General features: G+C 42.0%; 2 protein-coding genes across 4 annotated transcripts in view; both read left to right on the plus strand.

Moving 5' to 3' along the window:
• Positions 1-12310: 12310 nt before the first annotated feature.
• On the plus strand, positions 12311-117949 carry pug (pug C-1-tetrahydrofolate synthase, cytoplasmic). 3 transcript variants are annotated; one of them, XM_080276922.1, is made up of 22 exons: positions 12311-12327; positions 28342-28392; positions 29028-29112; positions 35576-35689; positions 37576-37712; positions 40117-40212; positions 40679-40932; positions 41808-41869; positions 46754-46917; positions 47708-47881; positions 49205-49341; positions 52025-52239; positions 53543-53660; positions 57072-57289; positions 66409-66564; positions 69015-69218; positions 77761-77864; positions 78342-78500; positions 82318-82444; positions 95109-95261; positions 99789-99918; positions 116716-117949. In XM_080276922.1, the coding sequence occupies exons 2-21, from the start codon at positions 28343-28345 to the stop codon at positions 99894-99896; spliced, it is 2835 nt and encodes a 944-aa protein (XP_080133048.1). In that variant the 5' UTR covers positions 12311-12327; position 28342; the 3' UTR covers positions 99897-99918; positions 116716-117949. The 3 variants fall into 3 exon arrangements, with proteins under 3 accessions (XP_080133048.1, XP_080133567.1, XP_080134136.1); XM_080277441.1 differs by lacking the exon at positions 99789-99918; XM_080278010.1 differs by lacking the exons at positions 99789-99918; positions 116716-117949 and adding an exon at positions 95435-96093.
• A 16417-nt stretch (positions 117950-134366) lies between these two features.
• Positions 134367-144179, plus strand: part of LOC145406135 (integrin alpha-PS2-like) — a 311238-nt gene continuing 301425 nt past the window's right edge. Inside the window, exons 1-2 of the mRNA XM_080277360.1 lie at positions 134367-134388; positions 141478-141616. Coding sequence (XP_080133486.1) covers positions 134367-134388; positions 141478-141616 — 161 coding nt within the window. The remainder of the gene's footprint in view (positions 134389-141477; positions 141617-144179) is intronic.

The raw sequence follows: 144179 nt of genomic DNA on the forward strand, positions 1-144179 counted from the left end.
TCTCCATCCTCCGCCTTCTTTTGTGTCTCAACCTCTGATCGTGCCTCTAATTCTTTCTCTGCTCTTGCTTCTCTTGCTGATTCTTGTCCCTCCCTCCTTTGTTCCTTGTCTACCACCCCCTCAACCTCCTTCTACCTCTGCAAACTCTTGGTCCTCTCCTCCATCTCCTTCTCTTCCTGTAGGCAAACGTATACATGTTTGCGCTTCCTTCTCGTCTCACATCCCTGGTCTCTACCCCTCAATTTCTGTCCAACCTTCCAAACGTCTCTCGTGCTCAACTTCCCCACCCCCTACCACGTCCTCTCCTTTGGCCACCTGTCAGTGCCCTCAGGTCATCTCGACAGTCTGCCCCCCCCCTTAGCTCTCGGAGTCCTTTAAAAATTTATATATATATATATATATATATATATATATCGATAATAGCAAAACATGAAAAATTGGCAAGTACAACAAAGAGTAACACATGAACCAGCGGCTCCCTGACTCTAAACCTGCATGTGACCTCCCTGTAATTATCGGATTACCTGACCTCACCTCACTACTAGGCCCCTCCCTTAGAAAATTCCTGGGCGCGCCCCTGTTGTCTCCTACATTCGCTGCACTTTATGTCCTCCCTTGCTTCTGTGGATGTAGCCTACATCCACCTCCTTCCTCCCTGCCCCCTTCTCCCTATCCTCCTTCCCCACCTGTACCTCCCACTCCCCACAACTCTGCCCGTCCCTACCCGGCTGTGAATTATGTTTCTTCTTACTCATCTCCCATTCCTTCGGTCCTCGATCTCCTTATGCCTCCCGGAGATTCTCCCCCTGACCGTCATGTGCACCCGCAACATCTTCCCATTCTTAATTTTAGTTTCTCCTCATGGTCCTTCTACAACGGAGTACACGCGGTTTTGCGTCCCATCGTCCTTCCTTAAGATTCTTCATATCCTTTCATGATACTCTAATTGTATCTATCCATGAAACTTTTCTTCAAGCTTCCCCTGTTCCTATTCCAGGTTTTACTTTTCTTGGTTCTCCTCCTCCCGCGTCTGCGCCCTTCACATCTGCAACACTATTCCTTTTGAACCCCTTTCTGTCTCTTCCTCAGTCCCCCATGCTTGCACCCGTCTTTTTCTTCGCCGCTGGGTCACTGTTTGCACTCTCTATTTCTCTCCTTCTATTCCTTTTGATTTTTCTGCCGTCTCGTCCTTACCTCATTCCCTTCCTCCTCCGATTCTCCTCCTTGGAGACTTCGATTACCGTCATACCCTTTGGGAGGACTCAGTGGTCGCCTTTTTGAACAGTTTCTGCTTCCGATGTCTTTCAGCTAAATGCTGGCTCTCCTACTCACTTTGACCTTCGTACACGTTCCTTTTCTTGCATCGATCTGTCTCTTTGCTCTCCTGTTTCCCTTGACATCCACTAGTCTTTTCTTGATGACTCTTTTCAGTGATCACTTTCCCATTAAGCTTTCTCTTTCTGCATGTATGCTTTCTCGTCCTTCCCGTTGGCTGTTTCGTGCTCCTGACTGGAACTTATTTTCCTCTCTTACGGTCCCCTTTTTACCTCATTCCTGCTTTTCTTCTCCCCATGAGTTGCTTTCTTTCTTCTTGATCCTGGTTTTAGGAGCTGCCCTCATTGCTATCCCTAGAAATACCAGACCTCCTACAGTCAAAATTGTGCCGTGGTGGACTCAATGCGAGCGTGCCCTCCGTGTTAAACTGGCTGCCTGGAAAAGCTTCCGTTATTATCTACACCAGACTGTACCCGTAGTCTCTTACTATTTCAACATGCATCTGCTGCCTTCCGCCGCACTATCCGTCAAGCCAAACGTCACAGTTGGATGTCATTTGTTTCTAGCATTGCGGTGGACACTACTCTGCAGCACTTTGGTCTCGTATCTGTAAAATCTCTGGTAAGCATACCCCGCCTCGGGCTCCTGTTCTTTCTATAGATGGTCGTTCTATAGCTGATGCTTCATTGGTTGCTGAAGCTTTAGGTAGTTATTTTAGTCTTGTAAGCACAGGGTCCCACCTTCCTCCAGATTTTAACCGTCCTAAATCTCTTTCCGAATCTGTCCCGATTTTATTTACTTTGTCTGCCGAGTGGACTATTATGCTCCTTTCACTCTCCGTGAGTTGTTATCCACACTTCATTTGTGTAAAGATTTCAGCGAGGGGATGGACTGTACTTATTATAGTGTGTTGAAAAGTCTCTCTCCCAGTGCCATGTCTTTTCTTTTGGCCCTTTACAACAGGATTTGGTCAGAGGGTTTCTTTCCTCCTGCTTGGCGTGTGGTGGTCATCCTACCATTTCGTAAGCCTGGTAAAGCAGGTCGTCTTCCTCAAGACTACCGTCTCATTGCTCTGACCAGTTGTTAATGTAAACTGCTTGAATGTATGATCAATCATCGCCATATGTGGCATCTTGAATCCCGTTGTCTTCTTTCACCATTACAGTTCGGATATCGCAAAGCTCGTAGCACTTTAGTCCTCTCCTTCGTCTGGTGTATTTTATCCGTTCTGTCTTTTCCCTTCGTCGGTCTGTCATTGCTACATTTTTTGATTTGGAAAAGGCTTACGATGCTACCCGGCGATATCATATTTTGCGCTGTTTTCGTTCCTCTGGTCTTCGTGGTAACATTAGTGTTTTTCTTCAAAATGTCCTTTCCCTCCGCACCTTCAGTGTCCGTCTCGGTGCCTGTCTCTCCCATGCCTTCCCTCAGCATGAACGAGTCCCCCGGGGCTGTGTCCTCAGTACAATACTACCCTTTTTCTCATCACCATTAACAGTATTGTCGCTTTCCTGCCTCCCGCCGTTTCTGCCACTCTGTATGTCGATGCTTTTGTTATTTAAGATGTGGATTCGGATCTCCCTCGTCTCCAGTCTCTTATTCAGTCTGCCATTACTGCAGCCTCCACTTGGGCCACCATTCATGGTTTTTGTTTCTCTCCCTCCAAATCTTACAGAATGTCATTTACCCGTTACCGTACTATACCTCAACCATCTCTTTACTTGTATGATGCCCCTCTTCTTTATCGATCTTCTGCAACCTTTCTTGGTCTTATCTTTGACTCTTGGTTGAATTGGAATGCTCATGTTTCTTTCCTTCGTTCTTCCACTCTTCCTCGTCTTCACTTACTCCAAGCTCTGTCTCATCTTTGGTAGGGGAGCTGATTGCACCACGCTTCTTCGTCTCCACTGTCCTTATTCTTTCTAAATTCGATTATGGGTGTCATGTCTATTCTTCTGCCTCTGCCTATACTCTTTCGAAACTTGACTCCCTTCATCATGCTAGTCTTCGTTTAGCCATAGGTACCTTTCAGTCAACCCTCGTCACAAATCTGTGCGTCGAATCGGGTGTCTCCTCCTTCTCTTTTCGTCGTTCTTTCCTTACAGTTAAGTCTTATGCATGTCAGTTTCTGTTTCCTTCTGATAAATTGCTCCGCCCTCCTCCCTCTCTCCGCCGCGCCGTTCTTTTCAGTCTGTTTCTCATCTCTCCCTTCCTTTCTCCCTCCTGTCCCTGCTCTTCTTCAGTCTATTGGTTTCATCTTTCCTCCCATTCTTCCCTTTCGTCTTGTTTCTTTACCCCCATGGTTTTTACCTCTTCCAGTGGTCTGTTCTTTTCTCCCTTGTTCTAGCTCGCCTCTTTCTTCTGTTGCTCTTCGCTCCCCTTTTCTTGAGCACATTGTCTTCTCATTTTTCTGCTGCTCCTAACTTTACCAATGGTTCCAAAACCCTTCGTGGTGTTGTTTTTGCTGTTGTCTCCCCTGAGTCGTCTTTTTCCAGTTCCATTCTTTCTGTTGGGGATGTTCTCATAGCGGAACTTTATGCTATTCTTTTCTTTCTGAAGTCTCTGTTTCGCACTTCTTCCTCCCCTTTTGTTATCTTCTCTGATTCTGACAGTGAGCTTTCTTCACTACTGTCCTCTTCTTCTCATCCCCTTGTCACCCAAATTCAAGAGTGGCTCTTCTATTTTTTTGTGCACAAGAAGTCGATTCAGTTTTGCTGGTCATGTTGGAATTACTGGTAATGAACGTGCAGACTCGCTGGCTCGTTCTGCTGCTTTGTCTGTCACCCCTTCTGCTCGACCTGTTCCTGCTTTTGATTGCTTTCCTGTTCTTACCTCTTCCGTGACCTATGGCAAACTTTCTGGGACTCTTAGTTCACCACTAAACTTCATCTCGTTAAACTTTCTGTTTCTCCTTGGTCTATTTCCACTCATCCCAATCGTCGAGGGCACACCCTCCTCACTCACGGTCACTTAATGAGTGGTGACCCTCCGCCACTTTGTTCACCCTGTAACTGCCCCCTAACTATCCGACACCTTTTTCTCGACTGCTCATTCATACTTCACGTCCGTCGCTCAGCTTTTCCCTTCTTTATTACCCCACCCCTACTGATTTTCTTGGTGACGCTCCTACTTTTTCTATTTCTAATATTATTGATTTTCCTTCTGTTCTGCGTATTTTGCATCTAACTTAATTGTCCTTCCTTCTTTCCCACCTTAGTGCCACATTGCCTCTCTAGGCTTGGTGCTAGCTTTTCACATCATCCATTCATTCATTCCTACACGTTTCATACATCAAACATAGCTAGCTGGTAGCTCATTAAAAGACTCATGATGACAGAATCAACGGATAAGTTTCATTGCAGCAAATAAAGCACAAAAATTTCTTCTGTGTATAAAGGTTTGAATATACAGTAAATTGGTATTTTGAATTTCACATAATGGTATATAATGATATTTTGAGTTTCACAGTTATGATAAGCTGATATTCAAGGAGTGCTGGAAAAAATGGTAGAACCACAAATGGTGTTCCATCAGTTACACACAACTGTGAATATACATTTATTGTAAAGCTATGTTAGTTATCCAACTGTTTTCATATATATTCCTTCCATTACAGTCCATGTATTTTCTTAGCAGCAGCTTCTTGAGATGTAAGAGAAGTTCTGTATCCTTCTCCTGTAAACTGGGGTTGAGGTTACATAAGGTAATGTCAGAGATCAAATATGACGTATCAAACACAACATGACAGCCCACCAGCCATACATATCAACCACAAGAAGTGATATCACACTCCAGCCATCAACCTGAACCCTGTAATACCCCATATCCTTCACGCAGCACCAATCATGCATGCACCACTCTCCTGTGTTTTGTTCACTTCTCTGTTCTGACAATTTTCTCTTGTTGCTGTACCTCCAATACATCTGCAACTGATAGTGTTCTTTCCTATATTCCACAGAAGCTCTGGATATTCAGAACATCACACTCACATTATCTTAACTATTCCCATCTGCTTTTCAGATGCCGGATTGTAACTCACAACCCATACTATTTTTCTGCCATCCCGTATGAGAGTGACCAAGTCAGCAACAAGAGACTCAAGTGGTTCACCATGTCCAACATCAACACCTCAAACATGGTGCCAGTCATAAATACTTATATATCTCAGAATACCTACAGTACAGTATTGGTAACTCTGGAGATTCCCTAGCACCTCACCTTTAATTATTATTGTTGCCTATCATATTTTGTTTTCATGTAGGCTATGTAATTTATCTCCTGTGTATATCAACATATTCTCCAGACTGGGAAATAACTATGCATAATCGCAGGACATTCATTCCCTCAGGAGTAGCTGCCATTCTACATCATAATTAGAAACTGGACAGCTCCCTAAATAAGCTAGCTTATGCAAACAACTCTTGTGATCTGTATGGTTGGTTGATCTCAAGGATTAATATGATACTCTCGTGCTTCAAACCAACCCTATAGATCACAGAGAGTGTTGGGTCAGTGTACTGTAAGATGTAATACCGTATACATGTCAAACCACACCTATGCATGCAAACATGGGAATTTACAGTGCAATGAAATCATCTATCAGTCTCACTGCACCACTCTAGAGGCCAGCTGTGCCACAGTGTATCCCACATACTCTGATTCTGTCAGTGCTGACTTTATCATTCCCAATTCATTCAATGCCAAATTTATTAATGTCGGATCTAGTAATGTTAAGTCTATCAACACCAAATCTATCTTCACATCTTGCATTTAATGTTATTATTCCTCCTGCTACCTTCCACCTTAATGCCATATAGCCATTTTGTGACTTGATGCTAGTTTATTATTATTCCTTCCTTCCCTCCTTCACTTGATATGCATATCACTCATTTACAGTATGTACGACCAACTATGCAGGCAATATTGTTCAAGAAGGGACCCATCAGCAGCGTCTGCATGTCTATTTTGTTGAAGATGATTATGTTCGAAGGAGATGGGTGCTCTTTGTCATCAGAAATCTCCTTTAATTTTGTTCACCAGATTACTGAAAAATTGATATGATTATGATGAAACTTTGTGGGAATGTTACTACTGACACAACTTCTCAAGGATTAAGTGATCAGATCTAACCTATAAAAGCAACTGTGACGATGTGATTCAGTGTAAACTTACTGTGACGATGCGATTGAGTGTAAACTTAAAAGTCATCCTTCTGGTAGAGCAAAGTAGCTGGGTTGGTAGATTGGTGGGCATGGTTGGGTAGGTGGGGTTGCTAGGGTGAGTGAGGTGGGAATGGTGGATGAGTGGTGTGGGTGGGTGGGTTAATGGGACGGAGTGATAAGTTGGTGTGGGTGGGTGAGTAGTGGAAAATTAGGTCGGTAGTGTGACTAGATTCATCATCATCATCATCATCTAATCCTGTGTTGCCCCATGAGGAGTGTAGGAGCACAGGGCCAGGCAAGTTGATCCTGACATTTAAGATGAGAGTGACCAGCCTTACTCATCTCTGAGTCGCATTACACGAGCAATAAACCCCAGCCACCTCTTGGATATAACCGACACAAGCTCAATCAGGCTGGAGCCTCTTAATTACCCACTAAACCACCAGACACCATAATATGGTTATATGGTTACCACCCAACATGGTAAATGTTTTCCTGGTGTACAGGAAACCATTTGGCTTGTCACTCAGTGTAGTCACCTGTAGACAGAAGGACGAGGAAAGAAAGAAAGAAGGACATAACAGGAAGAAAGGAAAGATGGCAGGAAGAGAGGAAAGGGCAGCCACCTGAGAGCAGCACTACATTGAGTGAGTGGATGGTGAGCACCCCCACCTACCATAAAAAGAAAAGAAGGAATGCAGTGCCAGGAAACGTGACACTTGCACAGATGAAGAACGCTCAGAAGCGGCTGAAGAGTGGGAAAGCAGCTGGGGTTGATGAGATGTACGGTATGAAGAGTGTAGTGGAGAGAGCGGAATGAAGTGACTAGTTTCATGGTAGGATTATGCTTGTGGCAAAATAGGTCCAAGGAGAATTGGACCCAAGTAGGAACATAGATTCGATTGGTAGAAATTGATCCATGGTGGAAAGAGCTCCGTAGGAGAGAATAGGCCCATGAGTTGGTTGTTTCTTGATGGGGAGAAAAAGACCTATGGGTGAAATGGGTCCAAGGGGGGTAAAAAAAATAAAAAGGGCCGAGGGGAATGTAGGTTCAGAAGAAAATAAGTCCACGAAGAAAAATTGAGTTAATTGGGAAAATAGGTCCATGGCAGAAAATGGGTCAATGGTTAAAAATAGGTCCATAGGTGTAAATAGGACCAGGGGGGAACTAGGTCCAAGAGGAAAACAGGTCCAGGAGGAAAGATGTTCATGAGCGAAAAGTCCATGGGTAAAATAGGTCCATGCATATAACAGGTCTATGGTGAAAACAGAGTACAAGGGGGAAAACTGATTAATGGGGAAACCTGTCAATAGAGGAAGAAATCCTTATGGGAAAATAGGTGGGTGGGGGAGGGTGACACCTGGGATACATAGCAGGGAATAGAGAGAGCAGAGGAGCTGTAAACATGGTTGGTTTTCGGGGTGTGCAGAGAAGGAATGCAATGTTAGGAAAAGTAACACTCGCACAGGTGAAGAACCCTGTGAAGAGGCTGAAATATGGGAAAGCAGCTGGGATTGATGAGATGTATGCAGAGATGATTACATGTAGTGGAGAGAGCGGAATTAAGTGCTTTTTGGAGATAAGTATGAAGGCATTGAGGAGTGAAACTGTGCCAGCAAAGTGGAAAATGACTATGATTGTACCCCTATACAGAAATAAAGGTGGGCGAAGTGAGTGCAAGAATTATCGTGGCATAAGTTTATTGAGTGTTGTAAGGAAGGTATATGATAAAGAATGTAAGAGAGATAAAAGTCCTTGTGAGTGATGAACAGGGTGACTATAGGAGTGGCAGAGGATGTGTGGATCAAATATTTGCGGTGAAACAAATGGTGGAGAAGGCTTGTGAGAAGGACTATAAGGTGTTTATGGCATTCTTGGATCTGGAAAAAGCATATGACAGAGTAGACAGAGAAGGATTGTGGAAGGTTTGGGCACGTAAGGTGTAGATAGTAAGATTCTAGGTGCCGTCAAGAGTTTTGATGATGGTAGTGAAGCATGTGTAAAGGTTAATGGGCATATATAAGTGAATGGTTCACGATCAACGTGGGCGTGCGACAAGGTTGTGTGATGTCCCCATGGTTGTTCAATGTACGAGTATATGGATGGGGTGATGAGGGAAGTGAAAACTCGAGTAATGAAGAGAGGGATGGCGTTGGTAATGAATGGTGATGGATGGAATATCTCAAATTTGTTGTATGCTGGTGATGCAGTGCTGCTTACGAATCCCAGCCAAGAACTTGGTGGACTAGCAGCCTACAGACTTTTGCTGATGTCTGTGAGCGTCGGGCTTTGAGTGTAAATATAGAAAAGAGTGAAGTGATAGTAATTGAGAGACGTGACTCCCAGTGTGATGTTACAGTGAATGGAAAGAGACTAGAAATGGTGAGAGAGTTCAAATACCTGGGTACAGTGATAGAAAAGAGAGGAAAATGTGCAAAAGAAGTGGAAAGTAGAATGACACAAGGAAGGAATGTAGCTGGTGCTATGAAGGCCTTGATAAGAAACAGAGGTTTGAGTGTTTTAGCTGGACGAGGCTTACATGAAGGAGTGTTAGTGCCAACTTTAACATATGAATGTGAGACTACGGTGTGGCATGAATACGAAAGGTCAAAGGCGAGAGCAGTGGAGACGGGACTCATGAGGAATGTACGTGGAGTATAGACAGTGGATAGGATACGAAATAATGTTATTCGTGAACGATGCGGAGTGAGGAAGTCTGTGGACACCAGAATCGAAGGCAGTGTACTGAGATGGTACGGTAAAGTCATGTGGAGAGAATGGATAACAATAGAGTGGTGAAGAAGATACAGTATATCTGAGCAAATCTGAAGGAGGGAGGAGGCGAAGTAGGCCAAGGAGAAGGTGGAGGGATATGGCGGATGAGTGTGTGAGGAAGAGAGGTATGGAAGTCGGTGGGGCTAGGGAACTGACATGAGATCGAGCTGACTGGATGAATGTTGTGAGAAGTGCATGATCAGGGATTTGGTACCCCTTTTTAACGCGACAACTCCGAATGGACTGTATTGGATACGTTTATGTGAAGCTACAGAATGTGGTGAAAGTTTTTGGAGTATCAGATAGAGCCAGGATTCCGGGGGCTTGAATGATGAGTGAATGGAAGTGTGGCCCATTGGACTGGGCAAACTTGGGCTATCTGGACGTTGCTACTCTTCACGGTGGGAAAGGAGGTCCGGATGATGATGATGTTAATTTTTGTGAAATTACATGGGGTCAAATACGCAGTGAATATAATGAATGCCCACCGATCAATATTTTGAACAGTGAAATACTCACCCAACGGAGCGACCCCACCACCACCCCAGGAGGAGGACAAGGGTAAGCGACACCAACCCCAAGAGGAGACCACGGGGAGGCTTACAGGCGTCCCATGCCACACCGGCCCATGTCCCCATCTACCTTACGCCCCTCTTCCAACCAGCCAGACCCACGGGAAGTGCATCAGCCAGGTGCATTACCCTCTGACAAGGACAGCTCTCACCAGACTCGGGGTGGAACTTGTTTCATACAGTCCCAAGTAGGCCCTCAGTAGCAGAGTCCACTGGACCTGCCGCTAAAAGAGGTAGAGAGACCACCGGTCCTCAAAGCCCTACTTTTCCCCAGGGGATCAGTGGCACAGAAGAGTCCATCGGACCTGCTGTAGAAGGGGAGTCCACCGGACCTCCTTCCTCTGCCACGCACCTTCGGGAGCAGGCGTCTCGGACCGTCAGCCAGACGAACCCCACCTGCAGTCCAAGGGAGGAGGGCGGGCTCATGGTAGAGTCCATTGGACCTACCACGGAGGGAGAGACCACCGGTCGTCCCCCAGTTGCAACTTTCCCCCAGCAGCAGGAGAGCGGTAGAGTCCATCAGATCTGCCGCGGGAACCAGAAAGTCCACCGGACTTCCTTCTCCTGTTGTCCTCGTGATGAGTGGTCCCCCCACAGAGTCCATCGGACCTGTCGGACCGAAGGAGAGTCCACCGGACCTCCTTTATCCACTACCCCAGGAGGGAGCCTGGGTAGAGTCCATTGGACCTGCCAGGTGGAAGGAGAGTCCCCCGGACCTCCTTCCTCTGCCCCGGAGTGGAGTTCCGGTAGAGTCCATCGGACCTGCCAAGCTGAGGGAGAGACCACCGGTTGTCCCTCCTCCACTATCCCTGAGTCTTCCTACGAGGGCACAGTCTCTGGCTCAGCCCGCCCCTCCAGAGGCCGAGCAAGACTCCCCTCCTGCTCCCCCTCCTGTACAAAGGCCTGTTGGAGAGTCTCTGGAGTGGACCTGTTGTAAGCCTGGGTGTCCTGTCCCAGCAACCCAGCCCCTGACGCCCCCAGCAGCTGACGGACTCTCCAAGGGCAAGCGATCGCAGCCAACCCCTGACGGCCTTCACCTCCCCGCGAGACCACAGCCCTCAGACCTCGAGGGGCGCCCCGCAGCCGACCCCAGGCTCGGACTAGCCCGGACCCTCCTCCAGGACTCCCACCACGGCCAAGGGCAGGCGCCATGCAGCGCGCCTTTTAGCCCTGTTTGGCCCCAGTCCTGAGGGCCACCACACTCCTAAGGCCCCCGCCAGGAAGGGGCCACCCAACACGTTGCTCTCCAGCTTACACCGGACTCCAGAGTACGCCGCCCGAGACCGACGCCTCTATCGTGAGCGCACCTCTGACGGCCCTCCTCCCACACCGGGCCGTCACCTGTACCTACCTGCGACGTAACCTCTGTGCACTTCAGTGCCCAACCAGTGGTGTTGTCGACTCTGTGCTATACTTGTGCCCCGTCCTGAGTGATATTTACTCCCCCCGTCTAGAGTGTCGTGACCTCTGGGTAATACTTGTGACCCCCCTTATAATATCACGGACTCTGTGTGTTATAGACCCTGTGTAATATTTGTACCCCGTCCATAATATCGTGACCCCTGTGTAACACTTCTGACCCATCTATAGTATCATGGACCTTGTGTGTTATATACTACGTATAAGGTTGTGCCCCACAACCCTTGTGTAATACTTGTGCCCCAGTCGTAATGTCACGACCCCTGTGTAATACTTGTGATTATCCATAGTTTCATAACTCTGTGGAATACATGTCCCCTTTGATAGCGTTGTGAGATATACCATATTTGTGCCCCATATACAGTATAGTGTTGCCTCATGTACTAATTCGTTGTGAGATACACCATATTTGTGTCCCATATATAGTGTTGCCTCATGTACTAATTGTGTAAAGCCCACTGTATTTGTTTGTAAGGTAATATACGTGTAAGACTGGTTAGCCTGTGTTTGAGCCCTATCCCTTGTTTGCATGCTCTAGCCCGGTCCTGAACAAAAGACCCGAAGTCCGTGCCCATATCTAAGTTCAAGGAGTTGGACTCAGAATACGCTGCATAACAAATATAATGGTGTTTATATATATATATATATATATATATATATATATATATATATATATATATATATATATATATATATATATATATATCTCGCACCGAATGACGTACATTGTCGCGGTCGCCCATGAACTTGGCGATAGATAGATGATTTTAATGCATAATTTATGTGGATGAACAAAATTATATGAAGTAGGAATTCTAACTTAAAATACAGTATACCTAGGAAGAAATTAGTAGCCTAACTGTATTCCGAAAATGATTTTACATAATAATGGATGGACCGACCTAATAATAATGCACAGTTTGTGTGAATTTCAAGCTTACCCTCTCTTTTTATTTAAAATCAACAAGAACAGGAACAGTTATATGTCTTTACAACAATAAATATTATCAATCAATCAGGAATAGTTTCGTAGAACCGAAAGGATTGCCAACCGATTCAAACATAAAACATGAGTCCATGAGACACGTGATCAGTCTCGCCTTGGCAACAACCGTGTAAGGAGGTGGGTGGCTATCGCTCCCGTGAAATCACTGACTTGTTCTTTATTTTTGTTGTCATACAATGACTTAAGGATTGTACTGAACGTAAGAGCTTGTAGATGTTTCAGATTATTAGTTATGAATGAAATTATGTTATGTTTCAGAATTAATGACAGCTGGTTAGAAGTATTGCTGAACGTCTTAAGCTCATTTTTTTTTTTTTTCAGACCATACAGGTTCGTGCGGATGCATTTTTTTTTTTTTTGGTTAGTTGTAAACTAGACTCTAGTGTATTTAATGACATGCTATGCTACAGAATGCTGTTAACTTGTAATTTAACAATTAGGTAAAAGTAGGCAAGTTTTGCCCACTAAAAATGTGCATTCGGCACAGCAGTATCTCAAGGTCAGTAGTGACAGTATTTGCATTTTTATGAGGAAAATCTAAAGAGGGAACGATTGATCTTGCATGAAGATTATGGAAATAAACACTTTAGAGATGGTAGTGGATGATAAGATATTGATAGTGATGCTATATGGTGGACCAATGAGAGAGCGTGGAATGGAGGCGTGGCATTGAATTTTGTTACCGATTGGCTGATTTCGCGTTAAGCTTTATCTTCATCTTACCCTGGTGAACAAGATTTTTCTGGTTTTATATGTGTGTGTGTGTGTGTGTGTGTGTGTGTTTTACCAAACTGTATACAGTACTTTGTTGATTTTATTTGTTTATTGTAAGAGTGTTTGGAACGTAAAGAAGCAGCAGGGATGCTAGTAGGAATTACGTTGAAATATTGGACCAGTGCAGTGAAGGCAGGAAAAAAAAAAAAAAAAAATCAAGGTCACAGAACATCCAGCTACCCAGTCAGCCACCAGTGCTTTCTCCCACACTGATTAATTTTATCCCACGCAATGCCATTTTTCATACATGATAATGCACGTGATCAAGAGTAAATCTTTAGGTTATTTTATAGTTTGAGGAATCACACAGTTATATATTGTTGGTACTGATTATGTTGAAATATAGTGTAAGTGGCAACTGTCATGCTTTCAAACCTGTTAGACTTACTGTAGTAGTGGTTGAGGGGCAAGAGAGGTAGAGCTCATAGAGATTGCCTCTTCTCAGGAGTTGATTTATGTAATAGTAATTTTCTTGAATACATTAACACTTGGCCTGTTCACAGCAGTACATGTTCCGGCTGACTATTCCATTTATTTACAGTTCTTGCATCAAATTGTTGCACTTGGTAGTTTTGTGCCTTGGTTTAAAAAGTTTGAGACTGTGGGCTCACGTGTCCATCTGTGGCCAAGTTGGTGTTAGCTGGAAAAATTGGTCAAGGTTGGTGCGGTGAAAGCCTTTAAGGATCTTAAAAACTTCAGTCAGATCTCTTTCTTCCAAGGTTGTGAGTCCCAGTATGAAAATTCTTCTCATATGGCAAGTCTCTAGAGCTCTGGTACAACTTCATAGATGCTCTCTGTATCTCCAGCTTGTCAGTGTCTCCCTTGGTGTATGGAGACCATGCTTGTATGGCATACAGTACACAATTGATGGTCTTACCAAACCCCAATACAGTGCCAGGAACGTGTCTGGGTCCATGCAGCTAAATGTGTTTCTTATGATCCAGCAATAAATTTGCCTTTTCAACAATTTTTTTGATGTGTACACTTGGTTTTAGACTGAGTTTGATTATTACACCAAGATCCTTCTCCTGTCCAGTGAATGATAGACCAGTGTCCCCATGGAATATTCAAAGCCAGGGTTGTTCCTGCTTATGTACATAACTTGCTGTTATTGAATTTCAGTAGCCATAGGTATGTGACTCCATTCCTGTAGTATGTTCAGGTCTTCCAGCAGTGTATCCCTGTCTTCAGAGGATTTGATCCTTCTGTGGAGTTGAGCATCATCAGCAAATAATTTTCATCTTGAGGCTGTGTTACCAAAGAGATCATTTATGAAGATCAGGAACACCACTGTACCCAGAACACTCCCTTGGGGAACGCCACACCACACACTTCTTCAGTCTGAAAGGGTGCCTTTTTCATTTACTTGCTGTTTCCTTTCTTTTTAGGAAAATTTCAGACCATCTTTTGATCTTCCCATTTATTCCCACCATTCGTACCTTTGCCAGTAATTGTTGTGGGGGATGGGCTAAGGCTTTCTTGCTGTCTGGGTATATGACATCCACACTGTCTTACTCATCTACAGCAGTCTCCAGTTCTTCTAAGAATTTTAGAAGCTGGGTCAAACATGATTTATTTGTCCAAAAGCCATGCTGGTCCTTGCTCAGAAGAGTGTGGTCCTTTAGAAGCTGCAGTGCTACTCTCCTTATCAATTTTCCCATGAGTTTACAAGGAACAAAGGTTAGGGTGACTGGACAATAGATTAGTGGGTTAGATCTTTTCCCTCATTAAAGACTAGGGTGATGTTGGCTGCCCTCCAGTCTCGTGGCACTGACCCTGTTTTTAATGATTCTTGGAAAAAGGCAGAATATAAGAGAGAAGTGGAGGAACGATTAGGTAAATATGAATTGGAGCAGATGGGGTACGTGGAAGGTGTGTGCAAGATATTCACAGAAGAAATGTGCAGCATGTGAGGTGGCGTGTGGGGTGAAGAGAAGACGAAAGGGGGTGCAAGGAACAGCATGGTGGAATGAAGAGGTGAGACAAGCTGTAGCACGAAAGAAAAAAAGCATATAATGAATGGATGAGAAGTAGGGGCGTGGAAGAAGTTGAGAGATGGAAGAGAGAGTTATATGTAGAAGGGAAGAGAGAGGTGAAAAGATTAGTAAGAGACAGTAAGAAGAGAGTGAATGAGGAATTTGGAAGAAATTTGAGTGTCAAGTGGAGGCTATGTAAGAAAACGTTCTGGAAAGAGGTAAAGAGAGAGTCAGACAGGGTGGCAATGAAGTTAGTAGGGGAGTGAATGATAAAAATGATAGATTACTAGTTGAGAAGGGAGAAAAAGTGAGCAGATGGAGGGAACACTTTAATGAATTGCTGAACATTGAGAATGAAAGTAATGCGAGTATAAGTGACTGGGAGGAGGGAGATGAGAAGAGAGGAAGAATCAGTATGATGGAAGTTGTGGAAGCAATGAAGAAAGTCAAAATGGGGAAAACCCCAGGATTTGATGGAGTGTGTGGTGAAATGCTGAAGCATGGGGGAGAGATAGTAGTAGAATGGATGTGGAAGATGTGCAGATTGACCTGGGAGGAAGGGAGAGTCCCAGAGGATTGGAAGTCAGATATAATTATTCCCTTGTACAAAAGGAAAGGGGAAAAAGAAGTGTGTGGTAATCATAGGGGCATTTGTCTTCTTAGTGTCTAGGAAAAGTATATGGTAGGATACTGATTGACAGAGTTAGGAAAATAACAGAGGAATTAGTTGGAGAAGAACAGGGAGGTTTTAGGAATGGAAGACGTTGTGTAGATCAGATGTTCATTCGTAGATCTTTAGTGGAAAAGTTTCTAGAGAAGGGAAAGAAGTTGTATGTGGCCATCATGGATTTGGAGAAAGCATATGACAGGGTGGATAGACAAGGATTGTGGAAAGTATTAAGAATATATGGAGTAGATGGGAAGTTGTTGAATGCTATGAAGAGTATGTACGAGGGTGCTAAGGCTGCAGTGTGTGTGGATAGTGAACTGAATGTGTTTTTCTGTTTGAAGATTGGGTTGAAACAGGGATGTGTCATTTCTCCATGGTTGTTCAATATGTATATGGATGGGGTTATTTAAAGAGATACAAGGTAGGGCAGTGGATGTTGGAGTGGCCCTTGTGAGAGAAGGCAGTGTTTGGAACTCCCAGTACTTTTGTTTGCCGATGAAACTGTGTTGTTAAGTGAAGAGAAGGGGAGCTGCAAGGCTTGATGGATGGGTTTGGGAGATTTTGTAAGAAACGGAATAGAATGTAGGGAAGAGTAAAGTGATGGTCTTTGAGAGAGGTGAAGTCAGTGAATGTATAGTGAGGTTGGACGATGAGGAAATGGAAAATGTGAGTACGTGTAAGTACTTGGGTAGTGTGATGAGTAAGGATGGAAGTTTGGAGGGTGAAGTGCTTGAAAGGGTATAACAAGGAGGAAAGTTTGCTGGTTCCTTAAAGGCATTGATAAGAGACAGGGAAGTGAGCATGGAAGTGAAAAAGTTATTACGTGACAGTATTGTGATACCTACTGTAATGTATGGAAGTGAAGCTTGGATGTTGTTGGAGGGACACAAGTCAAGAGTGAGAGCAGTGGAAATTAGTTATTTGAGAGGAGCCTGTCAAGTCATATGGAGAAACAAATGAGGATGTGAAGGAGCGTTGTGGTGTGGATGTGATAGGAAGCGTTAGGAGAAACACATTGAGGTGGTTTCGCCATGTGGAGAGGATGGAGAGTGAGAGACTGATGAGGAGAGTATATGTGAGTGAGGTGGAGGGGAAGGCCAAGGATGAGATGGAGGGAGAGCAGTGAAAATGAGTTATTTAAGAGGAGCCTGTGGAGTCACATGGAGAAACAGACTGACAAATGAGGATATAAAGGAGCGTTGTGGTGTGGATGTGGATGTGATAGGAAGCATTAGGAGGAATACACTGAGGTGGTTTGGCCATGTGGAGAGGATGGAGGGTGAAAGACTGACGAAGAGAGTGTATGTGAGTGAGGTGGAAAGGGGAAGAGGGAGGGGGAGGCCGAGGATGAGATGGAGGTATGGGGTGGAGAGGTATATGAGAGAGGGGGGTGTGATTTGGGAGCGGGGCAGTGAAATGGCAGGGGACAGGGCGACGTGGAGGCGATTTGTTTGTGGCCAACCCAAACGGGATTGAGGCGTCTGGCAATAGATAGATAGAAGTGAACGATCACTTGACCCTGTAGGTACTTAATAATGTACTGTCAGACGGGGCTATTTTGGACATTTTCGGTCTTTTTTAAAAGCTTTTTGCCACAGAGGACACATTGTAATCAACATAGGATCCTCATTTATTCCATGAATCTAGAACAATGTTTTGAGAATAAACAGGTGCAAAGAAAAGTGTTCTATGATGAAAAATACAATTTTGACAAATTTTTAAAGCAACACTTCTGGAAATCTTGGCTCCGGGGCTATTTCGGACAATAGCCTACCTTAAATTTTCATTTTAAATGCCCTTCTGAGAAACAACAACTATTTCTAAAAACACTAATGTTATAAAATATTTGACTCAAATATAAATACTGAAAAAACTTAAGGTGTAATTTTTGGAAATTTTTATGAATTAAATTTTTTATGAAAATAAAATATTCTATAAAACCTACTGATATTTAGTTTGTTTTTAAATTAACAAAGCAAGTTTAGTTGTAGGATGCAGTTATTGTAACAGTTGCTTGGACCTGTAGTCCATGTATCCATGAGACGCACAGCCTTGTAGACAACGTAAGGGGCAAGCATTTGCTTGATCACAGTGCCGGTGAACATGATGGTGGTATTAGTCTTGTTTGTGTTCTTAACCCTCTCTACATACTTAATTCTACTGAAGAACCGCATTTTTGATTTGGGATCATCCTGTAGGTTTGTCTCTTGGTAATGTATGGTGTTTGATGGAGGAATGCCAGACAAAGAGTCTTTTAGGTGAGAGAAGTAACCTTGAATTTGCTCTTCAGTGGCGGTGGCACATTTTCAACTGATTTTCTGACAGTGTCTTCTGGTAAGAATATGCCAGTTCCTCTTATAAAACCTTGCAACCCAGTCCTCCCCTGGTAGGTTGTCACACAACCATCCTGGCTGTTCTGTCCAGATATCCATCCATCCATCCATTGCCAGACGCCATGTATCCCAAACGGGGTGGTCAAGGGCTTAGAGTTAATTGTTTTACAGGGAGGGGCACTAATCCTCCACCAACCCCACTTGACACGTAGGGATGCCAACAGCATCTGGTGTTCCCAGGCGGTCACCCATCCAAGTACTAACCAGACCCAACGTTGCTTAATATACTTTGATGAAATTCCTTAGGTCCTTGGAGTCAAATGCCAGGCCATAGTTCCCAAGAGTTGCTACATATTGGGTAATTGCTTCTTCCTCTTCCCTTGTTAGTGAGGTGATTCCTGGTTGACGAATGTGCAACCCTTCATTTGTGGCCTTTCTGCCTGAGATCATGCTGCGGGGGCACATTAAACTCGATGGCAGCTTTAGGAACAGTCATCCAGCCATCCAGAACAGCTTGAACAGCTTTCTTTTTATAATTTCTTACCATCAATAGACAGCTAAATGAGAAAAAAAGGCCCTTGTAATTCCAAGGAGGTATAAGGTTGGATAAACTGAAATGCTTCGGCAATTGCGCCACTGTCCAACATAGCCCCGGACTTTTATGCAGTTTTTTCCAGAGGGTAATTATTATTGATGAAATTTAATAAAATATTGGGTACACAAACCTAAATACAATCAAGGCGCATATGACGCGGACTTCTATGCCATGGTTTTCTGTGACACGGCAAGATGCCAGACCCCCCCAAAATGAACCAAGTGCATAAACTACCTATGGCGCGGGCGCAGCAAGGTTTGAAACACGTGGGCAAATTCCTGTGGTGGCGCGCTCCCATTTGTAAACAAAGATGGCGACCATTTCACCTCCATACTACAAGTTCTCCTACTGTGGACTTTTTTCTCTCTTATGAGGAGGTTAAACTTCACCAAAATCATTGTGTTAATGAAACATTAAAGATTCTTTGGGTATTGTTCGTAAAACGGCTATGAACGGGTTAATGACGAAGCACCTATCTCTGAACTAATATGAAGTATAATGCCTCCCATCATCATCATTACATATATAAGAATGATTATTAACGTGTTAAATGTGAGTTTTGTTGACACTTGAGCATACAGACTTTATCAAATGAATTTCTTCAATCAGTGCTTGACCAGGCAGCCTCCACCATCTTTAATTATTTGGTTGGTCATCTGATCTGTGTCTACTTGGCTGAGCTTTTTTTCGCTCGATCTGCAGCGCGTGGTACTGCCCAAGTAGACACAAGGCTGATCACCCTCCCGTTTTTTTGTGCCTATTGTTACGTTCAATACATACATTGACTGATTGCTTGATTGTGTGCGTAAAGTGGGGAAAAGTGGGGTGAAAAGGAGGACTTTGGGCAAACGTCCAGAACCAAATTCCATTTTTCCCATAGGTTTGGTTATTTCTATGGCACGGTTTTCTGTGGCATGGGCGCAGTCCAGAACCAATTAGCCGTGCCCTAGGCGATGACTGTAGTCTATATATCTCCAAACAAAATTTGGTTGTTGTTGGGTGTCTTTAAGTCAGGTATCAGCATCTTAATATTTTCTCACCAATTCAGCAGGAAAAACAATGCCATAAGAACAAAGTGATAACAACAGAAGAAAAAGCAACTAAAACAAAGAGTAGAAAAATAACAACTCCACAGAATTAAAGTACAAAGCATAGGCTGCAGCATCTCTGAAAGAAAAAATTGAGCATGTAAGTTAAGAGCGAATATTTTTCATGAATTAAAGAAAAAACATGCGACCAGTGGCCAGCTGTCCGAAATAGCACCGGTAGTCCAAAATAGCCCTGTCTGACGGTATATCATTAATTTCTAGTTCCTTCTTAGTCAGTGCGAGATCAAGAAGTGAAGGGTCATCACTCCCATGTGCATGTGTAAATTGGTCCACCTATTGGTGTAGGAAAGCATCTTGACATGATTCACAGTATTTTGCATGTTTACTGTCTGGGCCATCCTCAGCGCAATGGTCAGTCCAGTCGATCTCCTTAAAATTATAATCACAGGATAGCACCTGGTTGGCATCAGTGTTCCCCATAGTCGTTACAGTCTCTCACAATGGCACTATATATTCTAGTTGATCATAGTGGTCCGTAACAGCATCCTATGAGCAACTTTCTGCCCTCCAGGTTTTCCACACAGGTCACTGCTTCACTATCTTGCCGTAGTCCATTTTCACCTACTATACAATACAGTCAATCCTCGTAAATCGCGGCAATTTGGGTCTGGACCACTGACGTGATTTATGAATAATAACTCTTATGTGAAAAATTAATTTGGGTCTGGACTTTGGCCAACTCACCCCCACAGCACCCCACCTACACCTATCTAGGCACCATCAAACACAATCATACAAATTTAGGAATATTCAGTGCATGTATTAACCCCTACACCGCGGGCTTGTTTACCAATGACTTGCGTGTGTCGCGGGGTTATTTGGGCTCCGACAGACTCTCAAAAAATATTTGCCAAAAATCAGTTATTAGTCCTAGAATAATAAAATTACATATGCTTATGGCACATACCTTCAGCTTTCTCCTGGAATGATTGTTGAGCCTTAAAGTTACCGTAGGACTTGTGGAGACCTCTGATGTAGGGTAAGCAAGTCTCCACTTTACACTTCCCGACAACCCGTAATATGATTACCACAGCCAGATACAAACACTATAAACACTATTCTACAATTTTCAAGTAGTTTGGGATCCATACTCAAAAAAAAAAAAAACACTGTGAAAGCAATGGAAATTACGAGCGCGTCTGATCGTCGCACTGGCACTAGTTCGCTCTTGGTAGTCTGTCATTTATTATTCATAAAACCCCTCACACTTTATATTTCTATTACTATATAACACTTATATATATCTACAGTCTTTATCCATAAGTTTCCTTCAGTAGTATTAGGTTATTGTCACTGTAGGGATTCAATTTCTTTCAGTAAAATACGTAGCATTCACTTTCTCGTCCTGTATACTGGCATTGAGAGTGAATGTCACTTTCATCTTCACTCTCATAACTCATAGCATTCAGACATGCTAGAGTGAAACTTTCACTTTCATTACTCCTAGGGTATATACTCGTATTCTTATAATACTACTCATTTACGTTTCTATTTACATTCTCTATTTTATTTACGTTATTTACATTTCTATTTTATTTACACTGTGTTGTGCACTGTCACTTGAAATAACTTATAAAACTATTTTCCATTGTTCACGTATATTTACATTCATTACTTTCACTTGCTGTTTACACATTATTTACAATTCCACTTGCACTGTTTTACTCAATAGAAAGATCGTAGTCACTCTTTTATCAATTGTCAGCCCTTTACCTCTTTCCACACGAGGTTTAGTAGGGGGTAAAGGTCACAGAGCCATTTGCATGGGGGTGAAAAAAGGCCTTGAAGTCAGCAAGGTGAAACATACGTCCTCTCACTTCGGAAGATGAGAGTACACTGATAACGCAGGGGCCAGGCCAGACAGCCTAGAGGCCTGCTTTAGGGGTTATTCAGAGTTACCAATATTACTTCTTGAAACAGCTAAGTCTAGCACTGATATGATTGGCAGGAAATCTAGACAATACATTATAAATTTGGTAGTTCCAGGTGAATGTAAATATCATTCAGGCTTCTCCCTTCCCTCCTTACATGTATATTTATTACGAAAATAGATTAGAGGCCTACTTAGGAGATATATAATCAGAGCTACCAATGTTAAATCTTGAAACAGCTTTGTGTAGCACTGATATGATTGGCAGGAAATCTAGACAATACATTATAAATTAGGTAGTTCCAGGTGAATGTAAATATCACTTAGGCTTCTCCCTTCTCTCCTTACATGTATATTTATTACGAAAATAGATTATATGGCATATTTCAAGGGGAAAAAAACAGCGAAAATTAGCGAACGAGTCCACGTGAGGTGTTGTCAGGTGATAATTAGCCAATTCCAGGTGTATGGCACTCTCACTTACCTGATTTCTTTCTTGTATATATTATTTGGTATAAGAATACGACATAGGGCTTATTTCAATGGATGAAATCAGTGAAAAATTCCAGGGAAGATTTACTTAGCGTAGCATGGCCGGGCAGGCGAGAGGATAGGGTAATGGTGGGGGGGTTGGGAGGGGAGTCAAGAACGGGGAGAAATGGCTAAATTGTCAACAATGGATGGGAGTACAGATGAGATTAGGAGTGCTGACTAGTGTTGGACATTGTCAGTACTGATAGATGATACAAGCCCCCACTTGAAAGCCCGGGTGAATTCAAAATAACACAGAATCACAAAAGCGACGCCCCGCGGTATGATCCCTTGCTCCCAAGCGTCACGAAAGTGACGCCCCGCAGTTAAGGGGTTAAGGGATCTCACCTTAATCCTATGATGAAATTCCCTAAGTGAATGGAGTGGGGTGGTGTTGGGAAGAACTTAGAACCTCTCAGCACTTGTTCTTCCCAAACTCATTCACCAGCTTTGAAAATTTTTCTTCCTTCTCAACACGACAAATTAGCTCCAAACTTTGACTGTACGACAACTGCGGCAGCTTCTTGACGCCATGCTGCTTAGAGCACTTCACTGGGGGGTCGGGAGGGGCCATGGCAGGTAGGAGGTGGGGGGAAGTTGCACAAAAAAGGCAGGCAACTCTCGTACTCCACGGCGACGGTCTGTAGTGCGTGGACTGGCAGGACAAGAACAACAACAACATGGTGGCATTAGTATGCACATATGCCACCAGGGACGTGCGGTGATTGGTTGTTGGGTTGCGATTTTCAGTTTGAATGCCGGGTTTACGGTTCTCCTCGGAAAAGGCCCACTTGGGTGACTAGATCCGTGATTTTCGTGACTTTACAGTGATTTAACCCGCCCCATCCCGACGTTTTCTGGGCAGTGGTACGCCCCAGTCCCGACATTTTTGGACCTTTTTTGTTTTTGCTTAAACATCCACTTTTGGTGAGAAACATCAAAAGTTCATAGAGAAATCGCTCACCTGAGGTTTAAAATACTTGATCTAGGTACGAGTACCTCCTTACCTGATTGGGTTTTCTAACAGGCTGGCACCAAAGAAAACGAGTTCTATGGGAGGGTAACTATTTTATCCACTCATAAACAGTATTTATTTATTTACTTGGTACGAATTTATATGTAGTACAAGAGTATATTGGTTTTCAAACAGTAATATAGGCATTATAAGCATTGTTTCACTCACTAACTCATCACCATTCATGACCTTTTTTTCCCACATTACCTGATCATCATTTCTGACTGTTTCTTCCTCTAATGCTATGTAAACTTTGTCCTCCACATTGTCATCGATTGGGGAATCACTCTGGCCCTGAATGTCTTTATTGGCCAGGTCACTGGTAACAGGTGAATTGCTGAGACAATGGCGTGCAGGGGGGGGGGAGGTTATGCGGTGTAAGGCATTGTCCCTGCTTGGGATCTTGTAGAGGAATAGAGGAAGGTGTCCCATGTATACGTGCCAAAAATCACTCGCGAAAATTGAAAATTGTGCAAATTAGGGACCTTGCAATGTTGCCGCGTTAATTCACTGCTCCGGGATATGAGTGCACATCATGTGAGGACGTGAATTCACGTCTCCGGGACGCACCGGGTTAAGGTTACTGGCACTCTGACGGCCACCTAGCTGTGATTTATGAACATGTGATTTACGAGGATTGAGTATACTTCAGACACAGTGTCTTTTTCAGACACAATATCTTTTCAGGTAATGATTGCTACTCCTCCTCCATTGATTTCCCTATCTTTCCTGTAAATACTGTAATTACCTGTATCGAAAAGTAACAGAAAAATCATCAGAACTTAATTTAGTCTCAGTTAATAGGATGACATGTGGGTTCTTTCTGGATAACCAAGTCTAGTAAATCTTTCCTGTTCCTACTATTTATGCCATCTATATTACTGTAGTACCATATTCAGGCATTAAAGGTTGTCTAATACCTCCTTTGAGGATACTGAGCGTCTTTCAGCACTAGATTCCCTCTCCGGGTCACCAGCTAACTTCCCTCTCTCTCCATTCTCCTGCTTTTATTCATTTTTTCTTCTCTGGCTTTGGCTAGTTCTGCTCGAGGTTTCCTCTCCTTGAATGTTCTGTCAAACATGATTTGGACTTTCTTAAGATTTTCCTTTCATGAGTTTTTCAGTTTCCCACTGGCTTTAAGCATGCTGCATTCCTCTTGGTCTCATTTTTTAGCATGACCTTGAGTGGTCTTGGAGGTGGGGGACCTTCTTAGTTACCCAGTGTTTCTCTCGTCTTATATAGCCTCACCATTGTCTTGATTTCAACATTTTTTGTAATTCTAATTTCTTTAGTGATTTCCTTCATGGATATTTCATCCATCTCATACTTTGCTTCATAATTTTCCCCTACTGACTCACTGAGACCTTGGAAAATCAGATTACTCTTCCTGAAGGCCTATTCTTCCAACTCTTTCTCGAGTTCATTTAACTCATCCTGTAGTGCCTCTTTGAATTCCTCACTGTTTTTTTAATCTGTCTTTTCCTCCAAGGTATCAACTCTGCCCTTAACTTCCTTTAGTTCCTTTTCAAGGAGCAGCACTTTTCCACCTAGTCTTTCAAAAACTCTTTGGCTCTGAAGAGATCAGAGACCTCCCTAGAGCATAAGTGTTAAGTCTGTAGCAACTATGAGAATAGACTACGCAAGGAGTTGTATATATAAAATGTTAAACTATTTATGTACAGTATCGTGGATGTTTGGTCTAGGCATACTGGTAAATTGGAATATTAAATATAATGCTTTTCACATTTTTTACTGCATGCAGTGCTGTTTTGTTTTAAGAATGTTGCACATTTCTTATCCAGTGGACTGCAGGTGGAAATTAAATTGCCACTCAGTAATCCAGTACAGCATCCTCCTTTCATGGGGTAGGGAGGTAATTGAAGGACATTTGTTGTTGCATAACCCTGGTCTGTCTGGCTGAGCAGACCTGATGACTGCAGATAAGTAGCTGCTGTGGAGCTAACCTGTGGAAACAGTACCGTACACCTTGTAGGGAACCAGCATCCCTTGTGATAGACAGCACCTCAGTACATCTTGTAGGGAACCAGTGTCCCTTGTGTTAGACAGCACCTCAGTACACCTTGTAGGGAACCAGCATCCCTTGTGGTAGACAGCTTCTTACCAGGGTTGGACCAAGATCCTTCCCTGTAGTGAGGTGCAGGGGAATATGAGGGGGTTTGTCTCCTGGGTGGATGTGCTGCTGCCCCCATGGGTGCACAGCACCACCATTGTTGGTTTCATGTTAGTGCCTGTTGCCTGGACACTTGTATTATTGAGCAACAGAGCCATCCTGTCTTATTGGTGTGACTGAGTGAAGGCATCTTTTTCCAGCACAGTCACCACAGATAAAGAGAAGGAATGAACTTAGGCAGATTGTGGCATTTTGAAGACTGATAGTAAATCAACAATTAGGGCAGGAATAATAATAGTGTCATGGGCAAGGGAATCTCCATTCCTTAGGTTTTAAAATGCTTTTATATTCCGTTGCAATGGATAGCTCGTACAGGCTAATATGCAGCTTACCCTGTTTGTGGTGAACTAATCTCCAGACAGTATTATTCATTATAGACACGGGGCGCGACTGAGATTGTTATTATCGTGCCCTGGCAAGTACCATTCAAAAGTTCGTCTGATTTTGTGTATTATTTGAGATGAATGTGATCCGTGTATAATATGTTCCAGTATAATAATATTCATGTATAATATATTCGTGCTTAATAATTTGATTCATGCATTATATGATACGAAATCGGACGCACTTTTGAATGGTAAGTTGCCAGGATTTGATAATGACAACCTCAGAGTCGTGCGCCATGACTATAGTAATTGAGTTGTCACATTAACAGTACATGTAATGGTCACCTCATCAGTTTAGCTTAATTACCATAATTATTCTACAGAATGTAGGGAGCAAGCAGTAAGGTTGGATAATTGCAAGTTCATTGAGTGTAATTATAACACAACTTGTTTACAAGGTGCGCTGAGTATTGAGTTTCTCATCAACCGTTCATGCCACAAAATAAATTGGTTGCTAGAGGAAAAATAATGGAATTCCTAATGCCACCCAACATCTGATACACCCCCAGTAATGTCACTGCACTGCACTATTAGGCTTAATTCTTTGGCAATGATTTCCACCTTTTGACACTTATAAACAGTGGGGAAGACATATGGTCAAGCTGGAATCATAATGGGGAAGACATATGGTCAGGCTGGAATCACCTTTTGGGCAACCAGACAGTCACAGGGAGTTAATAAGGGGTACCTGTACTCTGCTAATATCAAATAGCAATTGGGACAGAGGGTGGAGGTTCAGGGCAAGACACTTAACACATCTCCCTTTGTGGAGACTAAGAGAAATCAAGCTCTCTTGAGTGGAAATGAGAGGGGAAGTAGGATGAACTAATGGTCAACACTGCCTCCTTCTGGTAAGAAAAATTTTATGACCTTTCATAGGTCAAGAATTTGTTAAGAGTTGGTTGGTCATCAGGAGTGATGTAGATGTGATGCGTACATAGCATAGGAGTGACGTCACGAATGTTACCAAAAGGGTTACCCCTTGTAAGGACATTCAGTCATTAGGTTCACCCCTCTGTGAAACAAGGACCTAGTTGTGGAGAGGTATCTGAAGAGGGGATATGGAGAGTAAGAATAAAAAAGGGAATAGGAGAAAAAGGAGAAGTGTATACCGTTACCCCTGACTTTGAAGGTGACAAAACAGTGTGGTTCATTTGACAGGTTGTAACTGACCCTTGATGCCCTCCTATGCCTCTATGAGTGTGTGTGTGGCAATAGGTCAGGCAATAGTCCTACAGCCCTGACAGAGAGGAGAGAGAGAAAGAGAAGGGGTAGGGAATCAAAATGAGATCCAAAAACATGGTGAACCATGTTGGAGCAGGCTAACAAACAACAGGTTCAGAGTGGAGAAAGATGAGTGAGTCTTTTGTCCAATGGTAGACTGACACACTGATGATGATGATGTATGAAGTAGTTGTAGGATAGTGTGTCACATGTGCATGGTTCCACTTTCTGTGGTTAGTGTCAGGTTACCAGAGAGTCAACCTGACTGCTTCACTGCCATACAACCTTCCCATCATCTCTGTACTTGTATGTCCTTGCTTCTGGTTTCTTACAGTAAAGCCTAAGTTAATCCTGTGGAATCAAAGTTGGCCAAACCTTTTGATGTGTACTGTATTGATCTCTAATGTAGCCCATTCATGTTTAATGTATCTTACTGAACCCTCACATTACAGCATGTCATAATCATAACTCCCAAACTTTCGCCTAACCCACACTCTTGTACCTTACTGAACCCCAACTTATAATTCAGTCAAATGTACCCAACAGCACCCTAACTAGACCTCTTCATATGTACTCTACAGAACAACTTAACCCATTCAGTTTTACTCAACCTAACTTATTCAGATGCACAATACAAAACTCTGACCTAACTGGTTCAGGTGTACCCTGCTGAACCTCAGCCTAACCTGTTAAGTTGAATCTGATAGAACCATAACTAAACCGATGCATACCGGTATATACCCTACTGAACCCTGACCCAACCCCTTCACTGATACTGGCCATACTTAACCCTCACTCAGCCTATTCACATATACCATATTCTGCAAAACCCCAACCCAACCCATTGACTGATACTGACCATACTTATCCCTAACTCATACTATTCACATGTATTCTACTGAACCCCAACCCAGCCCATTCACTAATACTGGCCATATTCAACCCTAACAGCCTGTTCACATGTAGCCTGTTCCACCAAACTCCATCCCAACCCATTCACTGATGCTGGCCATAATCAGTATGTCCAATATTTATAGTATCAGAATTTACAGTATCTGTACTTTATTTTTCTACTGCCAGCATCTTCCAGGGTTATTATCAACAGAATGCTATCAAGCCCTTCAGTTATGGATCCCCTTTGTGGTGGATGCATACTCTTCACTGCTACATGTACTATTTCTTCCAGTGTTGATCCATTCTTTGTTGACCTGTTTTTCATATAGTATCAAGTATTTAATAATTTATGCAGTACTGGTACATGGAAGCATGCACAGAGCCTTTCAGAATAAAAGGGAGTGAAAAACTATCTGTAACAGTGATACAGTAAGTAACTGTGGTATACATTGATAGAAAGTGTATAACTAGAACATAGATAGGTCTGATAATCACATCCTTATGTTACCTCATTCAGAACTTGCTTGAGCCAGATGCGAGCTAATATGAATTTTGTTTTTCAGGATGTCTGAAGAAAATCAAGCTTGTGTTTTATCAGGGAAGGAGGTGGCTCAGTGAGTATGAAGACTTGTGACTTTGTTGTTTAGAGACCCTAATTATTAAATGATTCAGCAGGTTAATGTTTATTTAATTTCTAAAGCACAGAGAACAAGAGCACATATTCTTGTCTGTCTCCCTAGTATTGTATCTCTTCCTTACCTGTGTATTTCTGCATGTGGCACATTAATATTCACTTGATCTGGTTTATTTGTTCCAGCTGTGTCAGTATAAAAAAAGAGGTAAAAGGCGCAGATGAGGATATAGAGGTAGAGTAGGCAGAGTAGCTCACTAATAAGAGGTGTATGAAAGCATCATTAATATTCAAGAATGCAAGCCATGGACACACAGAAGTGTTTACTTAATATCAGTTCAACACAGTCTGTCAGACGACTTCTCTACTGAGCACCTGAATGGGTAGTTTGTTTAATAATCTGTAAATTTTGTGCAGTGGCAGTAAAATACAGTAACCAGTGGAGTCTGTTTCCATGTGACATGGTTGTCGATGCTGTAAGGCTGGAAACAAGGGGGAATTTTTCATTCAACATCATTTTCCAGCACTTCTGTGTAAGTTCAGTAATTTGGGGTTACCTCTTCTGTAGGGGTAGCCAAGTTGCACCCCACATACACTACTACTGTACTGCTTTGGCAGGGATGTGCGTAACAGGCTGAAGCAAGATGTTGAGCAGCTCAAGAAAGAATTTCTGGACTTTGCTCCTGGTCTGGCAATTGTTCAGGTATGGCTTTTTGTTGGTAATGAATCTTTATACAGTATACATAATTATGTGAGTGTATAGTGTTTTGTAGTTGAAGTGATCCAGTACAGGAATAACTGCACTAATTTTCTGTGATATATTAATACTGTACTGTGTAATTGTAAATGGTTACAAGGGGAAGGGTGATTCCCTGGAAAGAGGAAATTATGGAGGCATAAAGCTTTTGGACCAGATAGTGAAGATAATGTCATAATGAAGTGTGTTCGAGAAGGTATGATTAGAGAAAGAGAGAATATTGATGAGATGCAGTTTGGGTTTATGCCAGGCAAAGGGACCACTGATGCCATATTCATTGTTCAGCAGCTTCAGGAAAAATATATTGGAAGAAAAAGGGATCTGTACTTTGTTTTTGTTGATTTGGAGAAGGCCTTTGATTGATTCCCTAGGGAGGTGGAGAAGTGGGCAATGAGAAAGCTTGGGATCGAGGAGTGGCTGGTTAGAGTTTTTATGGCTATGTTTGTGGGTGCTTACACCCAGGAAAGGGTGAATGGAGAGTTAAATGGTGAGTTTTCTGTGGATGTTGGTGTGGATCAGGGGTCAATCTTGAGCCCCTTGTTTATCATGGTACTTGAAGCCCTCTCTTGTGACTTCAGAAATGGACTCCCATGGGAGATTTATTTTTTTTTTTTTTTTTTTTTTTTTTTTTTTTAAGGAAGCAACGAAAGGCCAGGAGCCCACAAACTGTTCCTTCCAAGAAAAAAGAAAAACAATACAACAGAGAGCCAAATTCAAGATCGTGTTAATTTTGAGATGCCTGGACACACTGCGTTTGAAAGACTGGAGATCATAGGAAGTAGGAAATACAGACAGATGGAGACAGTTCCAGAGTTGACCTGTTGCATAAGTGAGGGACTGGGAGTAATGGTTAATTCATGCATTACACAGTTGGACAGAAAAAGGATGAGAGTTTGTTGCTAAACAGGTGCTATGCACCCATCATAGAGGTGGAGGGATGCAAGCATACAGTTCAGAGGAGCAGTGACCATTGTATTAGCAATAGAAAAGAGATGAAGATGCAACAATGCAGCAAAGAGACAGAGGTTGAAGGGAGCCAGTAAGAGGAGGAGAGTTAATGAGACAAAAAGCCTTTGACTCCATCTTGTTGAGAAGAGCTCTTTGTGGGGAACCTCCCTGCACATGAGAGTTGTACTCTACATGGGCAAATAAAACCCGTCTATAAAGTCAGCAACTGTGCAGGGGTTAAAGAAGGTATGGAGTTGGCTTAGCACATCTAATCTCTTGAAAGCAGATTGTACAAGAGATCTAATGTGATCTTTTCAAGATGAATCCCAAGAGAATGAAATCCCAAGTATGTTTAAGGATGATTCAGGATTAAGCTGGATATTATTAAACATTAGTGGGTAATCTGGAAGATTTTGTTGGGTTGATAGGTGTAAGAACTGAGTCTTCGATGCATTAAAAACAGCAAGATTACTTTTACCCCAGTCAGAGATACGAGCCAAGTCAGACATTAGGTGTGCCATATCCTCATCCCTTGTTTGTTGAAATAATTGCTGAGATGGATGCTGCGGGAAGTGAATGGAAAAGTGAATAGTGGAATCATCAGCGTATGAGTTGATATGGTTAGATGTACAGCTTAGAGGGTCATTGATGAATAAAAGGAAGAGAGTTAGTGATAGGACAGAGCCCTGAGGAACACCACTGTTGATAGATCTAGGAGAAGAATGGTGGCTGTCTGCAACAGCAGCTATACACTTCCATTCGGTATGGGTATTCGTTTCAGTATCACAGTCAGCCACCTTAGCCAAGCAGCCCTAATGGGATAGGTTAGGTTTGGTAAGATTATGTTAACCTATGTAATTTTGCCTGGGAAGCACATTGGGCATTTCTTCGAGAAAATTCTATGGTTATTTTTGAACGGATGAGGCTAGTGTTGTTCCTGGCTGAGAGGTACCAGTGGCCACCATGCGTGTAACACAGACCATAAGCCACGAGTAAATGTATGGTAAAACCACCCATCCTCTTCTACACTGAGGGAGTCCCCCGGCCTCCGGGATTAGTGCAGAAACCCCCCACCAGGCATGCCTGCCCACTTCCCTACTGAATGGTCAGAGTCGCCAGGCAGGCTGCATTAGTCATACACTGCCTGAGGTGGTGATCTACTGGTTATCTGCTGTTGCCATCACGTACTAACCCTTGCTTGGCCAAACGGAAGTGAACCTCATATGCAGATGTCAGTTTGCCGTGTGTTGCTTCCTCTGTGCTCAAAAGCAACCGTTGGGTGCAATATGGCAGCGCTGTACTGCTTGCCAGCGAACAGAAGCCTGCACCTCAGTTCCCACCTTTCTGCCCCTCGTGAGTGGTATTGCTTGCAACAATGGCTGTGATTGCGGTTGCGTTTGTGGTAGTTCGCTACCTTCTTCAGGTTGTGGCCCTCCTATGCTGTATTTTTGTGTGTGTGGTGATGGCCCCACCACCAGCTTAGAAGAGGAAGGTGCTGAGTCTGGAGAAGAAACACCAGCTGAGAAGAGGAAGGTGCTGAGTCTGGAGAAGAAACATGAGATACTGGGCAAGGTTGACGTGGGCTTGACCACAGGACACATTTTTCGCAAATATGATCTAGCCTGTTCAACATTGTTCAATATCAAGTAGTCATGCGACAGACTTACGTGGTACAGACAGAACTTTGACGAAAGCACACGTCAGGGCAACAGGAAGGTAATGGTCCAGGCCTGGCATGTCATTATCGACCTGTTGACATTGATGTGGTTTCGTCAGCAACGTGGTGCTGGGGTGCTAGTGCATGGGACTGAGGTGAAGGCTGCTGCTGAGAAGTGTGCACACCTGCACAAACTGCGGGACTTCAAGGTATCCAAGGGATGGCTCTTTTGCTTCAAGCTTCACCATGGACTTACTGGCCATAAGTCACACAGCAAGGCCTTAGACACAGTAGCGGAGGAAGTAGACCCGTTTTACTAGAAAGTGTAGTGCCTGATCAAGGACGAGGGCCTTGCCCTTGGTCAAGTCTATAACACTGACGAAACTGGTCTGGTCCAACGCTCCTTTCCCACCAACACTCTGGCTGAGGAAAGGGAGAAGTCTGTGTCTGGTCAGAAGTTGTTCAACGTGTCTTTGTTTAGTGCTGTGTCAATGCTAATTGGACGCACTGCCTCAAACCTGTTGTTGTTGGGCATGCAAAATAATCACGTTGTCTCCGTGGGTTGATGAATAGCCTGCCTATTGTGTGGTACCATTCTGTGAAGGCCTGGTTTCCACTGAGATCTTCGGAGATTTGTTCCACAGACGTTTCGTCAAGGAGGTTATCCATCATCAAATGGAGGTCCTTGGAATCACTCGTGACAAGGTGAAGTCACTCCTGCTCCTGCACAATACCCCCGCGCATCCGTCTGAGAAGGATTTGGTTGCTTTTGACGGGCGATTAGGTGCATGTTTCTCCCACCCAATATGACTGCTTCGATTCAACCATTGGACTAGGGTGTTATCGTGGCTGCAAATGACTGCACTGACGGTGGTTCCTGAATGAGGTGATGGTGGTGCTGGAGGATGAGGATGCAGTCGAAGACACACATGGGGAGCAGACCTTGCAGAATCTTTGGCATTACGACTTGAAGTCTGCAGTATTCAACTGGGTGAACGCGTGGAAGGAAGTCTCTGTCAAAACCCTCGAAAGCGGTCAGTCTCGTCTCCTGCAGGGAATCAATGCTGAGCACAACTTTTGGGGGTTTGGTGTGGATGATTTCCACAGTCACTTTAGAACAGCAGGAGAGCAGGTGGATGACGTCAGTGATGTGCGGGATTGGCTGGACGACAGCGGCGGCGATCCTGGTTACCAGACCATGTGTGATAAGGAGCTTGCCTCTGCTGCCTCTGTGGTCATGGAAGAGGACAGCGGGACTAATAAGGACAAGGATGAGGAACCTGACCTTGCAGTCCTTCGCAACTCCTTCAGTCCCTTGTCTCAGTGTCTTCTGTGGTTAGCTGGAGGGGGTGCTGGATTATGTTGAGCACCTACACTGTGACAGGGAGTTGCTACCGCTCCGCCTGGCGATGGAACTGTGGGGAGTCCGGGATGCTGTCATTCTCCGGCAGAGTCGTTGGTCCTGTTGTCAGACCAGGATTGACTCATTCTTCAAGTCTGCGACCCCCACAAGTGCCAGCCCATTCTCACCACCACCAGCTCGTTTCCCGCCTTCACCTTCGGACCCGCAACTGAGCATGTCGACAGCTGTTGAGTCTCGGTTGGACATAAGTTTGTGGCTGTCTTTGGAGTCTCCTGAGGGGGGTAGGCCAGTGTCACCCCACTGCATGTCACCAGTCATTGCTCACCTCTGGCAGGTTGAGGATGACGAGGAGGAGTAGTTTCTAGACCTTTGTTAGGCTTTACCGTTTGCCACTAGACCACACAGGTCTGCTCCACACCTGCTGGATGTGGCAGGTTACGATGCCTGGGGGTGGTGCACTGGGTGTTAAGTACCCCCAACTGAATGTTTTTCGGCAGGTAACGTTTGTTTTTTTTTGTAGTTTCCTTGGTGCTAAAATTTATTTAGGATATTCCTGTGTGTTTTGAGGTCACAAGATGGCACAGTGACCCGAAAATAGTGCCAAAAATAGGAGAGGTACTGTACATACAGTAGTGTCTAGGTTGGGCATTTTTTGGTTGTCAGTGTTTTTTTTTTTTTTTTTTCATGGTTTTCTTGGTGTTGAAAATTATTTTGGCTAATCCTATGTATGTTTTGATGTCAAAATATGCCAGAATGACTGGAAAACAGTGCCAAAACAAGGAGGGGTATTGTACATGCAGTAGTGTTTAGGTAGGGTGTTTTATGGTTTTTCAGTTTTTTTTTTTTTTAATGGTTTTCATGGTGTTGGAAATTATTTTGGATAATCCTATGTATGTTTTGATGTCAAAATATGCCAGAATAACGAAACAGTGCCAAAATAAGGAGGGGTACTGTACATACAGTAGTGTATAGGTAGGGTGTTTTTCGGTTTTCACTGGTTTTCTCGCATGGTTTTCTTGGTGTTTACCATTACTTTTGATATCGCTATGTGTGTTTTGATATCCAAATATGCCTGAATGACCAGAACACACTGCCAAATTAAGCGTAGGTACAGTACAAATAGGTTAGGTATAGATTGGAGGTGGGTATAGGTAGGTTCTGTGTATGGTAGGGGAATAGCGTTCATTATTCGGATGTAGCCACTACCCGGACATGCCTTTGGCTGTATTATGTCCAGATAATTGAGAGATTACTGTACTCAGCCTTTGCATACTGTAGTGTGGGAGTAAGCTGAATATTATTATTAGGCACCTGGTGGCTTAGTGGGTAATTATTGTGCTCCAATCGGATTGAGACGGTGAAGGTTTATATCCAAGGGGTGGTTGGGGTTTATTGCTCACGTAATGCTACTCAGGGATGAGTGAGGCTGGTCACTCTCATCTTAAATGTCAGGACCAACTGCCTAGCCCCGGGCTCCTATGTTCCTCGTGGGGCAACTTTTTTTTTTTTTTTTTTTTTTTTAACGTGTCCAACTCTGGGCAAAGGCTTCAGGGCCTATATCTTGGGGGCAGTAGCCTATCCCAAGGCCCAGTAGTCCTCCTACACCTCCACATGTCACCACTTCGGCGCTATCACCCACCGTCCATACTGAATACATGCTAGGGCTGTCTCATACAGGACTGGTGTATTGGTACTGGCGGGGTTATTTTTATGACATGTCGGCGGGTCATCTGGTAGATCAGGAAAGTCTGCTTTTTATGAAATTCAAATCCTTAAACTGTTCCCTGCCCTAGCCGGGATTTGAACCTGGGTCCATCAGGACTGCAGTGGTGACCATCATCCACTTACTTGATGTAGTGCTACCTACTTCTTCCTTCACCTTTATCATTCTTTTGCTGTGTCTGCTCCTCTCTCCTCCTGTTTCTCTCATCATTCTAGTCACGTCACTTTTCATTACTCGTCTTTCCTTTTCAAGTGGTCTTACATTGATTGACAAGCCTAATGGTTTCTTGTAAGCCAGGAAACCATTTACAGTGGTGGGTGGTAACCATATAACTAGCCCACATGTGTTCCTTATGTGTTAGCAGGTTGGATGGTGGAGGGTTATTGCCTCTCCCTGTAAAACAACTGAGACTAAAGGTCATCCCTTGTGGGATTATGGCATCTGACTATAGATAGATAGATAGTAGATAGATAGATATTGCAATCCAAGCCTACAGATCGTTATGCAAAGCATATTGGGTGTTGATTTATTATTTTAGTACTTGCTGCCAAATGTTTGATTAGTTGATTTTATTTATTATTTTAGTAACTGTTGCCAGTGTGTGAAGTTTAGTTTCTGTATGAAATATGTCAGCAAAGAGGTATACTAAAAATGTCATAAATGGAAGCCTTTTCGAGTTATCTATAGTAGTTTGCTGTAAATCTTGCTGTATACATAGGTTGGAGGCCGAGAGGACAGCAATGTTTATATCCGGATGAAAGTGAAGGCAGCAGAAGAAATTGGCATCAAGGCGCAGCACATCAAGTTCCCTCGCACCATCACCCAGTCACAGGTGATTATTAATCTACTGGGTCCATCCTAGCTCACTACTGCACTCATAACCTGTCACTGTCATATATTTATATCTTGTAGGCCACATCAGCACTGCTTGCTAAGTATTGTCTTCATGGGATCACTGTTTATTATATTTAACCCTGACGACATATTGTAACTTAAACTTACATTTCTGCCGTACTTGACTTACCCTACCGCCTTAATCCAAATGGATTAATTTAACCTAACCCTAACAAGTTAATCTACCCTAACTTGCTCTTTCTCAGACCCCCCAGGGAAGGAAGTGCTGAAATTAACTACAGTTTGGAAATTTACACCTCATCCCCTTTCCATTCCTCATTGGTTATTTTTTTCATCTTCACCTTACTCCATTCATATTTTTCTTTAATCTTGAAAAAATTATTTTCATTACCTTCTTTAACCTCTTTATTATGCATTCTCTTGGAAGCCTTCTGCCTATTGTTAAACTCCAAGGCTGTGGCAGCCCTAGACATCTCCTTTGTTCGTGGCTGGGGGAAACCATTTAAAAAAATTGTGTTTTCATCATGTATTTTGACTCACTTATACCTAACCAAACATAGTTATAGTTTTGCCAGACAAAGTACACTCCACACTGATGATTTACGACCCACTCTTCAAGCATAAGCATGCATAAGCGCGATAAATGACCAAAAAGTTCATAATATGTTTCACGTGGCTCTTCTGGAATGTATGACGCAGTCTACTGATCGGCATTTCTGGAATGCTATATGCAGCTGAGAGATTAAAACTTTTGTTTATATGGTGGGCTCTGATAATGTGCATTCAACTTTCATGATTCTACTTCTGGTACAATCACAAAATATCCATAGTTCCCCTTTCATGCTAATTCTTGCAGCAGCTATGAGACTGGACCAGACAGAATTATGTTTGACTCATAGGAAATAAGTAGCTAAGTAGTATCCAAACTTCCCCTTTCTTGTGAATTTTGACAAATCTAAGGCTGGACTACCTTTTTGGGAAACAAGTCCCCCACAGACATTTAAGGCTTCCTGAAGTAAGCTAAGTCAAGGGGCACTCATTTAGCCTCGTACACCCCCTCCCCATCCTCAACACTCAATTTGGCATAGGCAAGTACCCAATAGCCTTTATTGTTTTCATAGAGTATGATTTTTGTAGTACATGTTAAGTAACCTTGTGTAATAGTAGCTGCTAAGTGCCCAAAGACAGAATTTCATCAGTTATGAGGCAGGAGAGGGCGTAAAAAATTGTATGTGTACTGTAGTCAGTTTTGAGTGAATGTTTAATTTTTCCATAAGTTTATGTATTCAAGTTTTTCTTATTCTTTTTTGGATGAGGGTTAGAAACCTGGTAGTTGCACATAACGAGAGCCCACTGTACTGTACAGTACCATTTACCTCTACATGTCTTTTCATTTTACCTTTTTATTCATGTCTGCAGTCCTTTTAATATATCTTAGCTCATGCATCTAGGCTAAATATTGTGTTGTTTCCCTTTAGACATTACATGATTATTAGTTATGCTGTTACATTTTCATTCATTCATTCATTGCCAGACACCATGTATCCCAGATGGGGTGGCCAATGGCTTAGAGTTAATTGTTTTACAGGGAGGGGCACTAATCCTGCACCAACCCCACTTGTTACTTTTATTATTGGCAAATACACATTGTATGAATCAGAGAGAGAGTGTGTGTTTATGTTTGATTGTGTGTTGTGCTATATGGTTCCCTAGAAAAATGGGTAAGAAACATGAAGCAATTTTTATGTTCTCCCTGTCAGAATACAATGATTAGATGCAGTAGGAGGAGAGAGGGCTGAAGTTTTGAGGCTGGAGATAATATGAAAACATAAAGCAATCCTAACATTATTTTCCTCCATACAGCTGGTGCAAGAGATTAAGAAGCTAAATGCAGATCCCAGTATCCATGGCATGATTGTACAGATGCCACTGGACTCAGACACTGAGATAGACTCAGACCTTGTTCTCGATACTGTGTCTCCTGACAAAGATGTTGATGGGTAAGCCAGCTAGGAGAAAATTGTTTACTCGATTTTTTTTCACATGTAGTACAGTACAGTATTGGTAAATTTTTTTTGGGGGGGATATTTATTAGTGTATATTGAAACTTCTCTGGTTAAAGATATATGCTTGGTGCTATTTTTAAATTATGAAAGTTTTCTTTTTGTTTTTCTGTGATCTAGTACCGAAATTTGAAATACAGTAAGACCTTTGTTATCCAGAGAGCATGATCTGAGAATTTTGATGGGTGTGTACTTTTTTGAGAAGTCAGGTTTTATATGGAAAAAATGTAGGCAAATTAGATGAAATAAAAGAAAAAAGATGCTTGAAGTGTTCGAAGGCAGAAGCCGCCAATTGTGAAATATACATATCAGTACCACTGTGTGCAGGCGTTCCTTTTCCAGCACATATTGATAATATTGTTACCAAAGTAAATTTAAAGTCTATCTATCTATCTATCTATTGCCAGACACCACAATCCCGCAAAGGGTGGCCATTTGACACTGAGTTAGTTGTTTTACAGGGAGGGGCACCAACCCTCCACCAACCCACTTGTTGACATGTAGGAAGCATGTATGGTTTGGTTATATGGTTACCACCCAGCGTTGTAAATGGTTTCTTGGCTTACAGGAAACCATTTGGCTTGTCACTCAATGTAAAGCCATCTGTAAAGGAAAGAAAAGGAATAAGAAATGACAGGAAAGATGGGAGAAATAGGAAGAGAGGAGGGCAGGCACAGAAAAAGAATGATAAAAGCTAAGGAATAAATTTAAAGTGATATCCATATAATCCTGTTTTTTTGCATCAACTTAAGCTTATTCAGTTCAAGATCTAGATGGGACTTAACCATCTTTTTGAAATGGGGCTAACTCTGCAGTCTGTCAGGGGCCTTGTGTGTTTGGTGGGAGCCAGTGGAGGGGTCATTTCATCATTACAACCAAAGTAGAGTCCAAGCTCAAAAAGGCTTGTACACGGACTTAGTAAGGGTATGATATATTTTTGAGGAGGTAAAGCCATGTATGGTGAGCCAATATGCTATATTTATTATTCTTCAGATAACTCATTCATAAGGGTATCCAGAAAAATCTTTAGTCTGGATAGAACAGTTTCCCAAGTTTGTAGGTAAATTGAGGTCCCACTGTATCAGTTGTGCCTGTACTGTCTTCATATTGCTGTGTGAACCAGTTCCCTTATGTATTTTTAGTAAATGGAATTTATAAGAAGTTTTATGGAGCAAAACTTTTCTTCACCAATGTAGCACGTTATATTTTATGGATTATAATGCTGGAGATGTTGGAGAATATAATTGAAGTGGAACTGATTATAGTGGCATAAATGTAGTAGGTAGGGGCGCTCACCATCCACTCACTCGATGTAGTGCTGCTCTCGGGTGTCTGACCTTTCCTCTCCTCCATCCTTCTTTCCTTCCATCCTCTTCTGTCTTTCCTTCATTCTTTCCTCGTCCTTTTGCCTATGGGTGACTTTACATCCCCTCTTCTGTCTTTCTTTCCTTCATTCTTTCCTCTTCCTTCTGCCTGTGGGTGACACTACACTGAGTGACAAGCCAAATGGTTTCCTGTACACCAGAAAACCATTTACTAAACTGGGAGGTAACCATATAACCAAATTTTGGCACCTGGTGATTTAGTGGGTAATTACAGTGCTCCAGTCTGATAGAGTTGGTGAAGGTTTATATCCAAGGAGTGGTTGGGGTTTATTGCTCACGTATTGCCACTCAGGGATGAGTGAGGCTGGTCACTCTCATCTTAAATGTCATAACTAACTTGCCTAGCCCTGGGCTCCTACGCTTCTCATGGGACAGTGTAGGATTGGATGATGAATGAATGAATTAGTGAATCCATTTGTTGGCAGCCATTATTTAAAATCTGTAGGTGACTCTGTTCATATTGTAATCTGAAGATATACCTGTATGAAAGGTAGTCAGAAAATTATGCAACCTAATCCTGATGTTTTGTAAGGATGGCAGTCAGTGGTACCAGTGTCCCATAACCATCTTTGTACTTTATTTTATTTATTTATATATTTATTTGTTACATCCAGTACCTGCATGGTTGAGTAGAAAAATCTTGAGGTTGCTAAAATGTTTTTCCTCACAAAAGGAGACTAAGCCCTCTCTGAAGCACTCAAAATTGGAGAGCATAATGTTTGGATCACCTGTAATAAATTGTTTGTTTGTCTAGTTGGCAAATTGCCATAGCCAGTTGTTTACCAGTGCAAGGATTCTGTAGGAGACACAACAGCCATCAAGTGAACAATGCTGACTTATGCAAACATATTACATACCGGTACATGTTACACTTCCTTTTAAAATTTATGTAGGAGGTACTGTATTCTGTATTCAGAACATGAAATTTATCGGAATGTTAAATCTCTCTCCATTAGCTTGACCACAGTCAGTGCTGGGAGACTTTCACATGGTATGCTGAAGGGAGGCTTTCTGCCATGCACTCCTAATGGCTGTATGGAGTTGATACACAGGTGAGGCATAGCAAGAGGTCATAAATCATGTGAAATTATATATCAGTTCTGCAGTGTGTTGTAGAGCAGTTTACAGTTGCTTAATTTGTGGTGATATATTGTCAGTATGAGATGGAGCAGCATTATTTAAAAAAGAAAGAAAGAAAGAAAAGAAAAGAAAGGCAGAAGTTGGAAGACACAAAATCTTCATCTTGGTATTAGTATATAAATATGGTGTCCCCACCTCCTAGCACCTTCCTGGAAAAAAAAAATCTCAGTTGTGACAGGGTTTTGTTATTAAGTTTGTGTGTTGGTCCAGGGCCAGTATCCACAACTCAGCTAATGATCAACTCCCAGTTGTAACAGTGATTTTTTTTTTCTTAGGAAGAACAAGGAATGGAGACTGCAGAAACTTCCCATAACTCTTGTTTTTCATGTAAATTAAAATCTTGATTATGAGAGGGATTTGTTTGTGTGTCTGGTTCAGGTCAGGTGCAAAAATCCAGGGTGCTAATGCAGTGGTGCTGGGTCGAAGCAAGATTGTGGGCACTCCCATGGCTGAGCTGCTTAAGTGGCACCATGCTACTGTCACCACCTGCCACTCACGCACCGCTGACCTCCCTGCTGTTGTGCGCACGGCAGACATCTTAGTGGTTGGCATTGGACGACCGGAGTTTGTTAAGGGATCTTGGGTCAAACCTGGTGCAGTGGTCATTGACTGTGGCATCAATTCTATACCAGGTCTGATTATTGCATGCAGTATCTTAATGTATCACATAAACTTGCATTCTTATCAGTTAGGGAGACTTCTTGGCACATCCTCCTGGGGGAGGCGGTGGCTGAATCGGTAGAGAGGCGGCTTGCAGTCCTAATGGACCCAGGATCGAATCTCGGCTGGGGCAGGGAACAGTTTAAGGATTTGAATTTCCTAATAAAAAGCAGACTTTCCTGATCTACCAGATGACCCGCCGACATGTCGTAAAAGTACCCCCGCTAATACCAATACACCAGTCCTGTATGAGACAGCCCTAGCATGTATTCAGTATGGACGGTGGGTGTTAGCGCCGAAGTGGTGACATGTGGAGGTGTAGGAGGACTACTGGGCCTTGGGATAGGCAACTGCCCCCAAGAAATAGGCCCTGAGCCTTTGCCCAGAGTCGGACACATAAAAAAAAAAAAAAAAAAAAAAAAAAAAACCTGCTTATTTTTGTATTTGGCACATGTCTTACATGAAGTACCTGTATGTGTAGATGGTCTTACTGTGAGGTGAAGCAGAGAAATTTGAAGGCTTGAATGGATGAATGAATATACAGTGTTGTCTAATTCACACGGCATTGTTAATAGTTCCACTTCAGTGCCATCCTGATGTAGTTTTGTATTTTACCCATGTCATATATTAATATGCTTTTGGGTTATGACAGTTTAATCACAGCCATATAAACATAATTTTATTTTATGGATTTACATTTGTGAAAGGATTCACATGTTTGAAATTCCAAGATTTGTTAAATACATATTTTATTTTTGTGTTTTGAAACTACTGCAAAAGGAAAGTGTTCCTTTTTTCATTATTTTTGTTATCAATTATGAGTTTCATATAACCCATGTTTCACCAGATTCCACCAAAAAGTCTGGTTCTCGCCTTGTTGGTGATGTGGCATATGATGAAGCTTCTAAGGTGAGTAACTTTCTGCTCATTTGAACCCATTGTAACTGAAAGAGTTTGTAGGTGTGTAATATGAAATAGCCTAAGGATTATTTGGATTGGCTTATGCTGGTTTATAAGTTTACTATATCCTGGTTTACAGACTACCAGTTATAAAGTTATAATTATGGAATAACCCACTTTTAAAAAGATACTTGAAGCATGACAGTGTTCAGATGGATATTGGAGAAGTTTGTTTGTGTATTCAGATGCCAGCTAACAGGTTTGACTCAGTTGGTCCCAACATCTGTAACCTCCCATGTCCTTTCCCACCACTTCATTCAGTGCACAAAGTGGATTCGTCAGTACAATATCAAAATCACTCCTTCTATCATGAGCACTTCCACTTTATGAACAGGCTCTAGGTTACTCAATATACGGTTTTGTATCACTTGGGCTGGCTGGTAGTGCTGGAGGGCCCATTGTGGTACAGAGCTTATCGTTTATCTGTTTGTCATGCATCAGTCCCCCCCACACACACACACACACACACACACACACACACACACACACTTTCAGCATTCCTTTAACCCCTGCACGCTGGGGTTATTTTTACCTCAGTCGTCACCTCAGTACAGGCACTTTCCCAGAAATTGCTCGCCTTCAAACGTTAATATCTCTGAAAGTATAGCACTTAGGGAAACAAATTAAAGGCCATATTACTCATCAACTCTTCCTCTTGCAAGTGAAAGTATCCAAAGGTCTGTAGGCCATTGCGTTGATGAGTAATTGTGTGTGGAAGAGAACTAATTTTCGGCACAAGCGCAGGACATGTTCGTGCGTCTGCCTGCGGCGCTGACAGTGGCCTTGCTATCATTGTTATAACTTCACTACTATATAAACTAGACTCTGTTACATCCAAGGCATGCTTATGGCACTATCACTGAGCCCTTTTTCTGGTGTCCTTGGAAAGAGGCTTGGCAGGGGTGGATGATGCAGTTGGCTACAGGCGGTGCAGACAGAATCAGATAAATAGGAACCTGAAGGTATTGTTGTACATCTGGCAGAGGCATGGGACAGACTGACTCTCGTGTGTGCAGTGGAGAGACTCGCTCCCTACCCTTTGGTGTGAGATGAAATGGCAGCCAGTTCAAATGCTTGCGAGAAGACACTTGCGTGTATAACTGCTACCCTGTGGCCCCATGGAAGCCAGATTGTGACATGTATAGACGTTACCCAGCAGATGATGGTTAATCCATCCATCCATCATCCAGTCATACGTTGCCCCATGAGGAGCATAGGAGCCCGGGGCTAGGCAAGTTGGTCCTGACATTTGAGAGTGAAAAAGATGTATTAAATCCAGAATAAGCTTAATCACCTGTATACAGGGAGGTCCTGAAGATACAAACAGTTAGATTCCATCTGGCATAGTTGTATAATGAATTCTCATATAACGAAACACGTAGCTAATGGTAAAATATTGGTTGGGTTCACGAACCCCATCAAAGGTAAGTTTTCATGCTAAAATATACGATACCAAATGCAGCAAACATATCTGTGTTACTGAACTGTCGAGAAAGCCACCTGAAAGAGCAAATAGTATGCAAATAACATGACTGCACATTAATTAAACATATAAAACATGCATAATACTCATCTATAGGTGGTAATGTTGTGTTGGAGGTGGGAAGGTGGCCTGGCGTTCGCCAGCTGAGCAGCATTGCCAGATTCCCCATCCCATATTATCGTACCCGGCACGTTAAAATTATCGCTTTTTGATCAAAATTATCACACTCATAAACAAAGGCATTTCTTCACATAAATCAGTAATTACTGTGGAATTAATATATTTATATGTGGAGTGATTAATTAACTCCTAAAAGACATGCATCGAAATGTTTAGACATGCAGTACGTTAAGGATGGGCATAATCGGCGGGTGTGATATGGTGGGGGATTTGTGAGGGGGAGGTGTGGGGGTTGTGGAGTGGTGCAGGGATGGAGACTGGGAGCTTGGAGAGGTGGGGGTGAGGGTGGGGGGTGATGGGTGGGGTGGTTGGTGGGGGTTGGAGGGGTGGGGTTGTTTGGGAGGTGTGGGTGTTGGGGTGGTGGGGTGATGGTGAAGGGTGGTGGGGTGATGGTGGAGGGTGGTGGGGGGAGCAGACAGTGGTGGGGGGATGGTGGAGGGTGATGGGGGGAGTGGTTGGGAGGATTGGGGGTTGTGGGGGATGGGGGTGAGGGTGGGGAGGGTAGGAGTTAGGGGTGGTAGGGAGTGGTGGGGGATATTGGGGGATGGTGGGAGGAGTCAGGGGATGGTGGGGGTTTGGGGGTGAGGGTGGGGTTGGGTGGCAGGTAGTGTGTGGGTGTGGTGGTAGGGGGGGGTGGGGTGTATGACCACATATGCAGACACCTGTCTTTGGCCCTAGTACCCTTGGACAGCATATGCAGACACCCGTCTTTTAGGGGTTAATGTTATTGAATTTATTAAGTACCTACCAGAATATAATACTGGTTATCGCAAGAGTTACTAAATCCTACCGTTGTACTAGTCTTGTAGTAAACTTGTTAATTCGCAATCCCCGATTTATTTTTCAAATTATGAAATTATGAAAGTTATCACGTTATCATATGAATGCTATCGCATATCGCAGTGTGACAAAATATTGCATTTTGCGATAATTATCGCATATCTGGCAATGCTGCAGCTGAGCAGTACCGATATTTCTCTCTAAGGTTGAGAGAAAATGGCGGTGACTGTGTTTGCAGGGATGACTGAGTTAGAAACCTCACACTTCACCTCAGACTGAATGTCATATCATTGGATTTTCGAGGTTGTATATCGAAAATAGCCCCTAATTTACCCAGGTTGTATCATTGGTTTCTCTTATATCGAGTGGTCTTATAATGGGACCCACCTGTATTGCCTTGAGACACATATTTTACACTACTGTAGTTTGCTGATCTTCTTGAGTTTGAATTTTAATTTGAATATTAATAGTGATTGTGACAGTTATACAGGTGGTCTCATTTTACGAACAGTCGACTTACTAATTTTTGACTTGACGATCTCGTACTTTTAGTACAGTATTCAATTAATTACATGAGATATTCTACATTTTATTAAAAAATAGGCTTTTTGTTAATGATGTTGCCCAACTGTAGGCCAGTGTAAGTGTTCTAAGCATGTTTAAAAGGCTTGGTAGGCATGGCAAGGCAATGATGTTCTGTTGGTTAGGTGTATTAAATGCATTTTTGGTTACAATCAGTTTTTCGGAATGTGACCCAATTGTAAGTAGGGGACCACCTGTAGTTGTTTGTGTAAAACATAATTTTGGTATGTGAGCATTGTCAAAAGAAACTTCTATCTATCTATCTATTGCTAGACGCCTCAGTCCTGTTCGGGGTGGCCACAAACAAATCGCCTCCACATTGCCCTGTACCCCGCCATTTCACTGCCCTACTCCCAACTAACACCCCCCTCTCTCATATATCTCTCCACCCCATCCCTCCATCTCGTCCTCGGCCTCCCCCTCTCTCCCCCCCTCCACCTCACCCACATACACTCTCTTCGTCAGTCTTTCACCCTCTGTCCTCTCCACATGGCCAAACCACCTCAATGTATTCCTCCTAATGCTTCCTATCACATCCATATCCACACCACAATGCTTCTTTATGTCCTCATTTGTCAGCCCGTCTCTCCATGTGACTCCACAGGCTCCTCTTATATAACTCATTTCCACTGCTCTCACTCTTGTGTCCTTCCAACAACGTCCAAGCTTCACTTCCATACGTTAGAGTTGGTATTGAATACTGTCATGTAGTAACTTTTTCACTTCCATGCTCACTTCCCTGTTTCTTATCACTGCTTTCACGGAACCAGCAACCTTTCTTCCCTGCTGTACCCTTTCAAGCACTTCACCCTTCAAACCTCCATCCTTACTCATCACCCTACCCAGGTACATAAACGTACTCACGTTTTCCAATTCCTTACCATCCATCCTCACTGTACATTCACTGACTTCACCTCTCTCAGAGACCATCACTTTACTCTTCCCTACATTCACCTTTAGATTCAGTTTCTTACACACTCTCCCAAATTCATCCACCAAGCCTTTGCAGCTCCCCTTTGTCTTCACTCAACAACACAGTACCATCTGCAAACAACAGTACAGGGAGTGTCCAAACACTACCCTCTCTCAATAGGGCCACTCCAACATCCACTACCCTACCTTGTACCTCTTTTATTACCCCATCCATGTACGGATTGAACAACCATGGAGACATGACATAAAGGGGTTAATACAAAACATAAAGGGGTTAATACGAAATTTAATTCTCACCACGAGTGCTACTCTTGAACCTCTTTTAGAACTTGATTGACCTTAAAATCATCACACATGAACCAAAAATCATATCCCTATGGTGTAGTTAATATATAGTGTGTGCGTTCTGCATAATGACAGACCTTCCTCTCACTCTTTCATCACAGCTCTTGGGTAAAGACAGTTATGTAGTAAAGGTATTCCTTACAGTATTATGGATCTGAGAACACACTCAGTATAATATATACTGTATATTCAAATACATTTACATATACCTGTGATCCCTTGTGATGAGGGTAAATGAAAATAACTTTTGCATTATTGCTGATGGTTGTGACCAAGAAAATTTGATGGAATGTCACGATTTTTATTTAAGTTTTGGGTGAAGCTGAATAATGCCTACATATTTTGTTTTTAAAAATACAAGTTATTGTCCTGTGATCAATATAATTTTCATGGATTCATCTTTTTGATAAATTACGGCACATAATGATGTTACAAGACACATAATTTTTTAACTTTCTTTTATATTCCCTTTCTTTTGTCTCTGTCTGTCTGGCAGTATCTATATCTGTATCTATCCTGTCCATTTCAAGGTGGCATCAGTGATCACCCCAGTGCCAGGAGGTGTGGGTCCCATGACTGTTGCTATGCTGATGCAGAACACAGTCATATCAGCAAAGACAGCTGCCAAAAGGATGCGTGCCAGCGAATGGAAGATTCGCTACCTCACACTCAGTCCACTGGACAAGGTGCCGAGGTAAGACAGCAATTGTTGCCAAAGTTATCTGTGTTTGAATTTATAAAGCGCTATAAAAGCCTAATCCTCAGACTCTAGTAATTTCTTATTGTACTTTATAATGGCTAATGACTGTATTTGTACCATTCAGTTTTGAAAATTCTGTACTGAGGTGAGTAAATGAATCTTAAGGGAACAAGAATAAATGACAGTGCACCACACACCATTGGGTTGAAGACAGTGCACGACACATCATTGGACTGAAGAGATTAGATGTTGATAGTACAGCTGTGTACCCAGTAAAAGATCTGTGCAAATAGACTACAAGAACATACATGCAAACATGACCATTCAGTCCATACTACTATTATTGTTAATCCTTATTTTAGAACTGCAGGTTAATTTTTCCATCCATCATCCAATCCTTTATTGGCCTAGTAATAATGTTTGGGCTTGAGGCTAGGCTTTTCAGTCCTGATGTTGAATGTGAGAGCAACCATTTGCTCATCCCTGAGTGGCGCTATATAAGTAGTAAATCCCAAACACTTTTTGAATGTTAACCTTTATGGACCACATCTAGTTGGAGTGCCTTGACTCACTAAAGCACAGGTGTCCATTTGTTATAAGGTTACCTCCCAATATAGTTTCTTGGGATACAGGAAACCACTTGGCTTGTCATTCAGTGTAGAGTCACCTGAAAGTAGCACTATATCAAGCAAGTAGCACTAGGTGCTTGTGCTCCTGTTTTTTAAACCAGTTGTTTAAATTGTGAAAGTTTGAATTGATCTTAGTTTAATGTTTTTACCACCAGTGACATTGAAGTTGCAAGAGCTCAGACTCCAAAAAATGCTGCGGAATTAGCCACTGAAATTGGCCTTCTGGAAAGTGAAGTAGATTTGTATGGGAAGACTAAGGCCAAGGTCTCCCTCTCCGTGTTGCAGCGTCTAGCCCACCAGAAGGATGGGAATTATGTGGTGGTTGCTGGGTGAGTAGACATGGAAACACCATAGTAGTATACTAATTTGAGATATATAGCATATTTCCAAAGGTGTTCATCTTTCCAGTGATGTGAAAGGTTAGCGACAGGAGAGTTCTTTGGGGAAACCAAAGCATCGGTAGTAACAAGGTGTTGGTCTTTCCTTCTGTAAAGGCATTGTTCATATTTACCCTCAGACTAATTTACTTCTCTCCGATGAAATGATCATTGGAGGTGACCTTGTAGCTTTACAGACTCTTTGTGATGTTATTGAATGGGGACAAAATAACCTTGTCTCATTTAATGCTAGTAAAACTAAATATATACAATTTACTAATAGACAGGTATTGCCAGAATCGTATATTACCTTCAGTGCTACAAATATTCCGATTTCCAAAAGTATTGAAATTCTCGGCGTCTCACTTAATAGTGCCCTCAGCTGGACCTCTCATGTCAGATCACTTGCTAAAACCATCTCAAAGAAACTTGGATTATCGTACAGAGTCCGTAACTTCTTCGCTGACGAGCAGTTAGCTATAATTTATAAGAGTCATGTGCGCTCTCAGCTTGAATACTGCTCACCCTTGTGGAATGGATGTGGAGAGGTTGCATTAAAACAACTAGACAAAATTCAGAACAAAGCTGTTAGAATCATTAATAACCCTGCTATTACTAACAAACTACCTCCCCTACAAGTAAGAAGGAATGTTGCCTCCCTTTCATTATTTTACAGATATTTTTATAGCAAATGCTCAGACGAAGTTGCGTCCATTGTGCCACCTCTCCATGCCTTCCCTCATGCTACACGGGCATCTGGTAGCGCTCATGACTGGAGTGTCACTCAGCCATTCTGCAGAACTTCTGCCTATCAATTCTTTCATTCCCCGAACTGCATCTCTCTGGAACTCGCTTCCCCAGAGTTGTTTCCCTCCAAACTTCAACCTACAGCTGTTCAAGTCCAACTGTTACAGATATTTTATGAACAGAGGACACCAGTAATCTGGTGCATGGATTTTTTTTTTTTTTTGTTCATTTGTTTTTCCTTCCTTTGTTCTGTTAAAAAAAAAAAAAAAAAAACTAGCTTGAACCATCTGTGGAAATATAATTTGTAGACTGGTAGCCACAGGGGGTAGAACTGGATTCCAGCCCTAAATGCATGTGGTTTATGCAGCCTGTGTTTAATGCTGTTATTTCGGAATTTTTTTTTTTATTATCGTGGTGGAAATACTTAATATTGTAATTGTAATACGTAAAAGTTGATGTAGCCATATGCACTCAGTCACATCTTCATAACATCCATGTATGATAATCATATATTATCCTTTAAAATAGAATTACACCAACCCCACTTGGAGAGGGTAAGAGCACCACCACCATTGGCCTGACTCAGGCTTTAGGAGCACACCTGAAGAAGAATGTCTTCGCTTGTGTCCGCCAACCGTCACAGGGGCCAACCTTTGGCATTAAGGGTATGTAAACTATCTTTTGCTGTGTTCATTTTTGTTTACTAATACTGGTACTTTAAGTACTGGTAACAGTTTTATGCCAGCCCTATTTTTCTGCCTTCTGTCATGCATTCTTACTTGTTTCGAGTATATTGAAGCAGCCTCATTGACATACAGACTGTCTCACTAACAACCAGACATGGGGTAATAGTAGTATGTAATAGTAATAGACTATTACAGGGTTTTCAAAGTAATAGTAATAGATCACAAGTTCCTGGCAATAATAGTAATTGTAATAGTAATAGATTAGTGTATATTACTTTCCCATTAGAGACATTTCTTCATTTATCATAATCAGTAAAAACAGCCTTCTCATCTTGGTTACCTGTTGGCTGCTCTCCAAGCTGCAGGTACACCGCAGGAGACCGTGCAGAATGGAGAGTGGTCAACAGGCCATCAAGTGATCTAGACACACTTGTGCATTCAGTAGAACAGCCTCCCAACGATAATGAAAATAAAAACCATTTTCAATTTAATTAATACCATTACAGTAAATAATATATTAACAGTAATAGTAATACTAATAGATGACCAAGTAATAGTAATAGATGACCACTAAAGTAAATATAATAGTAATATAATAGACAGCAATTGAAATTAATAGTAATAGAAACCCAGTAATAGACCCCATGTCTGCCAACAACCTTATCCTCTTTAGCAAAATTCCAACATGCACGTCACCCTCTGCACTCAGCTTCTTCCACATCTGTACTCATACATGGAGCATTGGATGGGAGTTGGTCACTTCTCCACTGACAGAAAGTGGTATTCCTTAGCTCTATGGATCTGTTGCCCTTCAGAACCCATAAAACATGGCTTGAATGTGTAAGGTGTCAGGCACGTGCAAGCCCGCCATTACTCAACACTGGAGGACTTCTGGAAATCATCAGCCACCAGATGTCTCTCACTGTTAGCTTCTCTGTCCTGAGCACGTGTTCAGTTACCCCCCCATCCTGGCAGATTTTCGAAAAGTTTTTTTTTTGGCTAAATCCTCCGCTTTTTATGAGAAACATCGAAAATTCAGAGAAAGTGCTCAGTTGAGTTTAGAAATACGGTAGAAGTAAGAGTACGTTTACCTTGTTACCGTGTTCTCTCAGGCCTGGCTCGAGAGAAAACGTTTTCTTTGGGAGGGGTAGCTATTTCAGACCATTCAAAACTGGTTAGATATTTATTTATTTGGTACGAATTTATATGTAGTACAAGAGTATATTGGTTTTCAGACAATAATATAGGTGATAAAAGCGTTATTCACTCACCATTAACATCAACATATGGCACCTTCTTTTACGACGTTACCGCCTCATCACTTGTGCTTGTTTCTTCCTCTGGCTTATTTCCTCCTTTGTCCTCCACCTCAGGAATCATTTTCACCTTGAATTTCGTCATTGGAGAGACTGTGGTACAACATGTCTTTCCTGGCCAGGTCACTGCGAACAGGTGGGTTGCTGAGAAAATGGCGTGTGTTGGGGGAGGGGGGGTCAGATGGGGCCCGGCATTATCCCTGTCTGGCTTTGGGTAAAGGAAGGTCTCCCACATATGCCTACCAAAAATCACCTGTGAAACTTGAAAAATGTACAGATGATGGTCCTAGCAATTGCAAAACCTATGGATACGTCATCGGGTGTCACCGTGACAAAACGTCGTGATGTATCCACACGTCGTCGGGACGCCTCGGGTTATGCAAAGCTAAGTTAAATATTGCCTCCTGAAATGCTCAGTTTATACTGTAGTTTTATCCAAGCACTTGTTTTGTATGTGTCAGTCTCCCTTTTGGCAGAAATTTAATGATGATATACCGTATTAAATTATTCTGCTTCAGCCATCCGAGCTCAGAGACAGTCCCCATTCCAAGATTTTATATGACTGATTTGAAAGTGGTGGTAGTGCATTTTCCTAGGGGGATAAGTCATGATCAGATCTTGGAACAGGAATTGTCTCTGAGCTTGGTTGGCTGATGTAGAATAATACATCATCATTAAATTTCCGCCAAAATAGAGACTGACACAAACAAAACAAGTACTTGGCTAAAGCTTCACTATAAATCGAACATTTCAGGAGGCAAGATTAAACTCAGCTTTGCAGCAGCTTCATTAAAAATGGCAAACAAAAACATATAAGTGCCAAGGTTTCAAATTTATGGGTTTGTTTTGGGGGAAATAAAACAATGAGGGCAATGTATTTTCCATTATACTTCTGTTAGGAAGCTTTTTCAGTACTGTACTTCAATAGTGTATAATGGTATTTTGCCACACAAGTTCTCACATCAACAGAGAAAAATCACGGTAATTTAGCATATAGCTGGAGCAGACAAGCTGTTAACGGTGGTGGCCCCTAGCAGAAGGCAGCTTCAAAGTCCCCTATTTTTTTTACAGTCTGCATATTTAACTGGTGTGTATATCTAGGATGTACAGAATCTGTTTTTTGATGGATCACCTTTTAGCTCTTGGATATTTTGGTAATGCTCTGTAATTGATTATAAAGTGATACAAATGGTACCATCCAAGTGCATTTATAATTGTACCCCTATTTTTTTTTTTTTTTTTTTTTTTTTTTTTTACCTGTTTATGAAGTTGCTTATTCCCTAATGTTTGAATCTGCTTCATTTTTCTGTATTTAATATAATGCATCTTTATGCTTTTTACTGCAGGAGGGGCTGCAGGGGGTGGGTACTCTCAGGTGATACCCATGGATGAGTTCAACCTCCATCTGACGGGTGATATCCATGCCATTACTGCAGCACATAACCTCCTGGCAGCTCAGATCGATGCCCGTATGTTCCATGAGTCCACACAGTCAGATCAGGCACTGTATGGCCGACTCGTGCCCAAGGTCAAGGGTATGCGCAAGTTCTCACAAATTCAGGTGGGCTGGATGGCTTTGTTTAACCCATGAATCTAGATGACATTCTTTTTAATTTACTTATAGTACTACCAGAATTAAAAAGGCCCCCGGTATTAAAGGGGTTTGTTAGGTCAGTGTTAGTGAGATTAGGAAAGGCCTGTCATATTGAGGCACTATATTAGGGCTAAAAGTAGCCTTATCAATTTGAAAAGTTTATCCTGATTTGCATATCTTCATCAGGAGATTGCAAGACTGAAATGGAGACATCCCTGGTATCAGAAAGTTAAAATATGTTTGGGTGATAATGTTTTTTTATGCTGAGGTTGTTTTATAGTATACTGTATTTCAGTAAAACTAAGTGTGAGTGGCAGGCCATATGGTTTCTTGTAACCCAGGCAACCACTTACTGCAGTGGGTGGTAACTTTACAGTGCAGTATAACCAAGTGGATGACTTTTGTTGGTCTATTGGTTTAAGGCCCTCTAACCAAATGTGGCATATAAAGGTGTGCATCCGAGGAGTGGTTGGTGTTCAGTGCTTATATATTACTGCACAGGGACAAGTGGTTGGTCACTTAAGTAGCCTCGCTTCAAGTCCATTTGCTTTTAATCAGGCAGTAAATGAGAACTAAAGTTACTAACATAATCTGTTCATGTAATAAGTGGAAGCTAAAAGGATAAGAGCAAGATGTGATGGTGAGGACTAGAAACCCATCTTTGTTCAGTACTGGTGTAGGGATGTGGGAGTCTTTCTTTGTACAGCATTGGCATTGTGATGTAGCAACCCTGCTGCCCAACTTTTAACTTTTCAAACAGTCTCTGAACTCCTATGACACAGGCCATAGCACAACAAATGGGAGGGATGATTGCACTTAGGGCATCATTATTCCTCAGATTAAACTCCACATGGCATCATTATTCCTCAGATTAAATTCCACATGTGATCATAGACCTTTGACCACCTCATAATCCTCATATGAACATGGGAAAGTGGAACTGAGTGTTGGTGATATCTCGTGTTCAGTGTTTATGCCTTGGAAAAAAAGTGTTAGAAAGATCAGCTATATTAATTTTAAAGAACACAAATATATGTGGAGAAGAAAGTATAGCTGAATAGTTATCAGGAGAGAAAAAAGAATAAAGTTTTAAAATACTATTTTTGTTCTGTAGAAAAGTAACCAAGAATCATGACATAAATTTCAAATGTTTGGATGTGTGCTGCATGGAGGGATGACTAATGTTCACTTCTTTTTATTTTTTTTAGATATTTCTTTTAAATAGTTTTCTCCCTTTGATTTTAAAACTAGTCATGTTGCCCTACTACAGCTGAACCGGCTGAAGAAGCTAGGCATTGTGGAGACAGACCCTGACAAACTCACGGAGGAGGAGATTACAAAGTTTGTTCGTCTAAACATTGACCCCTGCACCATCACTTGGCAAAGAGGTGAGAATTGCATGTAATATAAATCATCATCATCATCATCATCATCATTATCTGGACCTCCTTTCCCACCCTAGGGCAGGGTGAGGAGTAGCATCATTCAGATGGCCCAAATTTGCACAATCAAATGGGCCGCTCTTCCATTCGCTCGCCATTCAAGCCCCCGGAATCCTGGCTCTATCTGATACGCCAAAAACATTTACCACGTTCTGTAGGTTCACATAAATGTATCCAATAGAGTCAGTCTGGACACTGTCATGTTAAAAAGGGGTGCCAAATCCCTGATCATGTGCTTTTCATGGTATTCATCCGCCCAGCTCAATCTCTTGTCAGTCCCCTAGCCTCACCGACTTCCAAACTGCTCTTCCTCACACACTAATCCACCACATTCCTTCACCTTTTACTTGGCCTGCGTTGCCTCCTCCCTCCTTCAAATTCGCTCAGATATACCTTTTCACCACTCTGTTATTATCCATTCTCTCTGTTATTATCCATTCTCTCCACATGACCATACCATCTCAGTACACTCTTATTATTATTACCCCACCCTTATTTTATATATATATATATATATATATATATATATATATATATGCAAGGAAGAAAGAACCAAAGGCTAAGCCTGCAAAATAGTTCCTTCCAAGAAAAAACAAAAACAACACAAAAGAGAACTAAATCCAAGATCCGTTTATTTCAAGATGCCTGGACACACTGAGTTTGAAAGACTGGAGATCATAAGAAGTAGGAAATACAGACAGAGGGAGACAGTTCCAGATTTTTCAAAGGTGTACCAAAACTGCTCCACGAGGAGTAGGTGGCTGAAAGTTGTATGGGAAATAGGGGCAGGTGGCAACTCTCAATACCACCCACGCACTGCCCCATATACGCTCAGAATATGCGCGCGTGGACACCATGGAGCACGCACATAAATTTTCCTCATTTTCTTCCCCTGATGCCGCTAACTCCACATCTGGCACTAGGTGATCTGTGCACACACACACACACACACGAAAGAGAGAGAGAGAGAGAGGGGTAAAGAAGATCTGCACACACACACACGAAAGAGAGAGAGAGAGAGAGAGGGGTAAAGAAGATCTGCACACACACACACACACACACACACTCATGAGAGAGAGAGAGAGAGAGAAAGGGCATTTTTCTGAGAGATAGAGAGGGAGAGATAAAGGGGATCCGCACACACACACACACACATACACACGAGAGAGAGAGAGTAAATATAGGACCAGGCAGAAACAGCGTCCCTTGCGAATGAGGAGATGTGGCGTGACAGCAATCCCTCTTCTCTCTCTCATTGTCCATTCCCTCCCTCCTCTCTTGGAGAGAGAGAGAATAAAATACAGGAATGGCACACTCAGCATCCCTTCGAATGAATGAATGACGTCCCTCTTGTCTTTCATTCTCCATTCCCTCCATCCTCTCTCGGAGAGAGAGAGAGAGTTATGGGTAAATTGTATAATATGCTTTGTTGGCAGTGCGTAAGGTAATTTATCGTAGTTTGAGAGAGAGAGGGAAAGAGAGAGGGTTGATGATACAGTAATCACGTGATCCTTGCCCAAGGCCATGGTAAATATAGGCTATTTTTCCCAGATAATGCCCTTCCTTACCTCATTAGAATTAGGGGATAAGTAAACAGTGAGATATATTTAGTCAGAGAACGACGGGAGAGCCGAAGCCAGAGAGTAGAGAATTCAGAAGAATCAAGTTCAGGAACACGAGAGCATTATAAGTCGTTGCATACATATACACAACAGCCACCTTTGAGTTTGAAATGATTATAGAGAAAGTAGGAGGATACAGAAAAGTAGGAGGATACTCAGCTGACAGCTGAGTCTCGGTTAAGAAGAGAAGGTGAGGTTCAGAGGAGGAGAGGTGGTGGTCAACAGAGAAAGTCAGAGGAAAGGCCACGAATGTTGCAGAAATGAAGAAGTGAGTCAGACAGTGGTTCCAGGCACATTGAGTCATCACCGGAAGAAAGACAGATGGTGGGGCATTTATGGTCCCCCCCCCCCCCCGGAGGCAAGGTTATAGTGCGCCATTTTTCTTTTTTTTAATTTTGAAAAAGTATTGTAGTATGTACTGTGCATGTAAATAGATGTTGACAGTTAGAGAAACTTGTATTGGAGAGCATGCTGGCCTACTGTCTGTGTTCCTGAAACACTGAAAAAGTTCAGCAAAGGGGGATGGTCAGGAACCTGAGGGCTGATGAAACTGGAGCTCCAGCTCTCCCTGTCATAGCTTTCCATCCACCTTGGGAGAACTGCCCTGCTCAACTGTTGCTACTGTCTACTCTGTGGGAAGATGATGATTCTTTCTCCATACTCTGCCCTTCAATACATTGGACTTTGATTGCCCAGCCTTCTGTCTACAGGTAATTCTGCATTGAGTGTTAAGGCAAATGATATCCTGTACACTGGGAAACCATTTACTGTCCTATGCTGGGTGGTAACCATATAACCAAATTATGGCGCCTGGTGGTTTAGTGGGTAATTAAGGCGCTCCAATTGGATTGAGCCTGTGCAGGTTTATATCCAAGGGATAGTTGGGGTTTATTGCTCACGTAATGTCACTCAGGGATGAGCGAGGCTTCTTGCTCTCGTCTTAAATGCCAGGACTACTTGCCTAGCCCTGGGCTGTAATGCTCCTCATGGGGAAACACAGGATTAGATGATGAATGAATGAATGAATGATGATGATGATGATTATTTTTGTTATTACAGTTATTGTTGTTATTCATTTTGTTTTGTTTATAAAGGCTCCAACATGCTCGGTCATGTCTGCCTTGGTCACCTGATGGTGGCATTCCATGCTTCTCGATCACTGTTTGCCTCCCTGTTCAATCCCTTATCCCTTAGGTCACACTCTATGACCTGGTTCCAGGTCTTTTTCTGTCTGCGTTTTGCAACCTCACACTCAGTCTTCACACTTTTCCCTTTATGCACCCAGTTGTCATCCCCAATCTTCTACACATGGCCAAACCATCTCAGTCTACCCCTCCTCATCACAAAATCAGTACACTCCAGTCCCAGCCTTCCTCTCAACTCATCCATCATAAACCTAACCCCACCAGGCCTTGCATTCAAGGATGCACAGCACATCCACCTAATGGTGGTCATTTCTGTACATTTAAGCCTCCAAATATCCTCTTTCATTACTGACCTGATCTCACTACCATACAGTGTTAAACTCCTAACACAAGCCTCATACAAAGATCCCCTAGCACGGAGGGAGAGTCCTTTCAGTGCTAGGAGGCAACAGCTCCCTGAACTTCTTCCATTATTATTATTATTATTATTATTATTATCATCATCATCATCATTATTTTTTAGAGTACGCCAGTTTGCAGACCATTCTTTCTCCTGTAGTGCTTACTTCTGCTTTTATTTTCTTTGGCAGTAATGGATACCAGTGATAGATTCCTGCGAAAGATCACCATTGGCCAGAGTCCCACAGAGAAGGGCAAGACACGAGAGACTCAGTTTGACATTACTGTGGCTAGTGAGATCATGGCCATTCTTGCTCTAACCACTTCACTGGCAGATATGAGAGAGAGACTTGGCAAGATGGTGGTTGCGTCGGATACCTCGGGACATGCTGTTACTGCGGAAGATTTGGTGAGAGGGAAATATGTTAGCCCTTTGAATATATTGTTAAGTATCCCAAGAATAGATTGTTTGGTCACGAGGAGAGAACGGAGAATGCAAAATTGATCGTGTGTGTGTGTGTGTGTGTGTGAGTGAGTGAAGTGGAGGGGGAGACTAAGGATGAGTTATACATGGTTGGAGAGGTATACGAATGAGAGTGATGCGAGTTGATAGCAGAGGACATGGTGATGTGGAGGCAGTTTGTTCATGGCCACTCCTTCCAGTATTAAGGTGCTTGTTTGAGACATGCATGGGTGGATAGTATATGGGGGTCGTTTTTAGTTTATTCTTTCAGTCCCCTAACTTTTATTCAGTTTGAGGGTGACATTTGAAGCTGGAGAGGGTATAGCCTCCATTAACCCCTTCACTGCCAAGCTTAATAAAGTTCTCTGGAAATGGCAAGAATAAACTAGATTAATACATTGTAATGAAAGGTTTAATGTTTAGTAATACATGAAAGAAAAGCATTCGGGAACCGAGTGCTAATCACCTGCCAGAATATGCTGTTGGCCAGTTCCAAGATTTTGGCCATATCTTGATACACTGAAGGTTTCATGTTGATAGCTCAAGCTGTTTAAGGGGTAACAAGATGCTAAAGGCAAGCAATCAAAACTAGTTGACCTTTGGCAGCAATTTTGGTGATCTTGGCCTTGACCCCGAGTGCCCATTTTCGAACTCGTCCAAGATTTTAGTCATATCTTGATACCCTGAAGGTTTCATGTTGATAGCTGAAGCCATTCATGAGATATAATTGTGCTAAAGGTGGGCGATAAAAACTGATTGACCTTTGGCAGCCACTTTGGTGATCTTGGCCTTGACCTCAAGTGCCCATTTTCTAACTCATCCAAGATTTTGGCCATATCTTGATACCCTGAAGGTTTCATGTTGATTGCTCAAGCCGTTCATGAGATATAATGGTGCTAAAGGCTGGCAATAAAAACTAGTTGACCTTTGGCAGCCACTTTGATCTTGACCTTGACCCCAAGTGACCATTTTCAAACTTGTCCAAGATTTTGGCCATATCTGGGTACCCTGAAGGTTTCATGTTATTGCTCAAGCCATTCATGAGATATAACTGTGCCAAAGACTGGTGATAAAAACTAGTTGACCTTTAGCAGCCATTTTGGTGACCTTGACCCTGAATGTTCATTTTCGAACTCGTCCAAGATTTTGGTCATATCTTAATACCCAGAAGGTTTTATGTTGGTAGCTGAAGCCGTTCGTGAGATATAATTCGAACAGACACACACACACACACACACACACACACACACACACACACACACACACACACACACACACAGGCAGGCAAAAACATTATCGTTCCCCCTTATTAAAAGGCGGATGATAAAAATTAGTGCATTAGTAGCTTGAACCAGTTCTATATACCCACACAATTTAGATGAGTTTAGAGACTAGTTCATTTAGATACTGAATTTTTGGAAGAGGAGACCACCACATTGTAGTACCTGTATTGAAAATGATTTTATTTTTATTTATTTATTTTTTTATTTTATTTATTTTTTTGAGAGAGAGAGAGAGTTAAAATTAATGGGACAGATGTAGTGATTGAAGAATAGTACAGCAGGGTACAAAAATGTTTAAGCTTGAAAGTTATTGTTCAGAAGTACAGTGCAGTAGACATAAGGGGAAAGGGTTCATGTAGTAGCTGTTTGCATTCCATGTTATATCATTGTTAAGTGAAATAAGGTATGGAAAGTGGTCTGTTGCTGTAGTGGATACAATATGTACTAATGTAATATTCGCTTTAGGTAGTGTTAGGTGCGGGTGCTCGTCATCCACTGACTCGATGTAGTGCTGCTCTTGGTTTGCTGCCCATTCCACTCTTCCTTCCTTTCTCTTCTGTCTTTCTTTCAATCATTCTTTCCACTTCCATCTGTTTGTGGGTGACTCTACACTTAGTGACAAGCCAAATGGATTCCTGTACACCAGGAAACCATTTACTGCACTGGGTGATAACCGTATACAATAACCAGATTATGGCACCTGGAGGTTTAGTAGGTAATTAAGGTGCTTCAGCTGGATTAAACCTGTGCAGGTTTATATCCAAGGGGTAGTTGGGGTTTATTACCCATGTAATGCCACTCAGGGGTGAGTGAGGCTGGTCACTCTCATCTTAAATGTTAGGACCAACTTGCCTAGCCCTGGGCTCCTATGATCCTCATGGGGCAACACTGGGTTAGATGATGATGATGATGTGTATTTGTTCCATAGTGGCATAGTTTATTATGTACTGTCAAGCCTCGTTACAGTCTTGTTGTGTGATAGGTTTGTGTCAAGTAAAGACCTATCGCTTAACGATTTATCACATAGTGAGGTCGGTGTAACATGGGTTCATTGGGGTTAGGGAGGGTGACCCCGACCATGACACCTAAAATGCTTCTGTCACCCATGTGAAGGTTGCCCTATATTGGTATGAGTCTTCACCAAGGGTCCCTCCTGAGACAGGGGGACAGGTGGAGGGCCTGAATGATCACAGCACACAAAAAGGTATGATATCACTTCGGTTAACATCACACACTGCAGTATTTGTTAAGCTCATGCACTGTTATCACATGATAGCAATGGTGTTTTAGTGGTCTTTTCATGCATAAAATGAAATGAAAAGCAGACAGTCACAGTGAATGTAAATACTGGGTGGCCATCTGATGATGTGGTGTTGATTGCAGAGAACGAAAGGGAGGCGGAGGAAAGGTTTAGGAAGTGGAGAGATGGTATGGGGCACAAGGGCTTAAGGGTAAATGCAGATAAAACAAAAGTGATGATATCTAGGGTTGGTGGCGGTACTGTCAAAGACGAAGGAGAGTGTGTACGGCGTGTCGGGGAGAGCAGGTGGAGATTGTCAGGCGTGAAAGGATTGAACTTGCTGGTGAATCTCTTGAGTGTGTGGAAGAGTTTTGTTATTTAGGAGACATGTTGTGTGCTGGAGGTGGGGCTGGAGCTAGCTCTGTGACTAGCGTGAGAAGTTCAGGGAGCTGTTGCCTCTCCTGACATTGAGAGGACTCTCCCTACGTGCTAAGGGGTCTTTGTATGCAGCATGTGTTAGGAGTGTAATGGTGTATGGTAGTGAGACCTGGGCAGTGAAGGAGGAAGATATTTGCCGGCTCAGACATACAGAAATGACAATGATTAGGTGGATGTGTAGTGCGTCCCTGCGTGCAAGGTCTGGGGGGGCTGGGTTTACGATGGAAGAGTTGAGAGGTAGGATGGGACTGGAGTGTATTGGTGTTGTGATGAGGAGAGGTAGATTGAGATTGTTTGGACATGTGGAGAGAATGGGGGATGATAATTGGGTGAGGAAGGTGAGAAGTGTTAATATTGGGGTTGGGGTTATAAGGGGTAGACCGAGAAAGACATGGGATGAGGTCATTAAGTGTGACCTCAGGGTTAAGGGACTGAACAGGGAGGCTGCAATGGATCGTGCAGCATGGAGAGCCGCCAGTAGGTGACCAAGGCCAATGCATGCAAGCATGTTGGAGACTTCTAAAAACGAAAACATCTTGCCTCACTCATGTGACTGGAGGCCTCTCAAGGGGAAGGTGGTTACGTAAAATTGATACGATTTCCAAGTCACAAGTGCCAATATTTCACACACAAAAAGGTATCCATCCATCCATCCATCATCCAATCCTGTGTTGCGTTATGAGGAGCATAGGAGCCCAAGGCTAGGCAAGTTGGTCCTGACATTTAAGATGGGAGTGACTAGCCTCATTCATCCCTGAGTGGCATGATGTGAGCAATAAACCCCAACCACCCTTTGGATATAAACCACCCAGGCACAATCCGAATGGCGCCATAATTTGGTTAAGTGGTTACCACCAGGGTTGGCATTGATTAAATCAAACTGATTTAATTATGTGATTAAATCAGTGATTTTTTTTTTACTAAAAAATCATGATTTTTTTGAATTTTTGATTTTTTTTATTTTTTCACCTAAAGATTAACAAATAGAATCTGAGGGTTTATAAAAGTTGTGTATAACTTTGCATTCATTTATTCTGATTTTATACTTAGGCATTAAGTAAGCAGCTATGGAATATACTGTCTTTATTATCACTGGCAACTCAGCCTTAACCAGTAGGATACAGACAGGACTTGAACAGGTATGTACTGGTATCTGGATTCTGGACATTTGCTTTCATCCTGAACAATCAGTGGATAGACATGACATGATGTTAACAGTATTCAGAATACTGCTTTTGAAATGTTTCCTACCATATATGATGAAAAAATCAAAAAAATAAAAAACATTAAAAAAATCGATTAAATCATTGAATTTTTTATTTTTTTGAAAAAAAAAAAAATCAAAAAAATCCCCAACCCTGGTTACCACCCAGCATAGTACAGTAAATGGTTTCCTGGTGTACATGAAATCATTTGCCTTGTCACTCAGTGTAAAGTCACCTGCAGACAGATGGAAGAGGAAGGAATGAAGGAAGGAAAGACAGAAAAGGAAGGAAGGAAAGAAGGAGGGAAGAGAGGAGAGGACTGTCACACAAGAGCAGCAATACTGACAGAAAAGGAAGGAAGGGAGGAGAGGAGAAGACAGTCGCACAAGAGCAGCAGTACATCAAGTGAGCGGATGGTGAGCACCCCCACCTACCATTAACAAAAAGTTATCAGTTCAGTCAGTATTACACACAGCAGTATTTGTTAAGGACTTTCGGTGTTATTTGGTGATGGCAGTGATATTTCGGTGGCCATTCAAGCACAAAACAAAACAGAAAGCAGACGATCACAGTGAATATAAACACTGGGCGGCCATCTTGCCTCACTCAACCGACAGGAGGCCTGTCAAGGGAATGGTGGTACATAAGGAGACATGATTTCCATGTCGCAAGTTTCAGTATTTTATACACAAAAAGGTATCACTTCGCTTGGTATCAAACACTGCACTATTTGCTAAGCATTTGCACTGTTATTTGGCGATAGCAGTGGTATTTCAATGGCTTTTCATGCACAGAATAGAATGATAGGCAGGCAGTCACTTTGAATGTAAACACTGGGTGGCCATCTTGGCTTGAGTGTGTCACTTTGTCCGCCCGAGATTCTCAGAGGTGGCCATAGAGGTTGGGGGAATGGACTTTCTGACCACTACTTGGTGGTGGCCAGAATCAAGATACAAATAAGATGGAGAAATAGAAGAAGGGAAGGATGGGAAGGAGGAGTGTTTGCAAGGAGAGTGGAAAGGTTACAGGAGGATGAGAAAAAGGCAGAATATAAGAGAGAAGTGGAGGAACGATTGGGCAAATATGAATTGGAGCAGATGGGGGATGTGCAAGGTGTGTGCAGGATATTCACAGAAGAAATGTGTGCAGCATGTGATGTGGTGTGTGGAAGGAAGAGAAGATGGAGGGGGGTTCAAGGAACAGCGTGGTGGAATGAAGAGGTGAGACAGGCTGTGGCAGAAAAGAAAGCATATGATGAATGGATGAGAAATAGGGGCATGGAAGAAGTTGAGAGGCAGAAGAGAGAGTTGTATGTAGAAAGAGAGAGGTGAAAAGATTAGTAAGAGAGAGTAAGAAGGGAGTGGATGAGGAATTTGGAAGGAATTTGAGTGTAAAGTGGAGGGACTGTAAGAAAATGTTCTGGAAAGAGGTGAAGAGAGTATGACAGGGTGGAAGTGAAGTTAGCAGGGGAGTGAAAGATAAAAATGGTAGATTACTAGTGGAGAAGGGAGAAAAAGTGAGCAGATGGAGAGAACACTTTAAGCAATTGTTGAACATAGAGGATGGAAGTATTACGAGTATAAGTGGCTGGGGAATGGCTGGGAGAAGGAGGGAGGTGAGAAGACAGGAAGAAATCAGTAGGATAGAAGTTGTGGAAGCAATGAAGAAAGTTAAATTGGGGAAAGCCCCAGGAATTGATGGAGTGTGTGGTAAAGTGCTGAAGCATGGGGGAGAGATAGTTGTTGAATGGATGTGGAAGATGTGCAGAGTGGCCTGGGAGGAAGGCAGAGTCCCAGAGGATTCGAAGTCAAGTATAATTATTCCCTTGTACAAAGGAAAAGGGGAAAAAGAAGTGTGTTGTAATCATAGGGGCATTTGTCTTCTTAGTATAATAGGAAAAGTGTATGGTAGGATACATACTGACAGAGTTAGAGAAAGTACAGAGGAATTAGTTGGAGAAGAAGAGGGAGGCTTTAGGAAAGGAAGAGGTTGTGTAGATCAGATATTCATTCTTAGATATTTAGTGGAAAAGTTTCTAGAGAAGGGAAAGAAATTGTATGCGGCTTTGATGGATTTGGAGAAAGCATATGACAGTGTCAATAGACAAGGATTATGGAAAGTATTAAGAATATATGGAGTAGATGGGAAGGTGTTCAATGCTGTGAAGAGTATGTATGATGGTGCTAAGGCTGCAGTGCGTGTGGATGGTGAACTGAGTGAATTTTTCTCTTTGAAGGTTGGGTTGAAACAGGGATGTGTCATGTCTCCATGGTTGTTCAATCTGTACATGGATGAGGTAATAAAAGAGGTACAAGGTAGGGTAGTGGATGTTGGAGTGGCCCTGGTGAGAGAGGGTAGTGTTTGGAAACTCCCTGTACTGTTGTTTGCGGATGATACTGTGTTGATGAGTGAAGACGAAGGGGAGCTGCAAGGCTTGTTGGATGAGTTTGGGAGAGTGTGTAAGAAACGGAATCTAAAGATGAATGTAGCGAAGAGTAAAGTGATGGTCTTTGAGAGAGGTGAAGTCAGTGAATGTACAGCGAGGTTGGATGGTGAGGACTTGGAAAATGTGAGTACGTTTAAGTACTTGGGTAGTGTGATGAGTAAGGATGGAAGTTTGGAGGGTGAAGTGCTTGAAAGGGTACAGCAGGTAAGAAAGGTTGCTGGTTCCTTGAAAGCAGTGATAAGAAACAGGGAAGTGAGCATGGAAGTGAAAAAGGTTACTACATGACAGTATTGTGATACCAACTCTAACATATGGAAGTGAAGCTTGGACATTGTTGGAAAGACACAAGTCAAGAGTGAGAGCAATGGAAATGAGTTATTTGAGAGGAGCCTGTGGAGTCACAGGGAGAGACGGGCTGACAAATGAGGATATAAAGGAGCATTTTGGTGTGGATGTGGATGTGATAGGAAGCGTTAGGAGGAATACACTGAGGTGGTTTGGCCATGTGGAGAGGATAGAGGATGAAAGGCTGACGAAGAGAGTGTATGTGAGTGAGGTGGAAGGAGGGAGAGGGAGGGGGAGGCCGAGGATGAGATGAAGAGATGGGGTGGAGAGGTGTATGAGAGAGGGGGGTGTGAGTTGGGAGTAGGGCGGTGAAATGGCAGGGGACAGGGCAACGTGGAGGCCATTTGTTTGTGGCCACCCCGAACGGGATTGAGGCATCTGGCAATAGATAGATAGATAGTTAACTACCAATTTTTTAACATTACAGTACTGTATTTTGAAAAAAGGTATAACTTTTTAATTATCGTTCTAGTTGTTTATCGCAGAGCGAAGCCGTATAACAAAACCAGACTGTATATGATTGATGGCGTTGTGATCATTTGCTTATATAATCATTTATTCACTCACTCGATGTAGTGCTGTTCTCAAGCGTCTGCCCTTTCATCTCCTCCATCATTCTTTCCTTCCATCCTCTTCTGTCTTTCTTTCCTTCATTCTTTCCTCGTCCTTCTGCCTACGGGTGAGTTTACACTCCCTCTTCTGTCTTTCTTTACCTCATTTTTACCTCTTCTTTCTGCTTGTGGGTGACTCTACGTTGAGTGACAAGCCAAATGGTTTCCTGTACACCAGGAAACCATTTACTATGCGAGGTGGTAACCATATAACCAAATTTTGGCTCCTGGTGGTTTAGTGGGTAATTACGGTGCTCCAGTCGGATTAAGCCGGTGAAGGTTTATATCCAAGGAGTGATTGGGGTTTATTGCTCACGTAATGCCACTCAGGAATGAGTGAGACAGGTCACTCTCATCTTAAATGTCAGGACCAACTTGCCTATCCCCGGGCTCATACGCTTTTCATGGGGCAATGTAGGATTGAATGACAATGATGATAGAAGTTATACCCTTCCTGCACTTGGCTGTTGCAAATCTCGCCGATACAATTTGAGTGATCTCCTCCATACATCGGTGTGGCGATATGCAAGCCGACAATCATGCATTTGAATCAGAATGGTTGCCTAATGTATACATGCACAGAACCCATTCTGAGTTAGCTGTTAATGGTTCCTTCCTGTCACCTCTTTGACATCTGCATACTGCTTGCCAACTCTGTAATGTGTCATGCTGTGGTAATAGTGTCTCTCTTTTTGTTCATCATGTTATATCACCCTCTCATGTGCATAACCATTGGACCACCATCACTCTTCTAATATTGAAGTGCAAGTGCACTACTAACACTTTCAGTGCAGTAAAGTTCTTGGTGCTTGTAGTGCCATCTTTGGAAAAAAAGAAATTGTTTATATACATCTGCATGTTGGCTGTACCAGCTTGTTTACTTTGTGTTTCAATGTAGCTAGTCGCCTACTTTCGGTTCTGCTCTTTTTCATCTATGCATCTCACTCTTACATTTAATAAATAATGAACTAGTCTTTGTGCCTATAGTTCCTCCTCCTGAAAATAGGATGTTGATGTAAATATGCACTCTGGCAGCGCCAGCTTGTCTATTTTGTGTTACGTACCTTACATAAGCTAGTTGCGTGCTGTTGGCTCTACTCACTCCCATCTATAAATCTCATTCTCATATTTAATAAATAACGAAATATTGTTAGTACCTGTAGCTCCAGTGGAAAATAATAAAATGTTTATGTAAATATTCATGCTGGTGGTGCCAGCATGTGGCCTTCTTTGTATTAAGTTCATAGCTAGTCACATGCTTTCGGCTCCCCCTCCCTTGGAGGGTAATCCGTGGTGATAACTCGCACCAGCCAAGGAACCATTTTATGTGAGTTGCATATTTATTTTTAGACTTTAGAGTGGGTGACCCGTGACCAAAAACATATACCCATTGAACCCACATTACAATGGCATCACTACACGACCAGTCACTATGTCACTTGACGTAACCTGATTGTATAGTAAGGTTGGACTGTATTTGTCTCTTTATTACCCTAGGGTGCCACTGGTGCACTTACAGTGCTGATGAAGGATGCTATAAAGCCCAACTTGATGCAGACCTTGGAAGGAACGCCGGTGTTTGTTCATGCGGGACCCTTTGCCAACATTGCCCATGGCAACTCTTCAATTCTTGCTGACAAAATTGCTCTCAAGGTAAGAGGCATTCTGGTTTATTAAAATAGCTGCACCTATGCAGTAACCATACAGCATCTTGAGAAAGTGCTAAGATACTGTACCATATGTATTAGAAGCCATTTATTATTTGAATCTTCTCAAGTTCACCACAGTGTATTGCAGTATATGAGTGAACATGTGAGTTTTGATCTGTTTGTTAGAGAATAATATTTTAAGAAAAAAGTATGTTACATAAATATCTTAATAATTTTGAATGTCTTCTCCCCTATCGGTTTTACAAAGACAAAACTTCCTTCAGGCAGTTTTATCCTAGCAGACTTTTCACACTCACTGCTGTCTATCATTTTCACCAGTGCACATCCCTGCTGTATCCATGTGCATCACATAAACTCCCTCTTCCAACACCACACTCATATTTTCCAAGACTCTCATTATCATCCTGTCCATATACAGTACCTGTATATTCCTTTATACACACAGTCTCATTGACTCTCTTCATCCATTCAGCTGTGGTACATGTTACTTTTGTAGCCTGCTTTTCCATTCTAAATTACCATACTCCTAATTTTTTATTTTTACCCCCCCCCCCTACTGTCCATCTTGCATCTGTGCAGCTGTTGTGAAAAGTGTCTTGTTAGAGGCCTGTATCCTATAGTGTTTGTCATTCAGGTTTCATTACACAGAAATAGTTTTTGTTCATGTGAGTTGTTAGAGCACAGGTTTGCAAATTATAGTATCATTACTGCCAGTATTTTCGTATCTTGACATCCATATAGTACATTGATATCCAGTACCTGTAAAATGCAAACAACTCTTGGAAAATACATCATTTTGATAATAGTAGTAGTTGTTCCCTAGGCAATTTGGCCAAATAGCCCCGAGTCCCTACGGAAGGCCACGGCCAAGACCAGGCTTTCCCACAGAGCAGTCAGGGAGTGTATGTTGTGTTGTTGGCGCAGGTGATTGTGTGCAATGCAATCTTCAATAATGTGCATAATAGTATGGGGTGCTGTGTTGCATCCTGGACAGGCATCAGTGATGGAGTCATCCAACCTCTTAGCCCAGAGGGCTGGATGATGCCCACATCTCAGCCTGGTCAGGTGGACCCTGTCCTCACGAGGGAGATAGGATTCGGAAGGGTGGATATCAGGTGACCGTGCATGCAGCCGAGTGTTGTCTTTAAGTGACAGAATGGAGCGGTGAGTGATTTGAGTATGGATATGCTTCTGGAAACTGGTTTGAGATGGGCAAGGAGGGAGAGATGACAGTATTTGTGTATGATATCATGTACTGGGTGTTGTTTTGATGTTCCTTGGTGTGTGTGGATGTGCTGCTATGTAGTGTATTGGCTGCGGTGAGAATTAGGGTGCCCCTCATGTCTAGGTGATCCTTGACTTTAAGGACTTTGGTTTCTCTGTAGATGTAGTAGCTGTGCAGCCTGTGATTATTATAAAGTCCTTGTTCTGTATGGTCTGTAGAGTGTTGTGTGTTTTAGTGAAGTTAGATAAAATACAGTAGCTAACCTGTTGAGCTAGGATACTAATTCCCCTCAAAGTAGTCCTCTTCTGACTTGACACACATAGCCCAGCATTCTTTCCGCTGCCTGAAACATTTTTCAAAAGTTGGTTTTCGGTATCGCCTGCAGGTGCTTCGTTGCATTTGTCATGATCTCTCTTTTTGTCTCAAATTTGGAACCCTTCAGCGGAGTTTTGAGCTTTGGGAATAACCAAAAGTCACATGGAGCCATGTCTGGTGAGTAGAGAGCCTGTTGGACCTGCGGGATGTTGTGCTTGGCCAAAAATTAATGAATCAGTTGAGAAGAATGGGCAGGGGCATTGTCATGGTGCAGCTTCCAACTTGCCGCTTTCCAAAGGTCTGGTCTCTTCTGTTGAATTGTGTCACAAAGATGACAGATAACACTGAGGTAGTAATGTTTGTTGACAGTCTGACATTCTGGTGCATATTCGTGGTGCACAACACCATAGTAGTTGAAAAAAACTGTTAACATGAGTGCATTTCACCTTGCTGGGGCCTTTTTTTTTTTTTTTTTTTTTTTTTTTTTTTTAAGGTGGCCCTGCATGCTTCCATCAAGACAAATGTGCTTTGGTTCTGGGTCGTACCTGTACACCCAAGTCTCACATCTGATGCTAACAGTCTTCAGAAAGTCTGGATTGTGATTTACACACATCGACATGTCATGAGCAGTGTTTGTCCAAGAGAAGAGATCATGGCAAATGCGACGAAGCACCTGCAGGAGGTACTGAAAACCGACATCAAAAAATGTTTCAGGCAGTGGAAAGAACGCTGGGCTATTTGTGTTGAGTCAGAAGGGGCCTTGGCGGGGGATTAGTGTCCTAGCTCATCAGGTTAACTATTTATTTTTTTAGAGCTAAGGTCAGAATCTTTCTGGACAGACTTCATACTTTGCTTCCTTGCATGCCTCTATAATCCCTATTATTGTACAACAGCTTGTGGGAGAAAATGGAGTGGTGGTTACAGAGGCAGGGTTTGGTGCTGACATTGGCATGGAAAAATTCTTCAACATCAAGTGTCGGTACTCTGGCTTGTGTCCCAATGCAGTGGTTCTCGTGGCTACTGTCCGTGCACTTAAGATGCATGGAGGAGGCCCCACAGTCACTCCTGGGGTACCCCTGCCTGCAGAGTACATAAAGGTGAGTCTACTGAAAATGTTTGCATGTAATATAGTAATCAGTGCTAGAGTTCATACAAAGGTGACTCGTGCCTCCACAACAATCATTATTCATCACAGCCTGTAACTCAAGGCCTCTGTCCCTCTACTGTTACAGCATTCTGTCATTTCACATCATTATCTGTCTTCTAATAAATGTATGTTTTTAAGAAGCAGAAGGACCGTACGAGTTCATTTGCAGTTGCTCCGGTTTGTTTTCTGTATTTCTTTATTTTCATGGTGATAATCAGTTGTTTTCTGTTGACCATTTTTTCCCTTGTTATCATTGTGTTACTTACTCCTTGTTGATGTTTGTCATGGCAAATTTGCTGAAACTTACTTGAGTTTTTTTTTTTTTTTTTTTTTTTTTTTTTTTTTTATATGCGAGGAAGAAGGAACCAAAGGCCATGAGCCCGCAGTAATAGTTCCCTCGAAGAGAAAAACAAAATACAATATAGAGCCAAATTCAAGATCCGATCATTTTGAGATGCCTGGACACACTGCGTTTGAAAGACTGGAGATCATAGGCAGCAGGAAATACAGACAGAGGGAGACAGTTCCAGAGCTGACCTGATGCATAAATGAAAGACTGGGAGTAACGGTTAACTCTTGCATTAGAGAGTTGGACAGAAAAAGGATGAGAGTTTGCTGCCAGACGGGTGCTACGCGCCCGTCGTAGAGGTGGAGGAATGCAAGCAGACAGTTCAGAGGAGCAGTGACCATTAAAGTAGCGATAGAAAAGAGATAAAGATGCAACAGTGCGGCTAAGAGACAGAGGTTGAAGGGAGTCAGTAGGAGGAGGAGAGTTAATGAGACGAAAAGCCTTTGACTCCACCCTATTGAGAAGAGCTGTATGTGGGGAGCCTCCCCACACATGAGAGTTGTACTCCACACAGGGGCGGATAAAACCCCTGTATAGAGTCAACAATTGTGCAGGGGTAAAGAAAGAGCGGAGTCGGCTTAGCACACCCAATCTCTTGGAAGCAGATTTTACAAGAGATGTAATATGATCTATGATCTTTCCAAGATAAGTCCCGAGTAAATGAAACCCCAAGCATGTTCAAGGATGATGCAGGATTAAGCTGAATATTATTAAACATTAGTGGGTATACCTGTGGAAGATTTTGTCGGGTTGATAGGTGTAAGAACTGAGTCTTAGATGCATTAAAGACAACCATATTATTTTTACCCCAATCAGAGATACGAGCCAAATCAGACATTAGGTGTGCCACAGCCTCATCCCTTGCTTGTTGAAGTAACTGTTGAGATGGGCGTTGCGGGAACCGAATGGAAAGGTGAAGGGTGGAGTCGTCAGCGTATGAGTGGATAGGGTTAGATGTACAGCTTAGAAGGTCATTGATGAATAAAAGGAAGAGAGTTGGCGATAGGACAGAGCCCTGAGGAACACCACTGTTGATAGATCTAGGAGAAGAACGATGGCCGTCTACAACAGCGGCTATAGAACGACCAGAAAGGAAGCTAGCGATGAAGGCACAGATAGAAGGATAGAAACCGTAGGAGGGCAGTTTGGAAATTAAAGATTTATGCCAGACTCGATCGAAAGCCTTTGAGATGTCAAGTGCAATGGCAAAGCTTTCGCCAAAGTCCCGAAAGGAGGATGACCAGGAGTCTGAAAGGTAGGAGAAGATCGCCAGTGGAGCGTCCCTGACGGAACCCATACTGACGATCGGAAAGAAGGTTGTGATAGGAAAGATTCCTTAAAATTTTTCTATTAAGAATTGACTCGAAAACTTTTGAAATACAGGACGTTAAAGCAATTGGACGATAGTTGGAGGGTTGGGAGTGGTCACCCTTCTTTGGGACTGGCTGAATGAGAGCAAACTTCCAGCAAGAAGGAAAGGTACAAGTTGACAGACAAAGGCGAAAGAGTTTGCCTAGGCAGGGTGTAAGCACAGAAGCACAGTTCTTGAGAACAACAGGAGGGACCCCATCAGGCCCATATGCCTTGTTAGTACTGAGGTCAGTGATGGCAGAAAATACATCAACTGAAGAAATTTTAATGTCAGCCATGAGGAAGTCAGAGGGGGGAAGTGATGGAGGAACAGCACCGGAATCGTCTAAGGTAGAATTGGAGGAGAAAGTCTGTGCGAAGAGATCTGCTTTATCAGTAGAAGAAATAGCTACAGAACCATCAGAGTAGAAAAGAGGAGGGAAGGATGATGAGGTAAAGTTGTTAGAAAGATTTTTGGCAAGATGCCAGAAGGAGCGGGAAGAATTCGAGTCGGAGAGTTAAGAGCATTTAGTATGGATGAAATTATTTTTAGTAGAGCGAAGAACAGACTTAGCACGATTCCGGGCAGAAACGTAAAGATGATGTGATTCAGGGGTGGGTTGGCTCCGGTACCTTTTGTAGGCCCTCTCCTTGTTGCGGACAGCATTAGAACAAGCGTGATTAAACCAAGGCTTTCTTGCATTAGTCAGAGGATATGAGAAAGGAATGTATGCTTCCATGCCCGAGAGAATAACCTCTGTAATGCGCAAGGCACACTCAGATGGCTCACGGCCATGGAAGCAATAATCATTCCAGGGAAAATCAAAGAAGTACTGCCTGAGGGCCTCCCAGTCCGCGGCTCCAAAATGCCACAGACGACGTTTCACTGGAGGGTCCAGAGGATGCATCGGAGTGATAGGACAGGTTAAGGTAATAAGGTTGTGATCGGAGGAGCCCAACGGAGAGAAAAGATTAACAGAGTAAGCAGAAGGATTAGTTGTGAGGAAGAGGTCAAGTATGTTGGAGCTTTCTCCAAGGCGGTCAGGGATACAGGTAGGGTGCTGTACAAGCTGCTCCAGGTCATTAAGGATAGAAAAGATGTAGGCTTGTTCACCAGGTGGATCCGTGAAAGGAGAGGAGAGCCAAAGGTGGTGGTGAACATTGAAATCTCCAAGAATGGAGATTTCAGAGAAAGGAGAAATGGATAGAATGTGTTCCATCGTAGAAGTAAGATAGTCGAAGAATTTTTGATAGTCAGTAGAATTAGGGGATAAGTAAACAGCACAGATATATTTAGTCAGAGAATGACAGGAAAGCCGAAGCCAGAGTGTGGAGAATTCAGAAGAATCAAGTTCAGGAACACGAGAGCAAGATAAGTCGTTGCGTATATATACACAACAGCCACCTTTGGCTTTGAAATGAGTATAGAGAAAGTAGGAGGATACAGAAAAGGGTTTGCTGTCAGTTGCCTCAGACAGCTGAGTCTCCGTTAGAAAAAGAAGGTGAGGTTTAGAGGAGGAGAGGTGGTGCTCAACAGAGCGAAAGTTAGAGGAAAGGCCGCGAATGTTGCAGAAATGAAGAAGAAGAGAGTCAGACCGTGGTTCCAGGCACCTTGAGTCGTCACCGGGAGACGGGCAGATGGTGGGGGCATTTATGGTCCCCCCCCCCCCTGGGGACTCCGAGGCTTGATAAGACGACGCCATTTTGGTAAATTTTGAATAGGAAGTGTAGTGTGTACTGCGCATGTAGTTTGGTGAAGATAGTTAGAGAAATTTGTACTGGAGAGCATGCTGGCCTACTCTCTGTGTAACTGAGACACTGAAAAAGTTCAGCAAAGGGGGATGGTCAGGAACTAGTCCTGAGGGCTGATGAAACGGGAGCTCCAGCACTCCCTGTCATCAGCTTTCCATCCACCTCGGAAGTACTGTCCTGCTCGACTGGTGCTACAGTCTACTCTTGGTTAAGTTAGGTTAGGTTAAATTGCCAGTTTAGGTTAAAATGTAAGTTTAGGAAGAGGTACTAAAAGGCAGCTGGGATGTTTTGTCGGAAGTATCTGCCATTATGCTCGAGAAACAGCTGATGCAGCGGGAAGAACATGGCTGGAAACGACAGGAAAAGAAATTTAATGTGAAATGTTCGTTTACCACCTCATCAGTAACCAGGAAAATATAAAAGACTATCAGAAAGAAGAAGAACTGACTTGGTAAGGTGCTTCTGCTGCTTAAAGTAAAGCATACCCATATTTGCCTGTCTTCCTTTCCATATTTTCTCCTTGCCTATTTAATAGTATGTAGGTTCATACATAAAATAAGGATAATGTGTTGTATTTCCTGAGGGTTTACATATTTCAAAATTTCAGTCTCTTTGAACCCATTCAAGATGATTGTACAGAGAATTTTAACAGTTACACATGATAGAGGGCTCTGTTGTGCCTGAAATAGTGTTTGTGAATATTGGATGGTTTGTAAAGCTTTGATTACTTGTGTGTTTTTCAGTTTTTATTTCAGCCAGTGTTTTACATTTGTTACTAGCTTTAATTTTTAAATGAGATGGGGGCAACCATCATCCACTCACTCAGTGTAGAGATGCCTATGATCTCTACACTGAGTGACAAGCCATTTGGTTTCCTGTACCCAGGAAACCATTTACTACGTTGAGTGGTAACCATATAACCGGGATTTCTGGCAGGGTTAAGTGTCCCCTAGATTCCCCTATCCAAATCACTTAATCCAGGCAGTTGTTTCAGAGAGCCTCGGAGGGCCCAATACCTGCCCGGGGCCCCAACCAAGTCGGCAGATTCGTATGGCCATGTGGAATGTGAGAGGTGTGAATGAGGAGAGCAAGAGGGTGAAAGTGATGAATGTGTTCAAGAGTGTGAGATATGCCATGATGGCATTGTGTGAAATGAAGATGAAAGGGTGTGAAGTGGGAGGGTGTGAAATGTGTAAGATTGGGAATGAATGGGTGAGGAAAATGCAAGGAAGGAGTTACGTTGTTGATGAATGAGGTGTGGTAGAGTGGAGTGAGAGACTACAAATGTGTCAGCTCGAGGTGTATGTATGTGAAGTTCAAGTTTGAGAAGGTGAAAGTGGCAGTGATTGTAGCATATGCACCGTGTGAGGACAGGAGTGAGAGAGAGAAAGACAGGTTTTGGGATGAGCTGGATGAAGTAGTGGGAGAAATGCCCGGGAGCCATGAAGTGATTGTAATGGGCGATATGAATGGAAGAGTAGGCACTGGTCCTGAGGATGACATAATGGATTGTTATGGAGTACCAGGAGAAAAGGATAATGGGAAGCAACTAAAGGATAGGTGTTAGGAGAGGAGGTTGTGCACATGTAACTCGTATTTCAGACACAAAGATGCACATAAATATACATGGTGTAGAGGAAACAGGGCTCATGTGGAAAGGAGCCTAATTGATTACATGCTCATAGAGAGGTGATGATGGCAATAGTTGCTGATACGAGGGCTGTGAGAGGACGATGTGGAGGTGTGTCAGATCTTATGATTGTGGTATGCAAGATCAAGCTGAGAGGAGTGAGGTGGATCAGGAGGGAGAGGAGTAGTCAGGGAGAAAGATTGAAAGTTGAGGAGCTTAGGATCAAAGAAATGGCAGTTAATTACAGGACCAAGGTAGGGGAGGAGTTAGAATCAGTGAATTGGAATGAAATGTATCTGGACAGTCTGCAGAATGCATATAGGGATTGCTTAGTTAGGAATGCTAAAGAGGTGTGTGGTGTGGAAAGAGTAACAACAAAGAAGAAAGTTATGGCATGGTGGGATGAGGAGGTAGAGAGAGCGGTGGAGGAAAAGAGGAAGAAGTGACTAAAGTGGTTATTGGACAGGGGTTTGGACAGGGGTTCATTTGAAATAAGAACTGAAAATACTGAGAGCAAAAAGCATGTAAAGAGGCTAGTGAAGAGGAAAAGGAAGGAGGTTAATGATGATCTGGGAAGAAAACTGAATGCAAACTGCTCTGACAATAGGAAGTTATTCTGGAAAGAGATGCGGAAATGTAGAAGCAAAAGTGGAAAGAAATATGATGGTGTGAAGGATGTAGGTGGTAGATTATTAACCCATGGGGATGAAGTAAGGACCAGATGGAAAGAATATTTTGAAAGCCTGATGATTGGGAATAGAGAGAGCAGAGCGGCTGTAAACAAGATTTGTTTTGGAGATGTGCAGAGAAAGAATGCAGTACCAGGAGACGTGACACTCGCACAAGTGAAGATTGCTGTGAAGCAGCTGAAAAATGGGAAAGCAGCTGGGGTTGATGAGGTGTATGCAGAGATGCTTAAGTGTAGTGGAGAGGGTGGAATGAAGTGCTTGTTGGAGATATGTAAGAAGGCATGGATGAGTGAAACTGCCTGCAGAGTGGAAAAAAGCTGTGATTGTACCTCTGTACAAAAATAAAGGTGAGCGAAGTGAGTGCAAGAATTATCGTGGCATAAGATTATTGAGTGTGGTAGGGAAGGTATATGGAAGAATTATTATCGAGAAAGTAAGAGAGATATCAGTAGTCCTAGTGAGTGATGAACAGGATGGCTTTAGGAGTGGCAGAGGATGTGTGGATCAGATATTTGCAGTGAGACAAATAGTAAAGAAGGCTTGTGAGAAGGACCATAAGGTGTTTATGGCATTCATGGATCTGGAAAAAGCATACAACAAAGTGGACATAGAAGGATTGTGGAAAGTTTTGTTCATGTACGGTTTGGATGGTAAGCTGCTAGGTGCCGTCAAGAGTTTCTATGATGGTAGTGAAGCATGTGTAAAGGTTAATGGGCATCTAAGTGAATGGTTCACGATTGATGAATAATCATGGGGACATCACACAACCTTGTTGCATGCCCACACCAATCGTGAACCATTCACTTAGATGCCCATTAACCTTTACACATTCTTATATATATATATATATATATATATATATATATATATATATATGGGTGACTGTACTCCCTCTTCTGTCTTTCTTTCCTTCACTCTTTTCTCTTCTTTCTGCCTGTGAGTGACTCTACACTGAGTGACAAGCAAAATGGTTTCCTGTACACCGGGAATCCATTTACTAAGCTGGTTGGTAACTATATAACTAAATTTTGGCGCCATGTGGTTTAGTGGGTAATTACGGCACTCCAATCGAATTGAGCCTGTGTAGGTTTATATCCAAGGGGTGGTTGGGGTTTATTGCTCATGTAATGCCACTCGGGGATGAGCGAAGCCGGTAACTCTCATCTTAAATGTCATGACCAACTTGCCTAGCCCCGGGCTCCTACACATCTCATGGGACAACGTAGGATTGGATGATGGATGGATATATATATATATATGGATGGGGTGATGAGAGAAGTAAAAACATGAGTAATGGAGAGAGGGATGGCATTGGTAATGGTAATGCATAGTGATGGATGAAATATCTCAAATTTGTTGTATGTTGATGATGCAGTCCTGGGTGCAAGTACCAGACAAGAACTTGGTAGGCTAGTGCAGAGTTTTGCTGATGTCTGTGAGCGTTGTGCCTTGAGAGTAAATGCAGAAAGGAGTAAAGTGATGGTTATTGAGAGAGAAGGTGACTCCCAGTACGATGTTACAATGAATGTAGAGAGACATGAAATGGTGAGAGAGTTCAAATACCTGGGTAGAGTGATGGAAAAGAGAGGAAAATGTGCAAAAGAAGTTGAAAGTAGAGTGAGACAAGGAAGAAAAGTAGCTGGTGCAATGAAGGTCTTGATAAGAAACAGAGGCTTGAGTGTTGCAGCTGCATGAGGCATACATGAAGGAGTGTTATTGCCAACTTTAACATATGGATGTGAGACTATGGTGTGGCATGAAAATGAGAAGCCAAGAGTAAGAGCAGTTGAGAAAATGGACTGCTGAGGAATGTATGTGGAGTACTGAGGATGGATAGGGTACAAAATAATGTGATTCGTGAAAGATGTGGTGTGAGGAAGTCAGTGGACACCAAAATCAGAGATAGTGTACTGAGATGGCACGGTCATGTGGAGAGAATGGATAACAATAGAGTGGTGAAAAAGGTATATCTGAGCAAATTTGAAGGAGGAAGGAGGTGAGGTAGACCAAGGAGAAGGTGGAGAGATATGGTGGATGAGTGTGTGAGGAAGAGATGTTTGGGAGTAGGTGAGGCTAGGGAACTGCCAAGAGATCCAGGTGGCTGGATGAATGTTGTGAGAAGAAGTGCATGATCAGGGATTTGGCACCCCTTTTTAACGTGGCAGCATCCGGATTGGCTCAATCGCATACGTTTATGTGAAGCTACAGAACGTGATGAATGTTTTGGGCGTGTCTGATAGAGCCAGGATTCCGGTGGCGTGAATGGAAGTGTGGCACATCAGATTGGGCAGATATGGGCTGTATGGACATTGCTACTCCTCACCCTGCCCTAGGGTGGGAAAGGAGGTCCAGATGATGATGATGATGATTTTTTGTAAAAAATTATGTTGAACTACAGTTCTTTGAAGCAAATGTGATATTTTTGTGTTGCACAGTGTTTTAAATAATACTGTTCCTGTACAGTTGGCAACAAAACTTCTGTTGCCACTTTTCCCATGTACACTCTTTGGCAGTCAGCCTCGTGAATTAGCAGTAATGGGTGCCAATTGCATTATTTGGCCAGTGGTGTCATCAGTTTCGTTTGCTTCGGATTCACCAGACTTATTTTCAAAGTGTAGAGAGAAAAACAGGAGAGGCAACAGGACTTTTGTTGTCAGCTGTATTTGATGTCATTATGTAGCCAGAATTTTTGTTCCTCATAGTCTCTTTATTACACTCTCAGGAGGATTTGGGCCTGGTTGAAGGTGGATTTAGCAACCTGAAGAAGCAAATAGAAAATGGGAAAATGTTTGGTGTTCCAGTAGTTGTAGCAATTAATGCTTTTGCGTGAGTATGGTTTAGTCTCTCCTGTTCTGTCTTAGTCAGTTTTTGCTCTTCGCATAGTAGTGATTGGGAAGGGCAAAGTTAAACTTGCGTATGTAATATGAACAACTGAATAATGTAAGAAGAATACATTCTGAATTAAATCTTTCAGACACAGTGACACCGCATAAGCTCCAGATTTCTTTGTCTTTAAATCTGATGATATCACATCACTGGCCTTTCCTTTTTGTGTCTTTATAATACCATAGCAGAATGGTATCTCAGTTAAACTATTCCCATTCTCTTGTGTTCAGTTCTGTGTTCCAATCACGTATCTTCCCCTACAACCGTTTATTTATGTTTAAAACAACATATTCTTACTTGTAACCATATGTCCTCCGTTGCAACCAATTGTCCTCTCTTCCAACTACTTGTTCTCTTTTCCAGCTGCTGCAGTATCCTCTCTTTTAGCCACATAATTCCTCTCCTTACTCTTCTCAGAACTGACACTGAGGCAGAACTGAAGCTCATTCAGCAACTAGCTGTTGAAGCTGGTGCAGCTGATGCTGTGATCTGTAACCACTGGGCTAAGGGTGGTGCTGGAGCTGTTGATTTAGCCAAAGCTGTGGTGAATGCAGCACAACAACCTTCAGACTTCAAGTGAGAATGAACTGCAGTTGCTGAATGCTGAGTTAATGAGCTTATGATTAAAACTAGTAAAATTAGATGTTCTAAAGTTTTGTTTGTGAAAGAATAATAAAATATGACAATAGTTAGTAAAGAAAGAGAGAGAGAGGCTTATTTAAAGTATTTAACAGTTAAGGGAGACATATCATTGTCCCCGTTTTCATACTAGTAATAATGATGCCATCCCCTGCTTCCTAAAATTATTTATCATGTCCCATTTACTATGCTCATTGTGCTATAATAATTTCTCCAACCCAAGACATTTATATATATATATATATATATGTATCTATATATATATATCAATCTATTGCCAGACGCCTCAATCCCATTTGGGGTGGCCACAAACAAATCGCCTGCAAGTCGCCCTGTCCCCCGCCATTTCACTGCTCTGCTCCCAACTCACACCCCCCTCTCTCATATACCTCTCCACCCAATCCCTCCATCTCATCCTCAGCCTCCCCCTCCCTCTTCCCCCCTCCACCTCACTCACATACACTCTCTTTGTCAGTCTTTCACCCTCCATCCTCTCCACATGGCCAAACCACCTCAGTGTGTTCCTCATAATGCTTCCTATCACATCCACATCTACACCACAACGCTCCTTTATATCCTCATTCGTCAGCCTGTCTCTCCATGTGACTCCACAGGCTCCTCTTAAATAACTCATTTCCATTGCTGTCACTCTTGACTTGTCCTTCCAACAGCGTCCAAGCTTCACTTCCATACGTTAGAGTTGGTATCACAATACTGTCATGTAGTAACTTTTTCACTTCCATGCTCACTTCCCTGTTTCTTATCTCTGCTTTCAAAGAACAAGCAACCTTTCTTCCCTGCTGTACCCTTTCAAGCACTTCACCCTCCAAACCTCCATCCTTACTCATCACACTACCCAAGTACTTAAACGTACTCACATTTTCGAATTCCTCACCATCCAACCTCGCTGTACATTCACTGACTTCACCTCTCTCAAAGACCATCACTTTACTCTTCCCTACATTCACCTTTAGAGTCCGTTTCTTACACACACTCCCAAACTCGTCCACCAAGCCTTGCAGCTCCGCTTCGTCTTCACTCAACAACACAGTATCATATGCAAACAACAGTACAGGGAGTGTCCAAACACTATCCTTTCTCACCAGGGCCACTCCAACATCCACTACCCTACCTTGTACCTCTTTTATTACCCCATCCATTTACAGATTGAACAACCATGGAGACATGACACATCCCTGTTTCAAACCAACTTTCAAAGAGAAAAATTCACTTAGTTCACCATCCACACGCACTGCAGCCTTCGCACCATCGTACATACTCTTCACAGCATTCAACAACTTCCGATCTACTCTATATATTCTCTTCACTTTGCACAATCCTTTTCTATCCACCCTGTCATATGCTTTCTCCAAATCCATGAAAGCCGCATACAACTTCTTTCCCCTTCTCTAGAAACTTTTCCACTAAAGATCTAAGAATGAATATCTGATCTACACAACCTCTTCCCATCGTAAAGCCTCCCTGTTCTTCTCCAACTAATTTCTCTGTTCATTCTGTAACTCTGTCAATAAGTATCCTACCATACACTTTTCCTATTATACTAAGAAGACAAGTGCCCCTATGATTACCACACACTTCTTTTTCCCCTTTTCCTTTGTACAGGGGAATAATTATACCTGACTTCCAATCCTCCGGGACTCTACCTTCCTCCCAGGCCAATCTGCACATCTTCCACATCCATTCTACTACTATCTCTCCCCCATGCTTCAGTATTTCACCACACACTCCATCAATTCCTGGGTCTTTTCCCGATTTAACTTTCTTCATTGCTTCCACAACTTCTATCCTACTGATTTCTTCCTGTCTTCTCACCTCCCTCCTTCTCCCTGCCGTTCCCCAGCCACTTATATTCTCATTACTTCCATCCTCTATGTTCAACAATTCCTTAAAGTGTTCTCTCCATCTGCTCACTTTTTCTCCCTTCTCCACTAGTAATCTACCATTTTTATCTTTCACTCCCCTGCTAACTTCACTTCCACCCTGTCTTACTCTTTTCACCTCTTTCCAGAACATTTTCTTACAGTCCCTCCACTTTACACTCAGATTCCTTCCAAATTCCTCCTCCACTCTCTTCTTACTCTCTCTTACTAATCTTTTCACCTCTCTCTTTCTTTCTACATATAACTCTCTCTTCCGCCTCTCAACTTCTTCCACGCCCCTATTTCTCATCCATTCATTGTATGCTTTCTTCTTTTGTGCCACAGCCTGTCTCACCTCTTCAGTCCACCACACTGTTCCTTTGACCCCCCTCCGTCTTCTCTTCCTTCCACACACCACATCACATGCTGCACATATTTCTTCTGTAAATATCCTACACACACCTTCCACGTCACCCATCTGCTCCAATTCATATTTGCCCAATCGTTCCTCCACTTCTCTCTTATATTCTGCCTTTTTCTCATCATCTTGTAACCTTTTCACTCTCTTTGCAACTACTCCTTCCTCTCGTCTTTCCCTTCTTCTATTCCTCCATCTTACTTGAATCCTAATTCTGGCCACCACCAAGTAGTGGTCAGAAAGTCCACTCTCCCAACCTCTATAAGCTCTTGCATCCATTACACATCTTCGCATCCTTTCATCCACACACACACACACACAATCAATCATTGCTTTCCTTTCATTCAGTTCACCACCCACCCTTCTCATCACTCGCCATGTATACCTGTGGATCATTTTATGCCTGAAGAGGTTATTGGCTATCACCAACCCCCTCCCGGCACAAATGTCCACTAACGCACTCCCATTCTCATCTATCTCAGCAGGCGCACCCCACTCACCAACTATTCCATCCACCTTCACATTCCCAACTTTACCATTTATATCACCGATCAAAAACACTCTCTCATTCCTTCCAAACTTTTCCATGCACACTTCTACATTTGTCCAGAACTCTTCTCTCACTCTTCTAGCAAGATCTTGCGTTGGCGCATACACACACACACAATCGCCCACATTTGTATTCCAACTTTCAACTTTGCCTACACAATCCTTGACCCAACTGATCCATACTGTCTTATGCTCTTCTTCCATCTTTTACTCACAACTATACATACTCCTTCCTTTGCCCTCTCATTCTCACCTACTCCTGCACATATACCCCATCCATACTCCCATTCTCTCACACTTTCTCCTCTCCATTTTGTTTCAGTTATTCCACATACATCCACTTTCGCACCCTCAAGCACCTGGACAATCTCTCTCTCTTTCACCCCATCATTCGCTCCTCTTACATTCCATGTACCCATTACCAAGTCCTTTGTCCGGTCCTGGGTCGTCATCGTTTGGTCAGTCCTTGTCCGAGGCTTCTTGTTTGTTTGTTTTTTTAGTTAGTTGTTTTCCGGGGAGGGGCACTAACCCCTATTTTTTTATTATTATTATTATTTCAGTCAGATGCTAGTATGAGAAATTGAGAGATGTAAATTGCTATTAGCAGTGCTGATGACATCTGAAGCAAGCATGTCTAAATACTGTACATTTTTAGTTGTAGTGGAATGTAATTTTTTAACTCAGTTTTGCACACAAGTACCGTAATATGTATGTTTTATTATGCTGTGGAGAAATTTCTGTGGGAAATTTTTGAATTTAAACTGGTAGTAGCAATGAAAATGGAATCACATGATCAGTATTATGTGACTTGCATATATTAGACAGTAGTATTAGCAAGTATATAATAGTATAATATCACCAGTTTAATGGATAACCTCCAGTCCTTGTCTGTCTTTTCCACAATCAGATTCCTGTATGACCTGAAGCTTCCCGTGGAAGAGAAAATTCGCACCATTGCCCAGAGGATTTATGGTGCTGATGACATTGAAATCCAGCCAGAGGCACAGACACAAATCGACCGCTACCGCAAGCAGGTTAATTCCTTGTCTTTGTGGTACTACTTGGTCACTGGTGGATTGTGTTTCTTTAACTATGCACTAGAGTTGGTTTATTTTTACCTGACAATTGGGCTATCCCCATGGCTTGAATGCTAAGTTACTGCAGCATGAAGTTAACCTTTTGAGATTCCGATGACTATTTCGATCGTCATTTCAAATCCAACCTCAGAGATTACGATGACGTTTTTAATAGTCATATTAAGAAACCTCTGTGAAATATTCACCATAAATCCCGTTTACGCATCATAACAAAGAGGCTCGAGCATGATGTCACAGAATGGTAGCTCTATGCGTGGCGGTATTGCACAGTTGGTCTGACTCATGGCTTTGTTTCTTTATAACTTTATTCTTGGTGAATATTTTTCTACAGCAAGGTATAAAATTTTTTGTTTTTGCCTAACTTCAACTTGTCATTTTAACTTTCTATTTTCTTTGTTTTCCTTTTACGAACATACTACAATAAAGTACAACTATTCCACTTCAAAATAACACCACAACCAGCATCCTGTCATTAAAAGTATTTACACTGACCAATCAAAGAAAAACATCGCAAAGCGAATATGCTGCCGAGACTAAAATAAAATTGTGCATCTCATTCCTATTGCTTTACTGCACAAGGAAATGCAAAAATTACCATAATCTATATATCATTTTAAAGGTAATTTATTGTATTTTTGCATGGTTTAAACCAAATTTACATATCTTTACTCATTATTTTTTGCTGAATATTTTTCTATGGCAAGGTATAAAATTTTTGCTTTTCGCCTCACTTCAGCTCGTCATTTTTACATTTTATTTTCTTTGTTCTCCCTTTTTGAACATACTACAATAAAGTACAACTATTCAGCTTTAAAATGACACCAAAACCAACATCCTATCATGAAAAGTGTATTTACACAGAGATCAAAGTAAAATATCGGGCTGTGAAGATGTGGGTCAGTGTGAGTGGCTGACTCTAGCACAGACATAATCTGCCCAGCCCAGTAACCTGATAGGGTTAATTGAGTCTTAGTTACAACAGTTACTACTCAAATTGACCTTCCAGTCAGACTATATATGGCCGTCAGCTGAGTTGAAAGCAGTTAACACATTGCCCGCGTTTTGGCAATACGAGTTCTCTCCCAGGCTGCGTTTCACTTCAGAACTCTCTCTCACCAGTCTGCAAGGAGCTATCACAGCGAGAGGATTTATGTTGCTTTACTGAGTACCAATGAGGGATATGCCTTCATAAAAGTAGTGTGTCACTGGTGGCCCAACACATGGTATCTTGACGTTTTCTTCTCATGTTGGATGATGCACCACCAGTGGATCACTGAGGTGGTGTACTAATTTGGCCCAGGTAGCGCAGTCTCCGCTCACCCTTACCTGGCACTTCTGTTTTCTTTGGTTTGTTACCATCTCATTCTCTGTTGTGAAGTTCCAGGTGGCACTTAGCTATTTAGGTAATTGAAGGAGGTCCAAGCAAAGGTCCAACAGTACCTTTTTGTATTATTATCTTGTGATCCCTACCCTGATGTATGGAAGCGAGGCGTGGACCTTGCAAGAGGGGAACAAGTCAAGAGTGAGAGCAGTGGAAATGAGTTACTTGAGAGGAGCATGTGGAGTGACGTGGAGGGACAGGTTGACGAATGAAGAAGTGAAGGAACGCTGTGGGGTGGATGTGGATGTGGTTGAGAAGATTAGGAGAAATACACTGAGGTGGTTTGGACATGTGAAGAGATTGGAGAATGAAAGACTGACTAAGAGGGTGTATGTAGGTGAGGTGGAGGGAGGGAGAGGGAGAGGTAGACCGAGGATGAAGTGGAGGGATGGAGTTGAGAGGTATATGAGGGAGGGGGGGGGGTGAGTTGGGGGGAGGGTAGTCAAATGGTGGGTGACAGGCATTTTGTCTGCGGCCACCCTTTGCGGGATTAGGGCGTCGGGCTGTGGATAGATAGATCTTGTTTCTGTGTTCATTTTTCCTCCTAATCTCTTCATCAGCCTTCTAAAGGTTTTGCATCACTGAAGACAGTGTTTCTTGCAACCAAGCATAATGATAGCTGGTTACGTTGAATGCCGTAATAGTAATCATCAGTATCCAGCCAGTGATAATTATAAGTATTGGTTATAATTAATCATTTATAATTATTAAAAAAAGTTTGATAACCAGAAACATCCAGCACTTATCTTTTTTTTTGTTTCCCAACAAAGTAAATGTAGAACTGTTAGAAACAAGAGTGGGTACTCCATTTTTTCTTCCAGTAAAAAATCACAAATATTTATCATTAGTAAATTTACTCTTAGTTTGTTTTTTCAAGAAAAGTGTATTTGCATCTCATGGCCCTAGTTCTGCAACACGGAGTTGTTTTTCAATGTTTTTGTGTAATTAATAGTATTGTTTGACATCTAAATGAAATGTAATAGTCACTACTCGAAGTCTGATATATATTCTCCAACTAAATAGGCATTTCTCTAATCTTATATCATTATCCGATTCAACATGTCTTCTACTGTAGGAGCAGCAACAAAAAATCTGCCCATCCAATATTCGTGAAGGTGAAATACATGAAAAAGTGAAAACAAATTATTACTCATTATTGCACCATCAGTGTATCAACATGCTAGGAAAGAAGACATCAAATGGTACACCAGTGGCTCAGTATGCGGGTAACTTGTTAAGGAGCACTGTCAGGTTAGAAAAACAATGAACTGTGTACTGTACCAGTGTCTTCTTATAATATTGGATTGAATCTTACAGAAAATTGTTTTGAATGGTTTTATCATACTGGAGTGTAGAGCAGAATAATCTTTCCACATTTAAAAACTCATGAGTGGAAATTTTTTTCATTATCTTGACCCTGTTTCCTATTACCACAAGAAGTGGGAAGATCTGGAGCATTTTTTTTTTTTTTTTTTTTACTCTCTGAAACAAGAAAGAAATCCCAGTGAAAGCTCTTTTCTTATATAATTTAAGAGCTTGTACTGTAGACAGATGTCTACCATCGACGCTGAGAGGTACTACTATAAGATTGAAACGTGGCTGCAAGCTTGGTAGGTGGTCATAGTCATCACTGTTATACATGGAACATTAAGCCACAAGCAGCAACTCTGTGATCCCTCTGAGTGACATTACATAGAGCCAGAGTCGTTGAGACTGACATTGTTGCAGATTGTATTATGCGTGGCTCAATCGGTAGAGAGGTGGCCTGCCATTCTAATGGACCCAGGTTCAAATCCCCGCTGTGGCAGGGAAAAGTTTAAGGATTTGAATTTCATTAAATCAAGCTTTACTGATCTACCAGAAGACCCGCCGACATGTCGTAAAAATACCCCCACTAATACCAGTACACCAGTCCTGTATGAGACAGCCCTAGCATGTATTCAATATGGACGGTGGGTGTTAGTGCCGAAGTGGTGACATGAAGAGGTATATGGTATGTAGGAGGCCTGTTGGGCTTTGATAGCAGGCTGTGAAGCCTATGCCTAGAGTTGAACACATTAAAAAAAAAAAAATAAAAAAAAAAAAATATATATCTCAGATTTCTTTTTTCCCCAATAGTTTACAGCAGCTGCTGGGAAGTAATTTGCTGGCTTTGGCACTTGGTTTGCTTCCAGTCCATAGAAAACATCAGCTGTACTATGGCTAACCCCAGTATGGGGATTCCCCAAGAGGAAACGTGGTGTCATTTTTTAGAGTAGAGGAGACCATTTGTATTGCTAGTAGTAATTGAGTCACCATGTTTACATCAGTGCAAAGAGAAAAAGGGTGTAGGAGTATCATCCCCATTATCCATTTACTGCAAACTTAACCTTCTCGTGGACGCATAAGTTTTATAAGTTTTGCCAACACACGATTTTACTCCACCCCTCTCCCCACCAGCCCACCCGCGCACTGCTGAAAACACATACTGTATTCTCGCCTTGTTTTTGCCACGCAGACCTCTATATATCGCCATGAAACCTACATCACCATATTCGCCGATGTTTGTTCTAGCCGATAAGTGAAAAAAAAAATACAGAAAACTATGAATAAAAGTACATTAGGCCAACGTGAATAAACATTTCCGAACATCAGTATCACATCCGAACATCCTAGTTTGAATGTTTTCCATCATACAGAAAAATGTTATTAGAAGTTTTGCTAGAGAATTTCATCAGCTTTCTAGTGGGAAAGTTCGGTTGTGATACGATTTGTAGTTTTCGAGAAAATAGCCAAAAACTGAAAGCCATTTTTTGAAAAACATTGATTTTTGTACAGGGAGCTCTGCTGCAAAAGTTTTCCTGTGCACATTATGTTTTTGTTTCATAATCTTGTGTAGAATTTCATGAGCTTTCTCATGGTACCTGCCAATTTTTGATAGGCCTCATAGTTTCCGAGTAAATCACAAAAAACTACTGGGTACTCACGGCCGTGCTGCACTATTGTCATGCGCTCACAGTAACCTTTATATTTCTGCCTACATAACAACTACTTTTCATCAGAGATATTACATTGTTATGTCTTGTACATACGTAGAATTCACTGATCTTTGTCATGGTTCTTACAGGAAATCGATACGTCCAAGAGTTTTCGAGTAAATGGACAACAAACGTAGAATACTCCTTCTCGCCCGCAATGAGATAAAAACACTCTCTTACCCTGCCTCACCCACACCTACATATTTTCGCTCGTTAGGTTTTGTTATTTTCTCTTTTTCCTCAGAGTATACACGTAAAATATCATGAGCTTTTTGATAGTGCCCTCAGAAACTCGACATGACTACTAGTCTTTTTGCGAGGTAGTGATACTGAAGCTGAACTTTCTTCCATAGAAATAGGTCAGTATACAAATCAACAAAATATGGATAACTCACTTCCTCCAGAGGTGTTGAGATGTTGGCAGGACCTTGAAGGGTTTGAAGATGAGGAGTTATGTAGTGTGTGAGCATGTGTGTGTGTGTGTGGGGATGAGTGTGGGTGTGTGTGTGGGTGGCATATTTTCTCTCCTCCTTGCACTACATTTGCCTGACACATGTGATGCACACAGTAGATTTCTCCAAGAACATTCGCTGCACGACATGTATATATGTGTGGCATGTTTCATGTCTCTGATCCTTGTGCTAGGTTTTCGCTTAAGTCAGTCAGTGCATGCAATGCAGTATTTCTCAGTGAACGCTCACTGCACTATTTTATATGTATGTTTCACACTAGACCATATGCAATATAGCACTGTCTGAGATTGGTACAATACCTTTTCACTGAAGTCTGTGATTGTGTGGCGTATTTGTTGTCTCTGATACTTGCGCTAAGTTTGAGCTAAGTCAGTCAGCTGCACTATTTTATACATATATGTCACACTAAACCATATGCAATATAAAACACTATCACATGATTCCATCCCAGCCTCCTCTATTATTCCCTTCCTGACTCTCTGGTGTACATGACCGCTTGTTCCCATAGTGACTGTGGCATATCTGTATGGCGTACATAATGCCAGCTGTGGTAGATCAGTTATTTCACTAATCCAGGCACTATATGTTTCACAAAATAAAATATTTGGCTTCACTATAAAGGTAAAATACTCACATCATTTATGGGCACGGTGAAGCAGAGTGGAAACCTGGTTATAACAAACCAGACTCCTGCCTCTAGGCCTAACGGCTGATAATGGGCCCCAATGCTTTACAAACAATATATCATGCTCCATAGACACAGTTACTTCACATTACAGTAATCCCTATACTATCCGGATGCCTACTTTCCAGACACCCCACTTACTGGACATTGTGGGCCTGGACCTTCGGGGGGGGGGGGAATCCCCCCCAAAATCCGATTTTTTTTTCTCACCCGTAATTTGAAATTGCCGCAAGGCGCCGAACAGCTGTTTACACCACGGCCCCTTCACCCCTTCCTTCCTCCCCCCTCCCCCCTCCCATCAGGGTTGCCATGTGGTATTTTTCTTTACCAAATGTGGACCAATTTGGTAATGAAAAATTCGTTTGGTAATGAATCAGAATAATGCATTACCAAATGGGTTTTTCACATGTATGAGGTCTGTCTTTATTTCCTTCAATCTTTCCTTTTCCTGCTGCCTGTGGGTGACTGTACACTGAGTGACAAACCAAATGGTTTCCTGTACGCCAGGAAACCATTTACTATGCTAGGTGGTAACCATATAACCAAATTTTGGCTCCTGGTGGTTTAGTGGGTAATTATTGCGCTCCAGTCGGATTGAGCCAGTGAAGGTTTAGATCCAGGGGGTGGTTGGGGTTGATTGCTCATGTAATGCCACTCAGGGATGAGTGAGGCTGGTCACTCTCATCTTAAATGTCGAGACCGACTGCCTAGCCCCGGGCTCCTACGCTCCTCATGGGACAGTGTAGGATTGGATGATGGATGGATGGATGAGGATACACAGGATGGAGATGGTGGATTGTTTGCTCTCTCTGATTAATCTGCTAGCCTACATAGTGTGAAAATAATCAACATGCTATTAATTATAAGGAGAGTGATTACATTTATTTCCACTTGTATATATAATTAGTGAAGAATAAATGCTAGCTTTACGATTTGGTAATGAAAATTGAGGAGTTTGGTAATGTGGCCGTTGCGATCTGGCAACTCTGTTTCCCCGCCACCAACAGTTACTGCCTAACTTTTACTGGGAGTAGATGCTTATCGCAATGGAAGCCACACGTGCTTGTTTTTTGTGAATAAACAGTGAATAAACTGCAATACCTCGCCACTAGACCACACGGGAATTTACAGTGTTGTGTATTGTTAAGAAATTAGAATTTAGAGTGCAAAGAATTAACTGTGGAGTGCAAACTGGCGGTTGAAACTGGCGTGGTGCTGTTAACAATGTTCAGTGTTAAACAGTTATAACTCACAGTGCAAAGAATTACTGTAAGTGCAGCACAACACTGGATTACTGTACGTGCTTCAAGAGCAGTTTCACCACTGCCAAAGCCTTAGAGAAGGCTGCCACAGACGTGGTGTAAGTACCCTGGCTGAGGTACAGTCACTTCTAATTCCTCATTCTTTGGTTCCTTTTCATTTATTTCATGCTTTATGTCCATTATTGGTGTGAACAGGTGTAAATAGGTGCTGTGCATGTCCAGTAGGGAGTTATTTGGGTGGCTTTCAAAGTTAGGCTGAGTTAGGGTCCTTAAGTACCAGTCCAGGAGCCAGGGGCCCACTTACTGTACAGGACCACTTTCAAGGCATGCCTTTGGCTCTATTACATCGGATATGTGGTGGGATTACTGTATGGTCAAAAACACTGTACAATCACAATATTTCAATAATGGCTTCTGCCTCAGGTGGGAGGGGGAAAATGGTGGATTTAAAGGGATGATTATCAGCAGCGCTACCCTTCAGCCCGGCTGGTCGTGAGATACCGAAGTTTTTCTGACGCGCATTGTCTCATCAGAGCAGTCACAGTGTTGCCAAGTGTTTACCCCGGAAGAGAGACATACCCACTAGAACGCACCAAAATTTGACGCAAATCAGCCAAAAACTTTCCTTTTGATGGCATTTTTTCTGCTTAGCAACGCAATTTGCGTCTACATGCGTTTACAAAGAATGCGATTCATGTCAACGTGCCTTGGAGGGGTAAGAATACATTTTCTTTTTTTTCGTCCTCATTTGATTAAGTAGTATGAAAATTCTGATCCTGTATACTAATCTCAGTTATGACACCAAGGTCATTGGATTTCAACTGCTGGCTCAGCGTATTAATAAAAAGTACATTTATAACATTAGCAGCTGTAGTACGTAGTGAATTTATTGCACAGACCTTAATTATATAACTTGTGTGATGTGTTTCCATACTGATGCAGTTTTCTCAAGTGGAGTTCTCATGTTGTCGTATTTGTTTTGCTATGGACTGTCATCCTACAGGACAGGGTTTTACCTTCTCCTAGTGTCATGATTAGTGTAAGCTTTGTTCATGATTAATGTAGTCTTTGTTCATGCCATGTAAATGACAAAATAATCTGATGAGTAGTTTCAAAAATATTCATTAGCACCATTCTCAAGCTCTGGTCAGCTGAAGACACTTTTTGTGGTATATTATTGTTCTTTAGTTGTCACATTAGATAACTAAAACCAGGTCAAGGACATGGTGTGTGAAGTGATTATGTGAAAAGATAGAACTCCAATTTTGAGTATTTCTTCTTGAGAAAATCACCAATTTGTATCAGAGCTTTGTTTGTGGTGACAAAATGAAACTCCCAAGTAATCACATTTTTCTCAACAAGGTTAAAACTAGTGCACGGGTTATGGAGTCGGTGATAATATTTCCTGACTCCGACTCCAGAAGTTTTATAAGTGCGACTCCGATTCTGACTCCGACTTGAGTACACTGATACCCCATTATCTGGCACATCAATAACCGGCACTTTGCTAGACCAAACACAAGAAATAGGGGAATATTTCCACAACCCGAACAATTTGAATGTCCTTCGCCTCTCCAGTCTGACACCCCGCGTCCCCAGTCTGAAACCCCCCGTCTCCAGTCCGACACCCCGTCTCCAGTCCGACACCCCGTCTCCAGTCCGACACCCCGTCTCTCCAGCCCGACACCCCGCCTCTCCAGTCCGGCACCCCGCCTCTCCAGTCCGACACCTTGCCTCTCCCTAGGTTTCAAACGAGGCTTTCTCAGTCCTCCTTTCCTCCCTTCATCCCCTCTCTTCTTTCCCCCCCAGTCCCTCTTGCCCCCCCTAGTCCATCCTCTCCCCCCCCCACTCCTTCCTTTCCCCCCCCCACTCCTTCCTTTCCCCCCCCCAACTCATCCCTACTCCATCCCTGTCCACACTCAGCACTGCCAGACGTGTCTTCCTCTGTGTTCCCCTGCCTTCTCCAAGCCCTGGTTGTCTCCCTCTCCATCCCCCCACACTCCCCACTTACACTTCTCTCCCATGTGTGTGTGTGTGTGTGAGAGAGAGAGAGAGAGAGAGAGTGAGTAAGTGGTGAGTGAGTGACAGTGGTGAGTAAGTGAGTGAGATTAGGGGTGGAGGTAGTAGGGCTGTTTGGCTTTCTTGCCTCCTCCTTTGCCCCCCAACCCTCCCCCACCCCCACTTGTCTCCCTCCCCCACCCCCACTTGTCTCCCTCCCCCACCCCTGCTTGTCTCCCTTTCCCACTCCTGCTTGTTTCTCTGTCCCATCCCCATGCCCTCCCTTGCCCTCACTTGGTGCACTGCCGGCAATCTGCCTGGCTGTTCAGTTGCCCTGAAGTGGTGTTGAACACTGCACATCCCATTACCCTACCCTCTTGCCTGTGATGTTTGATGTGCCTTTTTTTTAGCAGTAGTATTGTTTATGAGGACAGTAACATTGCCTATGGTGTTTCTGTGTCAATCTTTATTGATTAAGGTATATTAGCATTTGGATTTGGGTCTGGAATGCATCTCAGGCTTTTCTTCATTATCTGATGGGAAAAGCTGCTTTGATATCCAACATTCTCGCTAACCGAACACTTCCACTGTTACACAGCACTGCTGGATATAGGGGTATGAGTGTACTGTAAATATGGCACATGGATATGATGCAGGTAAATGAATAATATTCATGAATTTTGATAGTTGCAATTTTAAAATCTTTATTTAACCCCTACACCGCGGGCTTGTTTGCCAATAACTTGCGTGTGCCGCGGGGTTATTTGGGCTCCGACACTCTCAGAAAATATTTGCCAAAAATCAGTTATTAGTCCTAGAGTAATAAAATTACATATGCTTATGGCATATACCTTCAGCTTTCTCCTGGAATGATTGTTGAGCCTTCGTCGGTTACCGTAGGACTTGTGGAGACCTCTGAAGTAGGGTAACGAAGTCTCCACTTTACACTTCCCGACAACCCGTAATATGATTACCACAGCCAGATACAAACACTATAAACACTATTCTACAATTTTCAAGTAGTTTGGGATCCATACTAAAAAAAAAAAAACACTGTGAAAGCAATGGAAATTACGAGCGCGTCTGATCGTCGCACTGGCACTAGTTCGCTCATGGTAGTCTGTCATTTATTATTCATAAAACCCCTCACACTTTATATTTCTATTACTATATAACACTTATATATATCTACAGTCTTTATCCATAAGTTTCCTTCAGTAGTATTAGTTTATTGTCACTGTAGGGATTCAATTTCTTTCAGTAAAATACGTAGCATTCACTTTCTCGTCCTGTATACTGGCATTGAGAGTGAATGTCACTTTCATCTTCACTCTCATAACTCATAGCATTCAGACATGCTAGAGTGAAACTTTCACTTTCATTACTCCTAGGGTATATACTCGTATTCTTATAATACTACTCATTTACATTTCTATTTACGTTCTCTATTTTATTTACGTTATTTACATTTCTGTTTTATTTACACTGTGTTGTGCACTGTCACTTGAAATAACTTATAAAACTATTTTCCATTGTTCACGTATATTTACATTCATTACTTTCACTTGCTGTTTACACATTATTTACACATTATTTACAATTCCACTTGCACTGTTTTACTCAATAGAAAGATCGTAGTCACTCTTTTATCAATTGTCAGCCCTTTACCTCTTTCCACACGAGGTTTAGTAGGGGGTAAAGGTCACAGAGCCATTTGCATGGGGGTGAAAAAAGGCCTTGAAGTCAGCAAGATGAAACATACGTCCTCTCACTTCGGAAGATGACAGTACACTGATAACGCAGGGGCCAGGCCAGGCAGCCTAGAGGCCTGCTTTAGGGGTTATTCAGAGTTACCAATATTACTTCTTGAAACAGCTAAGTCTAGCACTGATATGATTGGCAGGAAATCTAGAGAATACATTATAAATTTGGTAGTTCCAGGTGAATGTAAATATCATTTAGGCTTCTCCCTTCCCTCCTTACATGTATATTTATTACGAAAATAGATTAGAGGCCTACTTAGGAGATATATAATCAGAGCTACCAATGTTAAATCTTGAAACAGCTTTGTGTAGCACTGATATGATTGGCAGGAAATCTAGACAATACATTATAAATTAGGTAGTTCCAGGTGAATGTAAATATCACTTAGGCTTCTCCCTTCTCTCCTTACATGTATATTTATTACAAAAATAGATTATACGGCATATTTCAAGGGGAAAAAAACAGCGAAAATTAGTGAACGAGTGCACGTGAGGTGTTGTCAGGTGATAATTAGCCAATTCCAGGTGTATGGCACTCTCACTTACCTGATTTCTTTCTTGTATATATTATTTGGTATAAGAATACGACATAGGGCTTATTTCAATGGATGAAATCAGTGAAAAATTCCAGGGAAGATTTACTTAGCGTAGCATGGCCGGGCAGGCGAGAGGATAGGGTAATGGAGGGGGGGTAGGGAGGGGAGTCAAGAACGGGGAGAAATGGCTAAATTGTCAACAATGGATGGGAGTACAGATGAGATTAGGAGTGCTGACTAGTGTTGGACATTGTCAGTACTGATAGATGATACAAGCCCCCACTTGAAAGCCCGGGTGAATTCAAAATAACACAGAATCATAAAAGCGACGCCCCGCGGTATGATCCCTTGCTCCCAAGCGTCACGAAAGTGACGCCCCGCGGTTAAGGGGTTAAAATTCTCTGCTTATTCTGTAGTTCTTGCATAAGAACAAATGAGGCCTCGCGTGTAAGAGTATACCCATGCACCACCTTGTCGAAAATTGAGATAATGGTATCCCACAGTCCCTCAGAGTATGTACTTTCATGTGGAGTTGGTGGATGTGATGTATGACCCAAGACATAAGGGTGAAAAACCATAGAAATAACATTGATTTTACCTCGCCACCCTTTATCAAGTGCAACCACTGTTTTCATTAATAAGATTATTAATGTAAAAATCATTATTCCTAGTATTATTGGTGTTATTTTGTTTGTTATTGCATTTCATAGATGTAAAGTGTCTATTGTTCACATAAAAATGGAACAACGAGGTCCAGGTGGTAAAAAAATGCTGCGTATTGATAATTTTTTTGAAAAATTTATAAAACTCACTATTTATGACAATAACCAGGCAAATTCATAACCAACCACTCTCCAGACATTCAACTTCATCTCACAACATAAAGGAACTCACTGGCTATTGGCCTGCAGTACTAGTTTATGCATAAAAGTAGCAGCATTGTATGCTAATATGTCGATTTTTTTTTTTTGAGGGGGGGGGTAAAAACAATAGTACCTTTACTAAAAGGTTTTTAGATAAAGTAGAGACAATCAGCTTTAAAATGATGTAAACTCCATTATCCTAGGTATAATAGTTTTTGCGGTATCATTCTTCCAAGTTGTAAAAGCTTGAAATCCGATTTCTGCCACTTTTTTAAAATGGTGCATGGGTATACTCTTGCATGCGGGGCCTCAGATAAACTGTTATACATGGTCGTAAAATAAACTGAATAAAATATTGAAAAGTTATAATTGATACCATTTCAGAACCAAAAAGCTCAGAGTTGGGGTCATGGGAATTTTACTGACTCCCAACTCCAACCCAAACCAGATGACTCCATGACTCCAATTCCACAACCTTGCCTTGTGCAGTTGAATCTTTAAATTGCATTTTGAAAAAAATAATGATTTTGTATTTTGCTGTATGATTTTGTCAGCATTATATTAAAGAAACTACATTACTGTTTTGTATTTTACTGCATATTATATGAAACCTCTTATTTCAGGGCTTTAATGACCTGCCAATCTGTATGGCCAAGACACACCTTTCCCTAACTGCTGACCCCAACAAGAAGGGTGCTCCATCAGGCTTCACCATCCCTGTTAGAGATGTCAGAGCTTCAGTGGGGGCAGGTTTCCTTTACCCCCTGGTTGGCACGGTAAGTGAAAACTGGCATTGTTTATCAGCCTCTAGTTCTGACCTAATTTTCTGAACTGTTCTTGTGTGTCACAATACTGTATTTGGTATTACACATTTAATTGCTTTTTCTGGATGGCTTTGGAATGAACAGGAAATCTGGTTTTTGATATCACTTTTTTTTTTCTATTGCAGTTTTTCTGATGTAGACTCAAAGGTTTATCAGTACAGGTACTGTACTGTGTGTGGTAGAGTATGATTATAATGAAGGATTAGCTAATTTTTTTAAAATTTAGGTTCTAGGCATAATATACTACTGCATGGTTGACAGTAGCTATCAGTATTTGAAATGTATAATTATTGGAAACTGTTTGGTCTGGGTGTTGCAACCCTTGGGATTGCAGGTTAGTTTATTTCAGATTGCTAGGGTTTTTGCTACATTGTTTATTGAAAAACATACATTGTATGTACTGGTTCATATTGAAAAACATACATTGAATGTACTGGTTCGTGAGGAGTTTCGAGACATGCAGACATACAAATGTGAGTACAGAATAGTTTAGGAAAGCCCTTTTTGTAGTTTTATAACTTTAACTTTGCATATTTGGGGGTCATGCTGCATGCTGTAATATTGATTTGGGTGTTTAAAATCTTCTTTATTGTTTTTGTAAAGGTAGTATATTCCATAAAGCTATATTGTAATTACAGATGCATGATTTAGATGCTTTCTGCATACAGTATTGCTGTTGTGGCTGTAGTGTTTACATTGGGGATTGTGGTAGCTTGGCATTATTGGTTGTGTGTGTAAAATACCTCCTGCACCTGAAGAGTGAAGTGTGGGTGAGTGGGTGTTATGGCCTGTGAGTTGCAGATTTTCTGTGCATGTTCACTTGGGTAACAGAATAAATTTAGCCTAATGAGCTTTGTTGGTAGCCTGTAATACTGTCCAGCGCTCATATAAAGATGTGTAAATAAATTTAGAATATACTGCATTGTGCTATTGCTTTTTCCTTCATTCATTTCCTTGTGTGCAGCAGTATGAACTTGATACCAAACTGATACATCATCATCATCATAAGGTCTTTTTAACCCCTTCGCCACGAAGGTGACTAATCTTGTGTAATACAGCGTACAAGGCTCCCCCCCCTCTTGTTCCCCCAAACTACTTTTCCAGGGAAAAACTGCTATCTTGCGAGAATAGCTGTGGTATTTTGTATGTTTGTGTACAGTATATGTGTGTATGTGAGTATACGCCTGTGTGTGTAAGACTGAATCTGTCACAGGTTGTCTATCTATCTATCTATTGCCAGACATCATAATCCCATAAGGGGTGGCCATTTGACTTTGAATTATATGTTTTACGGGGAGGGGCACTAACCCTCCACCAACCCACTTGTTGACACGTATGGAGCATGTATGGTTTGGTTATATGGTTACCACCCAGCGTTGTAAATGGTTTCTTGGCTTGTCACTCAATGTAAAGCCACCTGTAAAGGAAAGAAAAGCAGTAAGATGTGACAGGAAAGATGGGAGAAATAGGAAGAGAGGAGGGCAGGCACAGAAAAAAATGATAAAGGTTAAAGAAGAAGTAGGCAGCACTACATCATGAGTGGATGATGGTCGCCACCACCTACCACTACTTGTTATAAAAATAATATAAATCGAAAAATATTTTTCAGTAGGTTTATAAAAATTACAGTTCAGTGAAAGATTATATACAGTACAGTATATGCAAATTATTTCAATGTACTTACCTATTAGAAATGTCTCCTCTGAACTCAAATGTAGGCCTATATTTTCTTGGCCTTCACGCCCCTGCTTGGCCTAGGCTGTGGTGTATCCTGGCAGTGCCACTAATGATGCTGTACAACATACTTTGGTCCAGTACATGTAAATACGGGGCAATTTAGTTATTCCCATGGAGACAAAAGGCTGATAAAAGTGTACATATCACTTTCTGAAACTGGATGCCCAAAAATGCTGTTTACTTCACCCCTTTTCTGTGGGTGTTCACTGAAAAATTTATTTGTCTTCAGATTTGTCCACTCATATTTGCGGTGGTAGGTGATGGCGACCATCATCCACGCACTTGATGTAGTGCTGCCTACTTCTTCCCTAGCAGTTATCACTCTTTTTCTGTGCCTGCCTTCCTCTCTTCCTATTTCTCCCATCTTTCCTCTCACTTCTTATTGATTTTCTTTGCTTTACAGGTGACTTTACAGTGAGTGACAAGCCAAATGGTTTCCTGTAAGCCAAAAAACCATTTACAACGCTGGGTGGTAACCATATAACCAAACCATACGTGCTCACTATGTGTCAACAAGTGGGTTGCTGGAGGGTTAGTGCCCCTCCCCGTAAAACAAATATCTCGAAGTCAAATGGCCTCCCCTTACGGGATTATGGCGTCTGGCAATAGATAGATAAATAGACATATTTGCTTCACCACACCTGCATCAAAAAATAGGTTGAAAGAGTCCAAAGGTGACGCAGTTTCAGATTTGCTGATCGCTGGATTCAGCCCGAAAAACTCAGTCATAAATTCAGGCACTTGGTTGGGACATGTGTCAGCAAATATGTCGCTTATCAACCGCCAGACACCTTCTATTTCTTTTTCATGAATATCATCAGATTCATCACTCTCAAGTTCTTCACTTGATGAGTCATCGATATCCGAGTCTTGAGCCAATGGCTGATAGTCCTCATCACTTGAGGAATCGCGAGATTCCTCAGGAATACGTTGATTCAGCAATATTCACTGTGGAGAGAATGGCAGTACACTCTCCTACACACAGTCAAGACTGATCCTGGCGGGATGCAGAGCTGCTGCCCAACACGCCATCAGCCACATGCTCTCCCATATATATTGGGATTGGCTGAAAAAAAAAAGCGGGTGGAGCTTATTTTATCCTCAGTAACATGTATGAGCCAAAATGTAAGACCTTAGCACAATAAACTAAACCCTTTGCTGCCTCCTTTGGTGGAATTGATATATGACGACACAGAGGCGTTGTAGTGTGCGCGCACTGGAGGGTTATGATGATGTATAAGCGTCATCGTGGTGATGGGGTTAATGCTTGCATGAGTGAGCCAGGGTTTACCTGATGTCAGCTTTCATAGTTACACAGTTACTTGCTGTTGTTATTTGTATGTAACATTAATCATTATTTTCAAATGATATTTATTCATAATAAGTAAATCCTAGTAAAGGTTGTCTGTCATACTTAAAATAATGGTTAATCTCATATTTGTGCTGATAGAACTTAGTGTTAACTCACATGTCTCTGATAGTCATGGATAGTAGTAATGATGTGAATCTCTAAATGCCATAAGCCTAATAGTGATGAATAGTATTAGTGATATAAATCTTTAAATGCCATAAACCCCAGTATGTGTGCATGCTAATCAGTCAGTCTCTGTGTATAGACAGTAGTATGGTATGGGTTACAATTCTTAGATCCATTGTGCCAATGCAGTATGATCCTTTGATCCTTATAATTAATTACAGTATCGACTCCCAGTGGTAACTCAGACCATTTGTGCAAATGTGTGATCACACAAACTAACATACTTACCTGTACTGTTATTGTGAAAGATTTTGGGTTGTATTACAAGAAGAGGCCGCTGATGGCAGTATTTTTCTTGTTTTAACCAGTTTCGGATATATAGGTAAATAGTAAGTCCTCTGTGAGTACTAAGACTGGTAGATCATTGTATGTGAAATAATGGAACAGTGATGGCACAGTTAGGAAGACTTATTACAAATACACCTTCATCTCGTCTCTCTCTCTCTCTCTCTCTCTCTCTCTCGAAATAATGGAACAGTGATGGCACAGTTAGGAAGACTTATTACAAATACACCTTCATCTGGTCTCTCTCTCTCTCTCTCTCTCTCTCTCTCTCTCTCTCCATCTTGGGGAGGGAAAGGAAATTGGATGATGATGATGATGGCATCTGATTACTAATTACTGGTTACAAATTTTTCTATATATACTAGTGTGCAGTCCATAGCACACCTTACTGTTGATCACATATTTCTTTATTTCTAATAATCATAACATCATTACACATAAGTACACCCATGGCAGAAAGTCCCTGAGCATGGGGGTTGAATTAAGTCACAGTTGTTTAATAAAATAGTAACCCGACAGTGAAGTCAATCACCATGTGTCGGCAGTTGACCGGAATGCATAATCATCATAGTTAAAGTGTATCATTTTTTAATTTCCTACATGTGGTGGCCTTGAATTGGTTTCCTCCCAACTCAAGGGCTTTCAGTTGTGTGTGTACAGTACATTTGCATTACTAGTACTGTATTTTGTTCATGCTGCTGTATGCCTATAGCTTCATCATCATCCTAACCCAAATTCCTTATCCCCTAAACTGGGTAGAGGCCTAGAGCATATTGTAGTTATAACCAAAGCCTCTTGATTTTTTTTTTCAGTAATTTCTAATTAGCGTGGGGTAGCACTGAGAGATCAGTTTTGGTGGTATGGCTTGTTGACTCTCATTAAACACTAGCCAGTTGAAGCATGACTGTGTTACCCGCTAGAAAGAGGCAGAGTGTGGTAGCAGTTCCGGGAATGGGGCAAGGGTGTCTCCCCCCCGCCCCCCCATGTTGGTCCGCCACTTCCACTGGCTGCGGCGCCTTACAAAGTGAGGGGGGTGCAGCACATCATCAGGTCAGTCCCGAGGAGCACCAGAAATTGAACAATAACATAATAATAATCCAGTACAGACAGTTCTGTTTTTCACTTTGTTCTACTCTCCTTGGTTTATTTTAGTCCTACAGTCTAGTCACCAAATGTGCTTTGGCATGGACCAGCCAACTCACTGCAGCTTTTCTCTTATGTTCTTTTTCTTATTGCTCAAGCAAGCAAAAGAGAACATTATACTGTATGTAGTAGGATGGTAGAGTACAGCACCAAAGCTTAGATATGTCAAAAATTATTGTAACTACAGCAAACCTGTGCACATCATTGGAAAGCTTATGAAAAAGTAATAGGTTTTATTTAACCCCTACACCGCGGGCTTGTTTACCAATTACTTGCGTGTGCCGCGGGGTTATTTGGGCTCCGACAGACTCTCAAAAAATATTTGCCAAAAATCAGTTATTAGTCCTAGAATAATAAAATTACATATGCTTATGGCACATACCTTCAGCTTTCTCCTGGAATGATTGTTGAGCCTTCGTCGGTTACCGTAGGACTTGTGGAGACCTCTGAAGTAGGGTAACGAAGTCTCCACTTTACACTTCCCAACAACCCGTAATATGATTACCACAGCCAGATACAAACACTATAAACACTATTCTACAATTTTCAAGTAGTTTGGGATCCATACTAAAAAAAAAAAACACTGTGAAAGCAGTGGAAATTACGAGCGCGTCTGATCGTCGCACTGGCACTAGTTCGCTCATGGTAGTCTGTCATTTATTATTCATAAAACCCCTCACACTTTATATTTCTATTACTATATAACACTTATATATATCTACAGTCTTTATCCATAAGTTTCCTTCAGTAGTATTAGTTTATTGTCACTGTAGGGATTCAATTTCTTTCAGTAAAATACGTAGCATTCACTTTCTCGTCCTGTATACTGGCATTGAGAGTGAATGTCAATTTCATCTTCACTCTCATAACTCATAGCATTCAGACATGCTAGAGTGAAACTTTCACTTTCATTACTCCTAGGGTATATACTCGTATTCTTATAATACTACTCATTTACATTTCTATTTACGTTCTCTATTTTATTTACGTTATTTACATTTCTATTTTATTTACAGTGTTATGCACTGTCACTTGAAATAACTTATAAAACTATTTTCCATTGTTCACGTATATTTACATTCATTACTTTCACTTGCTGTTTACACATTATTTACAATTCCACTTGCACTGTTTTACTCAATAGAAAGATCGTAGTCACTCTTTTATCAATTGTCAGCCCTTTACCTCTTTCCACACGAGGTTTAGTAGGGGGTAAAGGTCACAGAGCCATTTGCATGGGGGTGAAAAAAGGCCTTGAAGTCAGCAAGATGAAACATACGTTCCCTCACTTCGGAAGATGAGCCTACACTGATAACGCAGTTGCCAGGCCAGCTAGCCTAGAGGCCTGCTTTAGGGGTTATTCAGAGTTACCAATATTACTTCTTGAAACAGCTAAGTCTAGCACTGATATGATTGGCAGGAAATCTAGACAATACATTATAAATTTGGTAGTTCCAGGTGAATGTAAATATCATTTAGGGTTCTCCCTTCCCTCCTTACAGGTATATTTATTACGAAAATAGATTAGAGGCCTACTTAGGAGATATATAATCAGAGCTACCAATGTTAAATCTTGAAACAGCTTTGTGTAGCACTGATATGATTGGCAGGAAATCTAGACAATACATTATAAATTAGGTAGTTCCAGGTGAATGTAAATATCACTTAGGCTTCTCCCTTCTCTCCTTACATGTATATTTATTACGAAAATAGATTATACGGCATATTTCAAGGGGAAAAAAACAGCGAAAATTAGCGAACGAGTGCACGTGAGGTGTTGTCAGGTGATAATTAGCCAATTCCAGGTGTATGGCACTCTCACTTACCTGATTTCTTTCTTGTATATATTATTTGGTATAAGAATACGACATAGGGCTTATTTCAATGGATGAAATCAGTGAAAAATTCCAGGGAAGATTTACTTAGCGTAGCATGGCCGGGCAGGCGAGAGGATAGGGTAATGGAGAGGGGGTAGGGAGGGGAGTCAAGAACGGGGAGAAATGGCTAAATTGTCAACAATGGATGGGAGTACAGATGAGATTAGGAGTGCTGACTAATGTTGGACATTGTCAGTACTGATAGATGATACAAGCCCCCACTTGAAAGCCCGGGTGAATTCAAAATAACACAGAATCACAAAAGCGACGCCCCGCGGTATGATCCCTTGCTCCCAAGCGTCACGAAAGTGACGCCCCGCGGTTAAGGGGTTAAACGAGTTTTTAAAAATTTGCTACCATATTGCATAGCACATACAAAGGTACTAGATAGATGCTGCAGCTTCAGGACTATAATATGGTGGTTTGCTAAAGTCTATGTACATGAAGTAGGAGCTTCAGGGTCCTAATATGGGACTTTACTACAGTCATTAAATTCTACAGGAATGAAGTGCTTCCTTCCTGAAAAAAAATGTTAGTGAGAGACAGATGGACAGGGCCAGTCCTAGAGATGTTTTCATTTTTAACCTCTAAAGACTGCAAAATTCCCAGAGCACCTGTCCCTAGAACTGCAATTAGTGTCCGATTTTTTGACTTTCTCAGATTGTAAATTTTTTCTGACAGATTTCAAGAGCTTTAATTTACACACGTCAAAATATATGTCTCATGCTCCATGTCCGGTGGTTACTGGACTAGCAACCATCAAAAATTTTTAAAAAAAATCTAAGCTTGAATCTGCCAGAGAGTGGCTAATAACTATACAAACATAACTGTAAACAGTATAACGTATATTCCTAGGCATCAGACAAGGTGAAATAATGATCATGAAAGGAAAATAAAGTTTATTTTGGTGTGTAGCAAAGGAAAACCCCATGTGCCTGGAAACAAAGAGAAAGTAGGAAGGTGGAGGGAGTGTGGTGGTAGATGGAGGGAGGAAGGGAGGTGTTGGGGGGTGAGAAGGAGTGGAGAAAGGGAGGAAGTATGCTTGCTACACACACCAGCTACAGTATCCAGGGGGTATATGGGGGTATAGGTGATTGGGAGGCCACAATGAGGAGAGGGCCCAGTGGGGTAGAGGAAAGCGGAGAGATGGCGGGGGGGTCACCCCCCCCCACTCTAGAGGCCCAATCCTGCTATACCCCACCAGATACTATACTGGCTTGGTCATATGTACATCATAAAAGAGGCGGTTCTACCTACCGCCAGTTTTTGGTAGGCTCTGTACCATCATCAGACATTGGGCTTTATGCTACCTTTTCCAAAACTGTCATTCGGCAGACGTAAATCTTCAGGGAGGGAAAAAAAAAAACTGAATTGAACAGCATATCATTGGAAAGCTTATGACAAAATGATAGTGTGATTATGAATGTCTTTACTGGGAAGGGTGATGTCCTAGAAAGAGGAAATTATGGAGGCATAAAACTTTTGCATCAGATGATTAAGGTAGTAGAGTCCTAGAAGGTATGATAAGGGAAAGAAGTGAATATTAATGAAATACATTGGGTTTATGCTAGGCAAAAGGACCAATGTTGCCATATTCATTGTCCAACAGCTTCAGGAAGTTATATAGGAAAGAAAAGGGAGCTGTATTATGTTTTTGTTGATTTGGTGAAGCCCTTTGACAGTCCTTGAGGAAGTGGTGAAGTGGGCAATGAGAAAGCTTGAGATCAAGGAGTGGCTGGTTAAAGAGGTTATAGCTACGTATGTGGGAGCTTGCACCCAGGTGAGAACAAATGGAGATTCGAGTGACGAGTGTCCTGTGAATGTTGGCTTGCATCGGATGCCAGTCTTGAGTCTCTCTTTGTTTTTCATGATGCTTGATTCCCACTCTTGTGACACCAGAAATGGACTCCCATGGGAGCTGTTGTATGTTGATGACTTTGTATTAGTTGCAGAGAATGAAAAAGAGGCAAAGGAAAGATTTAGGAAATGGAGAGACAGAATGAGGCACAAAGGTTTGAGAGTAAATGTAAATGAAACAAAAGTAACGATACCTAGGGCTGGTGACAACCGCCAAAGCAGCAGGATTGTGACTGTGCAGTTTGCTACAAGGGTGTGGAAAGTAACTTCAATCTTGTGCAATATTTATGATAAGTGGGTGCATAAGAGATGTAGTGGTAGTGGAGGTAGACTGCAAAATAATGCTGATTTCGTATGTATGGTGTGCTGGGGAGAGCATGTAGAGATTGGTAGGTGTGAATGGTTTGATCTTGCTGGGGAGTCTTTTGAGTGTGTGGATGAGTTTTGTTATTTGGGGGACATGTGTGCTGGAGATTTGGCTAGGGTGGCTGAAGGATTTTCAGGGAGCTGCTGCCTCTCCTGACATGTGATAGCTCACTCTCCATGCAAAGAGATCTTTGTATGCTGCGTGTGTTAGGAGTGTAATGCTGTTTGGTAGTGAGACCTGGGCAGTAAAAGAGGAGGATATTTATAGGCCCAAACATAAAGAAATGACAATGATTAGATGGATGGGGCCTGGGAGGGCTATGATTGTGATGGAAGAGCTGAGAGGAAGGATGGGACTAGAATGTATTGGTGTTGTGATGAGGAAGGGAAGATTGTTATGGTTTGGGCATGTAGAGTGGATGGAACATGACAGTTGGGTAAGAAGGACGATGAGTGTGAGTGTCAGGGGTAGAGTTGTGAGAGGCAGACCAAAAAAGGCCTGGGATGAGGTCATAGAGTGTGACATTAAAGATAGGGGATTGAATAGGGAGACTGCCAGATCTAGCAGCATGGAGAGCTTCTCTTAGGTGACCAAGGCTGACACATGCAAGCATGTTAGAGTCCTTATAAAATATGACACTGTACAATTGTTATACTCTAGTACATAAATAGCCTTCACAAAATTCACCATAGTATTGCAGAAAAAAGCAAAAAAGGACCAGATTGAGCACCAAAACTTGGTTGTCTGTGAAATCACTAATGCAGCAGCAGACTTAAATTTGTTGTTAGAAATCTTATGGAAAAGTTATAGGTGTAACTTGAGTGACTTCTCTCAAAATTTCAAAGTGTGCTTTAATATCAGGCAGGTGCTGATGGCACATTTCTTGTAGCTGGTATAACAACATTAGCAAGCTTCTTAGCTCAAAAATGCTCCACACTTTCAGTGGTAGGTACCTGTAGCTTAATATAAGCTGTGCTTAGTCCTGTCCACTCTTGTGCTGATGACTCCTCCCTCAACTTTTCCACCATTTTATAACAGTAGCCATCACAGCAAACAGTACAGAGCTGATGTGATGAGGATGGCACACCTGACTGTTGAACTGTTTATTATTTCTGATTGGACCAAAGAAAACCTCATCTCAGAAACTAATTTCTCCACTTTCTGTGCTTGCCACAGTCTTCCACAGGACCATCCCCTTCTTTCCTTCAGCACACAGCTGAGCCCTTCATTTTTTTTTATTTTTTCTTTGAGAGAGAGAGAGTACATTGTATTCATTACACAGTTAGCTTCTTAGGTTTGGTGTGCTGAAGAGATTCTATGCTTTTTGTCAATCTTGCAGTTGCTTTTTGTATACAGAGGCCTAATTTACCCCTTGTGGGGTACAACCCTCGTATATATTTAAAACAAGGTGGATTAAAAAACTTTTGCATTATCATTCCCTCTCTTCTTTTTAACTCATTTCAGTTTCTCATTCTGCTTAGCAGTGTTGCATCATGCTCTTTATTAAAATGGCAAAATGGGCACTGCTGTTGGAAACTCATTGTTTGAATGCCTGGAATACTGTATATTTTTCATTATACTGTATTCTTGGCATTTCCTGATGATTTTATTCAGCTTAGGATAGACTTTTTTGAACTGAAGTTGTTATAAATAAATCCTGCATTAACCCCCTCACTACTGACATCTACCTGTCTACATACCCATTTTCTGTCTAGTACAATTTTGAGAGTTTCATTGCAATATTGAACTAACAGAAAATTAAAACAGTACTGTACATAAAGGCTTAGGTTGCATTAGTGTATCAGATGATCTAAAGTTCATTAATTTTAACTGGGAGGAGGTTTTGCCCATTTGCAACTTGTTTCTCATGACTCGGTGGCAGAATATGACAATACCTGTACTACGACTCAACATTCTTTCCATACAGCAGGAGTGGCCAAACTTTCAAGAGTAGTAGCTACACAAAATTTGAGACCCACAGGATATGAATATACTCTCTATATATTTTATACATTGGGCAGTAGTGTTCATAAAGTATTTTTTTCTAAACTAGATTATTGCATTGCAGCCTTTGGTGTGTGTCAGAAATTTTTTGCATTCTCTTTTCTGATGAGTGTTAGTCAAACAAAAACGGATATTAAATTTAAATACTAGAAGTCTCGTAGAAAATTAGGGTATTATTAATACTCTAACTTATCAGTAATTATCTTCTTACATCCTAGCTACTCCCTCTGATTTGGCCAAATCATAGAGGTTACTTAGCTAGATAGAGTCGGAATAACAGATGACGATGACCTTGAGGTCTCAGTCAGTTTGCCTGGGCCTTTCCGAGCGTCCTTGGTGCTTGTTTTTACAAGGTGCAGCTCGAACGAGCTTTGGGAACAAACTGAAAAAATGGCGAGTCTCTCTTCCTTCATAGGATTTAGAGATGCCAGATATTATTTAGTTACGTTTACCTAAATACAGTGAATTACTTCGTGAAATTTACAAGGAAAATCCAACTTAACAAGTTAGTCTTAGTTTTAAATAAAATTAAACCCAAATATTCACCTTATCTATGTCAAGATATGTTAGACCTTCCTCCGTTTACCCATTAGGATACCATGTCATCCTACCACGCAGGTTCAGTCATGACAAGGGAAACTTCCTAAGTATTTACATGTATTTACAATACAGTTATCCACAAAGGTTAAACGCAGTAGCATTTAATTTATTAATAAGAATTATTAACCAGAACTAGAGTGCAATATCTGGGTTAAAAAAAAATGCTTGAATTAGTCTTAAACACACTCTGGTTTTCCCTTTGCTTTGAACAGGGACAACTGTTTTAAAAAGGAAAGAGCGCAAATACCGCTCTGGGGGAAAATATTTCCCACGTTGTGTAATTAATAAATGTCATTCATGTTAAAGTTGCAACAAATTACAGTTACCTCCTGAAAAAGACAAGCTGGTTGATTGTCCATCCTGAATAAGTATGAGTACAGTATTGACTGGAGGATTAGAATGGATACCACTGCTCTGTCATGAGCCATATATAGTGAGCTAAAGAGCTGTGTGCATCTCTCAAGCCTGGTTTTGACCAACCCTACCAAACAGTGTGCTCAAATGGATTGAGTACCACTCTGGCAGTATAAATGACAAAGCATTGTTGCAACTGCTCAACCACAGTGTTAATGATTTTTCCGTGTCCACTTCTGTGGAAGGAATATTTATATTAGAAATCCTATGAAATGTTCACTTAGAAGCAGCAACAGGTAGTGACATTGAGGTGTGTAAGAACTCTTAATTGAGCATTGGGTAGTGTTAGTGTCTAGTACAGCTGTATTATGTTTACATTACTGTGAGTGAAAATTATTTTTTCCACTTTCGCTAGGTATGTACAAAGCCTTTAGAATTTATTTATTTATTTTTTTGCACTAGAGTATTGTTGTACAGTTTTATATGTAATGTCTACATTTATCGTCACCATCATGCCAAACCTTTGTCTCACCCAAGAGATGGAGCAAGGCAGAATCTAGAAGGAAGGCAAGAAAAATTACAACATGAGGAGGATTGCCAAATAGCTGGTCCAGTGAAATAGGCCAAATAATCATTCAGTCTTAATCTAAATCTCCAAAATTTGGCTCCATCCCACAAGCAAAAGTCACTCACTTTTTAAATTTTGATTTTTGTTTTTATTTTTTACTTTTTGGTGGTTGGTGGGGGTGCTTACCATCCAGTCACTCGATGTGATGCTTATCTTGGGTGCTTGCTCTTTCCTCTCTTCCTTCTTTCCATCCTTCTTCTTCTGTCATTCTTTCCTTCATTCATTCTTCTTCCTTTTGTCTACAGGTGACTCTACACTTGAGTGACAAGCCAAATGGGGTTCTGTACAGCAGGAAACCATTTACCATGCTGGGTGGTAACCATACAACCAAATTATGGCACCTGGTGGTTTAGTGGGCAATTAAGGTGCTCCAATTGGATTGAGCCTGTGCAGGTTTATATCCAAGAGATGGTTGGGGTTTATTGTTCACGTAATGCCACTCAAGGATGAGTGAGGCTGGTCACTCTTATCTTAGATGTCAGGACCAACTTGCCTAGCCCCTGGCTCCTACACTCCTCATGGGGCAAAACTAGATGCTGAATGAATGAATTAATTTAGTCCTGCTTGACTGATTCCTGTGGATAATTTTCCCTGTGTAATTTGTTGAAAAGAGGCTTCAGCACTTGGTATGTTCCTCTCCTCATAGACTTCATCCAGCTGTTTTGATCCCTTGTCATTTAATTTGCTTCCTTGTCTTTTATGCTTTTCCACATCATCTACCAGATCCATCCATTTACTTACAACACCTCCTCCTCCTGTAAAACACACTCATGTGTACCCTTTTTACCTCCAGCTTTACGCTGTATCCACTCTCTGTATGACCAGACATATAATCATTCTTTTTACTACCCTTTGATCAGGAAACAGTTACTTCCATGTCTTACACAAACCTGTTCCATATCCTTTCCTGAACAGCCCCATCACCACTGCTTTGTCTTGACATTATAGCATGGACACTAACTCTTCGTTGTGCATTTTGGCTGATTTGCAGATTTGACTGGTGATATAGTTCTGCATCACTCCCCACCTATATGTTGTTCAGTATTTCAGTATGTGCACTGTACTGTACAGGTTTGTTAGATGCCCGTATATTGCATGAATTAAATTGCAAGATACATATCTTTGTAGCGACACATACTGTATTGGTGAATCAGTAATGTATGGCACTTCATACTCTCCTTTGAAACTTTGCTTTTCTTACTGCATATGTAATCCTGGACTGTCAGCTTTCATTGCACTCAATATGCTATATTTTGACACTGGGATCAACAGTACTTTGAATAACTTGAGTGTGATTTTCTTAATCTCTTTAAGGTATTCACAATTTTTTCCTATGGGGGACACAAGGATATGGCTGTTATGTTAGAGGTACCATAAGTACTTTATTAAGGTGAAATCCATAACAGACCAATAACAAACAATTTATGACTTGAATATGCTGTACTATTTACATATAAAGCTGTGAATCTTGATCACCACTACTTTTGAACATAGAACCCTGTCACAGTTTTTGAGAGTTTGATCAAAACAAGTATATGCATTGTGTTACAGTGTCACAGTTCAGTTAATCTTGTTATATTAATCCCCTTGACTATATTTTTAAATTTTTATTTAATTTATTTTACTTGCTACCACCACTTGGGTTTATCCAGTTTGATGAATACCTTGTGACATCTCTCATAAGCTGAATAAAATAATGTAGTGGTAAAGCTTTATGAAATATAAGAGCATTATGCATCATCATCATCATCATCTGGACCTCCTTTCCCACCCTAGGGCAGGGTGAGGAGTAGCAACATCCAGACACCCGAAGTTTGCCTGGTTCAATGGGCCATGCTTCCATTCACTCGTCATTCAAGCCCCCGGAATCCTAACTCACCACATCCTGTAGCTTCACATAAACATAGCTGATAGAGTCGGTCTGAATGCTGTCATGTTATTTCATATCCTTTCTGCTCTCTGTGCTCCACATACATTCCTCAGCAGTCCCATCTCCACTGCTTTCACTCTTGACTTTTCATTTCATGCCACACCATAAGGCGTGTTTTTGTCGTCCAAGCTGGAGCATGGGATTCGAAGCGTGTCTTGGGGTGCTTGGTTTTTGTCCACAAAAACGGTCCAGGATACGTAGAACCAAAAAATTATGTGCCAATCGCAAAGTAAACAGAGGGGTTCGCCGAAGACGATCTTCTGACGAATATGCAACTTACATGTAGCCGTTATTTGTGCTGAACTGGCTCTATATATTGTTAATATTAGCCACCTGCACCCTAATTTTATGTACATAATTCTAATTTTGGGATATTTATCATTTGTGTGGTCTTGCTGGCCAATCTCACTCTCCCCAAGCTACACCAAGACTGCTCCCGACCACGCTTGGGTGGGATACGAAGATGGTCTTGGTTTTGACGACAAACGCTTGGGCCGGCTTCATATCACTTTGGCCGACAAAAACAGTGCAGCTTGGTTTTACCGAAGATGGCTTCGAATCCAATCCCTCAGCTTGGACGACAAAAACGTGGCTCTACTCAACATTAACATATGAAAGTGAGACATTCATATGTTAAAGTTGAGAATAACACTTCTTCATGTAAGCCTTGCACAGCTGCAACACTCAAGCCTGTGTTTCTTATCAAGGCCATAATAGCACCAGCTACTTTCCTTCCTTGTGTCACTCTACTGTACTTTCCACTTTTTTTATGCATTTACGTCTCTTTTTCTGTCACTGTACCCAGGTATTTGAACTCTCACCAGTTAAAGTCTCTCTCCATTCAATGTAACATCACACTGGGAGTCACCTTCTCTTGATTACCATCACTTATCTCTTTTCTACATTTACACTCAAGGCACGATGCTCACAGACATCAGCAAAACTCTGCACTAGTCTATCAAGTTCTTCTCTGGTATTAGCAAGTAGCGGTGCTTCATCATCATACAACAAATTTGAGATATTCCTTCCATCACCATTCATTACCAACGCCATCCCTCTCTTCCTCACTCGTGTTTTTACTTCTCTCATCACCCAATCCATGTATGCACTGAACAACCATGGGACATGACACATCCTTGTTGCATGCCCACATTGATCGTGAACCATTCACTTAGATGCCTATTTACCCTTACACATGCCTCACTACCACCATAAAAACTCTTCATGGCACCTAGCAGCCTACCATCTACACCATACGTGCGCAAAACCTTCCATAATCCTTCTCTGTCTGCTTTGTCATATGCGTTTTCTAGACCCATGAATGCCATAAACACCTTATAGTTCTTCTCACAAGCCTTCTCCACAGTCTCACCGCAGATATTTGATCCACACATCCTCCTCCACTCCTAAAGCCACCCTGTTCATCACACACTAGGACTTCTGATATCTCTCATACTTTATAACAGTTTTTCCATATATCTTCCCTACTACAGTCTACACTCAATAAACTTATGCTACGATAGTTCTTTCACGTACTTCGCTCACCTTTATTTTGTACAGGGGTACAATCACAGCCTTTTTCCACTCTGCTCGCATAGTTTCACTCATCCATGCCCTCTTACATATCTCCAACAAGCACTTCAGTATGCTCTCTCCACTACACTTAATCATCTTTGCATACACCTCATCAACCCCAGCTACTTTTCCATTTTTCAGCTGCTTCATTGCGTTCCTCACCTGTGCAAAGGTCACATTTCCTGGCACTGCATTCCTTCTCTGCACACACCCCAAACTGATCATGTTTACAGCCACTCTGCTGTCTCTGTTCCCATTCATTAGGCTTTCAAAATATTCCTTCCATCTGGTCTTTACTTCATCCCCGTCCATCATCCATCATCCAATCCTACATTGCCCCATGAGGAGCGTAGGAGCCCGGGGCTAGGCAGTTGGTCTCGACATTTAAGATGAGAGTGACCAGCCTCACTCATCCCTGAGTGGCATTACATGAGCAGTCAACCGCAACCACCCCTTGGATATAAACCTTCACCAGCTCAATCCGACTGGAGTGCAAAAATTACCCACTAAACCACCAGGTGCCAAAATTTGCCTATATGGTTACCACCCAGCGTAGTAAATGGTTTCCTGGTGTACAGGAAACCATTTGGCTTGTCACTCAGTGTAGAGTCATCCACAGGCAGAAGGAAAAGGAAAGAATGAAGGAAAGGAAGACAGAAGAGGGAGTGTAAAGTCACCCATAGGCAGAAGGACAAGGAAAGTATGAAGGAAAGAAAAACAGAAGAGGATGGAAGGAAAGAAAGATGGAAGGGAGGAAAGGGCAGACACCCGAGAGCAGCACTACACAGGTTAATAATCTACCACTTATGTCCTTCACACTTTCACATTTCATTCCGCTGTCACTTCTACATTTCCGCACCTCTTTCCAGAATAACTTCCAATTGTCAGAGTAGTTCGCATTCTAGTTCATCATTTACCTCCTTCTTTTTCCTCTTCACTAGTCCATTTATGTGCTTCTTGCTCTCAGCATATTCAGCTCTTATTTCAACTGAACCCCTGTCCTGTAACCACTTTAGCCACTTCTTCCTCTTTTCCTCCACCGCTCTCGTAACCTCCTCATCCCACCATGCTGTACCTTTCCTCTTTGTTGTTACTCTTGCCACACCACACACTGCTTTAGCATTCCTAACTAAACAGTCCCTATATGCATTCCACAGGCAGTCCAGATCCATTTAATTCCAATTCACTGATTCTAACTCCTACTCACTTTGGTCCCGTAATCATCTGCCATTTCTTTGATCCTCAGCTTCTCAGCTTTCAGTCTTTCTCCCTGACTGCTCCTCTCTCTCCTGATCCACCTCACTCCTCTCAGCTTGATCTTGCATACCACAATCATATGATCTGACAGACCTCCACATCGTCCTCTCACACCCCTCGTATCAGCAACCATTGCCATCATCGCCCTCTCTTCGAGCACGTAATCAATTAGGCTCCTTTCAACATGATCCCCATTCCCTCTATACCATGTATATTTATGTGTATCTTTATGTTTGAAATACGAGTTACAGATGCACAACCTTCTTTCCTGATGCATATCCTTCAGTCGCTCCCCATTATCATTTTCTCCAGGTACTCCAGTACGACCCATTATGTCATCCTCAGGACCAGTACCTCCTCTTCAATTCATATCGGCCATTATGATCACTTTATAGCTCCTAGACATTTCTCCCACTGCTTCATCCAGCTCATCCCAAAACCTGCTTTTCTCTCTCTCTCTCTCTCCTGTTATCACACAGTACATACGCTACAGCCACTGCCATTTTCTCCTTCTCAGACTTGACTTGCATACATCTCAAGCTGACACATTTGTAATCTCTCATTCCACTCTGCCACACCTCATCCATCATCAAAGGAACTCCTTCCTCGCATCTTGCTCGCCCATTCATCCCCGATCTTACACATTTCACCCTCCCACTCCTCCACTTCACACCCTTTCATCATTGTGTCTCTCAGTGTTATTACTGCATATCTTGCACTGTTGAGAACATGCACCACTTCACCCTCTTGCTCTCCTCATTCACATCTCTCACATTTCACATGGCCTTGTGAATCTTCTCATGTAGTTAGGGCCCTGGGCAGGTATTAGGCCCTCTGAGGCTCTGTGGAACATCTGCCATGATTACCAGTGATTTTAGACAGGGGAGTCTGGGAGACACTTAACCCTGCCAGAAACTCCGGTTATATGGTTACCACCCAGCATAGTACAGTAAATGGTTTCCTGGGTACAGGAAACCATTTGACTTGTAACTCAGTGTGGAGACCATAAGGTAGCCCGACATTGAGTGAGTGGATGATGGGCACCCCCACCTACCACATAACATATTTTACACAAGGATAAATAGGATTAGAGTAGATGGCTATTACCAATGACATGGAAGGTATAGTCAGCCAAAAAAGTCATGTCTTTGTTCCGAACCCCGTATATACTTGACAATTAAGTCGAAAGCAGGGATAGCTTCACAAGTCTGGCAACTGTGTCAGCCCAGACAGTGGTGGGGGTGAATGGTTTGGGATGGAGGTGGGATAGTGAAGGATGCATGTGCTGTAGTTATTGTTGGCAATGTAGTCTAGCAATACACTGCAGACAAAAGGTACTAAATGTGATATTACACCTGATTTAATACCTTTAAATAATCAAAGGTATTCTCAACCAGAAATAATGCCTAGAACGTATGGCCAAACAAGTGTTAGCAGAAATGACTAGGTGCTACCCTGCCCCCTCCCCACCTTCCTGTCACACCCCCTTCGTCAAGTATCAGCTAACCACATAACATCAAAATAAAGGACAGACAGCTGTTTTTTTACTGTATTGTTACCTTTTGAACATCACAGGATATGCATATGGTATGTAATATATATCATGTTCAGAAGGTAAACATAGAGTGTATACAAACACAGCTGTCTGTCCATTATTCTGATGTTATATGGCTAGTTGATACTCAACAGAGGGGGTGTGGCAGGATTCAGGAAGGTGGGGCTGGGGCTGGGCAGCACCTCGTCATTTCTGCTAACGCTTGTTTGGCTGCACGTTTTAGGCACCATTTCCAGTTGAGGATACATATTACCATTTACAGGTATTAAATCAGGTGTAATATTACATCTAGCAACTTTGAGATGTATTGCTAGACTACACTGCCAACAGTAATTACAGCACACACATCCTCCAGTACCCCACCTCCACCTCCAAACCACTCACCCCCACCACCATCTGGTCTGACACAGTTGCTAGACTTGTGAAGCTATCCCTGCTGCTTTGACTTACCTGTTAGAATAATTACGAAGTTAGGAATGAAGATATGGCTTTTTTGGCTGACTATGCAAGCTGCCCTTGTTGGGAGGCAGGGATTTATCAGAAATTATGACAGCATTTTTGTACAGTTGGTACTGTAAACAAGGGAACACTAGCAAATCACCCTTACAGATGACAAAGGAACTTTACCGGCAGTGTTTCTGCAGTTACTTTGGACTCAGTAGCAAGCAAGAACTAAAAAAATGGTAATTAATAATGAGGACCTACCGTACTGGCATAAAACTGATGTGCTTTTTGTGTGTGTGTGCATGCTGGGCAGATATGTGTGCATGTGTACAGTACACTCAAGCCTGGTAACTAGCCATACAGTCAGCAGCTGTAGGCAGAGATCCCAGGTACAAGTACACCAGGCCAGTGTTTGAACAGACTCACAATGTTTAATCTTTTCTTATTGTACCTATTGAAATCTTTTCCACACTCATTTGCAGCATCTGTTGGAATACTTAGCAAGTTTGGTCACTTAATGAAAGTTCCTCCAATAGATAATTTTCAGTTGTATCAAGGTAGGGCAGTGGATGTGGGGGTGGCCCTAATGAATGAGGGTGAGATTTGGAAGCTTCCGGTGTTGCTGTTTGCTGATGATACAGTATTGTTGAGTGAAGATGAATGGGAGTTGCAAGGTTTGGTGAATGAATTTGGGACAGTGTGTAGGAGGAGGAAGCTGAAAGTTAATGTAAACAAAAGTAAAGTTATGGTGTTTGAGAGGAATGAAGTCACAGAGTGTGCAGTGAGGTTGGATGGTGAGGATATGGAGAATGTGAGTGCATTCAAGTACTTGGGTAGTGTGATGAGTAAGGATGGAACTTTGGGGGATGAAGTACGTGAAAGGGTACAGCAGGGAAGAAAGGTTGTTGGTACACTGAAAGCAGTGATGAGAAATAGGGAGGTGGGTATGGAAGTTAAGAAGTCAATGCATGATGGTATTGTGATCCCTACCCTGACGTATGGAAGCGAGGCGTGGACCTTGCAAGAGGGGAACAAGTCAAGAGTGAGAGCAGTGGAAATGAGTTACTTGAGAGGAGCATGTGGAGTGACATGGAGGGACAGGTTGACGAATGAAGAAGTGAAGGAACGTTGTGGGGTAGATGTGGATGTGGTTGAAAAGATTAGGAGAAATACATTGAGGTGGTTTGGACATGTGGAGAGAATGGGGAATGAAAGACTGACTAAGAGGGTGTATGTAGGTGAGGTGGAGGGAGGGAGAGGGAGGGGTAGACCGAGGATGAGGTGGAGGGATGGAGTTGAGAGGTATATGAGGGAGGGGGGGGTGAGCTGGGGGGAGGGTAGTCAAATGGTGGGTGACAGAGTGACTTGGAGGCGTTTTGTCTGCGGCCACCCTTTGCGGGATTAGGGCGTCAGGCGATAGATAGATCATTATTTTTTTTTATAAATAGGATTACATTAGATTGTCATCATGAATGATCATCATCAGTGCCACGAATGTCTGAATTATTTGTGAGGGACATCCTGTGTCTGGACAGCCTTCTAATGTATGCAATGCATATATTGATGCTGCCTATGGCAAATAGAGTAGTGATACCAAATTAGATACTGGATACTGCAAATTATAAAAAGGTATAGGATAAAACTTAGCATTGAATAGTATGTTAGATATGCTGGAGGAAGAGCATTCACCTCCTAAAGTATGTTCAGTAGGTTTTCTGCTGTTATGGGTGTATTAGAGACATCAGTATTTGTGTGCTTGCTACCTTCATTTTTTTTTTTTAATCCCTCCATATTAGACATCCTCAGGCTTATATAGGGTTAAGGTACTGTACATGAGAAGTGTGCATTGATAAGCTTCATATTCCACTTTCCTGTCATGTAAGGTGAGAGAAATCCAGAAGAAGTAGAGGCAGGTAAGAGTACCAGCACCATATGTGAACAGTTAACAAAAATGCTCGGTGAAATTGGCTGTCAGTGTATTTATTCATTATGTTGATCTGAATTTCATGGTATTATACAAACTTGCATATATTGATTATTATTATTATTATTATTTTTTTTTTTTTTTGGGGGGGAGGGGGGTAAACCTTCCCTTATACTGTATTAATAGACCTGTACACCTTGAAGGAGGATAATATGAGATTAGCTGTTATTATTTTGCAGTACAATATGCCTCTTTTCATTTTAAAATCTCTTTTGTTATCAGCAAAAGTATATTATTCTCCCATATTTAATGCTTGTTTGTTCTTTCCCCAGATGAGCACGATGCCTGGACTCCCAACACGTCCTTGTATCTATGACATTGATCTGGACCTAGAGACAGAGGAGGTACAGGGTCTTTTCTAAACTTCCCCCTTCCATCTCACATCACAAAACTGTAACCCAGTACCCAACTTAGTACTGTTAAACACACAAATCACCACAATATTCTTACTCCTGAGATGATGATGTAACTCAACTGTAGTGTTCAAATTATGATATTATCCTATTATATTTCTTCCTCACTGGAATATTATCAGAGTATAACATACTGTTCTGTATTGTGTTATACTCTCACAACTTTGCTGTTAATGAACTGGACAGTACCTGTACAGCAGTACAGTCCTACACAGTTAAACCTGACTTAAAGCTCAGAATTGCTCAGTCTTATGAACATAGGTATGTATGTCACATTACACAGTTACTGTGCTTACCTGTTGTTGACATGTATGCAATACTAAAATGTTGGAGTCAGTATGTATATAGTTCTGATAACTGATCATTACTGCCTTATTTAAGGTGCCTTACAGATTATGAGAGTGTGAATTTTTAGGGATACATCTTGTGGTTATGGGTAACTTTTATTGTGGTTAGAGGTAGCATTTATTGTTCTGTAAGTTATACACCATTCATTTTTATGGGTGATAGCTACAGAATTATGGGGTTTAGCATGAACGTGTGGTGTCAGTAATGAGTGCCATTCATATTTTCATAAATACAGTACTTAGGTAGCTAGTGTAGGTTACTGTTGTTTCTGGCCACTGAAGGTGATACATAGTTTTGGAAGCTGTTAATACTGTAGCTGTTATCATGTTGAAAAGTAAATACCAATATCTAGGAGTTTTGTATCACATTGTAGAAGTTTGACAGTGTTGAATTAATACTGGGAATTGTTACTTTGTCTGCTTCTGTATTCTGTAATACAGTCTGTTACAAGAATTGTTATATTTTTGTTTTTGAACATATGATAACATAGGTCCTTCTGAAGCAAGTCATGTTTTAAACTTTACTATATAGATGAAAAATTTAAAGTAATAAACTGCATACAGTATATATGATGCCAGTAACTCTCTGTCACAGTTTTTTGCCAAGAAGAGTACACAGGGAGAAACCTATGTTGTTTATTAGGTGTAAAAGATAGCAAGTGTGTTGTATCATGTATAGCAGTTAACAAGTATTGTTTTACATTAATAGTAAACTGATACCAACATCTGTTTAGTGCAATAAAGTACCAGCAATATGGTTAATGAAATTTCCTGCATTTACATTTCCAGTGGTGCAACTCTACTGCACTCACATTGTGGATGCTAGTAGTGACATTACGACAGATTTAAGAAACTGTGTCTCTCCTCCATGGATCTAGAGAAGGCTTATGGTAAGGTGAGTATGGAGAGTATTTGGAAGACTAAGAGCAGACCGATGTTAAGAGTTTGATGGGTGTCATGCTGTGTGAAGGCAGAAGAAAAGATTGGTGATATCTTTGCTATAAATGTAAGTGTTAGACTATCTGGCAGATACACAGTATGTGAAGCACAGCTGTAAAGAAAAAAGTATGGATGACTAGGTGTAGGACATGTAGCCAGGATTCCAGGGACTTGAGTGATATGTGAACAGGCATCTGTCTCATTTTACCGGGCATTTCCTCTCTTCCTTTCCATCCTCCCTCTTCTGTCTCTCTTTCCTTCATTCTTTCCTTTTCATTCTGTCTATGGCTGACTCTACACTGAGTGACATACCAAATGGTTTCCTGCATACCAGTAAACCATTTACTTTGTTGGGTGGTAACCATATAACCAAACTATGGCACCTGGTGGTTTAGTGGGCAATAAAGGCACTCCAGTCAGATTGAGCCTGTGCAGGTTTATATCCAAGGAATGGTTGGAGTTTATTGCTCAAATAATGCCACTCAGGGATGAGTGAGGCTGGTCAGTCTCATCTGAAATGTCAGGAGCAACTTACCTAGCCCTATGCTCCTCATGGGGAAACACTGGGTTTGATGATGAATGGATGGATGGATATTTCCATTATTTTCTGGACTCTTGTTCATTGCATCCTTAGTTGGGAAAAAGGTCAGGATGGTGATGTAGGACAGGGATGCATCATGATATACCCATATTGGTTGTTCAGTGTGAATATGAATGAAGTAGTGATAGTGAAAATGATGACAGGAAGCATAAAAGATGAACTGGAAATAGAAGGTAGTATTTGAAGACCTATAGTCGTGGCACATGACTCTGAGGTTGTCAGTATCGTACCCTGGCAACCTTCAAGTCAATAGTGCATCCAGTTTCGTATCATGTATGAATCATATTGTTATACACAAATATATTATACACGATTATTATTATACGAACACGTTATACATGAATCACATGCATATTATACACAAAATCGGATGCACTGTTGATGGGTAAGTTGCCAGGGCATGATAAGGACATCTTCAGACTCGCACACTACAACTATAGTAACTTGATTATATGGTTATACAGTATGTTACTGATACTCGCACAGGTAAAGAACGCTGTGAAGCAGCTGAAAAATGGGAATGCAGCTGAGGTTGATGCAGAGATGATTAAGTGTAGTGGAGAGAGCAGAATGAAGTGCTTGTTGTAGATATGTATGAAGGCATGGATGAGAGAAACTGCCAGCAGAGTGGAAAAAGGATGTGAATGTACCCCTGTACAAAAATAAAAGTGCGTGAAGTGAGTGCAAGAATAATCGTGGCATAAGTTTATTGAGTGAGATAGGGAAAGTACTGTATATGGAAGAATTATTGTAGAGGAAGAGAGAGAGATCAGAAGTCGTAGTGAGTGATAAGCAGGGTGGTTTAGGAGTGGCAGAGGATGTGTGGATCAGATATTTGCACTAAGACAGGTAGTGGAGAAGGACTACAAGGTGTTTATGGCATTCATGGATCTGGAAAAAGCATATGACAAAGTAGACAGAGAAGGATTGTGGAATGTTTTGCGCATGTACGGTGTAGATGGTAAGCTGCTAGGTGCCGCCAATAGTTTTTATGATTGTAGTGAAGCATGTGCAAGGGTAAATTGGCATCTAAGTGAATGGTTCTCGATTGGTGTGGGTGTGCAACAAGGTTGTGTGATGTCCCCATGGTTGTTCAGTATATATATGGATGGAGTGATGAGAGAAGTAAAAACACAAGTAATGAAGGTATGGATTGACTCTGTCAGATACGATTATGTGAAGCTACAGAACGTGGTGAATGTCTTTGGCGTATCCGATAGAGCCAGGATTCTGGGGGCTTGAATGATGAGTGAATGGAAGCGTGGCCCATTGGATTGGGCAAATTTGGGCTGTCTAGACATTGCTACTCCTCACCCTGCCCTAGGGTGGGAAAGGAGGTCTGGATGATGATGATGATGATGATGATGAATGAAAAGAGGGATGGCATTGGTGATGAATGATGATGGATGGAATATCTAAAATTTGTTGTATGCTGATGATGCAGTACTACTAGCAAATACCAAACAAGAACTTAGTAGTCTAGTGCAGAGTTTTGCTAATTTCTGTGAGCATCGTGCCTTAAGAGTAAATGTAGCGAAGAGTAAAGTGATGGTTATTGAGAGAGAAGGTGACTCCCAGTGTGATGTTACAGTGAATGGAGAGAGACTGGAATTGGTGAGAGAGTTCAAATACATGGGTACAGTGGTAGAAAAAAGAAAATGTGTAAAAGAAGTGGAAAGTAGAGTGAGACAAGGAAGGAAAGTAGCTGGTGCCAAGAAGGCCTTGATAATTGATAACAAACAGAGGCTTGAGTGTTGCAGCTGCACAAGACTTGCATGAAGGAGTATTAGTGCCAACTTTAACATATGGATGTGAGACTATGGTGTGGCATGAAACTGAAAAGTCAAGAGTGACAGCACTGGAGATGAGACAGCTGAGGAATGTATGTGAAGTACAGAGAGTGGAAAGAATACAAAATAATGTGATTTGTGAAAGATGTGGAGTGAGGAAGTCTATGGACATCAAAATCGAAGAGTGTACTGAGATGGTATGGTCATGTGGAGAGAATGGATAACAATGGAGCGGTGAAAAAGGTATATCTAAGCGAATTTGAAGGAGGGAGGGGGCAAGGTAGGCCAAGGAGAAGGTGGAAGGATATGGTGGATGAGTGTGTGAGGAAGAGAGGTATGGAAGTCAGTGAGGCTAGGGGACTGACAACAGATTGAGCTGGCTGGATGATTGTTGTGAGAAGTGCATGATCAGGGATTTGGCACCCCTTTGTAACTTGACAGCGCCCAGGTTGACTCCTTAATGCGTTTATGTGAAGCTACATAATGTGTTGAATGTTTTTGGCATATCTGATAGAGCCAGGATTCCGGGGGCATGAATGATGAGTGATTGGAAGTGTGGCCCTTTGGACTGGGCAAACTTAGGCTATGTGGACGTTGCTACTCCTTACCCTGCCATAGGGTGGGAAAGGAGGTCTGGATGATGATGATGATGGTGATGGTGATGATGATGATGTTACTGAAAAAGTATGCAAGGTGTACGAAAGATGCTGAGCTTCAAATAATGTATACATCATCATTCTAACCCTTATCACTAATAAATGGAATGGGTTGTTGCTGTTGTAGTCCTAGGGTCATTGGAGTGTGTGCAGAAGATGCTCTTCTGCAGTCCATTATCTATCTTTCAGGCAATTGGGAGGGGGCTAAGGAACATTGTATAACCAAATATTGGTGACACCACATAAAACCATCCCTCACCAGCACCAATGGGATATAGAGGATCCAGTAATAGGTACTGGCAAGCATAGAAGACATATCAACAGAGTATGAAGTGAAATGGGCCACACACCTTTTCTTCACTTGTCATCCGTACCTTAAAATTTCTCTGCTTTGTCACATAGGCAAACCATTCACACACACAAAAAAAATATATATATAATGTCCCTCAAACATCTGTGGGACAACCATTTCATCAACCTCATGCTAAAAAACATGATGTAAGCTTTGTGTTTCATTTCTCATACATGATCACCCATCCATTTCAATCCAATGTCATAACTTTGGCTTACTCAACTTCCTGATTTAACTTTGAGATGTGATCACTGCAGGGAATAGGTCATGGAATAAATCCATTTGCCTGAGGCATCGGCATTATCCAGTTACAGTCCAATTTGTGGATTGAAGTAAATCTGCTGTTTGTGTCCAGGTGTTAAAACAGAGCCAAATAAAATGTGGCCCTCACAATAGATCAGGGCCAATTCACTTCATCAGTTAATTTGTCCATCACCTTAGATCCTTTTACCCTAAACTGCTAGCAACTTTCAAGCCTTCACCAAGGAACCAGATAAGTGCAGCTTCAGTTGTTGTTATGCCCCGGCAACATCATATTGTTGTGCAGATTAAACAGTCAGTAAGAACTGGACTGAGAGGGAAAAAGAGACTTCCTAAGGGAGATGCAACTGGAATAGCATATGTCTCCTGACTAACAACTGAACTGAGTGGACTTAAAATCTATGACAATTAAGGGATTGTACTGTAAGAATAACATGAGATAGGCTTGATGTTTCGCACTGATGACATGCAGACGGCATAAAAATGGGCATCTACACACAACCTTCCCAACTACGAAAGTCATAAAATGACCTTAATGGATTAAGTTGCCATACAAGATACTGCATACACCAGACATGTTAAGAAGTGCTTTCTGCTTCATTCAGAAGCTAACCATAAATACTGCTGCGAAGAGTAAAGTGATGGCCTACTTCAAGGTGATAGACTTTAGGTGTTTACTAACTGGATGAACCCTGTCAGTTGTCAAGGGTACATAACTGAGTTGTACTAATAATAGACCTTATCGTATTAAAGTTTTAATGCATTATTCAGTACATAGATTGTGTTGCCTTTCCTCTTGTTACAGGCACACACTAAAACTTTCTTCGATTTTTCAAGGTAGTATTAACAGATGAACTGGCAGTAGTATGCCAACATCAAGTGTACTACGAGGTACAGTCTAGGGCAATCGAATATTATACTGGCCTTGGTACGGTATTCTCAAAACAACTGTCAAGCACATGCATCTGACTGGCTATATACAATATAAGGGTGAGACTCCGATTAAAAGTATGGGCAGTGCCGTCTGGGTATAAGGAGACATGAACATTTCAAAAATTACGTGATCTGGTGTGACAGTGCTAAAGTGATTATGACTCAATAAGTTACGAGCCTTTCATCTTTCCAACCCTTTACCACAAAATACTGCACAAGTTTTGTAGGTAATCCCTTTGCAGTTTATCTTTGCTTTTGTGTAGGGGTCAGAATAGCTCAGTGGGAGCGCTCACGCTTCACGACCATACGGTTGTCGGTTCGAGCACGCATTTCTGATGAGAGATGTAGTAGCTACAGTAGTCTCTCCAAGGATCTCTCTGCCCCTACGTAGCTATATGGTGCATTGTTCCTAGCTCGGGGGATTCACCCTTTATATATATATATATATATATATATATATATATATATATATATATATATATATATATATATATATATATATATATATATATATATATATATATAGGGCCTCCGTGGTACAGTGGTAGAGTGTGCGTTTCGTACACGGGTGGGCCATGGTAATAAACTTTGGGAGTGTTCACTCGGCCACGTACTGCATTGGCGGACACAAGGGGTGTTGTGGTTGAACCAGTGTCGCTTACTATAAAGTATACTTGCACCCAGTCGGCTTGTGTGGGCTGCTTACACTTGGTTCACAGACTACACACACATCCAAAGCCACTCCAACACTACAATTACATTTACAAGCGCTTCTCACCCTACATACAATCTCTACCAGACAGCCTAAGCCACTTGGTAGAGATACATTGGTTGTATCGTCCCGATTTCGGTCGGGATAGACCGGTCCTGCAGTGGATACTCAAATAGCTGATGATGATGATATATATATATATATATATATATATATATATATATATATATATATATATATATATATATATATCCCACAAGGAGATGACGGAGAGGCTCTTTTCACCTGCCGAGCCTTCCGTTCATAAACAGGGTATCTCCCCCGTGACCCTACGCTCCTCTTCCTCGCAGCCAGACCACCGGGCAATGTACAGTAAAAGTACACTACACTTCAGCGGAGGGAACACTCGCCAGAATCGGGGTGGGACTTGCAGTGACAAGATCCCAAGTAGACCTTCGGATGCCGAGTCTCATGGATCGGCCTCCTTTTTGACAGAGGACTCGAGGGGCCTCAAGGGCTGCTATTTCCCCTAAGAAGCAGCGGACCAGACATCGCCGTCCACCAGTGCTGTCTCCAGGACAGGAGTCCCAGACCCAAAGGCCGGAGAGCAGCCTCCGTCGGAGCTGTGGCCATAGCCAGGCGTATCCATTGGGCGCCTTCTCCCTGCCTCCAGAACAAGGGCCGGAGAGCAGCCTCCGTCGGAGCTGTGGCAGTAGCTGGGCGTACCCATCGGGCGCCTTCCACCTGCCCCCCAAACCACGGCCGGAGAGCAGCCTCCGTCAGAGCTGTGGCCATAGCCGGGCGTATCCATCGGGCGCCTTCTCCCTGCCCCCAAAACCACGGCCGGAGAGCAGCCTCTGTCGGAGCTGTGGCAATAGCTGGGCGTATCCATTGGGCGCCCTCTCCCCACCGCCAGAATAATGGCTGGAGTGCGGCCCCCGTCGGAGCCATGGCAATAGCCGGGCGTATCCATCGGGCGCCTACTCCCCTCCGTCAGGGTCTGTAGCATCTGGAGGGCCGGCCCCTGGCCACTCCCCCTCAGCCCATAGCCAGGCTCCTGTAGCGGAAGGTACCTCTTGTCCCGACCGCCACTCCGGTGGCAGAGTAAGGTGCCCCTCTCCCCGCCCCTCTACATGAGAGGGCGGTATCTGCTTCTTTTCAGGGACCCCACCAGAGACCAGAGCGGGAGCAAGCTCACCTGGTGTATTGTGTGAACCATATGTACGACACTGTGAAAATTATCCTATGCAAGGAAAAGTAGAATACGGTATAAAGGTCAAACTCGCAGAACTAGGTGGAGATATTTACTGTAAGGGCTAACCATCTGAGATTGCCTGGTTATTATATGTCCCATAGTTTTGACCACGGGTGTGTGTGAAATTGTCTGTTGTTAATATATAAATGTGCCTTTGACCAGTTGTGTTTGGACTTTCCTTCCTTGCCTGTGACTGACCCGGTCGAGAACAAAGAACCTAAGGTCGCACCGTACCTGAACCCGAGAAGTCGGGACTCAGAATACGCTGCATAACAATATATATATATATATATATATATATATATATATATATATATATATATATATATATATATATATATATATATATATATATATATATGATGAGGGAGTCTGTTTTCGCCCCTATCAGTATCGGTTGAGATTTGGACACGTTCGTATAACATCTCTTATTTCCCAAAGTTTTGCCCTTTCCTCCCGGGACACCCAGTGTGTGTGTGTATATATATATATATATATATATATATATATATATATATATATATACCGTGCTTTCGAGACCATAGAGACCAAAAAGAAAAGGAAAGACGATTGTACTGAAGATGAAGGACTTGCATGAGAGGTCAAAATTAACACTCGATGACCTTTTACGGGACCAAGATTGCGATCATTTCTATACACTGCAAGGCGTATTTGTGTACACAACCATCTTGACGGACGAGAACATATCAAACTATGTTGGACATTCTGTATTCATTTACGTAAGCTTTTAGTTACAGCCATAGTCTACACAACAGTTATGCATGCGCAATCACCATGTTTGCACGATCATGACTAACGGTATGGGGCCCTTAATAGTCACATGTCAAAGAAAATATGAGGACCTAGTGACGAAAGCTATATCGTTTAGTACCGGTACGCTGATACTGAGCTGTTCTTACATAGTGAATCAAACGATAAAGTTAACATGCAATTTCTAAAATGAATATGATTTACCGACAATTAGTAAAATGCCCGCGACCGGACCTTCCGCCCCGCCACCCCCCCACACCACCACCGGGCCACCACCACCCCACCACCCGAGGAGGAGATAACGGTCAGGTTAATGACCCGGGACAAGAGGGTCATCCAACCACCACTGACCTGTGCCCCTTCTTCCCGCAACTGCCCCAACACCAGGTGAGCCTAGATCCGCAACAACATACACGGCGGGTTGACCATCGACAGCAGTGGGGTGGGACTGATACAATATCAGTCCCTAGTAGTTTTGTGGTGACGACCACAGCTTCACCCCAACGGGACAAGAGGTCCCTAGGTGAGCCACGAGGTGTTTACACCTACTGCCACTGCGAGCCACGAGGTGTTTACACCTACTGCCACCGCGAGCCACGAGGAAGTACCATCCTCTGCCGCAACAACCCTGGTGAGCCACGAGGGGCTTGTATCCTCTGCCACCGTGAGCCACGAGGGCGTAATACCCTCTGCCACAACCAGGACAGGAGGTCCTTTGACGAGGGAGAAGAGCCCTCTATAACAAACAGGGCAGGAGGCCCAATAGTGGACTATACGGGGCTCACACCCCTGGCCACACCAAGGGTAAGAGACCCTCACACAAAGCCACAAGTGGGTCCCAGGACCGATCAACCTGGTGCCACGGCAGTTGTGAAGACAAGAGAGAGAGTCGCCTCTGTGCTACCCTCCATAAGTGCAAGAGAGACCACGGCCTCCGTGTGTCCTCTAAAGTCAGCTAACTCCTGCAGGAGTAGCTGGACACCACCCGGGAGAGTTGCCCCGAAAGTGTCACCCGAACAGAGGCCCGGTCCCAGTCGGGACCTACCTCCCACCCCCGGGAAATTCTTGTCTTCCCCAGGTACCAGCAGGAGACGAGGCCGCAGCCCACACCTGACGGCGCGTCCCCCAGCAGACCTCCGCAGCCCTCGGACCCCCAGGCGAGCCCAGCAGCCCGTCGACGCCGACCTCCCCCTGCCGCAGACCCTACGACGTCAGGCCCGTCTGCTACACCTGTTTGGCCCCAGTCCCTAGGGCCAACATAGACAGGCCTCCCTTCACCGTGACCAGAGGAGGGCCTACAACAGGTCGAGACCCCAGGCAAGAGGGTCTCCCTGCACCGTGACCAGAGGAGGGCCTACAACAGGTCGAGACCCCAGGCAAGAGGGTCTCCCTGCACCGTGACCAGAGTGAGGACCTACACCTTATAGTGACAGAGTGATATCGCCCCAGAAACTCGGGCAAGAATAGTGACTTTTCCTTTCCTATAGTGAGACAGAGATAGTGATCCAGTGACAAAGTGAACCAGCGGGGTTACACCAAAAAGTGTCCGTAAATACCTTCCCTTGGAAAAGACTATAAGTTCTGGGCTCGTACAACTAGTGCTATTCCCAAGTCCAGTCTAGAGGAGTCCCCCCCCCCCTTGTCAGCGTACGCGCGGGAGAGAGTTGCCGCGCCGAGCCCAAACAGTGAATTATAGTGATCTGCTCCCCTTGTTCTTTTATAGTAATAATCCCTCCCCGGCTCATCAAGCCCAGACATCTCGATTGCCCCAGTACACTAAGACCTTTTGGACTTTAATGCAAGTTAGTCTCATTCACTTATGGACCCTTAACCTATTGTAAAGTATAATTATAGTGTGTGTGAACATCCCGTGTTGAACTAACGTAACTTTGTATATCTGTATCCTCTGCCCATAATATCATTCTATGTAATATTGTCAAGGTGTTAGAATTAAGGTAATAGACGTGTTAAAGGTGGACTGCCTAGTTTTTATGTCCTGTTCCTTTGTTAGTGCATTACTTCCGGTCCGGAAAGAGGACCCCGCTCAGTAGCTAGTGTTTTTAGTACGAGGAGTCGGCCTAAAAACACTCAGCATAACAATTAGGTTATTATTGCAACGTTTTGGCTAGATGTTTGAATCATCCGTCTGTCAACGAGTAATTTGCTTTTATTCCCCGCCGATTCTTCCTACCATATAAAATTTACAGTGGTGGCCAAATCAAAACAGGCTTTAACTAAGAAAATTATGCGACACATGCAGTTCACTATTTTTTTTTTTTCAGTATTTGTACAGATAATACCGAGACGACAATCTGTATATCACTTTGTACTGATATATTGCTTACTAAGAAGTTCGGTACTATATATTTACGGCACATTCGAAGTGCCGTTTTCAATCTGAACGGGCGTTTTCCTCCGGTGCCTTAATATTTCCAGGTTTACAGGGTTAAGATTTACTGAAACATGGTGACAACGTGTGAAATAAGCACGCTAGACACTGAAGACTACATGCACTTGTCTGTTTTTTAAATCCTTGTAAAAAAAACTCGAGATGAAGAGGACAGAGTTCCCGGCAGACGCCATGTTTAGTTTCCCGCAAGCGTTACAGGAGGGGCGTAGTTTTATAAGGTATTGAATTCATGGTTCATAAGGTTTTAGTATCATTTTAGCTAGCACCAAATGATTTTATTTAACTGAGTTTTATCCACTATAGAGCTCAATAGTTTTACACTGAGCTCTCTATAATGGCGAGGATTTCTCATGGGCAACACCATGTAGTTTGTGTAACCGCCGCCAGGGGCCCATGGCGGCGCTGATGTTGTTTATCTACACCACCTACGCCCACGTCATTTGAAGTAAGCTGATGAATTCGGAAAATATAGTGCCATGGCCCACTTTTTAGTTTATTTAAGTAACAGCGAAACAAAAACAGCAGGCTAAGAACAGGGATCCAAATTGCATTACCATTGTCTAGGTGACGAGTGGTGGTGTTTCAATCAGGACCCGTATACATGGGTCCTGGTTTCAATGTGGAGGCCAATATTACACGCTCGCTGCGGAGAGGAAGGGCCTGGCCGCAGGCGAAAATCATCTAAACTGCGCCTGCGCCGGAGTCTCGTCGCCTGTTCTTCAAAGCTTTCCCGTCGTCAGGGGGAGGCAGCCTGAGAGCTAAATACAGAAGTTACTATCATATTACAAAACAAACAAAAATGTTCATATTTCCACTAATAACAAAATTTCTAAATGATGCCCATTTCTTATGCTTACCCCTGCTTCAAGGCCTGCCCACTTAGCCTGCAGCAAAGGCAAGTCGTTATTGTAGGCGTGAATATATCAGTATATAGGGTAAAAGCTCATATTCCGCAGATTAGACGCTAAAACCAAAATAACAAAAACAAGTCCCAGCTCCTGCAGAATAGGCTAAGAGAAACTCAAGTCCAAACCTGTCGTTTGCAATACGATTGTCAAATTCGTTGATAAATCATCGAATACTAAAAGGGTAAATTTCCAGAACTACAACCAACTCACTCTGAAGCTTTATCTTTTTTTTTAATGTTTTATAATGTGATGAGTTCAAAGCTGACATTCATTTGTCAGAAATGATAAAAATATTACTCTTATACTAACCTAACTTAACCTTATTAACCTATTGTAGGAAACATCCAAATACACAAGAAATTATCATAGAATGACATAACATTTATCAGTATAGGCCTACAGGGTAAAACCTCATTCCGCAGATTAGACACTAAAACCAGAATAACAAGAACAAGCCCTAGCTCTTGTAGAATAAGCTAGGCTAAGACAACGTGCATAAGGTATTTAGCCTACGACAATTTTTGTCGCCAGGAAAAAATATATATTTACTTCTAAGCCAATCTGAAGTCCAAACCTGTCAATTTGCAACATGATTATCAAATTCGTTCATAAATCGTCGATTACTAAAGGAAATATATTTTCAAGCTTCCAAAGCTGTATGTGAGTGACAGTACAATAATATTATAATAGCCTACCCATCTAAAGCTGTGACAAGCAAAAGGTGCAAAATTTTGTTAGTTTCTACTATTGTATTTGCTTAAAATTCTGTTTTTTACATCGGCCAGCTGAGAGAAAACACGGGCCAATCAGCGACGAGACTCTGACGCATGCGCAGTTTAGATGATTTTCGCCTGTGGCCAGGCTATTCGCTGCGGAGATAGGCTCCACGGTGCTGATGCTGAAAACTTTAGTCCCGGTCGTTGCTCGCCAGCGCGGGACTAAGTCATCAGCTATGTTCACAATGGCTGCCGTCTGCGATGTTCAAAACAGTTTGGGCGCCATGTTGTGACGTCAGTGGGACTATCTCTGGTCGCAACTCCATCAAAATTTACGACTGGTACCGACCAGTCCTAAAGCCCATTCAGCACGGTCGTAAGGAAGCTTTGAGCCTCTCATTAGCGTTATCTGCCCCTCAAAACATTAGTTAAGGCAAGTGTTGCTAATACATACAAGCATATAGCGGTATTTTATTATGGCAAGGATCACAGTGAACTCTCTCATGCATGATTTGAGCTTGGTTATCGAGTTTTAAGTGACTAGCTATTGAGGCCTCTTATGAATTGTAGATGTGCAGCATAATTTTATCTCGTAAGACTGTGAAAGCCTCCCTATGATGCCACACATTTGCTGTAAAATGTAGGCTACTCATATATTTTCATTAGGTATGGCATGTGAGCTTTTCTGCTTCTACAAACCCTCGTTCTAAGTTAGATGTTGGCAGAATTGGCATTTTTTCCGATATATTACAGTTTAGGACACTACTGGAATTTCACATTTTAACCTCCATTCTCTAGAGTATGATTTTTGAATTCCAGATGTGTCCTAAACTGTTAATTTACTTTCTTTTTTTCCTTTAGGGACCTTTCATTAGCTCACAATTTTATTATGACCAGTATGGGCTGTGAAGTGATAGGTTAGGGTCTTTAGGTAAGGATAGGGAAAATGTTTACAAGTGCACCTGCCTTATGGTAATGAATTTGATATAGCTCATTGGATACATCTTGATGTCTGCGTCAAATTATTCTAATTAATCCATGGCAAAATAATAGTCTTTGAGATATTAACAAAAACCCACCACCACTTTGCACTTAGCTTAAAACCTAACCTAACCTACCGTAGTCTAATCAGAAGCCTAACCTAACATTACTTAACTGCACCCCACTGACCTAAAAAACTTAATTATCACCGTAATCATGATGCCTTGGCTTGACAACCTCCAAGCAGGTTTGGGGTTTAGGTTAGGTTAGTTAATTTAGGTAGATTAGGTTAGATTGGGACTAAAACATTGTTAGATAGGCCTAATGGTTATTAAAAAATATAAAATCTGTCAAAGATTATAACTTAGAAAAGAAAAACATTGCAAAACAGGTCTTAAGGAAAAAATTTCCAGTTTATTGACTAAACTGAATGCTTGAATTTTGCTTTTACGTCCGAAACATCACGTTGAATTCTACTGACAGCATTGACAGGATCAGTAACATACTGCCAAGCTGCCGCCTTCATCCTGACTTGTTGCGGCACTGTCAAATGAAAATTTTCCCAATATAATGTCTTGCTTCTCTACAACACTTGTTGCCATAGCCAGCAGCTTTGCATCAGTGAAGTTTGGGCGCCGAGGTCTCTTAGCTTTAGGTTCACCTTCCATTGTGCAGTAGGCTAGTATTAGCAAACAGGTGTGTGGCGAGTATCTCTGGCAGCGATATTTGTTGCTACCAGCATGCACGTGTTGTCTGTTTAGAAACAACCTCCTTGATTCTCATTGGCTGCCTTTTTTGTTACATTGATTCTCATTGGTTGCTATCAGATCATCTGGTGAACTGCCTGCCCTCTGCCGCATGATGGGACTAACACTTACACCCGCCCAACGACTGACCGCTTCTCGTTTGAACATTGGTGGAGGTGGTCAGTCATAAGGCGGGAATAACGTATGACGGGACTAGAGGAGCGACCACCGACGGCGTGACTGAGATATGACCAGTTTTGAGCATCCGGCCCCACATGTTATAGAGGTCAGTGGTTTTATCACAGTAAGGGTATAATAGTTGCTGTGCGGGAGCGACCTCAAGGTAATATATTCACGCTATCATCATTATTATTAACCTGAATTATACACACGAGTGTCAGCTGCAGTTGCACGGTAACGTCTCTCTTTATTGTTTGTAAACAGTTTTTCTTCGGAAGGATCTTGTATTTAAGGGTCCTCCTTCACCCACCCCACCATCCCAGCTACACCATAGCACCTTATTAAACTAGACTGTTTTTGTTGCAGGGCATGGAGGATAACAAGTTGGATCGCAGCCTTATTAGTTTGGACACTTCATTATCAGCATTAACTACAATATTTTCAGAATACCTCGAGAATGGTAAGGAGACCTATTTATTTCAGTACATAATGTGCGAGTATACATGCCATGTTGATTACTGTTGGTTGGTCTGAAACCCTATCTCCCGTGGGGGAAAAAAAAAAAAAAGTCCCCGCTGGAGATTGTCAGCGTCTTCGGTGCGTTGCCAGTGGAGTGAAAAAATTTTACCCTGTAAATGTGACTAACGAGTTCAAAAATTGTTCTGGAGTATGCCGGGTGTTGAAGGAGTGGTAACAGTGGTAGAGAAGGAAAGACAAAATGTCAGAATGTGTTACGGACGAGTGATGAACCAAGTAGTTTTCTCTACAGAGTGGCCGATGTGTGGATCGAAAATATTACAGTAAGGTAGGCAGTGGCTGGGAATCACTTACAGCGACAGACCATTTTATATATCTCAGGAAATTCTAACATATTTAAGACAACCTATTTGCATACTTCGTCATGTTCTCAGTCACCCCCTCAAAACCATCTCCGAGTTGCCAGTTGTGCGTCTGTTACAACTTATTTACGGAAGATGTGACCTACCCATCACCGTTTTTTTTTTTTTTTTTTTATTTGTAGCGGTTTTATCTTATTCCTTGACAAAACTGGATATATGAATATTCGTTCCATTAGTTAGAGATCTGAAAGTGCGGGTTTTAATTGTTTCATTACAGTATTAACCTCTTTACTAGGATGATGTTTAGTTAAAATAATCTTGCTAAGGCGTTCCATTAGGTGATCAGAAAGTGCTGGTTTTCATTTACTATTTCATTATTCACTAGGATGATTAGTTAATCTTGCTATCACCCATTGTCGTAGTGAAAGGGGTATTGGATATAGCTTCATCCATTTTCACTATGAGAGATCATCCCAAAGCTAAACAGAACTGTCTGGCAGTAGTATGAATAAACTTAAAAAAGAAAGTAATCGTTGAGAAAGGATTGCGGTAACCAGTTTTGTGCGGGAAGCGGGCATACTGAACAGAGGTTTGGGGTAACCAAAAAATGACCATATTTTGTTCGTCACCACCACCATCATCACCATCATCTTCATTCCCGCCCTATTTGAATTATTATAAATGGGGTGGGTATAATATAAAAACTTGAAATTTGTCTCGTTATTTTGCATGTCGTTATCTGTCAGCGAAATCTTGTTAGGGAGGCGGGTATATATATATATATATATATATATATATATATATATATATATATGGAGAGAGAGAGAGAGATTAGGAGTAAAGGGAAAATGAAGGAGGGGGGGGGCAGTAGGTGAAAAACTAGAAGCTTAAGGAGAAAGGATGTAATTAAAGAAGAGATAAGATTGATAAATGTGAACATACTAGTAATGATGGGACGGGAAAGATGAGAGTCGGGAAAAAAGAAAAGAGAGGAAGGGTTGAGTGAAGAAAAAGGAATGGAGAGAGAGAGAGAGAGAGAACGCGTGGGATGGTATATTTATAACGAGGAGGGAAGAATCAGATGTGAGAAGCCACGAGAGATATGAAAAGGAAGTAAAAGTTAAACAGCGGTATTCGTACAATTAGTAGATATTAAGATAACAGTTTATAGTGAAGCTGTAATTACTGAAATGCAGATAATTAAAATGAAGGAAAATGAAGCCATTGAAATATACAAAGAAAATTAGTGGAAGTTGGCTTTTTTTTTTTTTCCTATCGACCATTGGGGCTGGAGCCCCTGGTCATTAAGGGAAAATATTTATATGTATATATACACACACACACACACACACACACACACACACACACACACATATATATATATATATATATATATATATATATATATATATATATATATAAGGTGAGTGTAGCCTATACACTGTATACACTGTATATGGCTAGTGAGGGTGTGATCGCCCTCTACCTACACAGATCAAAAGCCCTCAGGAGCAGGGGGGTGGTTGCTTTCTCAGGCAGAGGAACTCCTTGAGAGTGAAATGGCTGGGAAGCATGCCGGCACGTGACTGGCTACAGCATAGCTGGGTCTTTCGGGTGTGGGCAATCAGGCAAGTTAGCTGCCTACTGCGACTGCAACACAATGGCGAGGTGTTCAGGAAGTTAGCCAAAGAAACCTTGATGGACTCTGAAAGAACAATAATGGCCCCCAGTCCCGTGCAGCCCTTAAATGGGCAGGGGGTGCTAAGAATCTCAAGGTTGCCTCAATTACAATCTAATTCCTTTGTCAATGCAAAAAATACAATTAAAATTGGTAACTGGAATATGAGAACGCTAAATTATGACGGTAAAATCGATGAGTTAGTGAAGGTTTTTCAAAATTACGGACTTGATATTTGTGCTCTGACAGAAACTAGATTAATTGGAGTTGATAAGTTGGATTTGGAGGATGGTATACGTTTATTGATATCTGGTCGACAGGACGGAATGCATTATCAGGGAGTAGGATTGTTGCTGGGTTGTAAGGCAAATAAGGCTTTATGTGAGTGGGATCCTATAGATGAGCGATTGTTATACGCACGGTTTAAATCAAATCATGGCAACATCAGTCTGTTTGTGTGTTATGCACCTACTAATGATGCACTCGATGAAAGGAAAGACACATTTTATGAAAAGTTGCAAGAAGGAGTAGGAAGGGTACCTAGACATGATGTTTTGATCTGCGTTGGAGACTTTAATGCAGTAATGGGCTGTTCAAATGAGGGATTTGAGGCATGTATGGGTAAGATGGGAGTTGGTAGTAGGATGAGTGAAAACGGAGTGAGTTTTGGAAGCTTCTGTCTAGCAAATGACTTAGTCATCGGGGGCACACTCTTTCAGCATTGCAATATACACAAGACAACTTGGGTGTCGCCGTGTGGAAAATATAAAAATCAGATTGATCACATCGCTATCAGTAGGAGGCATAGAAGTTCTCTGCTAGATGTTCATGTTAAACGGGGAGCGGATATTGGTAGTGACCATCAACTCAGCATTGCAAAAATAAGGTTTAAACTTAAAAATCAGAAGAAGGAAAAATCTGGTGTTGGTAGATACGATATTGTTAAGCTTAGACGGGAAGGAGAAGAAAAGGAGGAATTCAGATTAGAATGCAGAAATAGGTTTTGGTGTTGGAAACGTTGGAAGAGGGGGAGAGAAGTGTAGATGAGATGTGGGAGGATGTGAACAAAGTTTTGCATGAGACTGCTGAATGTACGATTGGAAGGAGACATAGCTTCAGGAGAAAGAAATGGATATCAGAGGAAACGTGGGATATGATAAAAAAGAGAGGTGAGGCTAAATTGAGGAGTGAGATGCAATGCGTTGATGAACAAGAGATTGAATTAGCAAGAGCTGCGTACTGGAGTTTGAATTCAGAAGTAAGAAGGTTAGCTAGGAGAGATAAAAGAAGATGTGTAGATGAAAAGGTTGCAGAGACTGAAATCTTAATAAACAAAAATGATGGACAGAGTCAAAGAATAGCATATGAATCGATTAGAGAACTGAGTGGTAATGCAGGTAAACGCAAGGAAATACCAGTTAGAGACAGGGAAGGAAATTTATTGACCAAAGATGGAGATATTAAAAATAGATGGAAAGAGCATTTTGAGACAGTTCTTAATAGACCAATACCACCAGAAGAGGATATACCGTCTGCTCAGGAAGATTTAAATATAGAAACAGGAGAGTTGAGGCTTGCAGAAGTGGAGAAAGCAGTAAAACAGTTAAAGAATAATAAGGCACCAGGGGAGGATGGTTTATTTCCGGAAATGTTTAAAGTGGAGGGGGATAGATTAATAATGATCTTGACCAAGCTATTCAATAAGATATGGGTGACGGGGTTACTACCATCAGTTTGGAAAAATGGTGTAATTGTTAAAGTTCCGAAGAAGGGAGACCTGAGTGAATGTGGTAATTGGAGGGGAATCTCTTTGTCACCGATAGCTTTGAAAGTTTTCAGTAGAGTGTTGTTAAATAGGTTGGAGCCAGTGGTTGAGGGTATTCTGAGGGATGAACAGGCTGGTTTTAGAAAGGGACGTGGTTGCAATGATCAGATCTTTATAGTTAGGCATTTGATGCAGCAAGTTAATGAAATGAGAGTACCGTTAAGTCTTTGTTTTGTTGATTTTGAAAAGGCTTTTGATAGTGTTTCGAGAGAGACTATGGGGAAGATCATGAGACATTATGGAATACCAGAGGAGTTTGTGAGGGTCATTATGAACATGCATGAGGACACATTTTGTAAAGTGATGGTTGATGGTTGTCTGAGTGATTCGTTTGAAGTCAAGTCCGGAGTAATTCAAGGTGGTGTTCTATCGCCTTTACTATTTATATTGGTCATTGATTACATTATGAAACGCGTTGGAACAGAAACCGGTGCAGGTATACTTTGGGGAGAGAACAGGAAACTTTTGGATTTAGATTATGCAGATGATATAGTTTTGATTTGTGATGGGCCAGAAGAGATGCAGAGAGTGTTGGACTGTTTGGTGAGTGAAGGTCGCAAGGTGGGTTTGGTTATTAATTGTGGAAAAACTGAAATAATCAATATGAATATGGAAAATGCGCAGGAATGTGTAATTGGAGGTATGGTCGTAAAGCAAGTTGATAGGTTTAAATATTTAGGTACTTATTTAGCCAAGGATGGTTCTTTGAACTTTGAATTCGAGGAAAGGTTAAAGAAGGCTAATCAGGCAATGGGAATGCTTAAAAATATTTGGAATAATAACAATTTCTCTGTGCATACAAAAATCAAACTTTATAAGGTAATGGTTAGGAGTATCTTAATTTATGGACACGAGTCTTGGTACAGCACAGTGACTATGGAAAATAAATTCTTGGTGTTTGAAAATAAAGCACTTAGAAGAATATTAGGAGTTAAGTGGTGGGAAAGGATACCAAATAGTAGAATTAGAGAAATAACGGGAGTGCAGCCGATCGATGAATATGTTAGATTCTCACGATGGAAGTGGCTAGGACATGGGTATAGGAGACAGGGAATAGTACGAGGTACACCAGGGTGGGTGGCACTTGGTAGGAGAGGTAGAGGAAGGCCAAAAGAGACGTGGGTGAGGACAATGAGACGGGAAGCTGGAGATGAGTGTTGGGGAGATCTTGAGGAGTTAGCGCAAGATAGGATGTGGTGGTGTGAGTTCATCGAGGCCCTATGCATCCCCGAGGGTGCCACAGGAAATGATTGATTGATATATATATATATATATATATATATATATATATATATATATATATATATATATATTTATATTTATATAAATTTTTATTTTATTGTATTTTATTTTTAATTTTTTATATTTTTAACCTTATATTACTTATAAACAAAAATACCTAATCTAAAGACTCTAAAACTAATCACCTAACAGACAAAATCGCTAACCTATACTAAATCCTAAAGAGACAAAACACTAGACCTACACTAATGGTGGAAAGGCCTCGACTGTCTTGCATTTCGCCCTTAACGATTTGACCTGCAGACTAAGCACCAAGATATTCATTGTTTATTTCTTTGACTTCATCAGTTTGATTATATTTTTATTTTTCTTGATAAAGCCAAACGATTTTATTCGGATTAGAAGCTGCCACAGACCCTTTCTGTCTGACAAATATAATTTGGTAGTGGAAGTACTACCGGTAGTACTAATATACGTCATCGGATAGATGGGGTTAATAGGGAGGGAAGTTACATAAATAGTATCATCGTCATGGCGTTACATATTTAATGCCCCACCAGGAGCGTAGGAGTCCGGCATTAGGCTGCTTAGTCAACACATTTAAGGCAGGAATGACGTCGCTATTCCCTGAGTGTCATGTGGATGGACCACCTTAACATAGACTACCAGGCATCCATTAATTGATAGTTTAGTTACCACTCAGTGTAGGCCAGTAAATGATTAATCACATGATATGCAGAATAATAAACCAATAGACAGAGAGAGGTGTTGGCAGGATTGTGGGAAGGTGGAGGGAAAGGAGTGGGATTTGTAAACACCGCCTTTCCCCATAGTTGAGAGAGAGAGATTCCTGTAGATGTGTGCGTGTCACCTTTTCTTTAATTAGGTATGCCTCCGCCCACTTATGGTGAAGGTGACATTGATTGGTCTGTCCGTGCGTGCGTGCGGGTCCTTGCATCCGTAACACTTGTGGGCGCGATATCTCTTGAACCCATCGACGGAGTTCCACCATACTTATGTCAGTAATGCAGTATGAGGAGATGATGAACTAAGAAGGTCAGCTAGGTCAAGGAGTCAAAGGTCAAGGTCATATGGGTCGACTTAGTGTATCCTTGTGGGCACGATATTTTCTGAACCCCACGACGGATTTCGACCAAAGTTTTGTCAGTGGTACAGTATGAAAGGATGATAACCGACTTGGGCAGCAAGGTCAAGGGGTCAAAGATCAAGGTCATATGGGATCAACTTTGTTCATCCTTGTGGGCGCGATATTTTCCTAACTCGTCGACCGATTTAGAGCAAACTGTCAGTGAGACAGTTTGAAGGGACGATGAACTGGTTATGTCAGCAGGAGGTTGTATGGCTGGTCCGTGCGCAAGACTAGGCGGAGTCATAGCTAGGCACGCTTGGCGTCGACAGCTCGGGGCTCGAGTTATCGGCGTTTCATTATGTTTCTGCCCACCTGTGGTGGAGGATTCATTAACCCGCGGATTGTGAGCCACATCTCAGGCTGGATAGCGTCGCGTTGCGAGCCACAGCTCAGGCTGTGCCGGCCGTACATCACCGTAAGGAACTGGAACCCCTACGCAGACTTACGCATGGCGCTACGCAAAGACGGAGAGAGATTTTTGTTTTTGTTTTTTTCACCAGATGATGCCTTGGATGTTTATCTTCAAGTTTATAATAAATAAAAACTTTTTTTTTTTCATTTTTGCACTACCGTAAGTAAACCTAGCATGTCCATATGCAAAGACGGAGAGAGATTTTTTTTTTTTAATCACTAGATGATGCCCTGGATGTCTGTTCTGGTGCCAACGTCGTTTCCCATGACGAGTTGTAGTTTCACACTGTTGTTACATATTACATGCAAAGTTGTTTATTCACGATTAACAATGTGTAATATAGTGTGAACGGTAAGCAACCAAACACCATTTCACTGTAAAGTGTGGCTTGGGATAGGATGAGCAATCGGACAGCATTTTTCAATCAAAACAACCTAGGGTAAAGGGAAGGCGATAGAGAAATATATATATATATATATATATATATATATATATATATATATATATATATATATATATATATATATATATTATATATATATATATTATATATATATATATATATATATATATATTATATATATATATATATATATATATATATATATATATATATATATATATATATGTTTAAAGTCTTGAGGAAATATTTACTTTGTTGGTATACTTTAATGTAATCAGTACTACTTTATTGAGGTGTATAATGTACATGGTAAAGTTGTGATGCTTCTATTCATGTATAAATCCCAGTTGTCTGTGGGGTTTGGCACCTCTAAATATGTTGACCTCAGCACCACACCCAGAGGGGACGCCGACCAGCTAGAGGAGAACGCACTTATCATTCAAACGAGAGGGACGTATTAACTCTGAGCTCTCTGTGTCGCAGTTGTATCTTTCTGTGACCAGTAAAGAGAGATTTAATCTGATCAGTTTCAGTTCACATGCACACCCTACCTCTACAATTCCTTCAATAGGATTCTACACCGATTCCTACCATCTCCAGTGTGTGAGAAGACATTTTGGTGGAGAGTGTCAGCCGGAAGTGACTTCGACCAGGCCCAACGTTATAACCTTGCTTGGAACAGTGCAGTCACGTCTAAGCTGATATATAAATTGGTGATCAGCTGTGGGTTTCCAATAAGCTGATATATTAGTGACCAGTTGAAGGATCCATACAAACCGACACATATCTTCAAGTTTATAATAAACAAAAACAAAAATATCCTTCGTTTTTTGCGCACCACGGCGTGGGATGAAAAATGGTAATTACGCAATCAACAGGTTAAATGACTGGTCTGCCGTTGTGTGTGTGTGCGTGGGGTCCACGCGTCCGTAACACTGTTGCAGGCGCAACATCTCTTGAACTCTTCGGCGGATTGCCACCAAGGCGGTGGCTCAGTCGGTAGAGAGGTGGCCTGCTGTCCTACCGGACCCAGGTTCAAATCCACGCTGGGGCAGGGAACAGTTTAAGGATTTGAATTTCATTAAAATCTGACTTTACTGATCTACCAGAAGACCCGCCGACATGTAAAAGTACCCCCGCAAATGCCAATACACCAGTCCTGTATGAGACAGCCCTAGCATGTATTCAATATGGAAGGTGGGTGTTAGCGCCGAAGTGGTGACATGCAGACGTGTATGGTATGTAGGAGGACTACTGGGCCTTGGGAGCAGGCTGTGAAGCCCATGTCCAGAGTCGTTCACATAAAAAAAAAAACTCAGTGATGCACTATGAGGAGATAGTGAACTGATTAGGTCATCTGTGTCAAAGGATGAAAGGTCAAAGTCATATAGGGTTGACTTAGTTTATCCTTGTGGGTGTAATATCTCCTGAACCCCATGACGGATTTCGACCAGTCCGTGATACAGTATGGAGGGACGATGAACTGATTATGTCAGCAGGTGTCGTGGAGGTTGTATGGCGAGTCCGTGCGCAAGGCTTGGCGGAGACATACCGAGGGACGCATTGCGTCAACAGCTCGGGGCCCAGGTTGGCGTTTCATCATGAAATGTCAGTAGTAGTTTCTTGTGAGAAATGGGTTGTTAAGAAACTTCGAGAGGGAGAGAGAGAGAGAGAGAGAGAGAGAGAACATTTCCAAAATTACGGTATTAAGCTGATAACGTACTCTAACCCAAAACGTGTTACCTGTAGAGGTGTATGATATGTAGGACTACTGGGCCTAGGGAGCAGGCTGTGAAGCCTATGCCCAGAGTCGAACAAAAAAAAAACCCTGCCACAGGTTAACACACACCCACATCCACCCACCCACCCACACACACACACATCCAGCAGTGCTTGAGGTAATTCTCTCAGCTCTGCATACAATATCGGGCATAGCTTAATTACAACCGTACTCTAACCACAGTATATCAGAAGCAGAGCGTCAAAACAAGTAAGCATATGAAGGAGGAAAAAAAAGTAGGGCTAACGTGCTTATCGGTTCAGTAACCAACCGCCTTTGTTTTACGGGCGCTGAACTTGAAATATATTGTTATATTCCTAGCTGAGCTGTGACGTGTATAATAGAGTTCGATTGCTATATGCCGACAAATAATATAGTTGTAAATCTGGATAATATAGTGTTACATAGACCCTTGGCAACCCCTGGTCTTAAAATGGCCTAGCGCGGAGGGCGGGTCTTCAGTGTCCGTCTGGCAGTTGGAGGTGTGGGGTGTTGTTGCCTGGGCTCCGGAGGTCAGGCAGGCGAGGGACACTCTGAAATCCAAAAATTCGCGTCAGCCCCCCAAACCATCGATTGTTATACCACCATGGCCCAATGAATAGAGGCAGAAAAGCACAATTGTCTCATGATTCAGTAGAGTAGGGTGCGTTTGTCAGTTTCAGCATAAATTTACGAATAGAGGCATCAGAGGTTTGTTGACATCTGTGCCGCAATGTCGCCCGGTGTGGTGGTAGCGGTGGTGATGGCGATGGTGTGTGGTCTGGGTGCCGGGTTCAACGTGGATGTCGGCAACCACGTGACCCATTACAGCGACCAACCTGGCTCCATGTTCGGGTTCGCGGTAGCACTACATAAGGATCAGGGCCAAAGTCGGTGAGTTGCTTGTGTTTGGTTTTATCAGTCTGTCTGTCAGTCTGTCCATCAGTTCAAGCGACAGTACAGTTATATACTGAAGAAACTTCTTTTTTCACTAATTATCAAAAAATATCAAGATGTGTGTGTGTGTGTGTGTGTGTGTGTGTGTGTGTGTGTGTGTGGAGAGAGAGAGAGAAACATGTTATTCCTGGTACAGATAGCAGGATGTTTTATTAAGCTTCCTAGGTTAATGTGTGTGTGTGTGTGTGTGTTTAATAGTATGTAAATTATGCACGAAAACTCGTATATGAGTATAGTTACATAGATACACAGACCACACAGACAACTAGGTCCTCGCCAGTGTTACGGAAATAATGACATTGAAAACGGGACTTGTTTCCCAATAGCCGTAATTACCGAAGTGAATGAATGTTATGGTCATTGTTGTATCATCTCAATAAACACTACTGTATATTTCATTGTAGGTATGATTCACTGGGTATAAGTACCTATATTAACTCCAGCACGAGGATGTTTTATTTCCTTTTTGCTGCTGCCGTATTATTTTATCCACCTCAGCACAGACTTAGAAGTGCTAAAGTCGGATAATAGCATTCAGTAGTCCTTTCATTGGTAGGACACGCTCTTAAGCTAATAGTGGCAAGAAAAATGTAGACACGTTCTTGTGTTGAAACAACAGAATTTCTGTAACAGTAACAGGCATTAAGTACACTGCAACGACTAGCCTACCTTAGCCGTTTAAATTACAGGACACTGAGCACAAAAATACTGGTAAGAACAATATTGACAGTTTACCACGAGATAAATATAGAGGAGTGTTACGATAAGGAATTCATAAAAAATAAACTTGTTATTAACTGACGGACCCCATCATGAATCACATCTGTATTAATGGTTCCGGTCACGTTCGTCGTTTCTCATGTGCATTGAGGTAATTTGAGGGTCAGTATGTAATGCAGCGTCATTATACCCGGACCAGTAAACCAAACATTGAGGGATATTTCCATGATATTATGTATTAGTTCTCACAATATATATATATATATATATATATATATATATAATATTAATTACAGATACCCTATTACCACCATGTACGTTACCATAAGTAAGTGCCTGCCGTACTGTATGTTCCTTTACGAAAAATAGTACACTGTTGTGTCAGGATAACTTAAAGCGTTACGGGTATATTATATCGTGATGTTTTGTAATAAACTTCGTAAAGAGCACTAGAAAAAAAAAATTCAGACATAATGGTCATAAAGGTTATAAATCTGTGCTCTAATTCGTAGGATTCTGAATATTCATTTCTAAAATGAAAACACCCTTAGTATGTTTTTTGTCAGTGATAATTTTAGTAACTATACATATATTACGATATACGGGTATCACATTTCGGTATTTCAGTCTTTACTGAGCAACAGTCCTTCCCCTTCTCCTCCCCCGACACCCAACACTCCCACACAATGACACAACCTAGTTATACCCTGCTGTCTTACCTGGCTGCTCGTGTAACCTTGTAGTAATTTGTGAGTTACGATAAATTGGTGGGATGAATCTGTTGGTAGTAGCGTATTACCGGGATTATTTTATGATTCTATAATAATTCATCCAACCCATTGTTTCTTCTTCCGTCTGGATTCTGCTTTCCTCCTTTTTGACTCTCTCTCTCTCTCTCTCGAATTGCCTGTGCACAGTATCTGTGTCTGTCAACCCCTCTGTTTGTCTATCTGTCTCTTACCTAACCAGAGCCTGACATTTTTTTTTCCTTACTCAGCAACGACCTCCCTCTCCTGCCACATAGCCTGTATATTACCTCACCTTGACTGCCTGTGTAACCTTGCTATAATTTCTGAGCTGGCTAGCGATAAATTGGTGGGAAGAGTTCGATAGTGATAGCGAATTACCGGTATATTTATTTTACGATTTTACAGTGCTTGATCTCCTAGCCTACTTGTGTGAGCTGGGATTTCCTGGTTTAGGATCCTGTGCTCTCTCTCTCTCTCTCTCTCTCTCTCTCTCTCTCAGTAGGAGGGAGGAGAGTCACGGTGGTTCATTTAATGGGGCAAAAAGTGGTGCATGAAGCCTCATCCCAAGGACTGAGAGAGATAGAGAGAGGGAGAGCGAGAGAGAGAGAGAGAGAGAGAGAGAGAGAGAGAGAATGACGTGCTTAAGAATAATTGAGCTTGTGTGTATGACGTGAGATCTTGTGTGCAATTGAGTATGTGTATGACCTTTATGCGTGTGTGTGTGTGTGTGTGTGTGTGTGTGTGTGTGTGTGTGTTTGTGAAGGAGGGAGGGAGGGGAGAAGGATAAAATAAGGCTGAGACAGAGGAGGGAATGAGGAGAGGTTGAAGGAAGAGAAGGAAGAGATAGAAGTGAAGAACGAAGAAAAGAGTATGAGGGAGGGAGGAAGCACACGGAGAGGGAGGAGGGGAGGAAAGGAAAGAGAGGAAGAATAGGACGTGGAGGAAGAGGGAAGAGGTGGAGGAAAGCGTAGAAAAGCAGAGATGAAATGAAAGGGACAGCAAGAAGAAGGAATAAGAGAGAGAGAGGGGGG

This window comes from Coenobita brevimanus, chromosome 1 (assembly GCF_032717465.1).
Source record: "Coenobita brevimanus isolate Jiangsu-jjx chromosome 1, ASM3271746v2, whole genome shotgun sequence".
Lineage (NCBI taxonomy): Eukaryota > Metazoa > Arthropoda > Malacostraca > Decapoda > Coenobitidae > Coenobita > Coenobita brevimanus.

Bases quoted from the DNA above. Each gene is read 5' to 3' on its own strand.
- pug (XM_080276922.1), top strand. From the start codon at position 28,343: ATGTCTGAAGAAAATCAAGCTTGTGTTTTATCAGGGAAGGAGGTGGCT. The intron at 37,713-40,116 runs GTAAGCCAGCTA...TCTCTCCATTAG, and splicing joins CCTGACAAAGATGTTGATGG to CTTGACCACAGTCAGTGCTG. The intron at 40,213-40,678 runs GTGAGGCATAGC...TGTCTGGTTCAG, and splicing joins TGTATGGAGTTGATACACAG to GTCAGGTGCAAAAATCCAGG.